At 42.7% G+C, this 124430-nt stretch overlaps 1 protein-coding gene and 7 pseudogenes across 1 annotated transcript; 4 read left to right on the top strand and 4 right to left on the bottom strand.

Moving 5' to 3' along the window:
- Positions 1–6181: 6181 nt before the first annotated feature.
- LOC101142183 (3 beta-hydroxysteroid dehydrogenase/Delta 5-->4-isomerase type 1-like) lies at positions 6182–14508 on the bottom strand (annotated as a pseudogene).
- Positions 14509–25865: 11357 nt separating this feature from the next.
- On the top strand, positions 25866–101692 carry LOC101146918 (glyceraldehyde-3-phosphate dehydrogenase-like; annotated as a pseudogene).
- Positions 40216–48789, bottom strand: LOC101147991 (3 beta-hydroxysteroid dehydrogenase/Delta 5-->4-isomerase type 1-like; annotated as a pseudogene).
- Positions 51542–53914, top strand: LOC101147637 (glyceraldehyde-3-phosphate dehydrogenase-like; annotated as a pseudogene).
- LOC101141801 (3 beta-hydroxysteroid dehydrogenase/Delta 5-->4-isomerase type 1) lies at positions 71135–78777 on the bottom strand. The gene is made up of 3 exons (XM_019021061.4): positions 78531–78777; positions 74528–74692; positions 71135–72359 (listed from the first exon to the last, which is right to left on the bottom strand). The coding sequence occupies exons 1-3, from the start codon at positions 78679–78681 to the stop codon at positions 71548–71550; spliced, it is 1128 nt and encodes a 375-aa protein (XP_018876606.4). The 5' UTR covers positions 78682–78777; the 3' UTR covers positions 71135–71547.
- On the top strand, positions 89273–90278 carry LOC101142559 (glyceraldehyde-3-phosphate dehydrogenase-like; annotated as a pseudogene).
- Positions 101693–112356: 10664 nt separating the features above from the next.
- On the bottom strand, positions 112357–119115 carry LOC101147276 (3 beta-hydroxysteroid dehydrogenase/Delta 5-->4-isomerase type 1-like; annotated as a pseudogene).
- A 4166-nt stretch (positions 119116–123281) lies between these two features.
- Positions 123282–124430, top strand: part of LOC129525420 (glyceraldehyde-3-phosphate dehydrogenase-like) — a 6541-nt pseudogene continuing 5392 nt past the window's right edge.

Raw genomic sequence — 124430 nt, 5'->3', positions numbered from 1 at the left:
ATGGGAGTTCACTCATGATTTGGCTCTCTGTTTGTCTGTTATTGATGTATAGGAATGCTTGTGATTTTTGCACATTGATTTTGTATCCTGAGACTTTGCTGAAGTTGCTTATCAGCTTAAGGAGATTTGGGGCTGAGACGATGGGGTTTTCTAAATATAAAATTACGTCGTCTGCAAACAGAAACAATTTGAGTTCCTCTTTTCTTAACTGAATACCCTTTATTTCTTTCTCTTGCCTGATTGCCCTAGCCAGAACTTCCAAAACTGTGTTGAATAGGAGTGGTGAAGGAGGGCATCTTTGTCTTGTGCCAGTTTTCAAAGGGAATGCTTCCAGTTTTGGCCCATTCAGTATGATATTGGCTGCAGGTTTGTCAAAAATAGCTCTTATTATTTTGAGATATGTTCCATCAATACCTAGTTTATTGAGAGTTTTTAGCATGAAGGGCTGTTGAATTTTGTCACAGGCCTTTTCTGCATCTATTGAGATAATCGTGTGGTTTTTGTTGTTGGTTCTGTTTATGTGATGGATTACGAATATTGATTCGTGTATGTTGAACCAGCCTTGCATCCCAGGGATGAAGCCTACTTGATCGTGGTGGATAAGGTTTTTAATGTGCTGCTGCTTTCGGTTTGCCAGTATTTTATTGAGGATTTTCACATTGATGTTCGTCAGGGATATTGGCCTAAAATTCTATTTTTTTGTTGTGTCTCTACCAGGCTTTGGTATCAGGATGATGCTAGCCTCATAAAATGAGTTAGGGAGGGTTCCCTCTTTTTGTTTTGATTGAAACAGTTTCAGAAGGAATGGTACCAGCTCCTCTTTGTACCTCTGGTAGAATTCGGCTGTGAATCCATCTGGTCCTGGACTTTTTTTGTTGCTAGCCTATTAATTATTGCCTCAATTTCAGAACCTGTTATTGGTCTATTCAGAGACTCAACTTCTTCCTGGTTTAGTCTTGGGAAGATGTATGTGTCTAGGAATTTATCCATTTCTTCTAGATTTTCTAGTTTATTTGCGTAGAAGTGTTTATAATATTCTCTGATGGCAGTTTGTATTTCTGTGGGATCGGTGGTGATATCCCCTTTATCATTTTTTATTGCATCTATTTGATTCTTCTCTCTTTTCTTTTTTATTAGTTTTCCTAGCAGTCTATCTTTTTTGTTGATCTTTTCAAAAGAACAGCTCTTGGATTCATTGATTTTTTGAAAGATTTTTTGTGTCTCTATCTTCTTCAGTTCTGCTCTGATCTTAGTTATTTCTTGTCTTCTGCTAGCTTTTGAATTTGTTTGCTCTTGCTTCTCTAGTTCTTTTAATTGTGATGTTAGGGTGTCGATTTAAGATATTTCCTGCTTTCTCTTGTGGGCATTTAGTGGTATAAATTTCCCTCTACACACTGCTTTAAATGTGTCCCAGAGATTCTGGTACATTGTGTCTTTGTTTTCATTGGTTTCAAAGAACATTTTTATTTCTGCCTTCATTTCGTTATGTACCCAGTAGTCCTTCAGGAGCAGGTTGTTCAATTTCCATGTAGTTGTGCAGTTTTGAGTGAGTTTCTTAATCCTGAGTTCTAACTTGATTGCACTGTGGTCTGAGAGACAGTTTGTTGTGATTTCTGTTCTTTTACATTTGCTGAGGAGTGTTTTACTTCCAATTGTGTGGTCAATTTTAGAATAAGTGTGATGTGGTGCTGAGAAGAATGTATATTCTGCTGGTTTGGAGTGTAGAGTTCTGTAGATGTCTATTAGGTCTGCTTGGTGCAGAGCTGAGTTCAAGTCCTGGATATCCTTGTTAATCTTCTGTCTCACTGATCTGTCTAATATTGACAGTGGGGTATTAAAATCTCCCATTATTATTGTGTGGGAATCTAAGTCTGTTTTGTAGGTCTCTAAGGACTTGCTTTATGAATCTGGGTGCTCCTGTATTGGGTGCATATTTATTTAAGATAGTTAGCTCTTCTTGGCGAACTGATCCCTTACCATTATGTAGTGGCCTTCTTTGTCTTTTTTGATTTTTGTTGGTTTAAAGTCTGTTTTATCAGAGACTAGGATTGCATTCCCTGCTTTTTTTTTGCTTTCCATTTGCTTGGTAGATCTTCCTCCATCCCTTTATTTCGAGCCTATGTGTGTCTTTGCACGTGAGATGTGTCTCCTGAATACAGCACACTGATGGGTCTTGAGTCTTTATCCAATTTGCCAGTCTGTGTCTTTTAATTGGGGCATTTAGGCCATTTACATTTAAGGTTATTATTATGTTTGATCCTTTCATTATTATGTTAGCTGATTATTTTGCCCATTAATTGATGCAGTTTCTTCATAGTGTCACTGGTCTTTACCATTTGGCATGTTTTTGCAGTGGCTGGTTTTGCAGTGGCTGGTTTTGCAGTGGTTGTTCCTTTCCACGTTTAGTGCTTCCTTCAGGAGCCTTGTAAGGCAGGCCTGGTGGTGACAAAATCTCTCAGCATTTGTTTGTCTCTAAAGGATTTTATTTCTCCTTCACTTATGAAGCTTAGTTTGGCTGAATATGAGTTTCTGGGTTGAAAATTCTTTTCTTTAAGAATGTCGAATATTGGCCCCCACTCTCTTCTGGCTTGCAGGTTTTCTGCCGAGAGATCCGCTGTTAGTCTGATGGTCTTCCCTTTGTGGGTAACTCAACCTTTCTCTCTGGCTGCCCTTAACATCTTTTCCTTCATTTCAACCTTGGTGAATCTGACAATTATGTGTCTTGGGGTTGCCCTTCTCGAGGAGTATCTTTGTGGTGTTCTCTGTATTTCCTGAATTTGAATGTTTTCCCGCCTTGCTAGGTTGGGGAAGTTCTCCTGAATAATATCCTCGAGTGTTTTCTAACTTGGTTCCGTTCTCCCTGTCACTTTCAGGTGCACCAATCAAATGTACATTTGGTCTTTGCATAGAGTGCCATATTTCTTGGAGGCTTTGTTCATTTCTTTTCACTCTTTTTTCTCTAATCTTGTCTTCTCACTTTATTTCATTAGTTTGATCTTCAATCACTGATACCCTTTCTTCCAGTTGATTGAATCAGCTGTTGAATCTTGTGCATGTGTCATAAAGTTCTCGTGCTGTGGTTTTGAGCTCCATCAGGTCATTTAATGTCTTCTCTACACTGTTTATTCTAGTTAGCAATTCATCTAACCTTTTTTCAAGGCTTTTAGCTTCCTTGCAATGGGTTAGAACATGCTCCTTTAGTGCGGAGAAGTTTGTTATTACCGAAGGTCTGACGCCTGCTTCTGTCAGCTCCTCAAAGTCATTCTCCGTCCAGTTTTGTTCCCTTGCTGGTGAGGAGCTGCGATCCTTTGGAGGAGAAGAGGCACTCGTTTTTTGGAATTTTCAGCTTTTCTGCTCTGATTTCTCCCCATCTTTGTGATTTTTTCTACCTTTGGTCTTTGATGTTGGTGACTGTGACCTATGGATAGGGTTTTGGTGTGGACGTCCTTTTTGTTGATGTTGATGCTATTCCTTTCTGTTTGTTAGTTTTCCTTCTAACAGTCAGACCTCTCAGCTGCAGGTCTGTTGGAGTTTGCTGGATGTCCACTCCAGACCCTGTTTGGCTGGGTATCAATAGTGGAGGCTGCAGAGCAGCAAGTATTGCCGCCTGATCCTTCTTCTGGAAGCTTTGTCCCAGAGGGGCACCCACCTGTTTAAGGTGTCTGTCAGCCCCTACTGGGAGGTGTTTTCCAGTCAGGCTACATGGGGGTCAGGGACCTGCTAGAAGAGGCAGTCTGTCTGTTCTCGGATCTGGAATGCCGTGCTGAGAGAACCACTGCTCTCTTCAGAGCTGTCAGACAGGGACATTTAAGTCTGCAGAAGCTGTCTGCTGCCTTTTGTTCTACTATGTCCTTCCCTCAGAGGTGGAAGCTATAGAGGCAGTAGGCCTTGCTAAGCTGCAGTGGGTTCCGCCTAGTTCATGCTTCCCAGCCTCTTTCTTTACACTGTGAGCTACTCAAGCCTCAGCAATGGCAGACGCCCCTCCCCCAATCAAGCTACAGCATTGCCAGTCTATCTCAGACTGCTGCAGTAGCAGTGAGCAAGGCTCCCTGGGCGTGGGACCCACTGAGCCAGGCACAGGAGGTTGTCTTCTCATCTGCTGGTTGCTAAGACTGTGGAAAAAGTACAGTATTTGGTCAGGAGTGTACCTTTTCTCCAGGCAAGTCTGTCACAGCTTCCCTTGGCAGGAAAGGGAAATCCCCCAACCCCCTGTGCTTCCTGGCAATGCCCCACTCTGCTTCAGCTCGCCCTCTGTGGGCTGCACCCACTGTCCAACCAGTCCCAATGAGATGAACCAGGTACCTCAGTTGGAAATGCAGAAATCACCCGTCTTCTGCATCAATCTCTCTGAGAGCTGCAGATCGGAGCTGTTGCTATTTGGCCATCTTGGAAGTGACCACTGGGTGTTGCATTTTTCACCTTACCCCACTGCCTGGGGCCACTCCCCCCTGATGCTGGTGATGATCACCTGTTCCTTGGGCTTTTGAAGATGGTGGTAACCTGTTCATCTGGGCCAGAATGTGGTTCCCTTTTCTCTTCAGAATGAACACTGAAACTAACTCCATTGTGGTAATCAAATTCAACTGAGTAATGATCTGTTAATTTCCTGTGTAAGAAAAAAGCCATCTTGATGTTGGGTGTGACTCTCATCAAGGCTGTGATACACAAAGGTCCAGAGGGAGACAGCTTCCATCCCCACACTCTGGACCCATAGCAACCTCCTCAGCTGCTTCAGTTCAACTCTGTCCCTGATGCCCCTGACAGTGTTTCTTTTGACTGTGTTTTCATTGATTGGTTAATGACTATGTCATCACTGAAGTCCCCAGACTTGTCTTGATTGGCCTCCTCTCTTCAGGGAAATTGAGAAGAATGAGAGAACCAGTGATTAAAGAGGAGATGGAGAGAAGAAAGAGGCTAAGGATATGGAAGAATAAAGGAAGAAAGGATATGATTTAGAGAAGAGAAGGAGAAAGAAGAGAGAGACAGTTAAATCTGGGGATGTGGGATAGTAGACTTCTAATTTTGGGCTGAGTAGAAGGTATATTTTGGGAGAAGTTCACACTTGTTTTTTGTACTTGCCCAGGAACCCATGGTGTGGCTTATTGTGTGATTTGAAAGGGTGAAATGCAGGGTTATGTATGATCAGAATGGCCAACACATATATAGCCAGGTGTGTTCTAGAGACCTTCAAAGAAATTGACACTGAAGCGGGTGGAGGCCTGATGCATTTTTGTTTCTCTCTGCCCTGCTCAGGCCCATTAGGAAAGGCATGCAAACTCTTTCAGATGCCCCTCAGGGATTCTCCTTGGTTCTAGAGATTCCCCTGTACCAGACTGGGCAAGAAAGAGGTAAACTCAAAAAGCTGGGGCTCTCCCAAGTACCAGCATCCCATGCTCCAGTGCTCTGCTGTACCACTGATAAGACCAGTTCAGGCTGCATGATTCCATGGAAAGATAAGGACTTTCAAGACCAACTTCCTGGTAGCAGGCCTAGCCACTAATCATTAGTGTGACGGTGAACAAGTTTCCTTAACGGTAAAATGGGAATAGTCACCCCCACGTGATAGGTTTCTGATAAGTATTGAGTGAGGTAATATATGTCACATGTAGGTCATGTTGTAGATGCCTGAAACATAGCAGAGCTTATTCAGTCTTCATCACCCTTCCAGATCCTCCCACTACTCTGCCAACCCGCCATCCCCAGCTCCATGCTACTCTCCTAGGTAAAAGACGGTGATACCTGGAAGTGAAAAGAAAAGGAGGGAACTAGGTATTAACAGAAACTACACCTCCCTCCAGGTTAAGCATTAAAACATTTATTGCTCTTTACATTGAACTGCGTGAAGAAATAGGAGATTTAAAAGAAAAGAAATCCTTTCTCATTTAAGAGTAGAAATGGAGCTCTAGTAGTTAAAAATGACCTCAAGTTAGAAGAGACCACAATTGTTCAGAATCAGCCACTGAGATTTTGAAAAAGCAAATCACATTGTCTTTCCTCTGGTATATGATTAGGACAGAAAGCTTCTGGTTGGGCCAGGGACTGGGCAGGTTTTGACGACATGAGGAAGACAATAAGTTGGCTATTATGTGAAAGGGAGGCAGCAGGACCTGGACTTTTGCCCTTGTCACCTGTATGAAGCCAGGAGGATGGAGCTTGATGACATCTCCTAACAATACCCACATGCACATCTCTGTCACCCTTAAATCACTGAGTCTTGGACTTCAGGGTCTCCTTGTGCCAGTCCACAAGGGAACCAGCCCACTCCATGGTTTTCTGCTTGGCTTCCTCCCAGCTGTAAAGTGGCTTATACGCCAGATCTTCCTGAGTCTTCTTGTAAGAGAAGGTGAACACGCTATTTGACAATGTCACTCTGTGGTGGTTGAAGGGCGGTCGACAGGTGTAAATTGGCCTCGGCAGGAAGCTCACTATTTCCAGCAGGAAGCCAATCCAGTACGTCAGGGATAAAGGAAGGCTCCATCTAGAATCAAGGCAGAGGCCAAACTCTTTGCTCAGGATGTAACTAAGGTTATCATAGCTTTGGTGAGGCGTGTCATCCGAGATATAGTAGAACTGTCCTCAGACACTTGGGGCCTTCTTGGGGTCCCGCAGGGCCCTCAAGGCCAGAATATGGGCCCAGGCCATGTTGCCAACATAGACTGGGTTGACTCTGGAGGACCTGCTGAAACTTGACAGGATTCCATGGTTGTTTAGGGCCTCATTTATACTGGCAGAAAGGATTGGGCTTCCTTCCCCATAAATAAACATTGGTCTTAAGGCACAAGTGTGCGTTGTGCCACCATTTTTCAGAGTCAGCCCATTAGCCGCCAGCACAGCCTTCTCAGCAAGCTTTTTGCTGTATGGGTATGGAGCGTATCATGTTTTTCCCAGAGGCTCTTCTTCATGACCGTTCTGAATTTTCCTTGTAGGAATTGGGCCTGGCTACCTCTAAGGTACTGGTGTAGATGAAGATTGGCACAGTAGTTTGGACACAGGCCTCCAACACAAGCTGGGTACCTACCAACGAAAAGCATTCTGTCAGTGTCAGGAAATATAACTAAGGGGCCCCAACAACGTGCATAGATATTTATTCCCAAGTGCAGTGGTTGTAACAGACTTGGGGTATATTCTTATGTGACTCTGACTGAGACTGGGCCATGCTACAGCCATAGGAAAAACACCAAAATGAAAAGAAACTGATGTGGGTTCTGGAGAGCAAGAATTTCTAGACTTTTGGGTGTATGGATGTGTGTGTGTGTGTGTGTGTGTGTGTGTGTGTATATACTGTAATTTTGGCAAAGGACCTAGAGTTATCACTTTATATTCTGTCAAGTAATGATGTTGAAAAATTACAACGTGACATCAATACCATTAATGGCAGATTACTGAAAAACTGAAAAATCAGGAAGATATACTCTGAGAATATGGACAGTCCCAGTCCTTAGGCAGAAAAGGGCACTGGAAGAATTTATGTCACACACACACCCATACACAGTTGTATATAAGCAATATACACTCTGAAATGTATTCTTAAATATACATATAATTGCTGGTATTTTTCTCATTTTGAGTGCACTAATAAAACTTTGTCACAAGGACCATTCCTGGAGTCATTGAGCGAACAGTGGCTTGTGGGGAGATGCTGGAAACCCACATTCTTTTCCTGATTGTGCATTCCCTGGGAAAGCTGCTTCCAATTCTGGCTGTGACTCTGTTTACCTGGTTATGTAAAGTTGGGGTGATAAACCTTCCTTTAAACCCTGCCCTGGCATTTCCTGTGGAGCCTGGTGGAGGACTGCGGAGAGGAGTGTGCCCTCTGTTGTTAACACCTGTACTGGGAGGACCTTGCAGCCTCCCCTGAGCTGTGTGGAAGTGAAGATCATGGAGGTGTTCGGAGTGCCTTCCCTTGAAGAAGGAAGGAATTTCCTAGGCAAAGCATTATTATTTTTTCTTATTTTTTTATTCTTGGCCCTGTTTAAAGTCTCTGTGGAATTTGAGTTTCTGGAGAGACAGCCTCGTGTTTTCAACAATTAATCTGGTGGCGGAGAAAATGTGGAAGTAGTTTACCCTCAAGGGGGAAATGACCAACATTGTGAAATATTTTCTAAGCCTTGGAGTGATAATGGTTAGGAAACAGATGCCTCTAACACTTCCCCTGTCATTTCACATTTCTTGTTTTTGGGAGCTGCGGAGAGTTAACAATTCAAATGAAAAACTGGTTACTCTTAACACCCTCCTTGCACTGTAGGGGTACTGAAAGAAATGAGTGAGTAGAAACTGGAAATGTTTTTTTCTTTCTGTTTCTTTCCTTTCTTTCTTTCTTTTCTTTTCTTTCTTTCTTTCTTTCTTTCTTTCTTTCTTTCTTTCTTTCTTTCTTTCTTTCTTCCTTCCTTCCTTCCTTCTTTCCTTTCTCTTTCTTTCTTTCTTCTCTTTTTTTTTTTTTGGTACTGGAGATTCAAAAGCAATTAGTTGCGTGAGAAAAGGCATCAGAGTAGACTGAATGTGGAGGGCCAGGCCTGTGCTTGGGTGCTGTGGTGCTGAAGAGACTGGACTCTGGGAATCAGAGGGTGAGACTACATGGCAAGATTCCTTAAGGGAATGTGTCTGAATTTAAAGTAGTTTGGGAAGCTGCAATTCGGAAAGACCACCAAGCTTTTAAGGGATGAGGATTGAATGAAGGTGCACTTTGGGCACCTAGTTTGAAATGGCTCTGTAATAGCAGGCCCTTTGGTGAGCTGAAGAGATCGTATTCTGCATACTGGGAAACTCTTTTTGTTAAGAAAGTATTGTGAGAAAGCATGTGCTGGATAATTCTGTCCTGACAGACCTCTGAGAACCAGCTTTGCTAGTTCTCTCAAGAGAACTTATTTGAGGTGGGCAGGAGGGCTCTGAATGTTCTTAATATGGGAGTGCTGGGAAGGGAAGAGCGTGGTCCCTTTAAATGATATGGGAGCGGGGAAGGGAAGTGCTGGGTGAAGGAGGGTGTGGTTTCTGGCTAGGGCTGCACCCTCAGGGACCTAGATGAGGACAAGCATTTTCTGCCCAAATGTTGCATTTCCCAAGAACACCCTGGCCTGCCATGCCCCCATTTTCTGCCTATAAAGCGCCCCCAATACCCTAGCAGTCACATGCACAAGCTGCTGGACATTGAGAGGAGCAGATTGGCAGAAGAAGACAGAAGGGGCTGGATGTCAGGAAGGGCACATCAGTGGAGGCACACATCAGCGGAGGAACACATCAGCAAAGGAATACACGGGCAGCTGGACTTTGGGAGGAACATACCCATGGGCAAAATGATGTGGAGTTTGTCTGGGGTGGTTGGAGAAGAGTTGGGTCATTGAGCAACCGACTCCAGGGGAAAACCCTCCCCTTCTGGCATTCCCCAGCTGCTGAGAGCTACCTCCACTCAAAATAACCTTGCACTCATTCTCCAAGCCCAGGTGTGATCCAATTCTTCCCGTAACCAAAGCAAGAACCCAGGATACAGAAAGCCCTCTGACCTTCCGACAAGGTAGAGGGTCTAATTTAGCTGGTTAAAACAAGCCGCCTATAGGTGTCAAAACTAAAAGAGTAAGACGAAAAGAGCACCATGTAACACACACCCACTGGGGCTTCAGGAGCTGTACACATTCACCCCAGACACTGCCATGGTGTTGGAGTCCGACAGCCTGCCTGCCTGTATGCTCCCATAGAGGTTTCAGCAGTGAGGCACTGAAGAAGCAAGCCACACCCCCATTGCATGCCTGGTGAGGGGGACGAGGGAATTTTTCCCATTTCATTATCATAAGCCTACACACAAGGTGACTTGTGTGTAGCACAATGATGACTATGGTGGCACCTGGAAGGTTTGATTCTGTCCCATAGAGGCAAAGAGTGGCTGGATATCAAGAGTCTGAAGTTGGAATTTAGTTGACTTTTGATTGAAGCCACAATAGAAAGAGTGTCCACAGCCTTTGGAGTCACACAGGGGTGAGTTTAAAGTCTAACTCTCCTATTTACTTACTTACCTGGGGGGCCTTGGACAAGTTACTTGCCATCTGTAGCACTGGTTTCCTCATGTAAAAAACTGAAGATAGGAGCTTTGAACTCCCCCAGTTGGTAGTGATCAGCAAAGACACTTGGTCCAGAGTATAGCAGGTGTTCAGTGGAGAGACTTCTTTTCCCTTCCTGTCCTTCTTTGTGATCCTTAATTCCCCAACTTGCTTCATCTCCTCCCCAGGCTACTGTACGTTTCACATTGATGTTCATGATGGACTCTCTGTGAGTGACACCGATGACGTCTATGATAGAGGTGGTGTGGATGATGACCGACATGTCCTGGCAGGCTGTCTTCAGGAATGGCTCATTCAGAATGTCTCCTTCCAGCACCGTCAGCTTGGTCTTGTTCTGGAGCTCTGTGTGAACACGGGACAGGTTATCGGAATGGTTTCTGAAACTGGCTTGGAAGTTTCCTGATAAAGATGTTGTTACATAGGTGTTCGAGGATGGCTAGAGTCAGGGTGTTGGAGTAGAGGGTGTACATTCCATGGAAGGAACAAGTAAACAGAGACACAGAAGTCGGAATGTGTAGCAATTTATTGGGAAAGAGCAAACATCTGTTTCTACCCCATCTCATTTAAGAAATGTAATCTGAGCAATGAGCTGTCAGGTGTGCTTGGAATATAAGCATTTCTAGGGTCATGGAAAGCTCACCAAAGTTTTTAAAGAGAGTAGAGTGATTGTGGAGAGTTGGGTATAAGAGGGAAAATTTGAATTTAATTCTGCTGGTGATGCGGGATCATGATTTTGGGTCTCCAGCACCATGTCAGAGAAACCCCTTATTTATATTTGGAATAAGTAGAGAAACAGGCAGAGCATGGTGGCTCACACTTGTAATTCCATCATTTTGGGAGGCTGAGGTGGGCAGATTGCTTGCACCCAGGAGGTCAAGATCAGCCTGGACAACCTCATGAAACCCCATCTCTACTAAAAATACAAAAATTAGCCAGGCGTATTGGTGCATGCCCATAGTCCTAGCTGCTTGGAAGGCTGAAGGAGGAGGATGAATGGGGCCCAGGAGGTGAAGGTGGCAGTGAGCAGAGATCATGCCTTTGCATGCCAGCCTTGGTGGCATAGCCAAACCGTGTTTCCAAAAAAAAAAAAAAAAAAAAAAGAGAGAGAGAAACAGAAGCAGAATTGTGAAGTAGGAAGTCAACATTGGCTTGAGGATATAAAAAGGACTGGTATAGGGGATATGAGAAAGTAAGGTAATTAAGAGATTAATCAGAGTATCTGTGTCAAAGTTTCGATGAGGACTGGAAGCAGGGTCCAGCAGTGGAAGCAGAGCAGGGGAGAGATAAAACAGGTTTGAATTTCAGACCTTACCTTGAAGGTCCTGGTACCTATTGGATCTGGGCTGAGAGAAAAAGAAGACAAAATCACCCCTATGGTTTCCTGCTTGGGAAATTGGGAGGAGAGTAGAGCCATTGCTAGGGAATTGTGGATGGACATAAATGAGGAATGTCCACGAAAAACTCTTATCAGATATCAAAAGCAGATAGCAATGCTGAAAGTTAGCAACCAATGAACTGATATTCCAGCTGTCTAGCCAAGGGCAGTGGTTACAACTTTAATGTCTTCACGTTCCTCTGAAATCCACAAGACATTACGCGGACAGTAAAGTTGTCACCTGGAATTAGCCCACGCAATGAAAACCGTGGTACCTGGAGCTTGGATAAATACTCTACGCTTGTTTGTGCTTTATAATCTGCATATGACTCACAGCTTGCTTATTTCATTTTACAACAATCTCATGAGACAGGTTTTCTGAGTCCCACTTTATTGTGAGGAAACTGAGGATCAGAGAGGTTAAAGGACAGATCTAAGGTCACGTTTCTAGAGGAGACTCAAACTTGCCCACCCCACCTCTATGTCTTGTACTCTGTACACCGGGTACAAGCCTAGCCATTTAGAATAAACTTTTCTGAGAAAGAGTAAGAATAAACCAGGTCAACTGAAATTGGCAACAAAGGCCAAAGAACAGTGAGAGTAAAATTCAGAGTGAAAAATTCAAGACAGTAGCAATTCCTTCCAGGGGTTCAGACAGGACCATTTACTCTCCTAATGCCTTTGCCATGTTTTGTCTACTCCCAGCCCCTTCCTATTGCCAGGCACCTCCAAGGAGGCCCTGCAGTTTGGGGAGGCAGGGAAGAGGCTGCTGGGGAGGATGTGGGTAACAGCCTGAGAGTTGAATTCTCTCTGGTTGTATTTCCACCTCTGCACTTCCTGCTCCCTTCCTCTGCTTCCCCTTTGCTGCCAACTTCAGACAGACTGGCTGAAAGGAATTGCCATCTCAAAGCAGAAGAAGTCTAAAGCCGAGAGAAAAGGCTTTTCCTCAATAAGTTCACAGGGATCTAGAGAGACCAGGAAAAGGGACTGTGTGGTGGAGCCATAGTTCCCTCCTTCCTCAAGCTGCTAGACTAACTACTGCTTAAGAGCACAGATGCTGCACTAGACTGTCTGGGTTCAAATCCAGCTTTGCCATATTCTAACTCTGGGACCTTCGGTGAGTTAATTAACCTCTCTGTGTCTGTCTCCTAATCTGTAAGAAAGGAGGATAATAATATTAACAATCTCGTAGGGTTGCTATGAGTAACAAATGAGTCAGCACATGCAAAACATGTAGCACAGTGCCTGGCACAGAAAGAACACTGAAAGGATTCTTTGTTTTTATCTTCATACAGGCCACTGCCCATCCATTATATTCCCTGCCTTTTCACCATAAGGAACAATTCCTCTAGGCTGAGAATTGCTTTTTTCTGGTATTATATGTTAGATTGTAAATACTGGTGACACATAAGGATTACAAACATTTAATCTTGTTTTGTGTTAATATTTGTTTATGAAAGACACCATTAAAACAGAGGGTGGAGGAAATCGGAAGAGGTCAGAGAAGAGCAAAAGAGGAACAGTGTGTTGGGTGTGGTCCCTGAGTGCTATCAAGTAGAGGCTTCTCTGAGGGCAAGTCATAACTCTCTACACAGCCAGAGCCCACACGTAGCCACACAGTCCCCCAAGTACCCTGGGTTGGGGAGGAGGACAGGGGATTGGGCACGCAGGGAGGCAAAGGGAGAGACTGAAGACCCACTTTGCCAAGCATCAGCTCCAGAGTCAAGTGAGGAAGCCTCTGGAGGAAGCTCTGGTCTGAGCTGTGCTACACATTAATTAGATGGTCTCGGCAAGTTGCTTTATGTTTCTGGACCTTGATGGTTCATTGTTCAGTTGGATGCAACCCCTTTTCTACCTTCCTCATGGGGTTATTTGCACAAGGATCTGCTACACCGAATTCTGCAATTTCTTGGCTATTGAGCAACAGAGACAAATGGTTAAAAAATAAAGCCATATATGAAAAATCGAAATGAGGCGTATCTGGCCTCATACTGCCTCTTGCCATCTCTGCTCTGTGCTGTGTGCCTGTGCACGGGCTCTCTCTATCACTGATGCTCTCTCTCTCTTATCCTCTCTCTCTCTCACTCTTTCTCATGCATTCTCTGTCTTTCTCATTCTCTCTGATTTTCTCTCCCCCCTCATTTTCTCTCTCTGTTTCACTTTCTGGCACACACACACACTTACACACTCTCCTATACATTCACTTCCTTTTATTTTGCCTTCACTAAAGATGCCAAGGATGCTACAAAACAAAAAGCTCAGGGCAGTCTAGAAAGGCAGGGACCCGCTGGTGAGGTCTCCAGGTAAATGGTGTCCTTTATAAATGTTGCAAAGCAATTGTCAAGACAAAAAGCTTCAGAACATAAAAACGTTGTAGACGAGAAAAATAACTGATGTGGGATTTTCTAGATGAGAAGTAAAGGGGTCTGGTGTCCAAAGTGGCTGCCTCTCAAGTTCTGGGTTAGGGCCAGAATCCAGTCTCTGGACACCCCGTCCAGTGTCTTTCACATGATGCCGTTTATACTATTTAATATTCTTTTTATGATGATTGTGAATGTGGGATTGGCTTAGATTTGACTACAACTTTCTGTAACTTGCTAGAAAAGGTTCACCTTCCTGCACCCATGCAGGGTTTAAAATGGAGCCACACATCCATGAATCAAGTTTACTTGCCAGAAAATTCCTCCCTCAGCTTTGGTCTGAAGGCCTTGTCCAAGGCCCTGATCTCCTTCAGCTCCTTCTCCTCCACCAAGAGGCGGATGATCCTCTAACCCAGAAACCCTCCTGCTCCTGTCACAAGGCAGCTCCCGCCTGTCATTACCAATCCAATATTGCAGGAAACACTCGCCAGGAAACAGAAGATGCTGGGGAGCAGATCTGATTCTAGGTTGACCCTGGAGAGGGCTAAAAACGAAATCAAATGGTTATATACTCACACAAATGGTTTATTTTCCTCCACCCCATTTTTTTTTGCAAAAATTCCATGTCTTCACCATTGCCAGGAGTAGCTAAAAGAAAATAAAGAAACTCTAACTGTTAGATTATTAAAAAGCTGGACAGAAGAGTCAGAGTGCTGGTCACTTCATCCCCTAAGGTAGCCCTGGAGTTCTATGTTCTGTGGCTCCTGGCTTTCCCCTTATCACTTTGAACTCCTGCCACATATTCATTGCTCCTGTCTCTTCCAGTATCCCTTTTCTCAGAAGAAAAGTGACCTTTAATGTATATCTCTAATTCTTCCCAGGAACAGGAAGAGAAGTCCAATTGTAAGGCTGTAGTGTGGTAAAGAGTCTTAGGTTTAGCCTTAACAGGACACTAGTTGGTTGATTCCAGTTGTCTGGGATCTGCAATCTGTGATCTTAAACTAGACTGAGAGAAATCTCCAAGTGTAATGTGAACTTTGCCTTTGTGCAGTAAATATGTTTGGAGGGAAATCCACATGAGCCCATTCTCTCCTCTCTCAGAGTGTCATTTGAAATGCTGCTGCAGTCTTGCAAAGTTTAGAAATTTGTAATGGTGACAGCTCCAATTACTAAGTTTTATGGAGTTGACTTTCTTTCCCACTCAATATATCCAAAACCTCAGTTGCCATTTTACCCTGGAGAGCTCTGGGTTCCTAGATGAAGAGCATCATTGAAGGAAGGCTGTCTAGTGATAGCCACTTAATTACATGGCCTGTACTGTTGCTGTCAGTTACTACGGCATGAACGAAGGGGGTCAAATGTAGAAAGGAAGACAAAGACAAAAGGATATGTTTTAAAACAAGGGGTCAGGGGGCTCCTTGCTTCTAGTGAGCAAAGGCAGCTCTGAGCTTCTACAGCCCTTTGTGTTTATGAGGTAGAAAGAGCAGGTAGGGAGAGATAATGGTTGGTCAGCTGCTTGATTTATCACAGGTACACATAATTGCTTTCTTTATACAACAGCTTCAGATGTTCCTATAGATAATCACAAGGAACACTGCACTGGGGGTGTGACTGCCTTCAGCACCCCTTCTGGCAGCAGACGTAGTTAGTCAGTTTTAAAACGTCCTGCTTTCATGAGAACAGTTTTCTGTTTGCTCAAATAGCCTCCAGTGGTATACTGAGTTGGTCATGATCCTCATTCTTTTTGGCCCGTAACATCTCCCCCTTTTTGCTTTTGCATTAATTGAATAAAGGTAATTGCAGGTTGTGCAGCTCTCAGTTGCCATTTGGTGGTCCAGCTGATATTGCAGACTATGAACAAAAAACAGAAACATAATAACATTAATACAATAGTTATAAAAAAGACATTGAGGTGCTGTTTGAAGTAGGTCCAAGGGTAAAGGCTTTCTAAACCTTGTTGGAATTCTGCTCAAGCTTTTAAAGGAGCTGAAATGCTCAAGTCTGCTTATTCAAGTTAAGGATTTTACTTTGTAAATCATTACTATCAAAAGTATCATTGGATGTGAAAGCTCCCTGTAAATGGGCCTTTAAAAGGTCCCATGGATATTCACTTTTGTTATATTCCAAATTGGTCGCACAAATATGAATATGGTTAAAATGACAACACAATTCCTGCTGCAACTGCAAACTTTGTACTTGTTCTCCTAGCCACAGAACAGTAGTCTTTAACATTGCCACTTCTGTTTGTATCTCGGCGTTAATTTTATTTTGAAGCATCCATGCCTGGTCAGCTGTGCATGTCCAGTTTTCTACATATTGAGCTGTTTGAATGGAGCTGTGCATTGACACTGAGGACAGCACAACAGAGGTTATTAACGTAACTAAGGAGACTATGGCAAAAATTATCATGCCTAAGGCTCTATGAGCATGAGTAAGCTGGGTAAAAAAGAATTTTATGAGATGTAAAGTGGGAGTGGCCGCCCAAGGCTCAGACAAATTTGCAGGAACCCATAATCCAGGAATGTGACTTAGAATTATTAGGGTGGATATACTCTGTGTGTTTGTATTGTGCTATGATTAAGGCAGTGATACAGTTGACAGGAATCACAAGTCAATTGGGCATTGTCCATCTGGAGTTGGTCCTCTTGCTGCTAGAGAAACATAAGGATTAAAACACAAATTGTAAATTGAGTGGTAATATTTTCTATAAGGGTAACATTAAAACTGCATTTACCACTGTTACTATTATTGAATAGTGTTCCAACCCAAATGCTGCCATTCGTAAATGGGAGTGCTGCTTTCCATATCGACTCCTGAATTGGACCTCTCTTTCCTTGATAATGCCATTGAGGCAAAAGTGGGCTAAAGCCTGAGTGGTGCCAAGCAATTTGCACAAGAGATTGGGATTGAATCCCAATATGATGTAGTGAAGAGATGTTAAAGTTTCACCACCAGTGCCAGCAAAGTTCATGCCATGAAGTCTGATGCTCATCTCTCCCAACAAAATGACCATAGGGACCCCAGTCGATAATGTCTCCCATTAGCGTGGACTGTTGTCTAGCTAGTGGGGCCAAGACACTGGGTCCAAGGAGAGGGGTTAGAATTATCAAAGGGAGCCCATTCTGTATAATTAATACAATTTGGGCAATTGGGCCAGGAGTGATTAGTAGTTATACCAGTAATATTAATAGAGCTGAGGCCTAATAGGTACATTTATTTTCCATGGTAACTCAACCATGCCTGGGATTGAATTGTAAGGTAACTGTGGTTGAGTGATGTATCCTGGGTGATGCATAAAGGAAGTCCCTGCAATGGAACAGTATAATTGATACCATTGTTCTGAGAGTCTAATTGCTCTATGTCAGGGGGAATTAGGGGTCCTGGTGCCCATGCTCCTTGATCATGATATATCTCTGGAGGAGTGTCACTCCAGAGTACAGGTCATACTACTGGAGGTTTGGAAACCTATGCCCAATATGTCTTTGCCTCTACACAGGGAAAACATACTGCACATGATATTACAGCTAGCATGGCCATAAACATGCAGTCAGGGGTTTTTGCCTGATCCTGATGCTCCAGCAGTTTCTCAGCTTCCTGTGTGGTTTTATTGATCTGTTCTCATGTTATGGGGGTTGATGTCTATGTGACCCTGGTCGGTCCTTGCTCTGTCTTTGCATTCAGATTCAACTGGCTCATGGCTCATACTGGGAGAACCAGACCCATAGTTGGGGTCCATAGGTCCCTCCAGTCTCTCGTTCCATGATTGCACACACCTTGAGGGCACCCACATGGTTTGTCCATCTCCTGTAAAAACACAAGCATACCCTCATCCTCATGTCAGTAAATCCACTGGGCCTTTCCATTGTCCTTTTTCCAGGGATTTCCATAATACCTTTGGGTAAACTTTCCTTTTTCCCTCTAATATTTGCCAGTGTTGTTCTGCTGGAGTCTTATTATCATACCAGGAGTCAAAAAATTTAAAGTAAATAAGACTAAATGTAATTTTGTTTGAGGTGGTAGCTGGTCTCCCACTCCCCCTTTTTGTCTTTTCAACATACATTGTAATGTTTGATGTGCCCACTCTATAATGCCTTGTCCTTGGGGATTGTAAGGAATTCCTGCTTTAAGAGTGATTGCCCATAACTGTAAAATATTTTGAAAAGCATGACTAACATAAGAAGGTCCATTATCAGTTTTTATTTGTTTAGGCACCCCCATATGGGCAAATGATGACAAGCAATGTGGTTGGACATGGCCAGCTGTTTCCCCTGTTTGACATGTGGCATGTAGCATATGAGAGTAAGTATCTATAGTCACATGAACATAGCTAAGTTTGCCAAAGGCTGCTATATGTGTAACATCCATCTGCCTGATTTCATTTGAAGCTAAGTCTCATAGGTTACATCCTTCTACAGGTATATCACCAAGGACATGCTGACAAGTGGGGCAGGCTTGCACAATAGCTTGAGCCTGGCTGTAAGGCAGATGAAACATTTGAGTAAGGGCAAAAGTGTTTTGATGCAGTAATGCATGAGAAGCTTGAGCTTGTTGAAATACAGAACCAGCCAGTTTACCTGCTCTATCATTACCTAGAGATAGTGGTCAAGGAATTTGTGTGTGAGAACGAGTATGAGAAATATGAAAAGGAGCAGCACGAAAGTGAATAGCTTGCTGAAGTCTTAGAAACAAGTTAAACAGCTCTGGGTCTAGGTGCTTTTAATAGTGGCAGTCTCAATGCGACTGGCTACATTTACAACATAGGCTGAATCACAGACAGTAGGAGTTGAAGCAGTGAGCTGTAAAACCTGAATAACTGCTATTAATTCTGATTATTGAGCTGAAACTCCAGGGGTTTTTATTGCTTGAGTATGCTTATGTCCACAAATAGCTGCAGGGCCTTTGGAAGAGCCATCAGTAAAATAAGTCTGGCCTCCTGAAATAGGCTTGTGATGAGTAATCACAGAGAGGATAAAAAGGTGAAGTTTATAAAATTGCAAAATTTTGTCTGATGGATAGGGGTTGTCTATTATTCCTACAAAATCTGTAAGAGCAACTTGCCATGCAGTCAACATTTCCCATGCTGCAACGTGTTGTTGGGAATCTAAGGGAACAATAATTTTGTCTGGATCATATCCCATAAGCATTTTTGATCTATGCCTACCAATGGTTATAAGTTGAGTAATTAAAGAAAGATAAACCTGTAAAGATTTTACTGTCTGATTGGATAAAAAGAGCCACTCTATTACCATTATTGACTTGTCTATGAATTGGCCCAAAAGTCCTGTTGGAGAATGGGGGGTAGGAAGAATAAACAGAAGCAAAGGCTTTTGCGGCTGTAGCCGGGAGGCATGTCTCTGCTGAAGCATTTGTTCTATAAGCTGTAATTCAGCTTCTGCCTCCTTAGTAAGATGCCGAGGAGAATCTAATGAAGAATCTCCTTGGAGGGTCTGATAAAGGTGTTTGAGTTGGTAAGTAGCAATACCTAGCATTGGGCACAGCCAATTAATATCCCCTAACAATTGTTGGAAATTGTTCAAGGTTTCCAACCTGTCCTTATGGAGAACTACTTTCTGAGGTCGAACACTTCTTTTAGTAACAATAGTGCCTAAGTACTGGTATGGGGAAGTTGTTTGCACCTTTTCTGGAGCTATTTTGAGATTCCATTTAATCAAAGCCTGTTTTGTTTCTCTGAACAATTGGTGTAATAACTGTTCCGTAGGAGTGGCCAAAAGAATGTCATCCATATAATAAATGATGTAAGCAGTAGGAAACATATTTCGAGGCTCCTTTAATGCCTGCCCTACAAAATATGGACATAGTGCAGGGCTGTTAAGCATGCCTTGGGGTAAAACTCTCCTTTGATAACAAGAGACAGGCTCCCTTTGATTAATAGAAGGCACAGAGAAGGCAAATCGAGGCTTATCCTTCTCATGTAAGGGTGTAGTAAAGAAACAATCTATAAGATCTATAACTATGAGAGGCCAGTCCCTTGGAATGGCTGCTGAGGGTGGCAGATCTTGCTGTAATGCACCCATTGGTTTCATCTGTGCATTAATGCTCTTAAATCATGTAGCAATTGCCGTTTTCCTGACTTTTTTGGAATTACAAATACTGGTTAATTCCAAGGGCTAACTGACTCTACAATATGTCCTGCATCCAATTGCTCTTTTACTAGCTGATGGAGTTGAGTTAGTTTCTCCTGAGTTAGGGGCCATTGATCCACCCATATAGGTTTGTCAGTCAGCCACTCTAGTGGCAAAGTAGTGGGTAGAGGAGAAATATCAATGACTGCCATCAGAAATCCTGACGACCTAGCCCTTTTCTATCTGGTTGTCCAGTTATAGATATAGGATCAAGGTTTCCCTGTAGGGACTTTCCTAAGCTCTTTAAGCTCTGATATCTCATTTTCCTTAACATTTTAAATCCTGGATTGTCAATAATTTTATTTGTAAATCTCAAATTTACTGTAAGTAAATCTTACAGTAAGTAAATTTACTGTAAGTAATTTACAGTAATTTACTGTAAGTAAATCACAACTCCATAGAGTAACAGCTATATTTGCAACATAAGGTTGAAAAGTACATGACTGTCCATCTGGTTCAAGACAGGGTAAAATCTCAGCACTCTGTTGAGCACTTTGAGCTGTTCCTACTCCCACTAGGGATGTAGAAGTTAATTGTAAGGGCCAGGATGGGGGCCAATTATTTTTAGATATTACTGACACATCTGCTCTCATATCCATAAGCCCATAAAACTTCTTTCTTTTAATTTGCACTGTACAGGTGGGTCTATTAGATGCTATGGGTTGTGATAGATAAATTTCCCTCCTAGCTGTACTCCCAAATCCTTGATTTCCTTGATTTTCCTTTCATGGGGAAGGGTGCAATTTACAGGGAATAAGCAATATCTGAGCAATATATTCTCCCAGTTCAAAAACCCAAAGATCCTGTGACATCACTACTACTTGAATTTCTCCTTCATAATCAGAGTCAACAACTCCTGGGACTACAGTAATTTCCTGTAAGTTAAGACAGCTTTTGCCCAAAATTAATCCCATATGTCCTGTTGGCGAATGTCCCCAGATACCAGTGGGAATCTTGGTGGGTTTGTCTCCTCCAACTAACATAACCCTCTCTCTGACTGGGAGATTGAAGCCTGCATTTCTGAGTGTTTCTGGGAAGAGGGAATCAATGTTCCTCCAGAAAACCATCCCTGAAATGGGGTTGTGGCCTGGACTGGGAATGCCCTCATTGTTTGTGGGGCCTGGGTCCAGGCCCACTTCTTATTTCCTGACAGGGGGTGCCATTCTGATGAAATTTTGAGCAGCATTGACTAGCCCAATGATTTTCTTTATTGCAATGAGGGCAAAGTCCCGGCATTTTTTTCTGTTGGGGGTGGGGGAGCTGCATTATAAGATCCCTTCTGCCCAGAGGTCTGACAGTATTCTTTTTTGAAATGTCTGCTTTTTCCACAATTATAACATTTTCCCATTTTAGGATTTGCCCCGTGGCCTTTTTTAGATTTGTCCATCACTAAATTAGCCATTGCTTGAGCCATCATTATAGAGTGATGAAGCTCAATTCCCACATCTTGACAAGCTTTGAGAAAATTTCCCAAGCTTTTTGTACATCTCACAGATTCCAGTGCATGTTTACAATCTGCGTTTGCATTCTCAAAAGCTAGAGTTAAGGTTAGCACTTCTGCAGCCATGGTATGAGGAACCTGCCACTTCACTGCCTCTTGTAATCTTGCAAGAAAATGTGCATAGGGCTCCTGCGATCCTTGCATGATATGTAAAAAATACTGTACTGGGACCCCTTCCTCTGGAATTGTGGCCCAGGTGTGTTTAGCAGCCAAGGCACACTGCTTATAAGCAGCATCTGGGAGTGCCATTTGATGTTCTAGGTCTGAAAAAGGGCCATTACCCAACACATATCCTCTGTAATGTTTCCATGTCCAGCAGCACAATTTTGTCCAGCCTGGTCTGCACACTGTTCTTGCCAATTTAAATTCCATGCTAGATATGCACTAGCAGACAAACAAGCGTGAGCCAAATGCTTTACATCAAATGGTGGAAGGCTTATGGCACCAAATATAGATTCTAGCAATCCTAAAATAAATGGGCTTTGTACTCCATTGTTAACTACACTAGCTTTCAACTCCTTCAGCAACTTAAACTCTAGTGGAGTATGTTCATGAATAAACTGCTATGGATTATTTGGATCAGGCCTTACAGAAATGGGAAAAGTACAAGGTCCTAAGGGCTCTCCAGCTATAGCAGCAGAGCATAAATTTCTTTGTATTGGGTCTCTATTTCTGCTACTAAAGGAGGCAGTACAGTTTTTCTGCTACTGGAGTGGGTGATATATGCCAATTTTTGTCCTTCTCCTCCTGTTTTTTATTTTCAATTGGCGCTGTGGGTGGGGGACAAAAGATTCTTTCAAACTTTTGGACTCAGAACATGACTCCTGTTGTCTAGCAGAATAAGAAAGAAATAATGGCAGGAGGACAGTATGGACTAAACTCCAAGTGGAGAAAACAGAAGGATCAACTTTAAGACCTTTTTGATGAGCCCGTTTGAATCCTTCTCCTGCTCTGTCCCAATTTTCCACATCAAGAATGCCTGTCTGTGGAAACCATGGGTTATGCATAATAACCTCCTGGAGCATCTTAGTGTTTGAGAACTAACCTGAGCACCAGATTGCTTAAGTAAAACTTTAAGCAACTGCACATAATGTTGCTCCTCAATAGACAAATTCTGCCCCATGTTACCCTGATTCAGAAAACATCCCACTCCCATTACCTCTTTAGGGCACTGACCTTATATCCCAGTACCTTTTTAGGGCACTGACCTTATATCCCAGTACCTCTTTAAGGTACTGACATTATATCTGCCAGCAGACTCTTCCCAGGGTTTCTCATTCGTCTTGTCAGTTTCACTTTCTCTGCTGCAGCAGACCTTCTTTGCTCATGTCCCTGTCCCAGGCACCACTTGTCATTGTCAGTTGCTACGGGGTGAACGAGGGGGGACCAATGCAGAAATGAAGACAAAGACAAAAGGATATGTTTTAAAAAAAGGGGTCGGGGGCTCTTTGCTTCTAGTGAGCAAAGGCAGCCCTGAGCTTCTACAGCCCTTTGTATTTATTAGGTAGAAAAACAGGGAGGGAGAGGTAATGGCTGGTCAGCTCCTTGATTTATCCCAGATACACATAATTGCTTTCTTTGTACAACAGGTTTCAGATGTTCCTACAGATAATCACAAGGAACACTGCACTAGGGGCATGACTGCCTTTGGCACCCCTTCTGGCAGCAGACATAGTTTGTCAGTTTTCCAATATCTTGCTTGCGTGAGAACAGTTTCCTGTTTGCTCACATAGCCTCCAGTGGTATACTGAGTTGGTCACAACACTCATTCTTTTTGGCCTGTAACACTGTACCACAAGAGTGGGGATTTGTGGTTGTATGCCCCAATGACTCTTATCATAGATGTTTGAACTTTTCCCATATTTTTGGGTACAAAACCATTCTCAGCAAATTTCTGAACTGAAGATGCTGTGAATGCTCCTTGAGCCTATGCCAGAGAACTGCCCAAATTTCACCACCATAAGCTCTCCAAGACACTTTCCTCTACCTAAAAAAAGAGGTGTAATTTATATTCATTAACATGCCCAGATCTCAAGTGTTCAGTTCAATGAACATTGACAGTTATATATGTCCATGTAGGTAGCAACCCAAAAATGTATAGGTCATTTTCGTCACTGCAGAAAGTTCTTTTCTGCCTGTTATTAGCTAATTCCCTACCCTACCCCCAATCTACCTGGTAGGCAACTACTTTCTGATTTTTATTCCCACAGAATTCTTATTTTATCCCTATATTTTCTTATTTATTCTTCTAAGATCTCTGTGGTTCTGGATATATATTTAAATATAAAATCATTCTGAAATGAATTTTTGTGCATGGAGTACAGAAGGATTGACCACTGATTGTCTCTATTGTTTGTTCATTTTTCTATTTCATGATTTTCTTTATTTTTATTATCAGCTTATGTTTATTAACTTGGGGGTTGTTTTACTCCTTTTTTTCAGGGTTCTTATTATAATAGCATATATAATTGACTTTAGTCCTTTGCTCATTTCCACTACAGGCATTTAAAGTTGTAAATTTCTCTCTAAGCACTATGTCAGCCGTAGCCAACGTTTTGATGCATTGGGTTATCATCATTCAGTTACTTATGTTTTGAATTTTTTCTTGTAAGTTTGCCTTTGACCCAAGTAAGCCATACCAACAGAATATGTTTCTTGTTTTCTAAAATTGGGAATTTTCTAGATATCTTATTGTTTTGAACTTCTAATGAAATACAATTGTGGCCATAGCATATACTCTGTATGATTTTGATCCTTGCATATATATTGAGACTTGTTTTATGGTGCAGCATATGGTCTGTGTTGGTGAACATCCCATAAACACTTGAAAGGAATGCTTTCTGCAGTTGCTGGAAGTAATATTCTACAAATGATTTGCTTTGAAGCCCCACTCTAGGTCTTGCCCTCCTCCCATGTTGTAGACATTCAACTGCTACTTGGGACCTGACTACCAATGCTTCAAACCCACTTGCCTAGAAAAGGTTGGCCCTGTGCTGCAAGATGTAGTAGCTTGTTCTCTGATAGCTACAGGCCCTGGGTCTTGCTGAGACATGTGGAGTGCTATCTGAAACCACCCAGGTGCATCACACAACTTTGTCTTCTGTAGCACATGCTAGAGTGCACCTTACAGATTCCCCATCACCTTCAGGATGGACCTGCACATTCCCTCAGCTGTTGAGAGTTCTGAAGGCTGATAGATTTCAGCCAGTGTCTCTTGGAGTCTCTGAGTGGAACCAATAAATAAAAGCCCTAAAGAAAGTGAGAAATTAAACAAAGGGCAAGACTGATGGGGGCCATACTACTAAATTTCTTTTATTTTTAAACAGCTTTACTGAGGTATAATTGACATAACATTTGCTTGTTTTAAGTGGACAGTTAAATTATTTTCAGTAAAATTTTAGACTTGTGTGACTGTCACCATGATCCTGTTTTGCAACATTTTTATTTTTCCTAAGAAATCCCTCATGCTCATCAATCACCACTACTTTTTCCCAGTCCCCAGCTCCAGGCAACCCCTAATTGACTTACTGGCTCTACAGATTTGCCTTTTCTGGAGACCATATAAATGGAATCATGTAATATGTGGTCTTTTGTATCTGTCTTATTTCATTAAGCCTAATTTACTTTTATGGTTCATGTATGTGGCAGCACATATGAATATTTAATTCCTTTTATGTGCCAAATCCTATTAAATTGTATGGATAGCTCCCATTAGTTTATTCATTTATCAGTTGATAGATATTTGATGTGTTTCCACTTTATGAACAATTATGGATAAAGTTGCTATGAATATTCACATTCATGTGTTGTGTGGACACAGGTTTTTTTTTCTTCTGGATAGACAGGAGTGAAAGTGCTAGGTCATATGGTAAATTTATCTTCAATATTTTAAGATACTGCCAAACTGGTTTCCAACATGGCTGCATGTCCATCAACGATGCATGAATATTTCAATTTTTCCACATCATTGTTATTTCACTTCCTCCAGGTGTTACTGTCCTTTTTTATTATAGCATTCTAGTGGGTAAGAAGTGGTGTCACACTGTAGTTTTGATTCACATTTCCCTGCTGACTGACGATACTGACCGTCTTTTCATGTACTTTATTGGCCATTCCTACATATTTTTGATGAAATTGTTATATAAATATTTTGCCTATTTTAAAATTGGGTTATTTATCTTTTTGTTGCTTAGTTGTCGGTATATCTTATATTCTGGATATAAGTCCTTTATTAAATATATGATTTGAAATTATTTTTCTCAGTCTATGGTTTACCTTTTCATTTTCTTATTGATGGCTTTTAAATGCCAACATTTTTAGTTTTGATCATGTTTAATTTTTCAACTATTTTTTAGTGAGGAAAAGTTGGGTTTTTGCCAATTCAAGACCATGAATATGTTAATCTATGTTTTCCTCTAAGAAGTGTGTAGTTTAGCCCTTAAATTTAGGCCTATAATTTATTTTGAGGGAATTTTTGCCTATGTGTGAGTTAATGGCCTAAATTCATATGGCCAATTGATTTTGACAATAGTAAATTCAATAGGGAAAAAGATTATCTTTTAAACAAGTGACACTGAGACAACTGAATTGTCCACATGCTCAGGGAACGTCAGCCTGCTCTGTCAAGTGATGCCCACCCAAGTCACCACCTATTGACATCAGAGTGTGTGAAGAATTTCTCAATATGATAACTATGGGTTAAACAATATGCTGTAGCTTTCTGCTTCTCCCATTCGACAGACAGCCGCATCTTCTTGTGCAGCACTAGCCACATCCCTGAGACATCATGGTAAGGGTGAAGGCCAGAGTCAATGGATTTGGCCCTATTGGGTACCTGGTCACCAGGGGTACTTGTAACTCTGGTAAAGTGGATATTGTCACCATCAATGACCCCTTCATTGAGCTCAACTACATGGTCTACATGTTCCAGTATGATTCCACCTATGACAAATTCCATGGCACCATCAAGGCTGAGAACAGGAAGCTTTTCATAAATAGAAATTCCACCACCATCCTCCAAAAGCTAGATCCCACCAAAATCAATTAGGGCAAGGCTGGCACTAAGTACATCATGGAGTACACTGGCATGGAGTACCATGGAGAAGGCTGTGGCTCACCTATAGTGGAGAGCTAAAAGGGTCATTATCTCTGGCTTTTCTGCTCATACCCCCATGTTCGCGATGGGCGTTAACCATGAGAAATATGACAACAGCCTCATGATCATCAGCAATGCTTCTTGATGATGTTAAAACATGCTTCCAGGCCGGGCGCGGTGGCTCACGCCTGTAATCCCAGCACTTTGGGAGGCCGAGGCGGGTGGATCACGAGGTCAGGAGATCGAGACCATCCTGGCTAACACGGTGAAACCCCGTCTCTACTAAAAATACTAAAAATTAGCCGGGCGTGGTGGCGGGCGCCTGTAGTCCCAGCTACTCGGGAGGCTGAGGCAGGAGAATGGCGTGAACCCAGGAGGCGGAGCTTGCAGTGAGCCGAGATCGCGCCACTGCACTCCAGCCTGGGTGACAGAGCGAGACTCCGCCTCAAAAAAAAAAAAAAAAAAAAACATGCTTCCCACCAAATGCTTAGCAACTCTGACCAAGATCATCCATGACAACTCTGATATGGTGGAAGGACTCATGACCACAGTCAGTGCTATCATTGCCACCCAGAAGACTGTGGATGACCCCTCTGTGAAAATGTGGCAAGAAAACTGCAGGGCTCAAAGGAATATCATCTTTGCATCTCCTGGAACTGTCAAGGCTGTAAGCAAGTATATCAATAAGCTGCACAGGAAACTCGGTGGCATGGCATTCCATGTACCTACCACCATCATGTTGGTCATGGACCTGACCTACCATCTGGAAAAACCTGCCAAATATGATAACATCAAGAAGGTGGTGAAGCAGGCATCAGAGGGTCCCCATAAGGGCATCCTTTGCTACACTGAGAACCAGGTTGTCTCCAGCTTAACCACTGACACCCACTCTTCTACCTTGGATCCTGGAACTGGCATTGCCCTCAATGACCATTTGTTAAGCTCATTTTCTGATATGAAAATGAATTTGGCTACAGCAACAGGGTGGTGAACCTCATGGCTCACATGGCCTCCAAGGAGTAAGACCTCTAGACCACCAGCCCCAGCGAGAGCATGAGAGGAAAAGAGAGGCCCTCAGCTGCTGGGGAGTCCCTGCCACACTCAGTCCCCCATCATACTGAGAATCTCCCCTTCTCACAGTTTCCATGCAGACCCCCTGAGGAGGGAGGGGCCTAGGGAACTCCATCTTGTCATGTACCATCAATAAAGTCCCTTGTCTGTGCTCAGAAAAAAAAAATGCTGTATTAGGAAAGCTCACAAAGATTACTGATCAGAAAAAGAATAGACAGCATGATTTCTCCATCCTCCTATTTAATACTGATGCATAAATGGTCAGGAAACGCTGGGCTCACAATGGGAGTCTGCATTCCAGTGTCGGAGCATTAGTCTCCCTTGTTATAATTTTTTATCATTTTAAGCACAAGGACACAGCTTTATCAATGGAGGAGCACACAGGCTTTTGGTGTGAAACAGTCTAGATTTAGGTGCCAGCTGTTCACAAGATCATCTGGAAAAATCAACTACCCAGCACCTGAAGTCCTTGGGGCTCATGCAAAGGGCTTCATTTTTCTTAGAGGAGAAGCCACCCATTCTACAAGGAGCTGTACTAGGCACAGCCCCCCATGCTGGGAAAAGGAAAATTCCTCTCCTTGGCCAGCTTATTAAACTCCTGGGTTACTTTAGGATACTTACATCCCTTGTGCTTGAGTCCTAGAGGTCAATTTGGACATGAGTAGCATAGAATAAGTTTTAAAGGCACAGGAGTAGTGTAAATAAGCTAGGGTAAGAATATTCATGGATAATAGGGAAAGTTTCTGGACTGAATCCTGGAATACACATATCAACATTTGGAAGTTGAACAGAGAAGGAGCGGCCAGCTAAATATGCTGAGTAGGAGTTGGTGGCAGGAAGGAGAAAAATTACGAGGAGATGGCCTTGTAAAAGTCAAGTTGAAGAAAGTGTTTCAAGAAGAGTTTGGTCCACTATGTCGGATGCTGCTGACACATCAAATGCAATAGTAAAATAATTGATTAGTGGTTTTGGCAAAATTGTAAGTAATTTGTAAGAGCAATTTCCACAAATAATTGGGTTGAAAGTTCAACTGGAAAGTCCAACACACAATTCATTTGTGTGTTGAGGAACAGAAGAAAAATGTGAAGAGAGTGACTATTAAAAACAACACCTGTTCAAGAAGTTGAACCATGAAGATCTCAGTAAAAAGGTGTTACAGCCAATGGAGTGAAGAGTTTGTTTTTGTTGTGTTGTCTTAAACTGGACTACTCCTTTATTGATCCTTAGCACCTTGTACAGAGCAAATGTTCAAACATTGTTGAGTGTTTGACTAAATAAAGTGTCTATGTCTCATGCATCTTTTTATTACCGTAAGAATTTGCACATATGACATAATAGGAACTTAATACATGTTTATTGAATAAAGGAATGGAAGGATGAGTGAACAATCAAGGACTCTAGAATGTCTTAGTGCTTTTGAAAGTTAGTGCTTGTGGACTAATACAAAGAAGGAGATAGAAGAGAACAGTGACCACAAAAATGAAAATACTAGAAAGTTTCCCATAGTAATGAGAGGCTGGAATCATTGCCCAGGCCAAAGCTGTTTGCCAAGAAGAAGCAATTTTCTTCTCATCTATAGCACGGATATGAGTAGGATCCCAGGTATTCGAAGTGTACTTGAAGAGCCAGTTTTCAGAAGTAAGGAACAGTGGGCCATCCCCTCCACCATACAGGGAGAACTAGGGCCAGAGCTTTTGGGTTATATGAGCTCAACTTGGCTGTATTTCCAGGCAAGACCTTCAAAGTGAGAAAGGAAAAGGCGTTAGCAAAATCTCTTTTTAATTTCTTACTGAATCCTCTGTTTGTCAATTATTTTTTGAGGGGGGTCAGATAGATGTCACTCAACCATTTCCTCCGGAGTCTGACAATGATGGTATGGTAGCCAGCCTCTAAGTTGAGTCCAGTGATCTCTGCTTCCTGGTATTCATTCCCTTGTGTGTGGGCTGAACCTAGTAACTTGCTTTTAATCAGTATAATCGGACAAAAATGATGGAATGTTACTTCCATGTTTAGGTTAGAAAAGATTGTGACTTCCATCTTGTTTTACGCTTCCTCTTTCTCGTTGGGCTGGATGAAGCAAGCTGCCATGCTGAAGAGGACAATATAGTAATGAACTGAGGGCAGCCAACAGTCAAATGGGAACTGAGGCTCTCAGTCCAATAATCTTCGAGGAAGTAAGTTTTCCAACACCTATGTAAGTGAGCTTGAAAGTAGATATTTCCCCAGTTGAGTTTTCTGATGAAATTGGAATTTTGTGCCAATCAAGAGCTCTTCGTACTCCAACGTTTAAGAAGAAAAAAGGTAAACTGACATACTTTTAACAAGCTGCTTTCTTTTCTTGGGGATTTCTCTTGCATTACAAAGAACATTATCCCTTCATTAAACTCAGTTTGAAAACTACGAGTGGTTTAGCAAATATTAGATTCACTGAAGTTACTAAGTGTTGGTGAAGATGTGGAGAGACAGGCATGTTATTCGTGGAAGTGTAAGTTAACACAAACATCTGGTGAGTATGTGACAAGATATTTTAAACTTTCACACACTTGACCCAGCAAGTTCACCCAGATATTTATTTTAAGGAATAATCAGTTGAGATTAGACCAAGAGGTCATACGGGACATCTCCTTGCACATAGAAAGCTCTACATATGAGCTCTAACATATTAATCGAGCCCTTTACTATGTATCAGGTGCTTTACATATATTATCTCATTTAGTTTTTAAAACGGACTTTATTTTCTATGATAGTTTTAACAGCTAGGAGGAGAGAAACAGTGTGATGTGATGAGTGAAGCAGAGCCTATTCGGGAGAAGATGGTCAGGGACGTCTCACCTCATTGGGGCGGTGACAGTTCAGCTGAGATCTACATGTCAACAGAAAGCCAACCATGAGAAGACGGGGAACATCATTTTATGTAAAGGGAATGATAAATGTGAAGATCCAGAGGCAAGAAAGTATTGCGTGTTTACAGAATTGAAGGAAGGCCAATCTGGCTGGGACACCATGAGTAAAAGAGAGAGTGATGAAGACAGGAGTTGGAAGGATGAGCAGATCATGCGGTGCCCAGGAGAGCTGGAAATCAGTTTAGAGTCTATAGTAAATGGAATGGGAAGCCCCAGAAAGGTTTTATATAGGTGAGACATAGGATTTGAGTTTACTTAAAACATCTCTCAGGCTGTTGTACGGAGAACAGAATGTGGCAAGCAGCAAGAGAGATCATGGGAAAAGCCAGTGCTGAGGGTGTTCATTTACAGAGAGATTTTTTTTCTCTAACCTTCTTTCATTTTTTGTTTTTTAGTGACTGACAGGGTCTTGCTCTGTCACCCAGAGCACTGGTGTGCTGTGGTGCGATCCTCAACTTCCCAGACCAAGAGATTCTCCTACCCCAGTCTCAGGAGTGTCTAGGACAACAGGTATGCACCACCATGGCTGGCTAGGCTTTTAACAAATTTTTAATTCTGTAGAGATGGGGTCTCCCTATGTTGCCCAGGGTGGTCTTCAAATCTTAGACTCAAGTGATCCTCCTGCCTTGGCCTCCCAGAGTGCTGGGATTATAAACATGAGATTTTGTGCCCAGCTATCTCTATCTTTGATGTGTGTGAGCCTCTGCCCACATTCCAATTAAAGAAACTGTACCTGGTCACCATGGAATTCTTGAGGTTTGATTAGTTTAAGCGACAGATTTTCTTAACCTTGGAGAACTTTTCTGTTTGTCTTTTAAATGTAGAGAGCAATTAGTTGAAGTGAAGCCTAAGTACCTGTAATTTTGTAGAAACTCCCTGGGTGATTTTAATGGGCAAAGAGGGTGAGAACTCTTTAGGACCAATTAGGGACCCCCTTTCTTTCTTGGGGATTACAGTGAGTATAATACATAAGGCTCAAATCCTCTCCTCCCCCAAAATTATGGAGGCAAAGGGCAGGGCAAGGTGCATCAGGCTTTGTCTGCTCCTGGCAGGCCACCTTTCACACAACTGCTCCAAATAGTGAAGATAATATCATAAGTAAGAGCCAGGAAAAGTGCCTGTCTTGGCTGTCCATCAGATGACAATGGAATAGGTGTGGAAGACTTTTGCTGGCCTTCACTGTCTTCACCACTCAGAGTCAGCCTTCTTCTGCTTCTCTCAGATCTTTATTCCCCCAACTCAGCTCTCTTAACAAAGCAAAACCCCAGGCATGACTTGTTTTCTCAGCTGCCCTTGGCAATCACATAATTTCCATCCTCTCTGCCCCTGGTGGAAGGGGAGGAGCATACTTGGCCAGTCTCCAGCATGAATTGCCTAGTGCTTGCTCCTCTGTCTCCCTATCACAGCTGCAAGTACCCTGTAGATAGCAGTTTTCTGCTGCCAGACTGTGGTTTTAAGGTCATTTCTGCTAACGCAAAGCACATTCCAATGGGTTTCAATTTCCAGCTGCTCCTGTGAGATCCAGGCCACTTTTCTCAGTGCTCTCTGCATCCAGCCAGTGCCCTGCTTTATTCTAGCAGCCAGTAATGTTCAGCTTTGGAAGCCAGTGAGGTGGGTGGCAAGTTGTTCCATATACCACGTTTCCCTCTGTTTAAGAAGTTTGAAAATGGTATCAGTGTATGTGCGGTGTTCAAGCTGGCATTCTCATGAACATATTTGAAGGATGTTCAACACAAGTAAAGCAATTGACAGACTCCTGTTCATGGAGACTAGGGATTCACTGGAAGCAGTTCCATGCAGTCTTTTTATTCACTGAAGACACTCCACTGAGATGCTTTTCTGAAAGCATCAAGGGCTGAGGTAGGGAGTGGTTCTGCCTGGGTGTTCTGATACCATCTGTGTATGGCTGACCTTCCCCAGGCCCCAAGACTGTGAATCATTAAGAGCAGAGACCCTGAGAAGTTCACCCCTCAGCTGAGTGGACATGTTCCAGGCATAGTGCTCAATGCTGGGGAGACAGATATGAGAGAGGTAGAGATGCTTACACATTCCAACACCATTTAAGGGTGAAGGTGAAGGCTGATTTTGTTTCCTGCCTGCCCAACCTGCTTGGGGTGAATTATTTTGCCAACTGTACGTATGACTTTAAGGATTTGGCCCCTGGGGCTGCAGGTGGTGAGAGGTGGACAGGGTGAACTTCATGTCAAGGCTTCACATGTTATGCTAGGGCAAGACGGTACATTCAACAAAGGCTCAGTGTTAAGAAGATTCTCTGCCAAGGACTTTGCAACTATAAGTCAGTGTTCCCACCACTGCTGCAAATTAGGCAATGTCCACTGTACCTGGCTTTGTTGGGTGAGGGAAGGAACAGTCTGAAACCTTGGAAAAGCTAATTCACTTTGTCAAGGGGCTGGAAAAGGATCTGGCTAGACAGGCCTCTTGTCAAGGGCAGCGTTAGCTAATGTCTGAAATGAGGGTCACCTCAAGGTTTCACCTGAAGTAGCTCTACTGCTTTCTGTGTTGAAGTTAATAGAGTTGGTAGAAATCACAGACACAACTTTACAGCCTGAGATTCACTGGACTGACACAGCCACTGTTCAATGCTGCTGCAGCCTAGACCAAGCCCTATAGGTATTCTTGATCTTGCTCTCATCTGTGCAGTGGAAAGATGCAGGTATGAGGTGTGGGAAAATCAAACGAAATGACAAACACGAAGGCTCTTGTAAGATTCAGGGACTAGTGTGAATGTTAGGAAGCAAGGTGGTTACCACGTAGTTGTGCTCAGTGCTGCAGAGAAGGGGCTGCTGAGGGGCGTCCTAAAGTCTTGTGTCATAGCTCCTGGGAGCCTAGAAGGAGAAGGGGCAGTTGCTGTGCATGTGGCCTGTGTCCTCTGGGAGTTCCAGCTCCTGGGGCAGGGTGATGAGGGAGGGAGAAGGCATGGACTCCCTTTCCTGAGAACAGGAAGAAAGAAGGAACTAGTTCTGCTTCTCCTTTGAGGGTGTGCTGTGTGTGGAGTGAGCAGGGCAGAGCTTTGACATTAACTGGCAGTGGACTTGAGCAAGGCATGACTTTTCTGGGTTTCTGATTCCTCTTCAGTAGGCACTATCTCTATTGGCTCTGCCCACTTTTATGTCTAGTGATTTTCTAAGAATTTTAAAACCACTTGGGAAACATCCACATTTTAATGTAAAGACAAAAGTCCTAATTTAAGTCATCACTAAGTTCTGCAGTTCAGTGGTCAGCAGATATCAGGGAGGGAGGGCATCGGCCACACTTTTTGGCCCCACTTCTTGATCCTTCACAACCCTATGAGAGGTATGATTCCCCTTTCCCAGTGAGGTGCCAGGTGCCAGTAGAGCCAGGGAAGTGCTGGGAAACCACTTTCTGAAGCTGCTTCAGCTTCACAGAAACAAATAAGCACATTGAGGCTTGTGTTATTATGAAGTTTAGCTGCAGAAGTGTGCAGGTGCCAGAGGATGCAAATCATCTTACTCTTTTATAGCCCAATGTCACTGGCAACAGACCTTAGAAATGAGCCATAACCTTCATTTTGCAGGAAGGGAAACAGACCCAGGAAGGTGAAGAGATTTGCTTAACTTCGATGGCAAAATTGAAATGAGAACTCAAGATTTGCACCCCTCACTCTCATTTGTGGAAATATTCTGTTTCTAAAATGAAAGAATACTTGTTTCTTTTTGCCCTCTTCTCCCCCTTTCCTTAGTCCCTCTCACAGCCAGCTACTTTTATTTCTGTATCGTGAAACACCTGCCTGTCTCCATTCATGCAGCACCCACGTTCCTCAAGCTGTTGTTCCCATGGGAGGTTGGGCTGTATGGGCCAGACAAATGGCTTAGATAGCTGACTTCTGGTTAAACCTGCCCTCTGCCCTCTTTCAAATGTCTCCCATCCCAGTTTTTTTAAATCCCTTCATAAATATGTTGGTAGGGCAACCTTCCAGTTCTATGCCTTCACCCCCCTTTTCATCTTAAAGGTAGCAAATCCTAGGTCACTATTACAGATAGTGGTCTAGGTGAACATTGGGAAAGTCATCTTGCTTCCCAGGCCTCAGTTTCCTTATTGGTAAAATGAAATAAGGAAAGGAGCCCACAGTTAAAAGCTGGAGTAAATGTCTCTAGATCCTTCTTTAACTTCAATTTAATAAAAATTTTAGAGATGAGGTCTTGTCTGGCCTTGAACTCCTGGATTCAAGTGATCCTCCTGCCTCAGTCTCCTAGTAGCTGGGGCTATAGGTGTGCCCCTCCATGCCTGAGGAAGCTTTCTTTAGCTCTAAAATCTGAACTCCACAAGGACATTGATCTGCCCTGGAAGAACCAGGGAGCCTTTTCCATTTACCCACCATAGGTCAGGCAACAGGTGTTTTGCCTGCTGCTGAAAGAAGTTCTCATAATCAAGACTGCCTGCGTATTTTACAGGGATCAGTGCAAAATGAAATGTGGGGTCCCATGGCAGCCCCTTAAGCCAAGCACAGGGCCTGGGTGATGGCACAGGCCATGTGCCCATGGAACTGCTCTGCTTAGGGCTACACCAGGGATTTGACAGACTCCAGCTGATGCAGGAAGGAGTTAGGTCTGGGCTCATGAGAAGGGTATTCCTACCTCAGTGGCCAGGGTTCATGCTAGGATGACAATAGTCCCACAGCCCACCTCATGCCCACACCTCTGTCACCAGTATCTGTTTAAGAAGAAGGGCTGACTTTGCTAGTGCTGGTTCTTCCATTTCTTGAGGAAAGAGTCCGCTGTTCAATAGGGAGCTTCAGGTTTCCAGAACAGATTACTGACTGTTTTGGAGTCTGCAACTGACCCCAGTGCCCCCTGCTTTTGGGGACAGAGTGGCCAAGCCACTTTCTTCTGTTCATCTAGCCTTCCCCCTTCACTTCCTCATAATGAACCTCTTTCATGCCTCAGATCACTGACTCCATTCCCTGCTCATTAGACTTGGGTGGCATCTTGGTCCATGATTAAAAAAAAAAAAAAAAAAGGAAAAAAAAAAAAAACTCCCTCCAAATCGCCACCAGAGTCTCTTGATATCTCAAGAAGAACATGTAGCCAGAGATGTTGAGTGATCCTCACCTGAATTGCCTAAGAGTGTGAGATTCTCTTCTGAATTTAATTTTTAAAACAAATTTTCTTTTTCTTATAGTATAAAAATGCTCTGGGCCTTGCACCATTTCAGGTTTTGGATCTAATTCCCAGTCCCTTTATAACCTTGGCAACTGGGCTTCACTTTCATCAGCCTTTCCCTTTCCCTGCTCATGGGCCTCTCACAACCCCACTCACTCTTCATATCACACAAATGAGTTCATTCTCAGCTCCATACCCTCCTTGCGCCTTCTCTTTCTCCTGGATCTCTTTATGAAGATCTAGCTTCTTCAGGTTCATGGACACCTTGAAAAGTCATCTGTGAATTCTTTCTTACTTTGTCATTCAAAGCATTCTGCTCCCTGACTGTCTATCCCTTCGTTTCTCCATTCTAACAGATGAGTTTACTTGTGTTTCATCCTTCCATCCATCCATCCCTCCATCAGCCCATGTGTCTATTTTGTGTCAGTCACTGGGGACAGAGAGATGACATGGTGAGTTACTGTCCTCAGGACATGGCAGTGTAGGGGTGCGGAACAGGATATATAAATGAAAAATTAGTGAGAGTGCAACTCGATATGCACAAGACACAGAGGCTGTAAAATGAGACATATTGGATAGTAAATAAGGAGCTGGGAAGGATGTGCTGGCAGGAGAGCTGGGCACCCTTTAAGTGGAAGGAACGCCATGCACCGGCCTGGGTGGATATAAAAGCATGCTGCATGCAGGAAGCGCTGAGTTTGGAAAATTGTTGAGGCACAAAGTAGGAGAATCTGGGGACAGGGCAGGGATTGGTGAGAATTAGTCTGGAGTGTCAGGCAGGGCCCAGGGCTTCAGAGGCCCTCTATGTTATGCTAAGGCTCTCAGGCTCATCCTGACAGTCCTGGGGCTCCCCCTATTGGTTGGTTTTAAGGAAGGGAGTGACATGGTGAGACTAGTTTGGAGAGAACTCTGGCAACACTGCTGAGGATAGGTTTCATGGGTGATTCTCCAAGACAAGGAGGCCTGTTGGGGGTACGAGTAGGAATGATGTTACCAGGGAGGAAGACGACACATTCAAGAGGTGTTGTGGAGGTAAAGTTGGTAGCGCTGAATGATAGGTGGGCGGAGTGGGGGGCTGCCATCCAGGTTTCTGGCTTGAGAAAGTGTGTGCTTGGGAATTCTGTGCCCACACCCAGTCCTGTCTAAACTAGCGGCCATTCTGTCTCAGGCCTGCCGCAGTTGCCCCTGTAGTCTGTTTTGTTACCAACACATAAATCAGGCCTTCATTTCTTACCTAGATTCTTCAAGTATCCTCTTCATCTCTTTCAGTCCATCCTACAACATGCTGCCAAGGTAATCTTCCAGGGACAGCTGAACAGTTCCCATTGCAGAGTGAATGATGTTCCAGCTTTTAGCATCACCATCAATATTCATTGCTAAAGGAGACATTCTTTTCCTGTAGAGTCCAATTTTTGAGAGAAGATGAGCCATGTTATATGTGAAGTAATTGAATGTCAAGTCGTCTTTAAGGGGGGGTGGGGCACAGAATTCCTACTCTGAGGGCAATGAAGGAAGCAGGCAGGGTGTCTCCAGGGATGACCCCAGGTGATCCTGCCTGTGCCCATCATTTTTTTCAGGTGTATCTTCCACTTCTCCCCTGGCCTTGGGCTTTCTGGTCTGGTCTCATTGCTGCTTAAAATTGACCCCTTTCTCACCTGGGTCTTTGCAGACTGCATTGTCTCTGCCTGGAATAATTTCACTCACATTCCTGTCTGTTGAAATCCTACCCATCTTTTGATATCCAGCCAAAATGCAAGGACCCCATGAGTCCCCTGTGGGAATGGATCCTTCAGAAGCATTTTCCTTTCTATGGCACTCTGCATATTTACTCTGCACAGCACCTAACATGTCTTGTATTTTATCTCCCCCACTGGACCACTGGATTGGGAGCAGAAATGGAAAATCAGAGGTCTTAATCCTGGGTCCAGCCTGTGAATGTGTTTTGTTAGTTTGCATGTTTTTTCCCCACCAAATTTAATTTATTAAAAAATTATAACCTATGTTAAATATACAGAAAAGGTGACAATACGATATAATAATGTATATTTGGGACTTTTCACCAAGAATGAACAGATTTGCTGCTGACATCTCACCACCTCCTTTTTAAGAAATAAAATATTACACATACATTTTGAATACTAGCCCACGCATTCCTCTCTTGGAGCAGGTCTTTGAGCTGTTTTTTAAAATTTAGAGTTAGTTGCTAATATTTAGAAATCAAGAGATTTCGCATAAAAGTTGGCCTCTGGCTACTTTCCTGCCAGTTCTCAGCAGGCCATCATGGGTTCCCAGCCCCATCCTGGCCCTCAGAGCCTGGCTGTCAGGTGGTGGAAACTTTTGTCAAGTACCTGAGCTCCTCATCTGCCCTCCATATACGCTTCCCAGCAGATGGGGGGCCTCCTTATGCCCCTCGTCTTCCTCTGCACCACTGCCCATGCTGTGCCCCCTGCCTGGACCCAGGAATTCAAGGCCTCATTTAAGTCCCACTGGTTCCTGTGGCTTTTCCCAGTGACCAGCTCAGCTCCATTCTCTGTACTCATATACACCTAGCCCTTAAGCCGGTGGCTGAGAACTTGCCTGTGTTTTCATTCATTCCCTTGCCAGGTACCCTGCAGAGCCACCTAGATGGAGGAAAGGGACCCAAAAGTCCCCACTGGGTCAGGCTTCCTTGCTCTTCCCTCCGAGACTTGCTGCCCCCGTGTGGTGCATGGCGTGAGGTTCAGCGAGGCTTGCTTGGTGCAGGAGCTCTGCCTGCCTGGCACCCTCAGTTGTAAGAAGGGATGGCACATTTTGTTGGCCACAACACTCCGAGGCCTTTGTGCTTGTCCAGTTGAGACTGCTGGCCCATCCAATTTCTTCCTCTCTTTCTGTGATCACCCCTCCCTGCCCATTGGAGGTATAATCTTTCCCATCACTTCTCTGTGAACATTGCCCTCATTGGTCAATAGGAGTGGGGTTTCACTAGGCTGAAAAACCAGGGCGAAAGGCTCTTGTCCCAGATTCCACCACCCTCCTATCCTTCCCATGCTATTTGTCATAAGCATATGGATGGTGGGCATGACTTACAAGAGCTGGAGAGGTGTTGGCTCTTGCATTTTGTTCAGTGGATGGGGCAAGAAGGGTGTTCCATTTTTCACTTTACCCACTGCCTAGGGCCATTCCACCCTGATACTGGTGCTGATCACCTGTCCCTTGGTGCTTTGAGGTTAATCATCTGTAAATTTTCTGTGTAAGAAAGAAGCCATCTTGATGTTGAGTGTGACCCTCATCATGGCTGTGATATACCCAGGTCCAGAGGGAGACAGCTTCCCTTCCCACACTCTGGACCCACAGCAACCTCCTCACCCGCTTCAGTTCAACTGTGTCCCTAATCCCCCTGAAAGTGTTTCTTTTGACCGTTGCTTCTTTGGTTGATTAATGACTATGTCATCAGTGAAGTCCCCAGACTTGTCTTTATTGGCCTCCTCTCCTCAGGGAAATTGAGAAGAATGCGAGGGCCAGTGATAAAAGGGGAGATGTAGGGAAGGAGAAGCTAAGGAGTTGGAAGAATAAAGGAAGAAAGGATATGATTTAATGGAAAGATGGATAAAAAAGGAGGGAGAGGCAGTTATATCTGGGGATGTGGGATAGTAGACTTCTACTTTTTGAGCTGAGTAGGAGATAAGTTTTCTGGGAAGCTCACCCTTGTTCTCTTTACTTGCCCAGGAACCTATGGTATGGCTTCACTGTGTGATTTGAAAGGTTGAAATGCAGGGTTATGAATAGCCAGAATGACCAGCACACATATAGCCAGGTGTGTTCTACAGACCTTCAAGGAAATTGGCACTGAAGCCGGTGGAGGCTAAATGCATTTTTCCTTCTCTCTCCCCTGCTCAGGGCCATTTGGTAAGGCATGCAAACCTTTTCAGGTGCCCCTCAGGGATTCTCTTGGGTTCTAGAGAGTTTCCTGCATGGAATTGGGCAAGAAAGAGGTAACCCATGGGAGTTGGGGCTCTCTCAAGGAATGGCACCCCATGCTCCAGTGCTCTGCTGTACCACTGACAAGACAAATTCAGGCTGAGTGTTTCAGTGGAAAGATAAGGACTTTCAAGGCTGACTCCCTGGTAGCAGGTCTAGTCACTAATCAGTTGGTATGACCGTGAACAAGTTTCCCCCCTGATAAAATGGAAATAGTCATCTCACATCAGAGGTTTCTGATGAGTATTAAATAAGGTAATATATGTCATATGTAGGTCATGTTGTAGTTGCCTGAAACATACTAGAGCTTATTCAGTCTTCATCCACCCTTCCTGACCCTCCCACTACTCTGCCCACCCCTCAAACCCTGGTTTCATGGTACTCTTCTAAATTGGAGATGGTGATATCTGGAAATGAAGGGAAAGGAGGAAAGTATGTTTTAATAGAAACCACACCTCCCTCCAGTTAAGCATTAAAGCATTTATTGCTCTTTTCATTGAACTGTGTGAAAAAATAGGAGATTAAAAAAAAAAGAAATGCTTTCTCATTTAAGAGGGGAAATGGAGCTCTAGTAGTCAAAAGAGACCCTCAAATTAAAAGAGATCCCAAATTGTTCAGAATTAGCCACTGATATTTGGTAACGGCAAATCACATTGTCTGTCCTTTGGTATATGGTTAGCACAGAAAGCTTCTGGTTGGGCCAGTGACTGCGCAGGTTTTGATGACACGAGGAAGACAATAAGTTGGCCATTGTGTGAAAGGGAGGCAGCAGGACCTGGGCTTGTGCCCTTGTCACCTTCTGTATGAAGCCAGGAGGATGAAGCTTGATGATATCTCCTGCAGCGATTGAAGGGGAGTCGACAGGTATAAATTGGCCTGAGCAGGAATCTCACTATTTCCAGCAGGAAGCCAATCCAGCATATCAGGGCTAAAGGAAGGCTCCATCTGGAATCAAGGCAGAGGCCAAATTCTTTGCTCAGGGTGTAACTAAGGTTGTCATAGCTTTGGTAAGACGTGTCATCTGAGATATAGTAGAACTGTCCTCGGATGCTTAGGGCCTTCTTGGGGTCCTGCAGGGACCACAGGACCAGAACGTGGGCCCAGGCCACATAGCCAACATAGACTGTGTTGATGTGGATAACTTGCTGACACTTGACAGGATCCCATTGTAATGGTGCCTCATTTGTAGTGGCAGAAAGTATAGGGCTTCCTTCCTCATAGATATACATGAGTCTTAAGGCACACATGTACAAGATACCGCTATTTTTCAGTGTTCACTCATTAGCTGCTAGCACGGCCTCCTCAGCAAGCTTTTTGCTCTATGGGTATGGAGCAGACCATATGTTTTCCAAAGGCTCTTATTCGTAGCCATTCTGGATGATCTCATTGCAGGAGTTGGGCCTGGCTACTTCTATGATGCTGGTGTGGATGAAGCTTGGCATACTAGCTTGGACACAGGTTCCCAACAGAAGTTGGGTACCTGCCCACGAAGAGTATGCTGTCAGTGTCAGGAAATATCCCTATGGGGCCGCAATCACGTGCACAGATCCATGTGCCCCACTCCGCACTCCCAAGTGCAGTGGTTGTAACACACTTGGGTTACAACTGAGTGTTGTATTCTTCTGTGGCTCTGACAGAGATTGGGCCATGCTGCAGCCATAGGAAAAACATAAAAATAAAAATAAATGAACATTTGGGCTCTAGAGAGGAAGAATTTCTAGACTTTTGGGTTTTGTGAACGTGTGTGTGTGTGTGTGTGTGTGTGTGTGTATGTGTATACTTTAATTTTGGAAAAGAACCTAGGGTTATCACTTTATATTTTGGCAAGTAAGAATATTGGAAAATTATGATTTTTTCATTGATACCATTAAAGACAGATTATTTAAAATCTAAAAAATCAGGAAGCTATACTCTGAGAATATGGACAGTCCCAGTCCTTAGGCACAAAAGGGCAGTGGAAGAATTCACATCACGCACACACATTCACAGTTGTATATAGGCAATATACGCTCTTAAATATATACATGCAATTGCTGGTATTTTTCTCATTTTGTTGAGGACAAATAAAACTTTTTCTCATTTTATTGAATAAAACTTTGACTAGCAAAACCAAATCCCTGGAGTCACTGAGCAAATAGTGTGTTTGGGGAGATTCTGGATACCCACACACTTTTCCTGATTGTGTGTTCTCCAGGCAAGCTCCTTCCAATTCTGGTTGTGACTCTGTTTACCCAGTTATGTAAAGGGGGGTGGTGGTGATAAATAAACCTTCCTTCTACTTAGTATTCCAAACCCTGCACTGGTGTTTCCTGTGGAGCCTGGTGGAGGACTGGGGAGGGAGTGTGCCCTCTGCTGGTAACACCTGCATGGGGAGGACCTTGCAGCCTCCCCTGAGCTGTGTGAAAGCAAAGCTCATGGAGGTATCCAGAGCGTCTTCCCTTGAAGAAGGAAGAAAAATCATGGGCAAAGGATCATTTTTATTTGCTTGTTTTTGTACTCTTGGCTCCTTTTAAAGTCTCTGTGCAATTTGAGTTTCTGGAGAGACAGTCTCATCTTCAAAAATTAATCTAGTGGCAGAGAAAATATGGAGTTAGTTTACCTTCAAGGGGTAAATGACCAACGTTGTGAAGTATTCTCTAAGCCTGCCAGTGATAATGGTTTTAGGAAACAGATGCCTCTAACACTTCCCCTGTCATTTCACATCCCCTGTTGCTGGGAGCTGTAGAGAGTAAGAATTAAAATGAAAAACTAGTTTTCTTAGCACACTCCTTGCACTGTAGGGGTACTTACAGGTTATGGGTAAGTAGAAACTGAAAAAGTTTTTTTTTTTTTTCTTTTAGATGGTGCTGGAGACCCAAAAGCAATTAATTGCATTAGAAAAGGCATCAGAGTAGACTGAATGTGGAGGGCCAGGCCAGCAGTGGGGTGCTATGGTCCTGAAGAGACTGGGCTCTGGGAATCAGAGGGTGAGACTACATGACAAGATTCCTTAAGCCAATGTGTCTGAATTTAAAGTAGGTTGGAAAGCCACAATTTGCAAAAACCACCCAATATTTAAGGGATGAGGATCGAATGAGGCTGCACTTTGGGCACCTGGCAAGAAATGGCTCTGTAATAGTAGGCCCTGTGGTAAGCTGAAGAGATTGTATTCTGGATACAGGGAAAATCTTATGGTTAAGAAAATATTGTGGGAAGGCATGTGCTGGATAATTCTGTCCTGACAGACCTCTGTGAACCAGCTTTGCTAGTTCTCTCAAGAGGACTTCTTCTTTGAGGTGGGCAGGAGGGCTCTGAATGTTCTCATCAGCCTGCACACAAGGTTCAAAATGATGACTATGGTGACATCTGGAAGGTACGATTTTTGCGCTGGGAGGCAAGCGGTGGCTTGACATCAAGAGTCTGAAGTTGGAGTTTAGTTTATCTTTTATTGGAGCCACAGTAGAAAGAGCATCCACAGCCTTTGGAGTCACACAGGAGTGAATTTAAAGCCTAACTCACCTACTTACTTACTTACCTGGGGAACCTAGGACAAGTTACTTGTCATCTCTTAGCCCTAGTTTTATCATCTAAAAAACTAAAGTTAGCAGTCTTGAACTCCCTAGTTGGTAGTGATCAGCAAAGACACTTGGCCCAGAGTACAGCAGGTGTTCAGTGGAGAAACTTCTCTTTCCATCCTGTCCTTCTTTCTGATTCTCATTTTCCCACATTGCTCCATCTCCTCCCCAGGATACTGTACCTTTCACATTGGCTTTCATGATAGACTGTCTGTGAGTGACACCGAAGATGTCAATGATAGAGGCAGTGTGGATGACGACCAAGACGTCCTGGCAGGCTCTTTTAAGGCATGACTCATTCAGAATGTCTCCTTCCAGCACTGTTAGCTTGGTCTTGTTTTGGAGCTTTGCATGAACATGGGTCAGGTCATTGCAATGATTTCTGGATCTGGCTAGGAAGTTTTCTGATAAAGGTGATGTTTCATAAGTGCTCAAGGATGTTAGAGTGGGGTGTTAGAGTGGAGGGTGTACATTCCATAAAAGGAACAAGTAAACAAAGATAGAGAAATCAGCATGTGTTGTGGTTGACTGGGAAAGAACAAATATTTGTTTGTACCTCACCTCATTCCAGGAAAGTAATCTGAACAGTGAGTTGTCAGGTGTGCTTAGAATGTAAGCATTGCTAGAGCCGTGGGAATCTCACCAAATTTCTTAAGGGGAGTAGGGTGATTGTGGAGAGTTGGGTATAAGAGGAAAATATTTTAATTTAATTCTATATGTAACCAGGAATAATGATTTTGGGTCTCTAGCATCATGCCAAATAAAACCTATTATTTATATTTAAAAGAAGTAGAAAAACAGACTGGCCATGGTGGCTCACCCCTATAATTCCAGCCAGCACTTCAGGAGGTTGAGGTGGGTGGATCACTTGAGCCCAGGAAGTTGAAACCAGTCTGGACACTGTGATGAAACCCTGTCTCTACTAAAAATACAAAAATTACCCAGGCTATAGTGCCTATAGTCTCAGCTACTTGCGAGGCTGAGGCAGGAGGATGGATGGAGCCCAGGAGGTGAAGGTAGCAGTGAGCCAAGATTATGTCTCTGCACTCCAGCCTGGGTAGCAGAGCAAAACGCTGTTTCAAGAAAAAAAGAAAGAAAGAAAAAAAACCGTAAAAGGGAAACAGAAGCAGAGTTGTGATGCAGGAAGTTAACCTTGGTTTGAGGATATAAAACGGACTGGTATAGGGGAAATGAGAAAGCCAGGTGATCAAGAGATTGATCGGAATCTCTGTGCCAACGTTTAGATGAGGACTGGAACCAGGGTCGAACAGTGGAAGCAGAGGAGGGGAGAGATACACCAGGTTTGAATTTCAGACCTTACCTTGAAGGTCCTGGTACCTATTGGAGCTGGGCTGAGAGGAAAAGGAGAAGATAAAATCATCCCTACAGTTTCCTGCTTGGGCAACTGGGAGGAGAGTGGAGCCATGACTCAGGAATTGTAGATAAAATGATGAAATGATGAATTATGAATGAATGAATTTCATTGAAATGATGAATTTCGTTGAAAACTCTTATCAAAATAGCATCAAAAGCAGACAGCGATGCTGTCGGTGAGTTAGCCACCGATGAACTAACATCCCAGCTGTCTAGCCAGGGGCAGTGGTTACAACATCAATGTCTTCAGGCTTCTCTGAAATCCACAGGTAGTTATGCTGCCAGTAAAGTTATCACCTGGAATTAACCCACAAAATGAGCACCATGCTACATGGAGCTCGGATAAATACTCTACTCTCATTTGTGCTTTATAATTTGCATACGGCTCACAGCTTGCTTATTTCCTTGTATCTCTATCTCAAGTGGTAGGTATTCTGAGTCCCACTTTATTGGTGAGGAAACTGAGGCTAAGAGGTTAAGGAGAGATCTAAGGCCAGGCTTCTAGTGAAGGCTCACACCTGCCCATCCCACCTGCCATTTTTGTACCCTGTACCCCAGGTGCAGGACTGGCTGTTTAGAATCAGCTTTTCTGAGAAAGGGTAAGAATAAGCCAGTTTAACTGAAACTGGCAACAAAGGCTAAAGAACAGTGAGAGTAAAATTCAGAGTGAAAAATTCAAGGCTGGAGAAATTCCTTCTCGGGGTACAAGCAGGACCGTTTGCTCTCCTGATGCCTCTGCCATGTTTTGTCTACTTCCAGACCCTTCCCTTTGTCAGGCAACTCTAAGAAGGTCCTGCAGTGGGGGGAGGTAGGAAAGAGGCTGTTGGGGAGGAGGTGGCTAACAGCCTGAGAGTGGAATTTTCTCTGGTCGTTTTTCCACCTCTGCCCTTCCTACTCCCTTCCTCTGCTTCTTCTTTGCTGCCAACTTCAGACAGACTGGCTCAAAGGAATTGCTATGTCAAAGCAGAAGAACTCCAAAGCAGAGAGAAAAGGACTCTTCCCCCAGTGAGTTTTCAGGGATCTAGAGGGACCAAGAAAGGGGACTTTTGTTGATGAAGCCATAGCTCCCTCCTTCTCCAAGGCACTGTGGACTTGGCAAGTGTTTTATGTAGACTAAATGCAGTTGCTTTTATGGCATGACTTGAGCTAGAGGGAGGTCTAGAGAAGCTGCTAGACAACTACAGCTTAAGAGCACAGAAGCTGCACTACACTGTCTGGGTTCAAATCCAGCTTTGCCATAATCTAACCGTGGTACCTTGGACAAGTTGATTAACCTCTCTGTCTCGTCATCTGTAAGAAATAAGACTAATAATATTACCAATCTCATAGGGTTGTTATGGGAAGTAAATGAGTCAGCACATGCAAAACCTTTAGCACAGTGCCTGGCACAGAAAGAACACTGAAATGATTCTCTGTTTTTATCTTCATACACACCCTGCCCATCCATTATGCCCCCTGCATTTTCACCATAGCGGAACTGTTCCTCTAGGCTGAGCATTGCTTTTTTCCTGATATCAGATGTTAGATTGCAAATATTGCTGAGACACAAGGATTACAAACATTTAATATTGGTCGTGCGTTAATATTTGTTTATCAAAGACACCATTAAAACAGAGAGTGGAGGAAATCGGACATTTGAAGAGGTCAGAGAAGAGTGAAAGGAAGAGTAGATTGTTGGGTGTGGTCCTGGAGTGCTGTCAATGGGGGGCTTCTCTGTGCACAGGGCAGGACCCTCTGGGCAGCCGGAGTCCACATGTAGACACACAGTCCCCCCAATCATTTGGGTTGGGGAAGATGACAGGGAATTGGTTTGGTACACACATGGAGGCAAAGGAAGAGACTGAAGACCCACCTTGCCAAGCATCAGCTCCACGGCCAAGTGATGAAGCCTCTGGATGAAACTCTGGTCTGAGCTCTGCTACACATTAATCAGATGTTCTTGGCAAGTCACTCTGTTTCTGCACCTTGACGGGTTCATAGTTCAGTTGGATGTTACCCCTCTTCTTTTTTTTGAGATAGAGTCTCGCTCTGTCATACAGGCTGGAGTGCAGTGGCATGATCTCAGCTCACTGCAACCTCCACTTCCTGGGTTCAAGTGATTCTCCTGCCTCAGCCTCCTGAGTAGCTGGGATTATAGGGGCGCGCCACCATGCCTAGCTAATTTTTGTATTTTTAGTAGAGACGGGGTTTCACTATGTTGGCCAGGCTGGTCTCAAACGTCTGACCTCGTGATCTGCCCGCCTTGGCTTCCCAAAATACTGGGATTAGAGGCATGAGCCACCGCACCTGGCCTGTGACCCCTCTTCTAACTCCCTCATGGGTCTATTTGTACAAGGAGCTGCTACTTCAAATTCTGCAGTCAACTTATTGTGGTGATAACAGAGACAAATGGTTAAAAAAAAAGTCATATATGTGAAATCTAAATGAGGCATGTCTGGCCTCATACTGTCTCTTACTCTGTCTCTGCTCTGTGCCGTGCACTAGGGCACACTCTCTCCCTTTCACTGATGCTCTCTCTCTCTCACTCTGTCTTTCTCATTCTCTCTTTGTGATTCTCTCTCCCCTCATTTCTCTCTGTCACACACAAATGCACACACACACTTGCACACTCATCTTTTTTTTTCCATTTCCTTTTATTTTACCTTCATTAAAGATGCTAAGGATGCTACAAAATGAAACAAAGCCCGGGGCAGTCTACAGAGACAGGGACTCACTGGTGAGGTCTCCAGATAAATGGTGTTTTCTGTGAATGTTGCACAGCAATTGGCAAGACAAAAAGCTTCAGAACATAAATGAGTTGTAGACAAGAAAGAGAATTGATGTGGGATTTTTTAGATGAGAAGAAAAAATGCATGGAGGCTGAGGTGGCTGCCTTTCAAGTTCTGTGTCAAGGCCAGAATCCAGTCTCCGGACATCCCATCCAGTATCTTTCTCACTATGCCATTTTATACTATTTAATATTTCTTTTTTGATTACTGTGGGTGTGGTATTGGCTTTGATTTGACTACAACTTTCTATAACTTGCTAGACAAGTTCCACCTCCCAACATGCATGGAGGGTTTAAGATGGAGCCAAACACCTGTAACTCAAGTTTACTTACTGGAAAATTCCTTCCTCAATTCTGGTCTGAAGGCCTTTTGCAAGGCCCTGATCTCCTTCAGTTCCTTCTCCTTCACCAAGAGATGGATGATTCTCTGACCCAGAAACATTCCTGCTCCTGTCACAAGGAAGCTTCAGCCCATCATGGTTAATCCAAAGTAGCAGGAAACCCTCGCCAGGGAGCAGAAGATGCTGGGGAACAGATCTGATTCTAAGGTGACCCAGGAGAGGGCTAAGAAGAGTGGTCAAATGATTATATACTCACACAGATCCCTTATTTTCCTCCACCCTCTTTTTTTGCAAAAATTCTGTGTCCCCACCACTGCCAGTGGTAGTTGAAAAAAAAATGAAAAAGCTCTAGCCGTTTGTTAGATTGTTAAAAGGTGGACCGAGTAATCAGGGTGCTGGTCACCTCATCCCCTGTGGCAGGTCTGAAGCTTTATGCACTGTGGCTTCTGGCCCAGCTCGTATCAATTTGTACTCTGGCCACATACTCATTGCTGTCTCCTCCTGCAGGATCCCTTATCTCAGGAGAATAGTGACCTTTAGGTTATATCTAGTTCTTCCCAGGAACAGTAGGAGAAATCCAATCTTAAGGCTGCAGTGTGATAAAGAGTCTTGGGTTTAGTCTTAACATGATACTGGCCAGTTGATACCAGCTGTCTGGGATCTGCAACCTGTGATCTTAAACTAGACTGGGAGAAATCTCCCAGTGAAATGTGAATTTTGTCCTTGTGCAATAAATACATCTGGAGGGAAATCTACGTTAGCCCATTATCTCCTCTGTCAGAGTATCATTTGAAATGTTGCTGCTATCTTGCAGAGTTTAGAAATTTGCAAGGGTGACAGCTCCAATCACTAAGTTTTATGGAGGTGACTTTCTTTTGAACTCAATATATCCAAAACTTCAATCGCCATTTTCCCCTGGAGACCTCTGGGTTCCTAGATGAAGAACATCATTGAAGGAAAGCTATCTAGTGATAACCACTTAATGATATGGCCTGTACCACAAGAATAGGGATTTTTAGTTGTATGCCACAATGACTTTTATCATAGATGTTTGAACTTATCTTATATTTTTGCCTGCAAAACAATTCTCACCAAATTCCTGGAGATGCTGTAAGTGCTTTTGAAGCCTGTGTCCCAGAACTGCCCGCATATCTCCATCATAAGCTCCCCAAGACACTTTCCTCTATTTTAAAAAATCGAGATGTAATTTATAAATATTACAATTCCCAGATCTCCTGTGTTCAGTGTCAGTGAACCTTGACAGTCATATATGCCCATTTAAGTACCACCCAAAAGAAGATATAGATCATTTCCTTCACTCCAGAAAGATTTTTCTGCCTGTTCTGTTATCTCTCTGCCCTTCCCCCAATCCACCTCATAGGTATTGTGCATGGAGTATAGAAAAATTGACCATTGGTTGTCTCTATTGTTTGTTCATTTTTCTATTTCATGATTTTCATTATTTTTTAATTGACTTACATTTATTGACTTTGGGTTTATTTCACTCTTCTTTTTCAGGATTCTTATGATAAAATCATAGATAATTAACTTTACTCCTTTGCTCATTTCCAGTATAGACAATTAAAGTTGTAAATTTCTCTCTAAACACTACGTTAGCTGTATCCAACATTTTAATGCTGGGTTATCATCATTCAGTTAATGATGTTTAAAATATTTTCTTGTGATTTCTTCTTTGACCCAAGTGTTAATCAGAAGCATGCTGCTTGTTTTCTAAAAGTTGGGGATTTTCTAGATATCTTATTGTTATGCCTTTATAATCAAATACTATTGTGGCCAGAGCATATACTCTGTATGATTTTGATCTTTGGATATATATTGAGACTTGTTTTATGGTGCAGCATATGGTCTATGTTGGTGAACATGCCATAAGCACTTAACAAGAATGCTTTCTGCAATTGTTGGAAGTAATACTCCAGAAATGATTTGGTTTGAAACTCCACTCTAGGTCTTGCCGTCCTCCCATGTTGTAGACATTCACCTTCTACTTGGGATCTGACTATCAATGCTTCAAACGCACTTGCCTAGGAAAGGTTAGCCCTGTGACCCAGGATGCAGCAGCTTGTTCTCTGAAGCTAAGAGAAGTAGCTGCAGGCCCTGGATCTTGCTGAGACATGTGGAGCACTACCTGAAACCACTCAGGTGCATCACGTGCCTTTACGTGCTATAACAGATGCTGGAGTGCACCTTAACAATCCCCATCGCCTTCAGGAGAGGGTCACTCATTCCCTTAGCTGTTGAGAGTTCTGGAGGCTGGTAGATTTCAGCCAGTGTCTCTTGGAGTCTCTGAGTGAAACTAATAAATGTAAGCACTAAAGAAAGCAAGAAATAAAACAAAGAGCAAGACTGATTAGGGGTCAATAAGGCCACACTGCTAACATTCTTTTGTTTTTAAACAGCTTTACTGAGGTATAATTGACATATCATAACATTCATCTGTTTTAAGTGTACAGTTCAATTATTTTTAGTAAAATTTTAGACTTGTTTGACCATCATCACAATCTTGTTTTGGAACATTTCTACGATTCCTAAGAAATCCCTCATGCTCATCAATACCACCGCTTCTTCCCACTCCCCAGCTCCAGACAACCCCTAATTGACTGACTGACTCTACAGATTTGTCTTTCCTGGATATCATAAAAATGGAATCATACAACATGTGGTTTTTTGTATCTGTCTTCTTTCACTTAGATTAATGTGCTTTTGTGGTTCACCTGTGTTGTGGCACGTATCAATATTTTATTTTTTAGGTGCTAAATTCTATTAAATTGTATGAATCATTCCCATTTGTTTATTCTTTCATCAGTTGATAGATATTTGATGTGTTTCTACTTTATGGACTATTATGGATAAAGCTGCTACGAATATTCACATTCATGTGTTGTGTGGACATAGGTTTTTTTCCTTTGGAGTAGACAACAAGGAATGAAAGTGCTAGGTAATACCGTAAATGTCTTCAACATTTTAAGAAACTGCCAAACTGCTTTCCAGCATGGCTGCATGTTCCATCAACAGTGCATGAGTATTTCAATTTTTCCACATCATTGTTATTTCACTTCCTCAATTGTTGTCCTTCATTTTTATCATAGCATTCTAGTGGGTAAGAAGTGGTATCTCATTGTAGTTTTGATGTGCATTTCCCTGCTGACTGATGATATTGACCATCTTTTCATGTGCTTTATTAGCTATTCCTACACCTTTTGGTGCAATGGCTGTTCAAATATTTTGTCCAACTTAAAACTGGTTTATTTATCTTTTTGCTATTTAGTTGTCAGTGTATTTTATATTTTGGATACAAATCTTTTATCAAATGTATGACTTGAAATTTTTTTCTCAGTCTCTGGATTATATTTCCATTATCTTATTGATGTCTTTTAAAATGCAAACAGTTTTAGTTTTGATCATGACTCAATATTTCAACTTTTTTATTCTACCAGGAAACATCGGGATTTTGTCGAACTCAAGTTCATGAGTATGTTAATCTATGTTTTCTCCTAAGAGGTGTATAATTTGGCCTTTAAATTTAGGCCTATAATCCATTTTGAGGAAATTATTGCTTATGTGTTAGTTAATGGCCAAAATCATAGGGTTAATTGATTTTCACAAAAGTAATTCAATGGAGCAAAAGGATAGTCTTTTAAACAAGTAATACTGAGACAACTGAATTGTCCACATGATGCTCGGGGAAGGTCAGCATGCTATGTCAAGTGATGCCCATCTGAGTCACCACCTACTGGCATCAGATTTCGCAAAGAATTTCTCAATATGATAATTATGGGTTAAATAATATGCTGTAGCTTTCTGCTTCTCCCATTCGACAGACAGCCACATTTTCTTGTGCAGTGCCAGCGGCATCCCCAAGGCACCACAGTGAAGGTGAAGCCTGGAGTCAATGGGTTTGGCTATATTGGGTGCCTGGTCTCCAGGGCTGCTTTTAACTCTGTTAAAGTGGATACTGTTGCCATCAATGACCCCTTCATTGACCTCGACTACATGGTCTACATGTTCCAGTATGATTCCACCCATGGCAAATTCCATGACACCGTCAAAGCTGAAAACGGGAAGCTTGTCATGAATACAAATTTAACCACCATTTTCCAAAAGCTAGATCCCACCAAAATCAAATAGGGTGATGCTGGCCTTGAGTACATCATAGAGTCCACCAACATCTTCACCACCATAGAGAAGGCTGGGGCTCACTTGCAGGAGGGATCCAAAAGGGTCATTATCTCTGCCCCTCTGCTGACGCCCCCATATCTGAGATGCGCATGAACCATGAGAAGTATGACAACAACCTCAAGATCATCAGCAATGCCACCTGTACCACTAACTGCTTAGCACCCCTGGCCAAGTTCATCCATGACTACTTTGGTGTCATGGAAGGACTTATGGTGACAGTCCACACATCACTGCCACCCAGAAGACTGTGAATAGCCCCTCCAGGAAACTATGCCATGACAGTCACGGGGCTCTCCATAATGCCATTCCTGCATCTCCTGGCACTGTCAAGGCTATGGGAAATGTCATCCCTGAGTTGAACAGGAGGCTTACTGGCATGATGTTTCGTGTCCCTACTGCCAACATGTTATTTGTGGACCTGACTTGCCTATGTAAATCCTGCCAAAAATGATGACATCAAGAAAGTGTTGAAGCAGCATCGGAATTCCCCTTCGAGGGCATCTTGGGCTGCACTGAGAACCAGCTTGTCTCCTCTGACTTTAACTGCAACACCCACTCTTCCACCTTCGATCCTGGGACTGGCATTGCCCTCAATGACCACTTTCTCAAGCTCATTTTCTGGTATGACAATGAATTTGGCTATAGCAAAAGGGTGGTCAACCTCATTGCCCACAGGGCCTTCAAAGAGTAAGATCCCTGGACCACCAGCCCCAGCGAGAGCATGAGAGGAAAACAGAGGCCCTCAGCTTCTGGGGAGTCCCTGCCACACTCAGTGCCCCACCACAATGAGAATCTCCCCTCCTCACAGTTTCCATGCAGACCTTCTGAAGAGGGAGAGGCCTAGGGAGCCCGATCTTGTTGTGTACCATCAATAAATTCTTCTGCGTTCAGCCAAAAAAAAAAAAATGCTGTATTAGGAAAACTCACAAAGATTACTAATCAGCAAAAGAATAGATGGCATGATTTCCCCATCGTCCTACCTTACGCTGATGCATAAATGGTCAGGAAATTACTGGGCTTACAATATGAGTCTGTGTTTCAGTGTAGGAAGACTAGTTTCCCTTACTACAATTTTTTATCATGTTAGCACGAGGACACAGCTTTATCAATGGAGGAACACACAGGCTTTTGGTGTGAAACAGTCTAGATTTAGGTGCCAGCTGTTCACAACATTATCTGGGAAAATCAACTGCCCAGAACCTAGAGTTTTTGGGGCTCGTGCAAAGGGTTTTCCTTTTCTTAGGGGAGAAAGCCATCCATTCTATAGGGACATATACTAGGTAGAGTCCCTCATGCTGGGAAAAAGAAAATCCCTCTTCTTTGCCAACTTATTAAACTTCTGGGTTACTTTAGAATAATTATACCCCTTATGCTATAGTCCTAGAGAGGTCAACTTGGACATGAGTAGCGTAAAGTGATTTTTAAAAGCCCAGGACTAGATGAAATAAGCTAGGGTAAGAATATTCAAGGATAAAAGGAAAAGTTTCTAGACTGAATCCTGGAATAGACATATCGACATTTAGAGGTTGAACAGAGGAGGAGGGGCCAGCTAAAGATACTGAGTAGGAGTCGGTGGCAGGCAGGAGGAAAATTAGGAGCGGATGGCATTGTAAAAGTCAAGTGAAGAAAGTATTTCAAAAAGAATGTGGTCCACTATGTTGGATGCTTCTGATGCATGAAATGTAATAGGAAGAGAATTGATCATTGGTTTTGGCAACATCATAAGTAATTTGGTAACAGCAATTTCCACAAATAGTTGGGTTGAAAGTTCAACTGGAAAGTCCAACCCACGTTTCTTCTGCATGTTGAGGGATAGAAGAAAAATGTGAAGAGAGTGACTATTGAAAACAACACTTGTTCAAGAAGTTGTGCCATGAAGATCTCAGAGTAGAAAGGTGTTACAGCCAGTGGAGTGAAGAGTTTGTTTTTGTTGTGTTGTCTTAAACTGCACTACTCCTTTATTGATTCTTAGCACCTTGTACACAGTAGATGTTCAAATATTGTTGAGTGTTTGACTAAATAAAGTGTCTGTGTCTCATACATCTTTTTATTACCATAAGAATTTGCACATCTGACATAATAGGAACTTACTACATGTTTATTGAATAAAGAAATGGAAGGACGGGTGAACAATCAAGGACTCTAGAATGTCTTAGTGCTTTCAAAACTTAGTGCTTATGGACTAATACATAAAAGGAAATAGAAGAGAACAGTGACCACAAAAATGAAAAAAGTGGAAAGTTTCCCATACTAATGAGAGCCTGGGACTTCTGCCCAGGCCAAAGATGTTTGCCAAGGAGGAGCAATTTTCTTCCCATTCAGAGAATGGATATGAGTAGGTTCTCAGGTATTTGAAGTGTACTTGAAGAGCCAGTTGTCAGAAGTAAGAAAGAATGGGCAATTCTCCCCACCACACAGGGAGAACTGGGACCAGAGCTTTTGGTTTATATGAGCTCAACTTTGCTGTCTTTCCCAGAAGGCCTTCGAAGTGAGGAAGGAATAGGCTTTAGAAAAATCTGGTTTCCTTCTTCTACTTATTACTCTGTCTGCCAGTTATCTTGGGTGGGGTGAGGTCACATAGATGGCATTCAACCAGGTGCTCTAGATGCTGACAGTGATGGTATAGTAACCAGCCTCTAAGATGACTCCAGTGATCTCTACCTCCTGGTATTCATTCCCTTGTACGTGGGCTGAAACTAGTGAATTGTTTTAGCTGGTATAATAGGACAAAAGTGATGAAATATTACTTCCATGATTAGATTAGAAAGTATTGTGACTTCCATCTTGCTTTTACACTTCCGCTTTGTCATTGGCTTTGATGAAGCAACCTGCCATGCTGGAGAGGACAATATAGCAAGGGACTGAAGGCATCCAACAGTCAAGGGGGAACTGAGGTTTTCAGTTTAGTAACCTGCAAGGAACTGAATCTCCCAAGAACTCTGCAAGGGAGCTTGAAATTAGATCTTTCCCCAGTTGAGTTTTCAGAGGAAATCAAACTTTATGCTGATGCAAGAGCTCTTGAAATTCCAATGTTTAAGAAAAAAAAAGGGAGATTGTCATACTTCCAGTGAGGTGCCTTTTTCTGTGGGGATTTCTTTTGCATTACAAAGAACATGAACCCTTCATTGAACCCAGTATGAAAGCCACAAGTAGTTTAGCAAATATTAAAATAACTCAAGTTACTAAGTGTTGGTGAAGATGTGGGGAAACAGGCGTGTTATTTTTGGAAATGTAAGTTGATGCAAATTTCTAGTGAGTATCTGACAAAATATTTTAAACTTTCACACACTTGACCCAGCAAGTCCACTCTAGAACTTTATTTTAAAGATGAGTCAGTTAAGATCAGACCAATAGGTCATATGGGACATCTCCTTGCACATAGAAAGCTCTACATATGAGCTCTAATAATATATTAATTGAGCCCTTTACTATATATCAGGTGCTTTGCATGTATTATCTCATTTAAGTTTTAAAGTGGGCTTTATTTTCTATAATAGTTTTAACTTCACAACAAGATTAAGGGAAACAGCAGATAGTTCTCGTATACTCCCACATCCAAACATACATAACCTCCACCACTATCAACACCCTCCACCAGGATGGTACATTTATTAAAATGAATTGACCTGCATTGACACATCTTTATCACTCAAAGTCCAAAGTTTACTCTTGGTCTTCTACATTCTCTGAGTTTTGACAAATGTATAATGACGTATCACCACCATTTTAGTATCATCTGCCCTAAAATCCTCTGTCCTCTACCTATTCATTCCTTTGTGCACCCTTACCCTGACAGCCATTGACGTTTTTACTGTCTCCAAGGTTTTGCCTTTTCTAGAATGTCATATAGTTGGAATCACAGTGCATGCACCCCGTTCATTTTGGCTTCTTCCATTTATATACATTTAAGTTTCCTCCATGTCTTTTTATGGCTTGATTGCTTTTTTCTTCTTTAGCACTGAATAATATATCATTGTCTGGATGTACCACAGTTTGTTTATGCATTCAATTTTTGAAAGACAATTTGACTTCTTCCAAGTTTTGATAATCATGAATAAAACCCCTATAAAGATCTAACCAGCCAGGCATGACGACTCATGCCTGTAACCCCAGCACTTTGGGAGGCCGAGGTGGGCATATCACCTGAGGTTGGGAGTTCAAAACCAGCCTGACCAACATGAAGAAACCCCGTCTCTAATAAAAACACAACATTAGCCAGGCATGGTGGTGAATGCTTGTAATCCCAGCTACTCGGGAGGCTGAGGCAGGAGAATCACTTGAACCCTGGAGGAAAAGGTTTCAGTGAGCCAAGATCATGCCATTGCATTCCAGCCTGTGCAACAAGAGTGAAACTCTGTCCAAAAAAAAAGAAAGAAAAAAAAGAAAATCTAACTTAAAAGTAAGTTTTAAGAAATAAGTTTCCAATTTTCCAATTTATTTGTGTAAATTAAATAAAGCATGATTGCTGGATCATATGGTAAGAATATGTTTAGTTTTTAAAAAAACTGCCAAACTGCCTTACAAAGTGTCTGTACCATTTTGCATCCCCACCAGCAATGGATGAGCATTCTTGATGCTCCACATTCTTGCTAGCATTTGGTGTTGTCAGTGTTGTGGATTTTCGCCATTCTAATGGATGTGCAGTGGTATCTCATTTTCATTTTAGTTTGCAATTCTCTAATGACATATGATATTGAATATCTTTTTACATGGTTTTTTGCATTCTTTACATCTTCTTTGGCAAGGTGTCTGTTCAGGTCTTTTGCCTAGGTTTGTATCAGATTGCATTACAAATGTAAGAATTTCTAGGAGTTAAGAGATTCCTTCTGAGATTTTATATGCACCTCTTCAGTTTACTGTGGACATTCATTTTTCCCGGTTTCTGAGCAGTGGAGAAAAGTATTTTGGCATTATCTTAATATTCTTGCCATTTCCCTTGGAATTTTGGATCTTGTCCTCTGAGTACAGACACAACTTAAAAAATTACACACATGTGTGTCCAGGAGCACAGTTATCACCAGGTGGATGTATTCAAAGAGAGCTTCTACTACATTCTCTTATAAAGTAAGCTAACATCATTGTCTGCATTGTCTGTATACCAGATTGCTTTAATACTATATGCTCATGTGGTTTGTTTCACTCTTACCACAAACCAATCTCTGTTGAATCCCACAAGTCCTCAGCTGGTGATTTCAGGGTTGAAGAGATGACCTTAAGCAGTCCATTATGCCTGCTTTGAAGTCCCTGTAATAAAAAGAAACTTTGGTAAATTTTGCAACATGATTACTAGCAAGCATGAAAGCATGAAAAAAATGATTTATGAGACTGTGATTGGGTGTTTGGAGAGGTGGATGTTATCCTGCTTATGTTTTCTCTGATTTCAAGTCTTATCTTCAAGTCTTTACTTATTTATTTATTTAACCACAAAGAACAATTTAGTACTGAGATGTTCTTATCTTTTTCTGATGTGAGGAGAATCATGAGACCATGGTTATGAATTGAACACAAATAAAAAGAGAGTGAGAAAAGTTGTATGTGAGAATTCTATGATCTAGATGTGAACTTCCAAAGAGTAAATATCTAGAAAGGGCACCAAGTCCCACTGTCTGCGAGGCAGATTTCTGATGGAGGACAAGGGTATGAGGGTTGTGGAACAGGCCAGAGGAGAGCAAAGTCTGCCTAGGTTTGATCATATGCTGTAGGACATGGCTGGTGGGAGAGCTCTCTAATGAGTCTGCCCAATGTCTGAGGTCATGTTCTTGGGGACTCCTGAGTACGAGGAGATTTCTTAGACTTAAGTCTCTGCCATTTATTTAGTTCTGTAGTACTTTATTGAGAAAGCCTCCATCTATCTACTAAAGCTATCCAATATGACCAAAATAAAGATATATCCTTTCTTCTTTACTCTTGAAGAACTGAACTAGTCAATTTTAATTTGTTTCTATGGTTCCTGAATCCCTGATCTGAAAACTCTCTGCTACTTTTCTTGAAGGTCATTGCATTGCACAGAATAAATATTAGTCAATGGGCCATAAAATCCCATAACATTCTAGGTCTTGACAATGAATATTTTACTCTTTCCTTCACTCCTGTGTTTTTTCTTGTCTCTGGCCTTGGCTCTGTGACTTGAAGTAAAAAATATTCCCAAAGTCCCTTGCAGCAGTGCATGAGTTAGGCTATACCAAGATTACCCTTGTCCCGTATTCCTTCTTGATCTTGTGAACTTGTATGGTCTTAATATATCTCTTCCAGATCCATAGGTTGAATTTTAATTGCCAGTGTGATAGGATTTAAACTGGTTCCTTTAGGAAATGATTAATATATGATGACAGGGTCCTCATGAATGGGATTGTGACCTTATAAGAGGGCTTGAAAGAACTAGGTGGCTCCTTCCATTCTCCCACCGTGTGAAGACACAGTGTCCATCTCTTGCAGAGAATGCAGCAACAAGATGCTCTCTTGGAAGGAGATGCTGGGCTCTCACCAGACATGGAACATAATAAGACCTTCAATACTGACTTCCCAGCCTCTAGAACATGAGAAATAAGTTCCAATTGTTTGTAAGTTATCCGACCTCATATATTTTGTTATACTAGCACAAACAGACTAAATCATGAAGCTTCCATTTTTTTCCAAGTCACATGTTGCCACACAAATCAGGGTAATGGAGGTCATCTTCAAGGGTCATGGTCATCTAGGCATCCTGTCCCACAATGGCACTGTTACTGCTGCAACAGCCAGACAGTCACCCATAGACATGTTCTTTCTTAGTATGTCCCTGAACTTTCAGCACAAGCACTCCATCTTTGCTGCCAGATTAAAGACCCTCCACTCTGTGTCCTGAAATTATCAGTCCACCAAAGCAGCAGCCAATTTGAGACCTGAATAAAAAGTGAAGGCCTAACAGTGGAATCATGGTCAATTTCCCTTTTCTTTTTATCAACCCATTTACAATGACATCTAATTTAGACTTCTGAGCTTCTTTTAAATGACCACAATTCTCCAAAGTACCTACTATTTTTCCAAGTATTCTAATGACACCTGCTTTTTTTCCCTTTCCTCTGATTTTCCTCTGCTGCACTGTTTAATAGATAGAGAGTATGGGAATCTGGCAACATGGCTGAATAAGAACAGCTCCAATCTGCAGCTCCCAGTGAGACCAACGCAGAAGGTGGGTGATTTCTGCATTTCCAACTGAGGTACCCAGTTCATCTCATTGGGACTGGTTAGACAGTGGACGCAGCCCATGGAGGGTGAGCAGAAGCAGGGTGGGGTGTCGCCTCACCCAGGAAGCACAAGGGGTCTGGAAACTACCTTCCCTAGCCAAGGGAAGCCATGAGGGACTGTGATATCTGGCCAAGATACCATGCTTTTCCCCCAGATTTTGCAACCTGCAGACCAGGATATTCCGTTTGGTGCCTACACCACCAGGGCCCTGGGTTTCATGCACAAAACCGGGTGGCCATTTGGGCAGACATTGAGCTAGCTGCAGGAGTTATTTTTTGTACCCCAGTGGTGCCTGGAACACCAGCAAGACAGAACCATTTCACTCCCTTGAAAGGGGCTGAAGTCAGGGAGCCAAGTGGTCTTGCTCAGTGTGCCCCACCAGCATGGAGTCCAGCAAGCTAAGATCTACTAGCTTGAAATTTCCACTGCCAGCACAGCATTCTGAAGTCAACCAGGGGAGCTTGAGCTTGGTGGGGAGAGGGGCATCTGCCATTACTGAATCTTGTGTAGGCGGTTTTCCTCTGACAGTGTAAACAAAGCCACTGGGAAGTTTGGACTGGGTGGAACTCACCACAGCACAGCAAAGCTACTACAGCCAGAATGCTTCTCTAGATTCCTCCACTCTTGGCAAGGCATCTCTGAAAGAAAGGCAGCAACCCCAGTCAGAAGGTCATAAATAAAAGTCCCATCTCCCGGAGACAGAGCACTGGGGGATGGGGTGGTTGCGGGCACAGCTTCAGCAGAATTAAACGTTACTGCCTGCCAGCTCTGAAGAGAGCAGTGGATCTCCCAGAACAGTGCTTGAGCTTTGCTAAGGGACAGACTGCCTCCTCAAGTGGGTCCCTGACCCCCATGCCTCCTGACTGGGAGACATGTCCCAGCATGGGTCAACAGGCAGCTCATACAGGAGAGCTCTGACTGGCATCTGGCAGGTGCCCCTCTGGGATGAAGCTTCCAGAGGAAGGAAAAGGCAGCAATCTTTGCTGTTCTGCAGCCTCCACTGCTGATACCCAGGCAAACAGGGTTTGGAGTAGACCTCCAGCAAACTCCAGCAGACCTGCAGAAGAGAGGCCTGTTAGAAGAAAAACTAACAAACAGAAAGCAATAACATCAACATCATCAAAAAGGACACCCACACAAAAACCCCATCTGAAGGTCATCAGCATCAAAGATCAAAGGTAGATAAATCCACGAAGATGAGGAAAAACCAGTGCAAAAATGCTGAAAATTCCCAAAACCAGAATGCCTCTTCTCCTCCAAAGGATCACAACTCCTCACCAGCAAGGGAACAAAACTCAACAGAAAAATGAGTTTGACGAGTTGACAGAAGTAGGATTCAGAAGGTGGGTAATAACAAACTCCTCTGAACTAAAGGAGCATGTTCTTTTTTTTATTATTATTATACTTTAAGTTCTAGGGTACATGTGCACAAACTGCAGGTTTGTTACATATGTACACATGTGCCATGTTCGTGTGCTGCACCCATTAACTTGTCATTTACATTAGGTATATCTCCTAATGCTATCCCTCCCCCCTCCCCCCACCAAATGACAGGCCCCAGTATGTGGTGTTCCCCACCCTGTGTCCAAGTGTTCTCATTGTTCAATTCCCACCTATGAGTGAGAACATGCGGTGTTTGGCTTTCTGTCCTTGTGATAGTTTGCTCAGAATGATGGTTTCCAGCTTCATCCATGTCCCTACAAACGACAAGAACTCATCCATTTTTATGGCTACATAGTATTCCATGGTGTATATGTGCCACATTTTCTTAATCCAGTCTATCATTGATGGACATTTGGGTTGGTTCCAAGTTTGCTATTGTGAATAGTGTCTCAATAAACATACGTGTGCATGTGTCTTTATAGCAGCATGATTTACAATCCTTTGGGTATATACCCAGTAATGGGATGGCTGGGTCAAATGGTATTTCTAGTTCTAGATCTTTGAGGAATAGCCACACTGTCTTCCACAATGGTTGAACTAGTTTACAGTCCCACCAACAGTGTAAAACTGTTCCTATTTCTCCACATCCTCTCCAGCACCTGTTGTTTCCTGACTTTTTAATGATGGCCATTCTGACTGGTGAGAGATGGTATCTCATTGTGGTTTTGATTTGCATTTCTCTGATGGCCAGTGATGATGAACATTTTTTCATGTGTCTGTTGGCTGCATAAATGTCTTCTTTTGAGAAGTGTCTGTTCACATCCTTTGCCCACTTTTTGATGGGATTGTTTGATTTTTTCTTGTAAATTTGTTTAGGTTCTTTGTGGATTCTGGATATTAGCCCTTTGTCAGATGGGTAGATTGCAAAAATTTTCTCCCATTCTGTAGGTTGCCTGTTCACTCTGATGGTAGTTTCTTTTGCTGTGCAAAAGCTCTTTAGTTTCATTAGATCCCATTTGTCAATTTTGGCTTTTGTAGCCATTGCTTTTGGTGTTTTAGACATGAAGTCCTTGCCCATGCCTATGTCCTGAATGGTACTGCCTAAGTTTTCTCCTAGGGTTTTTATGGTTTTAGGTCTGACATTTAAGTCTTTAATCCATCTTGAATTAATTTTTGTATGAGGTGTAAGGAGGGGATCCAGTTTCAGCTTTCTACATATAGGTAGCCAGTTTTCCCAGCATCATTTATTAAATAGGGAATCCTTTCCCCATTTCTTGTTTTTGTCAGGTTTGTCAAAGATCAGATGGCTGTAGATGTGTGGTATTATTTCTGAGGTCTCTGTTCTGTTCCATTGTTCTATATCTCTGTTTTGGTACCAGTATCATGCTGTCTTGTTTACTGTAGACTTGTAGTGTAGTTTGAAGTCAGGTAGTGTGATGCCTCCAGCTTTGTTCTTTTGGCTTAGGATTGACTTGGCATGCAGGCTCTTTTTTGGTTCCATATGAACTTTAAAGTAATTTTTTCCAATTCTGTGAAGAAAGTCATTTGTAGCTTGATGGGGATGGCATTGAATCTATAAATTACCTTGGGCAGTATGGCCATTTTCACGACATTGATTCTTCCTACCCATGAGCATGGAATGTTATTCCACTTGTTTGTATCCTCTTTTATTTCATTGAGCAGTGGTTTGTAGTTCTCCTTGAGGAGGTCCTTCACATCCCTTGTAAGTTGGATTCCTAGGTATTTTATTCTCTTTGAAGCAATTGTGAATGGGAGTTCACTCATGATTTGGCTCTCTGTTTGTCTGTTATTGGTGTATAGGAATGCTTGTGATTTTTGCACATTGATTTTGTATCCTGACACTTTGCTGAAGTTGCTTATCAGCTTAAGGAGATTTGGGGCTGAGACGATGGGGTTTTCTAAATATACAATCATGTCGTCCGCAAACAGGGACAATTTGGCTTCCTTTTTTTCTATTTGAATACCCTTTATTTCCTTCTCCTGTTTAATTGCCCTGGCCAGCACTTCCAACACTATGTTGAATAGGAGTGGTGAGAGAGGGCATCCCTGTCTTGTGCCAGGTTTCAAAGGGAATGCTTCCAGTTTTTGCCCATTCAGTATGATATTGGCTGTGGGTTTGTCATAGATATCTCCTATTATTTTGAGATACATCCCATCAATACCTAGTTTATTGAGAGTTTTTAGCATGAAGGGCTGTTGAATTTTGTCAAAGGCCTTTTATGATTATAATGAGATAATCATGTGGTTTTTGTCTTTGGTTCTGTTTATATGCTGGATTATATTTATTGATTTGCATATGTTGAACCTGCCTTGCATCCCATGGACGAAGCCCACTTGATCATGGTGGATAAGTTTTTGATGTGCTGCTGGATTCGGTTTGCCAGTATTTTATTGAGGTTTTTTGCATCAATGTTTATCAGGGTTATTGGTGTGAAATTCTCTTTTTTGGTTGTGTCTCTGCCAGGCTTTGGTGTCAGGATGATGCTGGCCTTATGAAATGAGTTAGGGAGGATTCCCTCTTTTTCTATTGATTGGAATAGTTTCAGAAGGAATGGTACCAGCTCCTCTTTGCACCTCTGGTAGAATTCAGCTGTGAATGCATCTGGTCCTGGACTTTTTTTGGTTGGTAGGCTCTTAATTATTGCCTCAATTTCAGAGCCTGTTATAGGTCTATTCAGAGATTCAACTTCTTCCTGGTTTAGTTTTGGGAGGGTGTATGTGTCGAGGAATTTATCCATTTCTTCTAGATTTTCTAGTTTATTTGTGTAGAGGTGTTTATAGTATTCTCTGATGGTAGTTTGTATTTCTGTGGGATTGGTGGTGGTATCCCCTTTATCATTTTTTATTGCGTCTATTTGATTCTTCTCTCTTTTCTTCTTTATTAGTCTTGCTAGCAGTCTATCAATTTTGTTGATCTTTTCAAAAAACCAGCTCCTGGATTCATTGATTTTTTGAAGGGATTTTTGTGTCTCTATCTCTTTCAGTTCTGCTCTGATCTTAGTTATTTCTTGCCTTCTGCTAGCTTTTGAATGTGTTTGCTCTTGCTTCTCTAGTTCTTTTAATTGTGATGTTAGGGTGTCAATTTCGGATCTTTCCTGCTTTCTCTTGTGAGCATTTAGTGCTATAAATTTCCCTCTACACGCTGCTTTGAATGTGTCCCAGAGATTCTGGTATGTTGTGTCTTTGTTCTCGTTGGTTTCAAAAAACATCTTTATTTCTGCCTTCATTTCGTTATGTACCCAGTAGTCCTTCAGGAGCAGGTTGTTCAGTTTCCATGTAGTTGAGCGGTTTTGAGTGAGTTTCTTAATCCGGAGTTCTAGTTTGATTGCACTGTGGTCTGAGAGACAGTTTGTTATAATTTCTGTTGTTTCACATTTGCTGAGAGGTGCTTTACTTCCAAGCATGTGGTCAATTTTGGAATAGGTGTGGTGCGGTGCTGAAAAAAATGTATATTCTGTTGATTTGGGGTGGAGAGTTCTGTAGATGTCTATTAGGTCCACTTGATGCAGAGCTGAGTTCAATTCCTGGGTATCCTTGTTAACTTTCTGTCTCATGGACATGTCTAATGTTGACAGTGTGGTGTTAAAGTCTCCCATTATCATCGTATGGGAGTCTAAGTTTCTTTGTAGGTCTCTAAGGACTTGTTTTATGAATCTGGGTGCTCCTGTGTTGCGTGCATATTTATTTAGGATAGTTAGCTCTTCTTGTCTAATTGATCCCTTTACCATTATGTAATGGCTTTCTTCGTCTCTTCTGATCTTTGTTGGTTTAAAGTCTGTTTTATCAGAGACTAGGATTGCAACCCCTGCTTTTTTTTGTTTTCCATTTGCTTGGTAGATCTTCCTCCATCCCTTTATTTTGAGCCTATGTGTGTCTCTGCACATGAGATGGGTTTCTTGAATACAGCACATGGATGGGTCATGACTCTTTATCCAATAAACTAGAAAATCTAGAAGAAATGGATAAATTCCTCAACACATACACCCTCCCAAGACTAAACCAGGAAAAAGTCCAATTCCTGAATAGGCCAATAACAAGTTCTGAAACTGAGGCAGTAATTAATAGCCTACCAACAAAAAAGCCCAGGACCAGACGGATTCACAGCTGAATTCTACTGGAGGTACAAAGAGGAGCTGGTACCATTCCTTCTAAAACTATTCCAAACAACAGAAAAAGAGGAACTTCTCCGTAACTAGTTTTCTGAGGCCAGCATCATCATGATATGAAAACCTGGCAGAGATACAACAACAAAAAAGAAAATTTCAGGCCAAAATCCCTGATGAACATTGATGCGAAAATCATCAGTAAAATACTGGCAAACCGAATCCAGCAGCAAATTCAAAAGGTTATGCACCATGATCAAGTTGGCTTTATCCCTGGGATGCAAGGGTGATTCATCATACACAAATCAGTAAATGTAATCCATCACATAAACAGAACCAATGACAAAAAACACATGATTATCTCAATAGATGCAGAAAAGGCCTTAGACAAAATTCAACACCCCTTCACGCTAAAAACACTTAATAAACTAGGTATTGATGGAACATATCTGAAAATAATAGGAGATATTTATGAAAAACCCACAGCCAATATCATACTGAATGGACAAAAGCTGGAAGTATTCCCTTTGAAAACTGGCACAAAACTAGTATGCCCTCTCTTAACACTCTTATTCAACACAGTATTGGAAGTTCTGGCCAAGGTAAGCAGGCAAGAGAAAGGAATAAAGGGCATTCAAATAGGAAGAGAGGAAGTCAAATTGTCTCTGTTTGTAGATGACATAATTGTATATTTAGAAAACCCCATCATCTCAGTACAAAAACTCCTTAAGCTGATAAGCAACTTCAGCAAAGTGTCAGGATACAAAATCAATGTGCAAAAATCACAAGCATTCCTATACACCAATAACAGACAAACAGAGAGCCAAATCATGAGTGAACTCCCATTCACAATTGCTACAAAGAGAATAAAATACCTAGGAATCCAACTTACAACAGATGTGAAGGACCTGTTCAATGAGAGCTACAAACCACTGCTCACAGAAATAAGAGAGGGCACAAACAAAAGGAAAAACAGTCCATGCTCATGGATAGAAAGAATCAATATTGTGAAAATAGTGATACTACCCAAAGTAATTTATAGATTCAATGCTATTCCCATCAGGCTACCATTGATTTTCTTCACAGAATTATAGAAAACTGCTTTAAATTTTATATGGAACCAAAAGAGAGCCTGTATAGCCAAGACAATCCTAAGCAAAAAGAACAAAGCTGGAGGCATCACACTCTCAAAAGAAGACATTTGTGCAGCCAACTAACATATGAAAAAAAGCTCATCATCACTGACCATTAGAGAAATGCAAATCAAAACCACAATGAGAGACTATCTCACTCCAGTTAGAATGGTGATCATTAAAAAGTCAGGAAACAACAGATGCTGGAGAGGTTGTGGAGAAACAGGAACACTTTTACACTGTTGGTGTGAGTGTACATGAGTTCAATCATTGTGGAAGACAATGTGATGATTTCCCAAGGATCTAGAACCAGAAATACCATTTGATGCAGCAATCCCATTACTGGGTATATACCTGAAAGATTATAAAGACCCATGCATATGTATGTTTATTGCGGCACTATTTATAATAGCAAAGACTTGGAACCAACCCAAATGCCCATCAATGATAGACTGGATAAAGAAAATGTGGCATATATATACCATGGAATACTATGCAGCCATAAAAAACAATGAATTCATGTCCTTTGAAGGGACACGGATGAAGCTGAAAACCATCATTCTCAGCAAACTAACACAGGAACAGAAAACCAAACACAGCATGTTGTCACTCATAAGTGGGAAGTACACAATGAGAACACATGGACACAGGGAGGGGAACATCACACACCAGGGCCTATTGGGGGTGGGGGGCAAGGGGAGGGATAGCATTAGGAGAAATACCTAATGTAGATGACGGGTTGATGGGTGCAGTAAACCACCATGGCACGTGTATACCTATGTAATAAACCTGCACATTCTGCACATGTATCCCATAACTTAAAGTATAATAAAAAATAAAATAACATAAAAAATAGATAGAGAGTATGATTTTTGTTGGGGAATATTTTATAAGAATTGCTCTTCTGTCCAGAGTGCAACATTCCATAGTTATCTCCCAGCGATATAAAGGATGTGAAAAAAACTATAATCCACTGGCTGTTTCAGTCATTACTGAGCTGCTCTTTTAAGATCTTTTGTTCTGAGAAGAATCAAAGGAGCTGCTTTGAGTCAGACACTATGGAAAACAATTTTTTTAAGTGACTGCTGATTTGAAAGTTTGTTGTTCACTTTCCTGAATTCTGTGTTCTGAATTGCAGTTATATGAAAGCAGAGCTGTACAATGGTAGTTTATTTTTCCTTTATAATATGTGGATGGTATATGTCCTATACATATATTTGGGTTAAACAAATAGCCTTAAAAGTTATTACCAGAGCGACTGCCTGTGGGACTGCTTTCTCTTTTGGTGTTTTCCATGCAAATGTTTCCTTGACCCAGCTCTTGGCTCTGTGGGTTAATCTGGGCAAAAGTGGACCTGCACAATGGCATGGGTTCATGCAGGAAAGTGTCCAGTCAAGGAATGATAGAAGACTTTTCAGGTCTGTTGGCTTAGGTAGTGACCCATTCTGCTGGGTTCCATCCTAACTCACTGTTTTCCTCCTCTGACTGCTATAATTCTCCAGATGTGCTGATGTAGTTTGGTACAGCTTTGCCTCCATGGATTAATTTATTTAATAAATATTTATGGGGCTCTCTATGACATTGGGCATGATTCTAGATTCTTGGGAATGTAGCAGGGAGCAAGACTGTCTAAGGTCCCTATTCAGGTACAGATAAACAATAAAATACACAACTGATAAGTTAGTTACAGGTTGCGGTAACAGCTAGGAGGGGAGAAACAGGGTGATGTGATGAGTGAAGCAGAGCGTATTCAGGAGAGGATGGTCAGGGATGTCTCACCTCATCCTTAACAGTTCAGCTGAGATCTACATGTCAACAGAGAGCCAACCATGAGAATATGAGGAATACCATTTTATGTTAAGGGAATGATAAATGTGAAGATCCAAAGGCAAGAAAGATTTGCTTGTTTATGGAATATAAGGGAGGTCAATCTGGCTCAGGCATCATGAGTGAAAGGGAGAGTGATGAGGAAATGCGTTGGAAGGATGAGCAGATCATGCAGTGCCCAGGAGAGCTGGAGATCAGTTTAGAGTGTATAGTAAATGGAATGGGAAGCCACAGAAAAGTTTTAAATAGGTGGGACATAGGATTTGAATTTACTTAAAAACATGTCTCAGGCTGTTGTATGGAGAACAGAGTGTGGCAAGTAGCAAAAGATCATGGGGAATCCAGTGCTGACATTATTCATTTAGACATTCTTTTTTTTCTCTAACCTTTTTTCCTTTTTTATTGTTTTCTTATTTTCTGACAGCATCTTGCTCTGTCACTCAGAGTACTGGAGTGCAGTGGCATGATCCTCAACTTCCCAGGCCAAGTGATTCTACTACCTTAGCCTTGGGAGTGGCTGGGACCACAGGTGCACACCACCAAGCCCTGATTGGCTTTTGATACATTTTTAATTTTGTAAAGATGGAGTCTCCCTATGTTGCCCAGGGTGATCTTGAAATCCTAGGCTCAAGTGATCCTTCTGCCTTGGCCTCCCAGAATTCTGGGATTATAGACATGAGCCTTAGTGCCCAGCTATCTCTAACTTTGCTGTTAATGCTTATTCCCCTGTCTCCCTGTCACAACCTCAAGTGCCATGCAGATTGCAGTTTTCTGCTGCCAGACTGCAGTGTCAAGGTCATCTCTGCTAACCCAAAGCACATTCCAATGGATTTCAATTGCCAGCTGTTCCCCTGAGATCCAGGCCATCTCTGCTAACCCAAAGCACATTCCAATGGATTTCAATTGCCAGCTGTTCCCCTGAGATCCAGGCCACTGTTCTCAGTGCTCTCTATATCCAGCTGGTGCCCTGCCTCATTCCAGCAGCCAGGAATGCTCAGCTTTGGAAGCCAATGAGGTGGGCAGCAAGTTGTTCCGTATCCCATGTTTCCCTCTGTTTAAGAAATTTGAAAAAGGTATAAGTGTACATGCTGTGCTCAAACTGGCATTCCCATACATATATTTGAAGAATGTTCAACACTAGTAAAAGGACTGACAGAGTTCAGTTCCTGGAGACCAGGGATTCATTGAAAGTAGTTCCATGCATTCTTTTTATTCACTGAAGACACTCCACTGAGATGCTTTTCTGGACCTACTATAGCTGAAGTAGGGAGTGGTTCTGCCTGGGTGTTCTGATACCATCTGTGTATGGCTGGCCTTCCCCGGGCCCCAAGGCTGTGTCTCATTGAGAGCAGAGCCCCTGGGAAGTTCACCCCTCAGCTGAGTGGGCAAGTGCCAGGTATAGTGCTCAATGCTAGGGAGACATATATGAGAGAGGTACAGATGCTTACACATTCCAACACCATTTAAGGGTGAAGGTGAAGGCTGATTTTGTTCCCTGTCTGCCCAATCTGCTTGTGGTGAATTATTTTGCCAACTATAAGTATGACTTTAGGAATTTTGGGCCAGGGGCTGCAGGGGGTGGGAGGTAGACAGAGGGAATGTCTTCATATGAAGTCTTCGCATGTTACGCTAGGGCAAGATGGTACATTCAGCAAAAGCTCAGGCTGTGCTGGCTAGTGCTTTCATTCATTCCTGTGCCAGGTACCTTGCAGAGCCACCCAGCTGGAGAAAAGGGACCCAAAATTCCCTACCAGGTCAGGCTTCCTTGTTCTTCCCTCGGAGCCTTTTCAGCCCCCAATGTGGTGCATCAGGTGAGGTGCAGCAGGGCTTGGTTCAGGAGCTCTGCCCACCTGGCACCTGCAGGTGTAATAAGGGATGGCACATTTTGTTAGCCACAAGACTCTGAGGCCTTCGTGCTTGTTCAGTTGAGACCATTGACCAATCCAGTCTTCTATTCTCTTACTTCAAACACCCCTCACTGCCTGTTGGAGGTAAATCCTTTTTCTTCCCTTGCCTGTGAAAATTGCCCTGGTGGATTAATAGGTGTGGGGTTTCACTAGGCAGAAAAACAAGGAGGAAGGGCCCTTTTCCAAGATTCCACCACCCTCCTTTCCTTTCACTGCTATTTTGCATTAACATATAGATGGTGTGCATGCCTTTCAAGAGCTGAACAGATGCTGGTTCTTGCATTTTGTGCAGTGCCAGGGAAGGATGGGTGTTCCATTTTCCATGTTACCCTATTGCCTGGGGCCACTCCATGCTGATGCTGGTGCCGATCATCTATCTCTTGGGGTGTTGATGGTGGTGGAAACCTGTTCTTCTGGACCAGAATGTGCTTACCTTTTCCCTTCAGAATGAATACTGAAACTATCTCTTTGCAGTAATCAAATTCAACTGATTAATAATCTGTAAATTTCCCATGTAAGAAGCAAGCCATCTTGAAGTTGGGTGTGACTCCTATCATGGCTGTGATACACCCAGGTCCAGAGGGAGATAATTTTCCCCTTCCCACACCCTGGACCCACAGCAACTTCCTCACCCACTTCAATTCAACTCTGTCACTGATGCCCCTGACAGTGTTTTTTATTTGACTGTTGCTCCTTTGGTTGGTTAATGACTATGTCATCATCGAAGTCCCCAAGCTTGTCTTGATTAGCCTCCTCTCCTCAGGGAAATTGAGAAGAATGAGACAGCCAGTGATTTAAGGGGATTTGGAGGGAAGGAAAGAGGCTAAGGAGATGAAAGAATAAAGGAGGAAAAGATATGATCTCAAGAAGAGAAGGAGAAAGAAGAGAGAGGCAGTTAAATCTGGGGATGTGGGAGAGTAGACTTTTACTTCTTGGGCTGAATAGAAGGCACATTTTGGGGGAAGTTTAAACTTGTTCCCTTTACTTGCCCAGGAACCCATGGTGTGGCTTCACTGTGTGATTTGAAAGGGTGAAATGCAGGGTTATGTATGATCAGAATGACTAACACACATATAGCCAGGTGTGTTCTAGAGACCTTCAAGGAAATTGGCATTGAAGGTGGAGGCTGGAGGCATTTTTGCTTCACTCACCCCTACTCAGGGCCATTTGGTAAGGCATTCAAACCCTTCCAGATGCTCCCCAGGGATTCTCCTGGGTTCTAGAGAGTCCCCTGCATGGGATTGGGCAAGAAGGAGGTAACCCAACGGAGATGGGTCTCTTCCACGTATCGGCACCGCATGCTCCAGTGCTCTGCTGTACTACTGACAAGACCAGTTCAGGCTGCGTGATTCCGTGGAAAGATAAGGACTTTCAAGGCCAACTCCCTGGTAACAGGCATAGCCACTAATCAGTTAGTGTGACTGTGAGCAAGTTTCCTCAGTGGTAAAATGGGATTAGTCACCCCCACCAGATAGGTTTCTGATGAGTATTAAATAAGATAATATATGTCATATGTAGGTCATGTTGTACATGCCTGAAAGGTAGTAGAGCTTATTCAGTCTTTATCTGCCCTTCCTGGCCCTCCCACTACTCTGCCCTCTCCCCAACCCAGGTTTTATGCTACTCTTCTAAATTGGAGATGGCAATACCTGGAAAAGAAGGAGAAAGGAGGAAAGTATGTATTAACATAACTCACACCTACCTCCACATTAAACATTCAAACATTTATTGATCTTTTTATCAAACTATGTGAAGGAATGGGAGATTAAAAAGAAAGGAAATCCTTTCTCATTTAAGAGTAGAAATGGAGCTCTAGTAGTCAAAACGACCCTCAAGTTAAAAGAGTCCCTAAATTGTTCAGAATCAGCTACTGAGATGTGGTAACAGCAAATCACATGGTCTTTCCTCTGGTATATGATTAGGACAGAAACCTTCTTGTTGGGCCAATGACTGCACAGGTTTTGATGACATGAGGAATACAATAAGTTGGCCATTGTATGAAAGAGAGGCAGCAGGACCTGAGCTTGTGCCCTTGTCACTTTCTGTATGAGGCCAGGAGGGTGGAGCTTGATGACATCTCCTAACAATACCCACATGCACATCTCTGTCATCCTTAAATCACTGAGTCTTGGACTTCAGGTTCTCCTTGTGCCGGTCCACAAGGGAACCAACCCACTCCACTGTTTTCTGCTTGGCTTCCTCCCAGCTGTAGAGCGGCTTATACGCCAGATCTCGCTGAGCCTTCTTATAAGAGAAGGTGAATACGCTATTTGACAATGTGACTATGTGGCGGTTGAAGGGCGGTCGATAGGTGTAAATTGGCCTGAGTAGGAAGCTCACTATTTCCAGCAGGAAGCCAATCCAGTACATCAGGGATAAAGGAAGGCTCCATCTGGAATCAAGGCGGAGGCCGAACTCTTTGCTCAGGGTGTAATTAAGGTTATCATAGCTTTGGTGAGGCGTGTCATCTGAGATATAGTAGAACTGTCCTCGGATGCTTGGGGCCTTCTTGGGGTCCTGCAGGGCCCTCAAGGCCAGAATGTGGGCCCAGGCCACATTGCCAACATAGACTGGGTTAACAGTGGAGAACTTTCCAACACTTGACAGGATCCCATTGTTGTTCAGGGCCTCATTTATACTAGCAGAAAGGAATCGGCTTCCTTCCCCATAGATATACATGGGTCGTAAGGCACAAGTGTACAGGGTGCCGCCGTTTTTCAGATTCCACCCGTTAGCCGCCAGCACAGCCTTCTCAGCAAGCTTTTTGCTGTGTGGGTATGGAGCGGGCCATGTGTTTTCCAGAGGCTCTTCTTCGTGGCCGTTCTGGATGATTTCCTTGTAGGAGTTGGGCCCGGCTACCTCTATGCTACTGGTGTAGATGAAGACTGGCACACTAGCTTGGACACAGGCCTCTAACAGGAGCTGGGTACCTGCCCACGAAGAGCATATTGTCACTGTCAGGATATATCCCTAAGAGGTGCCAATCACGAGCACAGATCTATGTGCCCCACCCCCCACTCCCAAATATGGTGGTTGTAACAGACTCAGGGTACATTCTTCTGTGGTTCTGTCTGAGATTTGGTCGTACTACAGCCATAAGAAAAATACCAAAACGAAGAGAAACTGACATGTGGGTTCTGGAGAGTAAGAATTTCTAGACTTTTGGGTTTCATGGATGTGTGTGTGTGTGTACTTTAATTTTGGAAAGGGACCTAGGGTTATCACTTTTTATTTTGCCAAGTAAGGGTATTGACCAATTATGATTTGTAATCAGTACCATTAAAGTCAGATCATTTAAAATCTAAAAAATCAGGAGGCTATACTCTGTGAATATGGACAGTTCCAGTCCTTAGGCAAAATGGGCAGTTGAAGAATTCACATCACACACACACATACACCATTGTATACAGGCAATATAAACTCTTCAATATATATGAAATTGTTGGTACTTTTCTCATTCTGCTGGCCTCTAATAAAACTTTGTCACAAGGACCATTCTGGAGTCACTGAGCAAGCAGTGGGTTGTGGGGAGATGCTGGAAACTCACACTCTTCCTGATTGTGTGTTCCCTGGGAAAGCTGCTTCCAATTCTGGCTGTGACTCTGTTTACCCAGTTATGTAAAGTGGAGGTGATAAACCTTATTTTAAACCCTGCCCTGGCATTTCCTGTGGAGCCTGGTGGAGGACTGGGGAGAGAAGTGTGTCCTCTGCTGGTAACACCTGCAGTGGGAGGACCTTGCAGCCTCCCCTGAGCTGTGTAGAAGTAAAGCTCATGGAGGTACCCATAGTGCCTTCCCTTGAAGAAGGAAGGAATTTCCTAGGGAAAGGATCATTTTTATTTACAAATTTTTGTATTCTTAGCCCTTTTAATGTCTCTGTGGAATTTGAGTTTCTGGAGAGACAGCCTCATGTGTTCAAAAATTAATCTTGTGGCAGAGAAAATTTGGAGTTAGTTTACCTTCAAGGGGGAAATGACCAACTTTGTGAAGTATTTTCTAAGCTTGGGAGTTATAATGGTTTTAGCAAACAGATGCCTCTAACACTTCCCCTGTCATTTCATATCCCCTCCTTTTGGGAGCTGTTGAAGTAGTAATTAAAATTAAAAACTGGTTACTCTTAGCACACTCCTTGCACAGCAGGGGTACTTAGAAGTATGGGTAAGTAGAAACTGGAAGTTTTTTTTTTTTTCTTTTATGGTGCTGCAGACTCAAAAGCAATTGGTTGCTTTGGAAAAAGAGTCAGAGTAGACTAAATGCAGAGGGCCAGGCCAGGGTTTGGGGTGCTGTGGTGCTGAAGAGACTGGACTCTGGAGATCAGATGGTGAGATTTCTGAGAAGATTCCTTAAGGAAATGTGTCTGAATTTAAGGTAGTTGGAAAGCCATACTTTGAAAGGAAACCCCAAGCATTTAAGGGATGAAGATTAAGTGAGGGTGCACTTTGGGCACCTGGCTGAAAATGGCTCTGGAATAGTAGGCCCTGTGGTGAGCTGAAGAGATTGTATTCTTGATACTGGAAAAATCTTACTGTTAAAAAAATATTGTGGGAAGGCATGTGCTGGATAAATCTGTCCTGACAGACCTTGTGAGGTTTGCTAGTTCTCTCGAGAGGACTTCTTGTTTGAGGTGGGCGGGAGGGCTCTGAATGTTCTCATCAGCCTACACACAAGGTTCAAAATAGTGACTACAGTGGCACCTGCAAGGTCTGCTTCTGGCCTGGGAGGCAAGGGGTGGCTGGATATCAAGAGTCTGAAGTCAGAAATTAGTTGACTTTTGATTGGAACCACAGTAGAAAGAGCTTTTGGAGTCATAGTAGAAAGAGCCTTTGGAGTCACACAGGGGTGAGTTTAAAGTCTAACTCTCCTACTTGCTTACTTACCTGGGGGACCTTGGACAAGTTACTTGCCCTCTCTCAGTCCTAGTTTTATCATCTAAAAAACTAAAGTTAGCAGTCTTGAACTCCCCTATTGGTGGTGATCAGCAAAGGCACTTGGCCCAGAGCACAGCAGGTGTTCAGTGGAGGGACTTCTCTTCCCTTCCTGCCCTTCTTTGTGATCCTTAATTCCCCACCTTGCTGCATCTCCTCCCCAGCCTACCATACCTTTCACATTGACATTCATGATAGACTCTCTGTGAGTGACACCGAAGACATCAATGATACAGGCGGTGTGGATGATGACTGAGACGTCCTGGCAGGCTCTCTTCAGGAATGGCTCATCCAGAATGTCTCCTTCCAGCACTGTCAGCTTGGTTTTGTTCTGGAGTTCTGTGTGAACACAGGTCAGGTCATTGGAATGATTTCTGTATCTGGCTGAGAAGTTTTCTGATAAAGGTGATGTTACATAGGTGCTCAAGGATGGTTAGAGTAGGGTGTTAGAGTGGAGGGTGTACATTCTACGGAAAGAACAAGTAAAAAAGGCACAGAAATCAGCATGTGTATCAATTTCTTGGGAAAGAGCAAACATCTGTTTCTCTCCCATCTCATTTTAGAAAAGTAATCTGAGCAGTGAGCTGTCAGGTATGCCTGGAATATAAGCATTGCTAGAGTCATGAGAAGCCCATCAAATTTTCTAAGGAGAGTAGTGTGATTGTAGAGAGTATGAGGGAAAAGTTTGAAGTTAATTCTGTAAGTAATGAGAAATCATGTATAGAATCATAATTTTGGGACTCCAGCATCATGTTAAAGAAAACCCCTTATTTATATTTGGAATAAAATGACAAAAAGGCCAAGCCCCGTGGCTCATGCCTGTTATTCCAGCACTTTGGGAGGCTGTGATGGATGGATCACTGGAGCGCAGGAGGTTGAGACCAGCTTGGACAACATGGGGAAATCCCATCTCTATTAAAATACATGAAATAGCTGGGCATGGTGGCATGTGCCTGCCTGCAGTCCCAGCTACTCTGCAGACTGAGGTGGGAGGATAAATGGAGGCTGGGGTCTCTGGTTCCTGGCAGTGAGCCAAGAGCACACCTCTGCACTCTAGCCTGGGTGGTAGAGCAAGAACTTGTCTCAAAAAAACACACACACACACACACACAAGCAACAACAAAAAAAGGAACAAAAGCAGGGTTGTGGTGTAGGAAGTTAATCTTGGCTTGAGGATATAAAATGAACTGGTATAGGGGATTTGAGAAAGACTGATGATCAAGTGATTAATCAGAATGTCTGTGCCAAAGTTTCGATGAGGACTGGAAGCAGGGTCCAGCAGTGGAAGCAGAGGAGGGGAGAGATATACCAGGTTTGAATTTCAGACCTTACCTTGAAGGTCCTGGTACCTATTGGATCTGAGCTGATAGGAAAAGGAGAAGATAAAATCACCCCTACAGTTTCCTGCTTGGGCAACTGGGAGGAGAGTGGAGTCATTACTCAGGAATTGTGGGTGGGCTTTAATGGTGAATTTCCCTGAAAAACTATTATCAGATATCATCAAAAGCAGGTAGCAATGCTGAAAATGAGTTAACCACCAATGAACTAACATCGCAGCTGTCTAGCCAGAGGCAGTGGTTACAACATCAATGTCTTCAGGTTCCTCTGAAATCCACAGGAAGTGACGCTGCCAGTAAGGTTGTCACCTGGAATTAGCCCACAAAACGAACACCATGCTACATGGAGCTTGGATAAATACTCTACACTTGTTTGTGCTTTATCATCTGTATGCAACTTACAGGATATTTATTTCTTTTTACAGCTACTTCATGAGGTAGGTATTCTGAGTCCCACTTTATCAGTGAGGAAACTGAGTCTCAGAGAGGTTAAGGGACAGATCTAAGGTCATGTTTCTAGTGAAGGCTTAAACACGCCCACCCTGCCTCCAAGCTTGTACCCTGTACACCAGGTGCAGGACTGGCTGTTTAATATCAACTTTTCTGTTGTTTAATATCATTCTTTTCCAAAGAATAAGCCAGTTTAACTAAAATTGGCAACAAAGACCAAAGACCAGTGAGAGCCAAATTCAGAGTGAAAAATTCGAAGCTGGAGAAATTCCTTCCTGGGGTACAAGCAGGACCACTTGCTATCCTGATGCCTCTGCCATGTTTTGTCTACTCCCAACCTCTTCCCATTGTCAGGCAACTCCAAGAAGGTCCTGGAGTGGGGGAGTCAGGGAAGAGTCTGCTGGTGGTGATGTGGGTAACAGCCTGAGAGTGGGATGTTCTCTGGTTCTATTTCCACCTCTGCCCTTCCTGCTGCCTTCCTCTGCTGCTTCTTTGCTGCCACTTCAGATAGACTGGCTCAAAGGAGTGTCAAAGTGGAAGAAGTCCAAAGCTGAGAGAAAAGAACTCTTCCCCAGTGAGTTCCCAGGGATCTAGAGGGACTAGGAAAAGGGACTTTGTTGATGAAGACATGGCTCCCTTCTTCTCCAAGGCACTGTAGACTTGGCAAGTGTTTTATGTAGACTAAATGGAGTTGCTTTTATGGTGTAAGTTGGGCTAAAGGAAGGCCTAAAGGAGCTGTAAGACAAACTACTGCTTAAGAGCACAGATGCTGCACTAGTCTGTCTGGGTTCAAATCTAGCTTTGCCATGTGCTAACTGTGGGACCTTCAAAAAGTTAACTAACCTCTCTGTTTCTATCTCTTCATCTTTAAAAAAGGAGGATAATATTACCGATCTCATAGGGTTGTTATGAGGAGCAAATGAGTTGGCAAACCTTTGGCCAAGTGCCTGGCACAAAAAGAACACTGAATGCTTTCTCTGTTTTTATCTTCATACAGACCCCTGCCTATCTATTATATGATCTGCATTTTTACCATAGGGGAACAATACCTCTAGGCTGAGCATTGCTTTTTTCTGGCTTCAGATGTTAAATTGCAAATATTGCTGAGACACAGGCAAGGATTATAAGCATTTAATATTTGTTTATCAAAGACAACATTAAAACAGAGGGTGGAAGAAATCGAACATTTCAAGAGGTCAGAGAAGAGCAAAAGTAGAGTGTTGGGTGTGGTCCCTGAGTGCTGTCAAGTGGGGGATTCTCTGTGGGCAGGGCAGGACCTTCTGGGCAGCCAGAGCCCACATGTAGACACACAGTCCCCCAAATCCCCTGGGTTGGGGAGGAGGACAGGGAATTGTTCTGGGGCACACCAAGGAGCAAAGGGAGAGACTGAAGATCCACTTTGCCAAGCATCAGCTCTGGGGCCAAGTGAAATAGCCTATGGATAAAGCTCTGGTCTGAGCTCTGCTACGCATCAATCAGATGGCCTTAGCAAGTTGCTTTGTGATTCTGGACCTTGATGCTTTCATTGTCCAGTTGGATGTGATCCCTTTTCTACCTGCCTCATGGGGCCATTTGTACAAGGAGTTGCCACAGAAAATTCTGCAGTCAATTTCTTTTTCATGATGAGCAACAGAGGTAAATGGTTTTTTTTTTTTTTAAAAAAAGCCATATATGCAAAATCTAAATGAGGGATGTCTGGCCTTATACTGCCTCTTACTCTGTCTCTGCTCTGTGCTGTGCACTGTGCACACACACTCTCTCACTGATGCTTTCTCTCTCACTATATATTTTTCATTATTTCTCTGTCTTTCTCATTGTCTCTCTCTCTGACTCTGTCTCCCCGACTCTCTCTCCCCCTTATTGTTTTCCTCTCTCTCTGTCACACACACCCCCTTATACATTCATCTTTACCTTAACTTCCTTTTATTTTGCCCTCACTAAGGATACTAAGGAAGCTGCAAAACAAAACACAGCCTGGCATGTTCTAGAGAGACAATGACCCATTGATGAGGTCTCCAGGGTAATGGTGTCCTTTACGAATGTTGTACAGCAATTGCCAAGACAAAAGCTTCAGAACATGAAAGAGTTGCAGACAAGAAAAAGAACTGATGTGGGATTTTCTAGACGAGAAGAAAAGAGGCCTGGAGGCTGAGGTGGCTGCTTCTCCAGTTCCGGGTCAGGGCCAGAATCTAGTCTCTGGAAATCCCACCCAATATCTTTCATACTATGCCATTTTATACTATTTAATATTTATTTCTTGATGACTTTGGATGTGAGATTGGCTTAGATTTGGCTACAAATTTCAATAACTTGCTAGACAAGGTCCATCTCCCCCCACATACATGCAGTGTTTAAGATGGAACCACACACCCATGACCCAGTTTACTTACTAGAAAATTCCTCTCTCAATTCTGGTCTGAAGGCCTTGTCCAAGACCCTGATCTCCTTCAGCTCCTTCTCCTTCACCAAGAGGCGGATGATCCTCTGTCCCAGAAACCCTCCTGCTCCTGTCACAAGGCAGCTCCAGCCCGTCATGGCCATCCAAAGTAGCAGGAATCACTCACCAGGAAACAGAAGATGCTGGAGAGCAGATCTGATTCTAGGGTGACCCTGGAGAGGGCTAAAAAGAGACGTCAAATGGTTATATACTCACACAGATGCCTTATTTTCCTCTACCCCATTTTTTTGCAAACATTCTGTGTCCCCACCACTGCGGGAGTAGCTGAAAGAAAATGAAAAATCTCTAACCATTAGTTAGATTGTTAAAAGCTGAACAGAAGAGTGGATGTACTTGTCACCTCATTCCCTGTGGCAGGTCTGAAGCTTTATGCACTGTGGCTTCTGGCCCAACCCTTATCACTTTGATCTCTGGCCATGTACTCATTGCTCTCTCCTCCTGTGGGATCCTTATCTCAGAAAAATAGTGACCTTTGGGTTACATCTCTAATTCTTCCCAGGAACAGGAAGAGAAGTCCCATCCTAATGCTGCAGTGTGGCAAAGAGTCTTGGGTTTAGCCTTAACAGGACACTAGTCAGTTGATACCAGCTGTCTGGGATCCACAATCTGTGAACTTAAACTAGACCAGGAGAAATCTGCAAGTGCAATTTGAATTGTGTCCTTGTTCAGTAAATCCATCTGGAGGGAAATCCATGTAAGCCCATTATCTCCTCTCTCAGACTATCATTTGAAATGTTGCTGCTGTCTTACAAAATTTAGAAATTTGCAATGGTGACAGCTCCAATCACTTAGTTTTATGTGAGGTGACTTTCTTTCCTACCCAATATATCTGAAACCTCAATGGTCATTTGCCCCTGGAGAGCCCTGGGTTCCTAGATGAATAACATCATTGAAGGAAAGCTATCTGGTGATAACCACTTAATGATATGGCCTGTATCACAAGAGTGGGGATTTGTGGTTGTATGCCCCAACGACTCTTATCATAGATGTTTGAACTTATCCATATTTTTGGCTACAAAACGATTCTCAGCAAATTCTTGAACTGGACATACTGTGAATGCTTCTGAAGCCTATGCCCCAGAACTGCCCAAATATCACTGCCATAAGTTTCCCAAGACACTTTACTCAAAAAAATTGAAATATAATTTACATGCATTAAAATGCCCAGGTCTTAAGTGTTCAGTTCAGTGGAACTTGACAGTTATATATGCCCATGTAAGTAGCACCCCAAAAAAGATATAGACCATTTCCTTCACTCCAGAAAGTTGTTTTCTGCCTGTTCCCTGTTAATTCCCTGCCCTTCCCCCAATCTACCTCATAGGCAACTACTTCCTGATTTTTATTCCCACAGTTCTCATTTTATTTCTACATTTCTCTAATTTTTTCTTCTAAGATCTCTGTGGTTCTGGATATATATTTAAATATAAAATTATTTTGAAATGAAGTTTTGTGCAGGGAGTACAGAAAAATTGACTGTTGATTGTCTCCGTTGTTTATTTTTCTATTTCATGATTTTCATTATTTTTATTATTGGCTTACATTTATTCATTTTGTTTTTTTTCACTCGTTTTTCACATTTTTTTTTTTTTTTTGAGATGGAGTCTTGCTCTGTCACCCAGGCTGAAGTGCAGGGGCACCATCTCAGCTCACTGCAACCTCTGCCTCCCGGGTTCAAGCAATTCTCCCACCTCAGCCTCCCAAGTAGCTGGGATTACAGGTGCCCACCACTGCACCGGGCTAATTTTTGTATGTTCAGTAGAGGTGGGGTTTCATCATGTTGACCAGCTGGTATCAAACTCCTGACTTTGTGATCTGCATGCCTCAGCCTCCCAAAGTGCTGGGATTACAGGCGTGAGCCACTGCACCCACCCCCGTTTTTCAGGATCCTGATAATAAAAGCATAGAAAGTTGTTTTTCTTTACTCCTTTCCTATTTCCACTATGGGCATTAAAAGTTGTAAATTTCTCTTTAAGCACTGTGTGAGCTGTATCCAACATTTTGATGTATTGGGTTATCATCATTCAGTTAATAATATTTAAAATTTTGTCTTGTGGTTTCTTCTCTGACCCAAGTGTTATTCAGAAGTGTGTTGCTTGTTTTCTAAAACTGAGGATTTTCTAGATATCTCATTGTTATGGATTTCTAATTAAATACCACTGTGGCCAGAGCATATGCACTGTATGATTTTGATTCTTGAATATTTAGTGAGATTTGTTTTATGGTCCAGCATATGGTCTACATTGGTGAACATGCCATAAGCACTTGAAAAGAATGCTTTCTGCAGTTGTTGAAAGTAATACTCTACAAATGATTTAGTTTGACACTCCACTCTGGGTCTTGCCCTCCTCCATGTTGTAGACATTCATCTTCTACTTTGGACCTCACTACCAATGCTTCAAAACCACTTGCCTAGGAAAGGTTGGCCTTGTGCTACAAGATGTAGCAGCTTGTTCTCTGAAACTATCAGAACTATCTACAGGCCCTGGGTCTTGCTGAGACTTGTGGAGTACTGTCTGAAACTACCCAGGTGCATCACATGCCTTTGCCTGCTGTAGCAGTGCTGGAGAGCACCTTAAAGATCCCCCATCGCCTTCAGTGTGGGGCTGGACTTCCCTTCAGCTGTTGAATGTTCTGGAGGCTCGTAGATTTCAGCTCATGTGTCTTGGAGTCTCTGAGTGGAAGCAATAAATATAAGCCCTAAAGAAAGGGAGAAATAAAACAAAGGTCCAGAGTGATTGGGAACCATACTACCAACTTTCTTTTATTTTTAAATAGGTTTACTGAGGTATAATTGACATCACATTTGCTTCTTTTAAGTGTACAGTTCAATTATTTTTAGTAAAATTTTGTACTTGTGTGGACCATCACTGTAATCCTGTTTTCCAACATTTCTATCATTCCTAAGAAATCCCTCGTGCTCATCAGTCACCATTCCTTACTCTTACTCACAGCTCAAGGCAACCTTTAATTGACTCACTGACTTTACAGATTTGCCTTTTCTAGACATTATATAAATGGAATCACAGAATATTTGGTCTTTGTATTTCTATTCTTTCACTTAGCTTAATATACTTTTTTTTTTTTTTGAGACAGAGTCTTGCTCTGTTGCCCAGGCTGGAGTGCAGTGGTGTGATATTGGCTCACTTCAACCTCCACTTCCGGGTTCAAGTGATTCTCCTCCCTCAGCCTCCAGGCACCTGCCACCATGCCTGGGTAATTTTTGTATTTTTAGTAGAGGCAGGATTTCATCATGTTGGCCAGGCTGATCTAAACTTTTGACCCCAAATGATCCACCCACCTTGGCCTCCCAAAGTGCTGGGATTACAGGTGTGAGTCACCACACCTGGCCAGCTTAATGTTCTTTTGTGGTTCATCTATGTTGTAGCACGTATCAATATTTTACTCCTTTTAGGTGCCAAACCCTATTAAATTGTATGGATGGCTCCCATTTGTTTATTCATTCATCAATTGATCGATATTTGATGTGTTTCCACTTTATGGACTATTATGGATAAAGCTGCTATGAATATTCACATTCATGTGTTGTGTGGACATAGGTTTCTGTTTCTTTGGGGTAGACAGCTAGGAGTGAAAGTGCTAGATCATAAGGTAAATGTATATTTAACATTTTAAGAAACTGGCAATCTGTTTTCCAATGTGGCTGCATGTTCCATCAACACTGCATGAGTAGTTCAATTTTTCACATCATTGTTTTTCACTTCTTTCAATTGTTTATTTATTTATTTTATTTTATTTTATTATTATTATACTTTAAGTTTTAGGGTACATGTGCCCAAAGTGCAGGTTTGTTACATATGTATACATGTGCCATGTTGGTGTGCTACACCCATTAATTCGGCATTTAGCATTAGGTATATCTCCAAATGCTATCCCTCCCCCCTCCCCCCACCCCACAACTGTCCCCGGAGTGTGATGTTCCCCTTCCTCTGTCCATGTGTTCTCATTGTTCAATTCCCACCTATGAGTGAGAACATGCGGTGTTTGGTTTTTTGTCCTTGCAATAGTTTGCTGAGAATGATGGTTTCCACCTTCATCCATGTCCCTACAAAGGACATGAACTCATCATTTTTTATGGCTGCATAGTATTCCATGGTGTATATGTGCCACATTTTCTTAATCCAGTCTATCATTGTTGGACATTTGGGTTGGTTCCAAGTCTTTGCTATTGTGAATAGTGCCACAATAAACATACGTGTGCATGTGTCTTTATAGCAGCATGATTTATAATCCTTTGGGTATATACCCAGTAATGGGATGGCTGGGTCAAATGGTATTTCTAGTTCTAGATCCCTGAGGAATCACCACACTGACTTCCACAATGGTTGAACTAGTTTACAGTCCCACCAACATTGTAAAACTGTTCCTATTTCTCCACATCCTCTCCATCACTTGTTGTTTCCTGACTTTTTAATGATTGTCACTCTAACTGGTGTCAGATGGTGTCTCATTGTGCTTTTGATTTGCATTTCTCTGATGGCCAGTGATGATGAGCATTTTTTCATGTGTTTTTTGGCTGCATAAATGTCTTCTTTTGAGAAATGTCTGTTCATATCCTTTGCCCACTTTTTGATGGGATTGTTTGATTTTTTCTTGTAAATTTGTTTGAGTTCATTGTAGATTCTGGATATTAGCCCTTTGTCAGATGAGTAGGTTGTGAAAATTTTCTCCCATTTTGTAGGTTGCCTGTTCACTCTGATGGTAGTTTCTCCTGCTGTGCAGAAGCTCTTTAGTTTCATTAGATCCCATTTGTCAATTTTGGCTTTTGTAGCCATTGCTTTTGGTATTTTAGACATGAAGTCCTTGCCCATGCCTATGTCCTGAATGGTATTGCCTAAGTTTTCTTCTAGGGTTTTTATGGTTTTAGGTCTAACATGTAAGTCTTTAACCCATCTTGAATTAATTTTCATATAAGGTGTAAGGAAGGAATCCAGTTTCAGCTTTCTACACATGGCTAGCCAGTTTTTGTCAGGTTTGTCAAAGATCAGATAGTTGTAGATATGCGGCATTATTTCTGAGGGCTCTGTTCTGTTCCATTGATCTATATCTCTGTTTTGGTATCAGTACCATGCTGTTTTGGTTACTGTAGCCTTGTAGTATAGTTTGAAGTCAGGTAGCGTGATGCCTCTTGCTGTGTTCTTTTGGCTTAGGATTGACTTGGCAATGCAGGCTCTTTTTTGTTTCCATATGAACTTTAAAGTAGTTTTTTCCAATTCTGTGAAAAAATTCATTGGTAGCTTGATGGGGATGGCATTGAATCTATAAATTACCTTGGGCAGTATGGCCATTTTCATGATATTGATTCTTCCTATCCATGAGCATGGAATGTTATTCCATTTGTTTGTATCCTCTTTTATTTCATTGAGCAGTGGTTTGTAGTTCTCCTTGAGGAGGTCCTTCACATCCCTTGTAAGTTGGATTCCTAGGTATTTTATTCTCTTTGAAGCAATTGTGAATGGGAGTTCACTCATGATTTGGCTCTCTGTTTGTCTGTTATTGGTGTATAAGAATGCTTGTGATTTTTGCACATTGATTTTGTATCCTGAGACTTTGCTGAAGTTGCTTATCAGCTTAAGGAGATTTTGGGCTGAGACAATGGGGTTTTCTAGATATACAATCATGTCATCTGCAAAAAGGGACAATTAGACCTTCTCTTTTTCTATTTGAATACCCTTTATTTCCTTCTCCTGCTTAATTGCCCTGGCCAGCACTTCCAACACTATGTTGAATAGGAGTGGTGAGAGAGGGCATCCCTGTCCTGTGCCAGTTTTCAAAGGGAATGCTTCCAGTTTTTGCCCATTCGGTATGATATTGGCTGTGGGTTTGTCATAGATAGCTCTTATTATTTTGAGATATGTCCCATCAATACCTAATTTATTGAGAGTTTTTAGCATGAAGAGTTGTTGAATTTTGTCAAAGGCCTTTTCTGCATCTTTTGAGATAATCATGTGGTTTTTGTCTTTGGTTCTTTTTATACATTGGATTACATTTATTGATTTAGCGTATGTTGAACCAGTCTTGCATCCCAGGGATGAAGCCCACTTGATCATGGTGGATAAGCTTTTTTATGTGCTGCTGGATTCGGTTTGCCAGTATTTTATTGAGGATTTTTGCATTAATGTTCATCAAGGATATTGGTCTAAAATTCTCTTTTTTGGTTGTGTCTCTGCCCAGCTTTGGTATCAGGATGATGCTGGCCTCATAAAATGAGTTAGGGAGGATTCCCTCTTTTTCTATTGATTGGAATAGTTTCAGAAGGAATGGTACCAGCTCCTCCTTGTACCTCTGGTAGAATTTGGCTGTGAATCCATCTGGTCCTGGACTCTTTTTTGTTGGTAAGCTATTGATTATTGCCACAATTTCAGAGCCTGTTATTGGTCTATTCAGAGATTCAACTTCTTCTTGGTTTAGTCTTGGGAGGGTGTATGTGTCGAGGAATGTATCCATTTCTTCTAGATTTTCTAGTTTATTTGTGTAGAGGTGTTTATAGTATTCTCTGATGGTAGTTTGTATTTCTGTGGGATTGGTGGTGGTATCCCCTTTATCATTTTTTATTGCGTCTATTTGATTCTTCTCTCTTTTCTTCTTTATTAGTCTTGTTAGTGGTCTATCAATTTTGTTGATCTTTTCAAAAAACCAGCTCCTGGATTCATCAATTTTTTGAAGGGTTTTTTGTGTCTCTATGTCCTTCAGTTCTGCTCTGATTTTAGTTATTTCTTGCCTTCTGCTAGCTTTTGAATGTGTTTGCTCTTGCTTTTCTGGTTCTTTTAATTGTGATGTTAGGGTGTCAATTTTGGATCTTTCCTGCTTTCTCTTGTGGGCATTTAGTGCTATAAATTTCCCTCTACACGCTGCTTTGAATGTGTCCCAGAGATTCTGATATGTTGTGTCTTTGTTCTCGTTGGTTTCAAAAAACATCTTTATTTCTGCCTTCATTTTGTTATGTACCCAGTAGTCCTTCAGGAGCAGGTTGTTCAGTTTCCATGTAGTTGAGCGGTTTTGAGTGAGTTTCTTAATCCGGAGTTCTAGTTTGATTGCACTGTGGTCTGAGAGACATTTTGCTATAATTTCTGTTGTTTCACATTTGCTGAGGAGAGCTTTACTTCCAAGTATGTGGTCAATTTTGGAATAGGTGTGGTGCGGTGCTGAAAAAAATGTATATTCTGTTGATTTGGGGTGGAGAGTTCTGTAGATGTCTATTAGGTCTGCTTGGTGCAGAGCTGAGTTCAATTCCTGGGTATCCTTGTTAACTTTCTGTCTCATTGATCTGTCTAATGTTGACAGTGGGGTGTTAAAGTCTCCCATTATTATTGTGTGGGAGTCTAAGTCTCTTTGTAGGTCTCTAAGGACTTGCTTTATGAATCTGGGTGTTCCTGTATTGGGTCCATATTTATTTAGGATAGTTAGTTCTTCTTGTCTAATTGATCCAGTTACCATTATGTAATGTCCTTCTTTGTCTCTTTTGATCTTTGTTGGTTTAAAGTCTGTTTTATCCGAGACTAGGATTGCAACCCCTGCCTTTTTTTGTTTTCCATTTGCTTGGTAGATCTTCCTCCATCCCTTTATTTTGAGTCTATGTGTGTCTCTGCACATGAGATGGGTTTCCTGAATACAGCACACTGATGGGTCTTGACTCTTTATCCTATTTGCCAGTCTGTGTCTTTTAATTGGAGCATTTAACCCATTTACATTTAAAGTTAATATTGTTATGTGTGAATTTGGTCCTGAGATTATGATGTTAGCTGGTTATTTTGCTTATTAGTTGATGCAGTTTCTTCGTAGCCTTGACAGTCTTTACATTTTGGCATGTTTTTGCAGTGGCTGGTACCAGTTGTTCCTTTCCATGTTTAGTGTTTCCTTCAGGAGCTCTTTTAGGGCAGACCTGGTGGTGACAAAATCTCTCAGCATTTGCTTGTCTGTAAAGTATTTTATTTCTCCTTCACTTATGAAGCTTAGTTTGGTGGATATGAAATTCTGGGTTGAAAATTCTTTTCTTTAAGAATGTTGAATATTGGCTCCCACTCTCTTCTGGCTTTTAGAGTTTCTGCTGAGAGATGCGCTGTAAGTCTGATGGGATTCTCTTTGTGGGTAACCCGACCTTTCCCTCTGGCTGCCCTTAACATTTTTTCCTTCACTTCAACTTTGGTGAATCTGACAATTATGTGTCTTGGAGTTGCTCTTCTCAAGGAGTATCTTTGTGCCATTCTCTGTATTTCCTGAATCTGAATGTTGGCCTGCCTTGCTAGATTGGGGAAGTTCTCCTGGATAATATACTGCAGAGTGTTTTCCAACTTGGTTCCATTCTCCCCATCGCTTTCAGGTACACCAATCAGACATAGATTTGGTCTTTTCACATAGTCCCATATTTCTTGGAGGCTTTGTTCGTTTCTTTTTATTGTTTTTTCTCTAAACTTCCCTTTTCACTTCATTTCATTCATTTCGCCTTCCATCACTGATACCCTTTCTTCCAGTTGATCGCATCAGCTCCTGAGGCTTCTGCATTCTTCATGTAGTTCCCGAACCTTGGCTTTCAGCTCCGTCAGCCCCTTTAAGGACTTCTCTGCATTGGTTATTCTAGGTATGCATTCGTCTAATTTTTTTTCAAAGTTTTTTACTTCTTTGCCATTGGTTTGAGTTTCCTCCTGTAGCTCGGAGTAATTTGATCATCTGAAGCCTTCTTCTCTCAACTCGTCGAAGTCATTCTCCGTCCAGCTTTGTTCCATTGCTGGTGAGGAGCTGTGTTCCTTTGGAGGAGGAGAGGTGCTCTGCTTTTTAGAGTTTCCAGTTTTTCTGCTCTGTTTTTTCCCCATCTTTGTGGTTTTATCTACTTTTGGTCTTTGATGATGGTGATGTACAGATGGGTTTTTGGTGTGGATGTCCTTTCTGTTTGTTAGTTTTCCTTCTAACAGACAGGACTCTCAGCTGCAGGTCTGTTGAAATTTGCAAGAGGTCCACTCCAGACCCTGTTTGCCTGGGTATCAGCAGCAGTGGCTGCAGAACAGCGGTGGCTGTAGAACAGCGGATATTGGTGAACGGAAAATGCTGCTGCCTGATCGTTCTGGAGTTTTGTCTCAGAGTAGTACCTGGCCGTGTGAGGTGTCAGTCTGCCCCTAATGGGAGGTGCCTCCCAGTTAGGCTGCTCGGGGGTCGGGGACCCACTAGAGGAGGCAGTCTGCCCGTTCTCAGATCTCCAGCTGTGTGCTGGGAGAACCACTACTCTCTTCAAAGCTGTCAGACAGGGACATTTAAGTCTGCAGAGGTTACTGCTATCTTTTTGTTTGTCTGTGCCCTGCCCCCAGAGGTGAAGCCTACAGAGGCAGGAAGGCCTCCTTGAGCTGTGGTGGGCTCCACACAGTTCGAGCTTCCCAGCTTCTTTGTTTACCTAATCAAGCCTGGGCAATGGCAGGCACCCCTCCCCCAGCCTCGCTGCTGCCTTGCAGTTTGATCTCAGACTGCTGTGCTAGCAATCAGCGAGACTCTGTGGGTGTGGGACCCTCTAAGCCATGTGCGGGATATAATCTCCTGGTGTGCCATTTTTTAAGCCCATTGGAAAAGCACAGTATTAGGGTGGGAGTGACCCGATTTTCCAGGTGCTGTCTGTCACCCCTTTCTTTGACTAGGAAAGGGAACTCCCTGACCCCTTGTGCTTCCCGAGTGAGGCAATGCCTCTCCCTGCTTTGGCTCACGCAAGGTGTGCTGCACCCACTGTCCTGCTGCCACTGTCTGGCACTCCCTAGTGAGATGAACCCCGTACCTCAGATGGAAATGCAGAAATCACCCATCTTCTGCGTCGCACACGGTGGGAGCTGTAGACTGGAGCTGTTCCTATTCAGTCATCTTGGCTCCACCCCTCTTCCAATTGTTTTTGTCCTTCTGTTTTGTTATAGCATCCTAGTGGGTAAGAAGTGATGTCACATTGTAGTTTTGATTTTCATTTCCCTGCTGACTGGTGATGCTGACTGTCTTTTCATGTACTTTATTGGCCATTCTTACACCTTTTTGGTTAAGTGACTATTCAAATATTGTGCTGATTTTAAAATTGAGTCATTTATCCTTGTGTTCTTTATTTCTAATTGTATTTTATATTCTGGATAGAAGTCCTTTACCAAATATATGTTTTGATATTTTTTCTCATTCTGTGGCTTGTCTTTTCATTTTCTTATTGATGTCTTTTAAAGAGCAAAGGCTTTTAGTTTTGATCATGTCTCATTTTTTAACTTTTTTTGTTTAGCAGAAAAATATTTTTTTCTTTATTTAAGGTCATGAACATGTTAATTTATGTTTTCTTTGAAGAAGTGTATGGTTTACCCCTGAAATTTAGGCCTATAACCCATTTTGAGAGAACATTTGCTTATGTGTGAGTTAATGGCCAAAATCATATGGACAATTGATTTTGACAAAAGTAAATTCAATGAGGGAAAAGGATAGTCTTTTAAACAAGTGATACTGAGACAACTGAATTGTCCACATGCTCAGGGGATGTTAGCCTGCTATGTCAAGTGATGCCCGTCTGAGTCACCAACTATTGGCATCAGAGTTAACAAAGAATATCTCAATATGATAATTATGGGTTAAATAATATGCTGTAGCTTTCTGCTTTTCCCGTTCAACAGACAGTCACATGTCATGCAGTGCCAGCTGCATCCCTGAGACACCATGGTGAAGGTGAAGCCTGGAGTCAATGGATTTGGCCATATTTGGGCTCCTGGTCACAAGGGCTGCTCTGAACTCTGGTAAAGTGGATATTGTGGCCATCAATGACCCCTTCATTGACCTTAACTTCATGCCCTACATGTTCCAGTATAATTCCACCCATGGCAAATTCCATGGCACTCCCAAGGCTGAGAATGGGAAGCTTGTCATCAATGGAAATTCCATCACCATCTTCTAGGAGCTAGATCTCACCAAAATCAAATATGGTAATGCTGGCACTGAGTACACCATGGAGTCCACTGGTGTCTTCACCACCATGGAGAAGGCTGGGGCTCACTTTCAGGGGTGAGCCACAAGGGTCATCATCTCTGCCCCCTCTGCTGACATCCCCATGTTTGTGATGGGTGTGAACCATCAGAACTATGACAACAGCCTCAAGATCATCAGCAATACATCCTGTACCACCAACTGCTTAGCACTCCTGGCCAAGGTCATCCATGACAACTTTGGTGTTATGGGAAGACTCATGACCATAGTCCATGCCATCACTGCCACCCAGAAAACTGTGGATGGCTCCTTCAGGAAACTGGCATAATGGACATGGGGTTCTCCAGAACATCATCACTACATCTGCTGTCACTGCCAAGCCTAAGGGCAAAGTCATCCCTCAGCTGAACAGGAAGCTCAATGGCATGGCTTTCCGTGTCCCCACCACTAATGTGTTGGTCATGAATCTGACCTGCCATCAGAAAATACCTGCCAAATATGATGACATCAAGAAGGTGGTGAAGCAGAATTGGCAGGCTCCCTCAAGGGCATCCTGGGCTACATTGAGCACCAGGTTGTCTCCTCCAACTTTATCAGCATCATGCACTTTTCCACCTTTGATGCTGGGACTGGCATTGCCCTCAATGACCACTTTATCAAGCTCATTTCCTGGTATGACAATGAATTTGACTACAACAACAGGGTGGTGAACCTCATTGCCCACATGGCCTTCAAGGAATAAGACCTCTGGACCACCAGCCCCAGCGATAGTATGAGAGGAAAAGAGAGGCTTTAGCAAAATCTCTTTTCCATCGCCTACTTATTACTCTGTCTACCAATTATCTTGGAGGAGAGGTCAAATAGATGCCATTCAACCAAGAGTTCCAGAGGCTAACAGTAATGATATGGTAGCCAGCCTCTAAGGTGACTCCAGTGATCTCTACCTCCTGATATTTGTACCCTTGTGTGTGGGTTGAACCTAGTAACTTGCTTTTAACTAGTATAATATAACAAAAATGATGGAATGCCACTATCATGATTAGGGTAGTAGGGATTGTGACTTTCAACTTGCTTTTACAGTTGCTCTTTCTCTTTGGCTTTGATGAAGCAAGTTGCCCTGGTAGAGAGGACAATATAGTAAGGAACTGAGAGCAGCCAACAGTCAAGGGGAAACTGAGGCTCTCAGTCTAATAACCTTAGAAGAACTGAATCTTCCAACAACTGTATAAGTGAACTTGAAAGTAGACCTTTCTCCAGTGGAATCTTCAGATGAAAACAGAGCTTTATGCCAATTCAAGAGCTCTTGGAACCCCAATGTTTAAGGAAAAAAAAGAGGTAGACTGTCATATTTCCAACAAGCTGCCTTCTTTCCTTGGGGATTTCTTTTGCATTACAAAGAACATTATCCCTTCATTGAACCCAGTTTGAAAGCCACAAGTAGTTTAGCAAATATTAGAATACCTGAAGTTACTAAGTGTTGGTGAATATGTGGGGAGACAAGCATGTTATCTGTGGAAGTGTAAGTTGATACAAATTTCTAATGAGTATCTGACAAAATATTGTAAACTTTCACGCACTTGACCCAGCAAGTCCACTCCAGAAATTTATTTTAAAGAATAATCAGTTAAGATCGGACCAAGAGGTCATATGGGACATCTCCTTGCACATAGAAAGCTCTACATATGAGCTTTAATATATTAATTGAGTCCTTTACAATGTATCAGATGCTTTACATATATTATCTCATTTAACTTTTAAAATGGACTTTATTTTCTGTGATAGTTTTAGCTTCACAACAAAACTGAGGGAAAATGCAGAGAGTTCTCGTATACTCCCACCCCAACACATACATAGCCTCCCCCACTATCAACACGCTCTACCAGAATGGTACATTTGTTACAATGAGTTGACCTGCATTGATACATCTTTATCACTCAAAGTCCAAAGTTTACTCTTGTTCTTGCACATTCTCTGAGTTTTGACAAATGTGTAATGACATGTCACCACCATTTTAGTATCCTCTGCCCTAAAAATCATCTGTGCTTTGCCTATTCATTCCTCTGTGTACCCCGACTCTGACAGCCATTGGTCTTTTTACTGTCTCCATGGTTTTGCCTTTTCCAGAATGTCATATAGTTGGAAACACACTGCATGTAGCCTGTTCATATTAGCTTCTTGCATTTAATAATATACATTTAAGTTTCCTCCATGTTATTTATGGCTTGATAGCTATTTTTTGGCACTGAATAACATACCATTGTCTGGATGTACCACCGTTTATTTGTATATTCTCCTACTGAAGGACAATTTGGCTGCTTCCAAGTTCTGATAATCATGGATAAAACTACTTTAAAGATCAAACCTAAAAGTAGGTATTTGTGTAGACATAAGTTTACTATTTATTTGTGTAAATGCAGTGGAGCATGATTGCTGGATCATATGGTAAGGATACGTTCAGTTTTATAAGAAACTGCCAAACTGCCTTACAAAGTATCTGTACCATTTTGCATCCCCACCAGCAATGGGTGAGCATTCCTGATGCTCCACATTCTTGCTAGCACTTGGTGTTGTCAGTGTTGTGGATTTTCACCATTCTAATAGGTGTGCAGTGGTATCTCATTTTCATTTTAGTTTGCAATTCTCTAATGACATATGATGTTTAGTATCTTTTCATATGCTTTTTTTTAAGCTGTATATCTTCTTTGGCGAGGTGTCTGCTCAGGTCTTGTGAATATCTATATCAGATTGCATTTCAAATGTAACACATTTTTAGAAGTTAAGAGATTCGTTCTGAGATTTCATATGTACCTCTTCAGTTTACTGTGGGCATTCCTTTTTTCGTGTTTCTGAGCAATGGAGAACAGCCTTTTGATATTATCTTGATAATATTCTTGCTCATTTCCCTTGTAATTTTGGATCTAGACCTCTAAGCCCAGAGACAAGTTAAAAAATTACATACATGTGTATCTGGGAGCAATGTTATCACCAGATAGCTGTATTCAAAGACAGCTTCTACTATATTCTTTTATAAAGTAAGTTAACATCATTGTGTGTATACCACATTGCTTTAATACCATATGCTCATGTGATTTGTTTCACTCTTAGCCCAAACCAATCTGTAATGTCTCCCACAAGTACTCAGCTGGTGATTTCAGGGTCAAAGAGATGACCTTATGCAGGCCATTATGCCTGCATTGAAGTGCCTGAAAAAAAAAAAAAAAAAAAAAAAGCACTTTGGGAATTTTTGCAAAGTGATTAGCAGCCAGCAGGAAAGCATGAAATAAAATTGATTTACAGGACTGTGATTGGCTATTTGGAGGTGTGGACGTTATGCTACTTACCTTTTCTCTGATTTCAAGTCTTATCTTCAAGGCTTTATTTATTTATATTCTTAACCACAAAGAACAATTTAGTTGAGATGTTCTTATCTTTTTCTGATGTGAGGAGAATCATGAAACCACAGTTATGAATTTATGAACTTAATACAAATGAAAGGAGGCTGAGAAAAGTGGTATCTGACAAAGAGTTCAATGATCTAGAAGTGAACTTCCAAAAAGATCTAGAAAGGGCACAAAGTCCAACTGTTCATAAGGCTGATTCCTGATAGATGGCTGGGGTGTGAAGGCTGGGGAACAGGCCAGAGGAGAGCAAAATCTGCTACGTTTTGTCATATGCCATGAGACGTGGCTGGTGAGACAGCTCTCTTATGAGTCTGCCCACTGTCTGAGGTCATGTTCGTGGGGACCCCGGGGTAAGAGAAGATTTCTTAGGCTTAAATCTGTGCCATTAGTTTAGCTCTTTTGTACTTTATTGAGAAAGCCTTCATCTGTCTACTAAAGCTATCCAATATGACCAGAATAAAGATATCTCCTTTCTCATTTACTGTGGAAGAACAGGACTAGTCAATTTTAATTTGTTTTGACAGTTCCTGAATCTCTTATCTGAAAACTCTCTTTCTACTACTTTTCTTGGAGGTCAGTGCATTGCACAGAATAGCAATTAGCCAATGGGCCATAAAATCCTGTAACATCCTAGGTCATGAGAATGAATATTTTAGGGTATTTTTTTCTCCCCATTCCTTCTTGTCTCTGGCCTTGGCTCTGTGATATAAAGTAAAAATAATGGCCAAAGTTCATTGCAGCAGTGCGTGAGTTAGGCTATACCAAGATCACCCTTGTCCCATATTTCTTCTTGATCTTGTGAAATTATATGGTCTGAATGTGTTCCCTCCAAATTCATGTGTTGAAACTTAATTGCCAACGCATTAGTATTTAGAGCTGAGGACTTTAGAAAGAGATTAATGTATGAGGACAGGGCCCTCATGAATGGGATTAGTGACCTTATAAAAGAACTTGAGGGAAGTAGGTGGCCCCTTCCATTCTTCTGCCTCATGAAAACACACTGTCCATCTCCTGCTGAGGATGCAGCAACAAGAACCTGTCTTGGAAAGAGACACTGGGCTCTCACCAGACATGGAACATACTGATACCTTGATCATGGACTTTCCAGCCTCTGGAACATGAGAAATAACATTCTTTTATGTGTAAATTATCTGATCAAATATATTTTATTATACTAGCACAAATAGACTAAACCATGATGCTTCCATTTTTTACAAGTCACATGTAACAGAAATCAGGGTCTTGAAGGTCATCTTCAAGGCCCATGGTCATCTAGGTATCCTGTCCCACAACGCAACTATGACTGCTGTGTCAGCCAGACAGTTGCCTCTAGACATGTGCTTTCTTAATATGTCCCTAAACTTTCAGCATGGGCACTCCATCCTTGCTGCCATATCAAAGACCTTTCCTTGGCCTCAAATTATCAGCCCACCAATGCAGCAGCCGATTTGAGACCTGAATATAAAGTTAAGGCCTAACACTGGGATCATGGTCAATTTTCCTTTTGTTTTTACCAACCCATTAACAATGACATCTAATGTGGCCTTCTGAGAACCCTTTTCAATGACCACAATTCTCCAAGTATCCACTATTCTTCCAAGTATTCTAATGACACCTGCTTTTTTTCCCCTTTAATCTGGGTTTTCTGTGCTGTACTGTTTAATAGATAGAGTATGATTTCTGTTGGGAAATATTTTATAGGTATAGCTCTTCTGTCCAGAGTGCAATGTCCCATAATAATCTCCTAGAGGTATAAGGGATGTGCAAAAAATTAGAATCCACTGGCTGTTTCAGTCATTTCTGATCTGCTCTGTTAAGATCTTTTGTTCTGAGAAGAATCAAAGAAACTGCTTTGAGTCACACACTTTATGAATTTGTTTTTTAAACAGACTACTCATTTGAAGGTTTGGGTGTTCAGTTCTTTTTAATTATGGGTTCTGAATTTCAGTTATAGGCAAGCAGGCTGTATGACTTTACTTCATTTTCCCTTTCTAAATATGTGGGTGGTGGACACCCTATACATATATTTGGGTTAAGCAAATAGGCCTTCCAAGTTATTACCAGGGATACTGCTGTGGGACTGCTTTCTCTTTTGACATTTTCCATGCTAATGTTCCCTTGACCCAGCCCTTGACTCTGTGGGTTAATCTGGGCAAAAGTGGACCTTTACTGTGGCATGGGTTCATGCAGGAAAGTGTCCAGTTGAGGAATGATAGAAGACTTTTCAGGTCTGTTGGCTTAGGTAGTGACCCATTCTGCTGAGTTCCATCCTAACTCACAGTTTTCCTCCTCTGACTGTTATAATTCTCCAGATGTGATGATGTATTTTGATCTGGCTTTGCCTTCCTGGATTAATTTACTTAATAAATGTTTATAAGGCCCTCTATGACATTGGACATGATTCTAGGCTCTTGGGAATGTAGCAGGGAGCAAGACTGTCTAAGGTCCCTATGCAGGTACAGATAAACAATAAAATCTACAACAGAGAAGTTAGTTGCATATTGTTTTAACAGCTAAGAGGGGAGAAACAGTGTGATGTGATGAGTGAAGCAGAGCGTATTCAGGAGAGGATGATCAGGGACGTCTCACTTCATCAGGGCAGTGACAGTTCAGCTGAGATCTACATGTCAACAGAGAGCCAACCATGAGAAGATGAGGAACACCATTTTATATAAAGGGAATGATAAATGTGAAGATCTAGAGGCAAGAAAGTATTGCATATTTATGGAAGAGAAGAGAGGCCAGTCTGGCTGAGGCATCGTGAGTGAAAGGGAGAGTGATGAGGAAGTGAGTTGGAAGGATGAGCAGATCATGCAGTGCCCAAGAGAGCTGGAGATCAGTTTAGAGTGTATAGTTAATGGAATGGGAAGCCACAGAAGGTTTTAAATAGGTGGGACATAGGATTTGAATTTACTTAAAAACATGTCTCAGGCTGTTGTATGGAGAACAGAATGTGGTAAACAGCCACAGAATGGGAAAAGCCAGTGCTGAGGCTATTCATTTAGATATTCTTTCTTTTTTTTTTAACTTACTTTTTTACTTGTTTTTTGTTATTTTGAGACAGGGACTTGCTATGTCACTCAGAGTACTGGAGTGCAGTGGCATGATCCTCAACTTCCCAGGCCAAGTGATTCTACTACTTCAGCCTCGGGAGTGGCTGGAACCACAGGCGTGCACCACCATGCCCAGGTAGGCTTTTAACACATTTTTAATTTTGTAGAGACAGGGTCTCCCTGTGTTGCCTAGAGTGATCTCAAATTCCTAGACTCAAGTGATCCTCCTGCCTCAGCCTCCCAGAGTGCTGGGGCTATGAACATGAGTCTTCATGCCCAGCTATCTCTAACTTTGCTTTTGAGTTGGCCTCTGCCCACATTCCAGTAAGAGAAACTGTACTGGGTCAACTTGGAACTTTTGAGGTTTGATTATTTTAAGCTATAGATTTTCTTAACCTTGAAGAGCTTTTTTGTTTGTTTGTCTTTTCAATGTAAAGAGCGATTAATTGGAGTGAGGCCTAAGTACCTGTAATTTTGTAGAAACTCCCCAGGCGATTTTAATAGGCAAACAGGGTTGAGAACTCCGTAGGAACAATTAGGGACTGACAGAGCAGGAGCTCGCCATCTTGGCCAAGCACTGTCATTTTAAAATTCACCTTGATCAGAAACTGACTAAATCCAAAGCAGATCAGCCTAATGGCTAAGGTCAGCAACATCCTGTCAACATCTCTTACCAGAAACATTCCAAACCCCTTCCCAACGAGAGACATGCCAGCCCTGAAATAACCTCCTCTCTGGCCAGAAAGACGTCAGCCCCAAGATAACCTTCCCTCCAGCCCAAAGACATTCCAACCCTGCCATAAACTTCTCCCCTACACAGAAACATTCCTAGCTTGTGATAAGCCCCCTCACCCTAATACCAATATATACTCTTAGTCTGTAAGAGAGAATGCTCCTGACTGAAATTGGCCAAAAGCCCCTCTCAGGTTTATTTTTCTAAAATAAATCTGTCTTTGACTGTTGAGCCACATTTCGTGTTTCTCTACTCTTTAACTCTTATATTTGGTGCCAAAAGCCAGGATGAGTGCGGAGGGTAGAGCTCTCTTGCAACCCAGGAAACAGTGGGCAATGGCAGCTCATCCTGAGCTAACTCCTGGATTCTGAGGGTCTCTGGCCACCTACCCCGTCTTTTCTCCTATTTCACTTTTTAAGCAATTTGCATGAGGAGGACAAGTAACCTGAAGGGAACTGTGAGGCTCTGGCCAGGGCTACTCCCTAGAGTATTCAAAACCCTCAGTCTTGGGAATCTACCTCCAATCACTGGCAATGTGTATTTCACTCTCTCTCCTCCTCCTCCCTCAACCTCTCTCTCTCTCCTCTCTCTCTCTTTCTTTCTTCCTTGTGCAGCTCCAGTCTAAGAGGACCTTTGCCAATTCCAACTGGAACATCCAGCATCAGACACTAATCCAGCTGACTGGTAAAATTTGCCCTCCCCTGGTTTTCTCATGGTACCCAGGAAAGTCAGGTCAGCCATCCCGGTCCTTGGAGGACCAGTGGGACTAAGCTAGAGGAAATCTTGGGGACACCAAGTTTTTTCTCAGCTTGACTGTCCTCTTTAGAAAGAGTATTCCAGGTCTCTGTCGTTTGGCTGGGGACACCTAGAAAAAAACAGACACCCTCGGCTTTTTCTCACCAGTCCACATGGGTGCCAAACAATCCCACATTCATATGCCCTGTCCACTGTGCTGTCTCCTTCATAACCTCGCCAAACTTGGCTTACGTATTTAGTTTTTTATTGCAACATGGCCTGGCCCCAATAGAAATTACATAATGACAGCAGATGGCCTGAAAATGACACCTTTAACTTCCAAATTCTCAGGAACCTTGACAACTTTATAACCAGGAATGTCAAACGGCAAGAGGTTCTCTATATTCAGGCTTTCTTCTGCTTCTACTTAGATCCCAACCCTCCCTGTGTCAAGCTCGCACCCCTCATGAAATCTTTCTTCTTAATAAAAACCCTCCCTGGTCTCCTCTTCCTCTGAAACCCCTTTTTACCCTGCAGATGAACCTGTCTGTATTCTCATCCACCTACATCTGCTACTTGCCTGTTCAAACCCTCTGCCTTGGTGGCCCCTCCTGTCCCCAAGCCTTCAGCCCCAAACCCTGCTCTTCCTCCTTCTCCACCTGTTACATGTTCAAAAACCACCTCTGCTATTCTCCCTCTCTGGGAAGTGGCTGGGGCTGAAGGCATTGCTCGCGTTCATGTCCCTTTTTCCATGTGTGATTTGTCACACATCAAGCAGTGTCTGAGATCTTTCTCTAAAAATGCCTCTCATTAGCTCAGGGAGTTCCTGCACATAACCCAGTAAAAAAGAGTGCTGAGCTTAATTAAAATGGATATTCAAGCTATGAGTATATTCAAAAGGCCTTTATGTTTTTTTCTTCTTATATCTTATTTTCCTGGAAAAGGTTTTTTCTCAGTTAACTGAATTACTTTTCTCCATTCCCTCTTGCCACTCCTGGTGCATGTATGAAAAACCCTAAAATGACTTCTGATGGCCTGGGACTCCTTGGGAAAACATAAAAGTTTCCACAAATCCCATTTTGGGAAAAATTTCTGTTTTCCTTATGGAACCCCTGGAATTAAAGGTGAATAAGTACCTCTCAAAATCTGTCTTTGTCTTCCAGCTATGCTTGTTTATTAGGCCCTGGAAACTGTTTTCCTAGCCCTGTTCTTAAAGAGCCTCACCCAAAGGCCAATAATCCAATTAGGAAATTAGCAAAAAAAAATCTTATAACTACTGAATCTTCTTCTGGTTGTCTGTGTGGCTATATATGTGTTAGGCGTGCAGTGTCTATTAAAAGAGCTCTAATTAATTGACCTAAGAAAAATAAGCACTTAAATATTTTTAAGGGAAAAGTAAAAGCTGTGGGACCTTTCAGTTCACGTGACTTTAATCTTTAAAACTTGCTGGTACAGTAAGATTCGAAATGTCTTAAGAGTTGCCAGCATACATTTTTGTTTGCATTTATTGATCAAGCAATTTCATACTTATTTCTGCCAAGTATTACAAGGTGTCAAAATTTGACATAGAGGTTACAAAACTATAACTCAGCCCAAACAGAATAATCTTTGCTTGTGTAATTTTTTAATAAGTGAAACATTAATATTGGTTTAATGAAGACAGCCACATCTTGAACTATTTAGTAAAATGCCCTAACTTCTAATTTTATGGCCTTAGGCAGTCTTGTCCACAGCCATGAAGGAAGTTTGTTTGGGGAAAGGACTGTTAGCATCTTTAATATTAAAGAAAAGAGAATTTATATAAAAATGAATCTTATATGGTAAATTCTTGTCCTAAAGTAAATTAACTGGTTGCTTAAAGAAAGAAATGTTTACAACAATTCAGAAAGTCGAGGCATGTCTGAGATTGTCTGTGAAGGTCGTGAAAAGTTTTATAAAGGGAATTTGTGTAAGAAATGTTGAACAATTTAAAAGTGAGTAGACCTCCTGAATACTTTATGAAATGTCACTATAACTCTTAGCCATACAAACTGCCTGATTTGTAGCTAGGTAAACCTAGGACACATGGAGTTAAATGCTGGAATAAGCTAGACCTTAACTGCATTTCTGTCTAGGTCCTAGACTCTACATCTAGTACATAATTAAAATCCCCAACTTACCAACAAAAGTAAAGATTGCTAAAAGTTAACAGTGTAACATGCATGTAATACTATTGAAAAAACAGTTTGCAAATACTTTTGACAAAAAGATTATAAGGAGGCATGAGAGTGTGGATTTTTACCTAGATTAAAAGGTTAAAAAATTTTTTGAAGGTTTAAGAAAATTTTGGAAGGTTAATTGTACAGGAAATTCTGTGTGTAAACATATTGGCTAAAGTTGAAGAGGTATCATCTAGTTTTCCTGTAAATTGAGCATTAAAATAAAAGCACAATGGATTTCTCTTAAAGCACTAACCTGCTCTTTAACAAAAATTATAAAGTGTTAAAAAGAGTCTATAAAAATCTTATGTTAAAATTGGGTAAATGCGTCTACAAGGTTTTATTAACAATTGAGTTTAACATTAATAGCACACTAATATAAAGGTAAAATTTAGCTTATTTGGTATAAAATCATACAGGAAGCATTGTAAAATATAAAATGGTGTTTGGCTTTCTTTGGGCTATATTTGTATAAATACGTTATTGGTATGTGCTCCAAAGTTATGGGAGACTCCTATAATTCTGATATATATATCTGAGTGTATGTTATCAGTAATAATTATAATTGTTATGTTAAAATTATTGTGTGCCACAGAGGTAACAGGTATCCTTATCAATTATGCCTTTAACTATGGCTACCCTAACACTTTGTGTCATCCATAAACAATTGTTGTCTTCTTTAGGTCCTCTTTAGAAGGTGGTTTTATAGTCAGCTATAAAGCACTAACAAAATTTGGAGTACACTTGTTTCTCTCTACCTGATTTTCTCCAGAATTTGGAAACTGTGAGTATTCTTAAGTTATGGCAATATAGTTGTTTGCATAAGTGCAGTAAGAATCTGTTTTCTTTTGTAACAGGACACAATTGGAGAAATTGGTTATTTCACCAAGGCTTTGACTGGAATGGTGTGCCTTCCTTCAAGGAATCAAACTTGATGTATGGAGCCAATAAAGCCCTTGGGAAACTGGCCTCATATTTTGTGTACACAGTCCCTGTACAGGGTTTCTGATCTGTGGTAAGTAATGAAGGTCACTTTCTGACAGGCCGGGAGGCCCAACTTATTTGGAACCTCAAGAGGAGAGGAATTCACCAAACTCATAGTTATTTGATGGTACAAATCCATGGCTGTGCTTGGCTTTAAAAAGATCTTATCTCATATTCCTTCTATGGAACAAAGTTCCGTCAAATCCAGTTTAAGAGGCCTATGTAACAAATCATTATTCTTGCTGCACTGTATGCAAATAATTAAGCCAAGTACAATAAAGCAAACCAGTCCTACCATGATTTGTCTTTTAATAAAAATGGGAAACTGAAGAGAGAGAATTATGTTTCAAAAACTGTAGCATACCTGTTGTTAAATTCTAGTGTTGCCTAACGTTTTTCAATTCTTATTATTTTCTACTGTTTAAATTAAATTCTAATTTTTCTGGCTACGAATTTCCAAAATAATCTGTGCTTTCTTAAACCCTATAAACTGAAAACCAGATGTTTCAGCAGGCACTGCCTCTAGGACCCCGACCCTCACATGAGGAAATAAAGAAATAGGAAATCTTAAGCCAAAAATCATAAAAAAAATAAGTAACCAAGTAAGAATTACTCATCTTACTCAGTCTCACCCCTACCTCACCAAATACTTTTTGTCATTCTTACCTCTCCTTTTAAGCCAAATATTAAAACTTTTAAATGGTAATTATTACTACGCCACCCTTGTGGGAATTGCTTTACTCACTCTACTATTTGCAGTAGGACTATATACTGTAGCACCCTTCAGGTAAATATCAGAGAAACTCAATTACTGTAACATTTTGCTTAATTATTATCTTCATAGCAGGAATAATGGTTACTAACAGAAAATAACACATGGGCCTTTCCAAACATGTGCCTCTGCCCCTCATTAGGTGAGGAATGTTTCTATCTCAACCAATTGGGCCTCGTAAACAGGTAAAACAGAAAAGAAGAGAAAAAGCTGGAATACCAAAACAACCAAATAGATCCTTGGTTTGGGAACAAAATCATAGCATGGACCATCCCATTCCTGGGCCCTCTCCTAATAATATGCCTAGGACTAATGTTTTTACCCTGCCTAATTAACCTTTTTCTGACAGGATCATGGCCATTTCACAAACAACTACCGAAAAACATCCACACAAGGCATTGCTCCTACAGTCAATCTGAGACCAGAAAACTCTCTGTGTCCTCATCAGCAGGAGGTAGCCAGAAAGAACACGTCGCCCCTCATCCTTTTTATAACTGTAGGGTCAGGATTGACAGAGCAGGAGCATTGCCATCTTGGACAAGCACTGTCATTTTAAAATTCACCTTGATCAGAAACTGCCTAAATCCAAAGGGCATCAACCTAATGGCTAAAGTCAGCAACATCCCGTCAACATCTCTTACCAGAAACGTTCCAAACCCCTCCCCAATGAGAGACATGCCAGCTCCAAGATAACCTCCTCTCCAGCCAGAAAGACATCAGCCCCAAGATAGCCTCCCCTCCACCCAAAGACATTCCAACCCTGCCATAAACTTCTCCCCCACACAGAAACATTCCAACCTTGTGATAAGCTCCTTCACCCTAAAACTAATATATGTATGCTTAGTCTGTAAGAGAGAATGCTTCTGACTGAAATTGGCCAGAAGACTCTCTCTGGTTTATTTCTCTAAAATACATCTATCTTTGACTGTTGAGCCACATTTCATGTTACTACCCTCTTTCTTGAACTCTTACAGGGATCCCATTTCTTTTTGGGGGATTACAGTAAGTATAACACAGAAGGATCAAATGCTTCCCTCTGCCACGGGGTATGGAGGCAAAGGGCAGTGCAAGATGCAACAGGCTTTGTCTGCTCCTGGTAGGCCTGCCTTTCACACAACTGCTCCAAATAGTGAAGACAATATAATAAGTAAGAGCCAGGAAAAGTCCTGTCTTGGCTGTCCATCAGACAACAATGGAATAGGTGTGGAAGGCTGCTGCTGGCCTTCACCGTCATCTTCGCCACTCATAGTCTGCCTTCTTCCCATTCTCTCAGATCTTCATTCCCCCAACTCAGCTCACTTAACACTTAACAAAGCAAACCCCAGGCATGACTCCTTTTCTCAGCTGCCCTTGGCATTCACATAATTTCCATCCTCTCTGCCCCTGGTGGGAGGGGAGGAGCACACCTGGCCAGCCTCCAGCATGAATTGCTTAGTGCTTGCTCCTCTGTCTCCCTATCACAGCCACAAGTGCCATGCAGATTGCAGTTTTCTGGTTTTCAAGGTCATCTCCACTAACCCAAAGCACATTCCAATGGGTTTCAATTTCCAGCTGCTCCCCTGAGATGCAGGCCACTGTTCACAATGCTCTCTGAATCCAGCCAGTGCCCTGCCTCATTCCAGCAGTCGGGAATGCTCAGCTTTGGAAGCCAGTGAGGTGGGCGGTAAAGTGTTTTATATACCAAGTTGCCCTGTGTTTAAGACGATTGAAAAAGGTGTCAGTGTATGTGTGGTGTTCATGTTGGCATTCTCACACATATATTTGAAGAATGTTTGATCTAAGTAAAAGGAATGACAGACTCCAGTTCCTGGAAACCAGCGATTCTTTGGAAGCAGTTCCATGCATTCTTTTTACTCACTGAAGACACTCCATTGAGATGCCTTTCTGGACCTACTAGGGCTGAAGTAGGGAGTGGTTCTGCCTGGGTGTTCTGATACCATCTGTGTATGACTGGCCTACTCCACGCCCCAAGGCTGTGTCTCATTAAGAGCAGAGGCCCTAAGAAGTTCACCTGTCAGTTGAGTGGTCATGTGCTGGACGTAGTGCTCAATGCTAGGGAGACAGACATGAGAGAGGTACAGATGCTTACACATTTCAACATCATTTAAGGGTGAAGGTGAAGGCTGATATTGTTCCCTACCTGCCCAATATGCTTGTAGTGAATTATTCTGCCAACTTTTAAGTATTACTTTAGGGATTGGCACTAGGAGCTTCAGGGGGTGGGAGGTGGTCAGGGGGAACTTCATGTCAAAGCTTCACATGTTATGTTAGGGCAAGATGGTACATTCAGCAAAGGCAGAGCATTAAGTAGATTCTCTGCCAAGGACTTTACAACTATAAGTCAGGGTCCCCACCACTGCTGCAAATCAGGTAATGTTCACTTTAGCTGGCTTTGTTGGGCAAGGGAAGGGACAGTGTGTGACCTTGTAAAAGCTAGTTCGCTTTGGCAAGAGGCTGAAAAAGGGTCTGGCAAGACATTTCTCTTGTCAAGGGTAGCATTAGCAAATGTCTGAAATGAGTATCATCTCAAGAATTCAGCTGAAGTAGCTATATTGCTTTCTGTGTTGAAGTTAATAGATTTGGTAGAAATCAGAGACATGACTTCACAGCCTGAGATTCACTGGACTGACACAGCCACTGTTCAATGCTGCTGCAGCCCAGACCAAGCCCTGTAGGTATTCCTGATCTTGGCCTCATCTGTGCAGTGGAAAGATGCAGGTATAAGATGTGGGGAAATCAAACAAAATGAAAAACATGAAGGCTCTTGTAAGATTCAGGGGCTTGTGTGAATGTTAGGAAGCAAGGTGGTTACCAGGTGGTTGTGCCCAAGTGCTGCAGAGAAGGGGCTGCTGAGGGGCGTCCTAAAGTCTTGTGTCATAGCTCCTGGGAGCCTAGAAGGAGGAGAGAGGCAGTTGCTGTGCATGTGGCCTGTGTCCTCTGGGATTTCCAGCTCCTGGGGCAGGGTGATGAGGGAGTGAGAAGGCATGGCCTCCCTTTCCTGAGAACAGGAAGAAAGAAGGAACTAGTTCTGCTTCTATTTGAGGGTGTGCTGTGCGTGGAGTGAGCAGGGCAGAGCTTTGGCATTAACTGGCAGTGGGCTTGAGCAAGGCGTGACTTTTCTGGATTTCTGATTCCTTTTCAGTAGGCACTGTCTCTATTGGCTCTGCCCACTTTTATGTCTAGTGATTGTCTAAGAATTTTAAAACCTACTTGGGAAACGTCCATAGCTAAATGCAAAAACAAGAGACCATATTTAAGTCAGCATTAAGTTCTGCAGTTCAGTGGTCATCAGATATCAGGGAGGGAGGGAATCGGTTCCTACTTGGCTCCACTTCTTGATCTTTTACAACCCTATGAGAAGTATGATGCCCCATGCCCAGTGAGGTGCCAGGTGCCACTAGACCCAGGGAAGGGCTGGAAAACCACTTTCTCAAATAGCTTTGGCTTCACACAAACAAACAAGCATGTAGAGGCATGTGTTATTATGAAGTTTAGCTGCAGAAGTGTGCAGGTGCCACAGGATGCAAATCATCTTACACTTTTACAGCCCAATGTCACTGGCAACAGACCTTAGAAATGAGCCATAGCCTTCATTTTGCAGGAAAGTAAACAGACGCAAGAAGGTGAAGAGATTTGCTTAACTTTGATAGCAAAATTGAAATGAGAACCCAGGATTTGCACCCTTCACTCATTTGCAGAAATATTCTGTTTCTAAAATGAAAGAATACTGGCTTCTTTTTGCCATCTTCTCCCCCTTTCCTTAGTCTCAGTCACCCTAGCTACTTTTATTTCTATACCATGAAGTACCTGACTATCTCCATTCATGCAGAACTCTCATCCTACAGGCTGATGTTGAGGTGGGAGATGGGCTCTTTGAGCCAGGCAGATGACTTAGGCAGCTGGCTGGTTGTTAGGCCTGCCTTCTGCCCTCTTTTCAAATGTCTCATTCCAGTTTTTTTTTTTTCTTAATACATATGTTGGTAGGACAACCTCCTGGCTCTGTGGCTTCACCTGCCTTCTCAGCTTAGGGTTAGCAAATACTGGGTCACCACTGCAGGTGAGAATAGAGTCCAACTTTGTCTTCCTTGGGAACACTCATACTTCAACAGCCTTTAGATCATTTCCTAAGATCTCATTTATTCTGGTCCAGGGTCCCTTTCTTTTGAGAACTAACTTCCCTCCTTCCTTCCTTCCTTCCTTCCTTCCTTCCTTCTTTCCTTCCTTCCTTCCTCCTTCCTTTCCTTCCTTCTTTCCTTTCTGCTTTCTTCCCTCCTTCCCTCCCTTCCTAGAAAGAGCCTCCTTCTTTCCTTCTTTCTTGCTTGCTTCCTTTTTTCCTTCCCTCCGTTCCTCCCTCCCTCCCTCAAGTCAAGTTAGTGGACACCCACACTGTACTGGAAGTGGTCTCTAGCAGACAGACCCTTTACTGGTCCTTGGAAGGCTGGAAACCTCCTGGGAAAGGTGCAGCCTGACCATGAGGAGGAGTCAGCTGAGGAAAGGGTGCCAAGGGGATGGGACATGCTGCAGACAGAAGCAGCCATGGCGGAATCTTGGTGTGGCTGGTTGTGTGCAGATGGTGTTGGGAGCTGTGGCAGAAGCTATAATTCCCCCGGCTGTGCTGTGCTTCTGCTCTGAAATCTGTGTGTCTTCTGGACCCGGGACGCTTGCCACAAACTCTTCTCCTTTCTTTACCACGTAGATTCCAACATGTTTTAAAGTAGCAGAGTGGAGAGACCGGGGTTCTAGTTCAGCTCCGGTACTGACGGTCTCAGTGACTATTGGAAAGTCACTTCACTTCACAGGTCTCAGTTTTCTCACTGGTAAATGGAAGAAGGAAAGGAGTCCACAGCTAAAAGCTGAAGTAAATGTCTCTAGAGCCTTCTTTAAGTTTTAATTTTATAAAAAAATTTAGAGACGAGGTCGTGGCTGGCCTTGAAATCCTGGGCTCAAGTGATCCTCACTCCTCAGCTTCCTGAGTAGCTGGGACTACAGGCATGCCCCACCATCCCTAATGAAGCCTTTTTAGTTAAAAGATCTGAATTTCACAAAAACATTGATCTGCCCTTGAGGAGCCAGGGAGCCTTTTTCATGTACCCACGATTGATCTCAGGCCATAGCTGTTTAGCCTGCTGCTGAAAGAAGTTCTCATAATGAGGGCTGGCTGCATACTTTACAGAAATAGAATCGGTGCAGAATAAAATGTGGGGTCCCATGGCAGCCCTTTAGGCCAAGCACAGGCCCTGGGTGGCCGCACCAGCTGTGTGCCCACAGAACTGCCCTGCTCAGAGCTACACCAGGGATTTCACAGACTCCAGAAGGTGTGAGAGAGAGTTAGGGCCGTGCTCATGAGAAGAGTATTTCTACCTCAGTGGTCAGAGTTCATGCTAGGATGACAATAGGCCCACAGCCCATCTCATGCCCACCTCTCTATCACCAGTACCTGTTTTAGAAGAAGGGCTGACTTCACTAGTGCTGGTTCTTCCATTTCTCGAGGAAAGATTGCGCTGTTCAATACGGAGCTTCAGGTTTCCAGAACAGATTACTGACTGTTTTGGAGTCTGCAACTGACCCTAGTGCCCCCTACCTTTGGGGAGAGAGCGGCCAAGCCATTTTGTTCTGTTCATCTGGCCTTCCCCCTCCACTTCCTCATAACAATCTTCTTTCATGCTTCAAAACACAGACTCCATTCTCTGCTCATTACCCTTGGGTGGCATCTTGGGCCATGATAAAGAAAAAGAACTCCCTCCAAATATCCACCAGAGTCCCCTGATGTCTTAAGAAGTACATGCAACCAGAGATGTTGAGTGATCCTCACCTGTATCACCTAAGAGTGGTAGATTCTCTTCTGAATTCAATTTTCAAAAGCAGATTTTCCTTTTTTTTGTTGTATAAAAATGCTCTGGGCATTGCATGATTTCAGGTTTTGGATCTAATTCCCAGTCCCTTTATAACCTTGGCAGCTGGGCTTCACCTTCATTAGCCTTTCCCTTTCCCTGCTCATGGGCCTCTCACAACCCCACTCCCTCTTCATATCACACAAGTCAGCTCATTCTCAGCCCCATACCCCCATGTGTCTTCTCTTTTTTTCCAGTTTTCAACACGATAATCCAGCTTCTTCAGCTTCATTGACACATTAAAAAGTCATCTTTGAATTCGTTCTTACTTTGCCATTCAAAGCATTCTGTTCCCTGACTCCCCAGCCCTTCTTCGCTCCATTCTAACAGTTGAGTTTGCTTGTGTTTTATCCATCCATCCATCCATCCATCCATCCATCCATCCATCCATCCATCCACCCACCTACCCATGTGCCTATTTTGCATCAGGCACTGGGGACAGAGAGATGACATGATGAATTACTGTCCTCATGACATGGCAGCGTAGGGGTGGGGAACAGGATATATAAATGAAAAATTAGTAGCAGTGCAATTAGGTATGCACAAGGCACAGAGGCTGTAAAAAGAGATGTTTGGATGGTGAATAAGGAGCTGGGAAGGATGTGCTGGCAAGAGATCTGGGGACCCTTTAAGCAGAAGGAATGCTGTGCACTGGCCTGGGTGGATGTAAAAGCATGCTGCATGCAGGAAGCGCTGTTTGGAAAATTGTTGAGGCACAAAGTAGGAGAATCTGGGGATAGGGCAGGGATTTGTGAGAATTAGTCTGGACTATTGGGCAGGGCTCAGGGCTTCAGAGGCCCTCTATGTTATGCTAAGGCTCTCAGGCTCATCCTGACAGTCCTGGGCCTCCACCCAGTGGTTGGTTTTAAGGAAGGTCATGACATGGTGAGACTGGTTTGGAGAGACAACTGTGGCAACACTGCTGAGGATACGTTTCACGGGTGACTCTCCAAGACAGGGAGGCCTATGGGGTGTAAAAGTAGGAATGACGTTACCAGGGAGGAAGACGACACATTCAAGAGGTGTTGTGGAGGTAAAGTTGGTAGCGCTGAATGATAGGTGGTAGGAGTGGGGACTACCATCTAGGTTTCCGGCTTGAGAAAGTGGGTGCATGAGAGTTTTGTGCCCACACCCAGTGCTGTCTAAACTAGTGGCCATTCTGCCTCAGGCCTACCTCGGTTGCCCCTGTCTTCCATTTTGTTACCGACATACAAATCAGGCCTTCATTTCTTACCTAGACTCTTGAAGTATCCTCAGCATCTCTTTCAGTCCATCCTACAAAATACTGCCATCATAATCTTCCAGGGACAGCTGAACAATTCCCATTGCATAGTGAATGATGTCCCATCTTTTAGTATCACCATCAATATTCACAGCTAGAGGAGACATTCTTTTTCCTTAGAGTCCAATTTTTGAGAGAAGATGAGGCATGTTATATGTGAAGTAATTGAATGTCAAGTGGTCTTTAAGAGGGGTCACAGAATTCCTACTTTGAAGGCAACTGAAGGAAGGAGGCAGGGTGTCTCCAGGGGTGATCATGAGTGATCATGGTCTGTGCCCATCATTTTTTTCCAGGTGCATCTTCCACTTCTCCCCTGGCCTTGTGCTCTCTGGTCTGGTCTCATTGTTGCCTAAAAGTGACCCCTTTTCCCACCTGGGTCTTTGCAGACTGCATTGCCTCTGCCTGGAATACTTTCACTCACATTCCTGTCTGTTGAAATAATCCTACCCATCTTTTGATATCCAGTCCAAATGCAAGAACCCCATGAATGCCCAGGGGAATGGATCCTCCAGAAGCACTATCCTCTCTTATGACACTGCGAATTTACTGTGCACAGCATCTAACATGTCTCGTATTTTATCTCCCCCACTGGACCGCTAGACCAGGAGCAGAAGTGGAAAATCGGAGGCCTTAAGCCTGGGGTCAACCTTTGTATGTGTTTTGTTAATTTGCATATTTTTCCCTCACAGAATTTAATTTTTTTTTTTTTTTTTTTTGAGACGGAGTCTCGCTTTGTCACCCAGGCTGGAGTGCAGTGGCGCAATCTCGGCTCACTGCAAGCTCCGCCTCCCAGGTTCACGCCATTCTCCTGCCTCAGCCTCCCGAGTAGCTGGGACTATAGGCGCCCGCCACCACGCCCGGCTAATTTTTTGTATTTTTAGTAGAGACGGGGTTTCACCGTGTTAGCCAGGATGGTCTCGATCTCTTGACCTCGTGATCCGCCCGCCTCGGCCTCCCAAAGTGCTGGGATTACAGGCGTGAGCCACCGCGCCCGGCCAGAATTTAATTTTTTTAAAAATCATGACCTGTGTTAAACATACAGAAAAACTGAGAATATTATATAATAATGTATATTTGGGACTTATCACCAAGAATGAACAGATTTGCTGCTGACACCTCGCCACACACTTTTTAAGATACAAAATATTACACATACAGTTTGAACACTAGCCCACATATCCCTCTCCTGGAGCTGGTCTTCACACTGCTTTTTCAAATTTAGGGTTAGTCACTAATATTTAGAAATGAAAAGATTTCACATAAGAATTGGACTTTGGCCACTTTTCTGCAAGATCTCTCTAGGCCATTGTGGGCTCCCCACTCCATCCCTGGCCTGGGAGCCTGCCTGTCAGGTCCGTGGCTGAGTCTTGCACCTGAGCTCCTCATCTGCCCTCTGTACACGTTTCCCAGAAGGCGGGTGGGCATCCTCATGTCCCTCATCCTCCTCTTCACCACTGCCCAAACTGTGCCCCCTGCCTTGGAACCAGGAATCCAAGGCCTCCTTCAAGCCACACTGGCTCCTGTGGCTTTTCCCAGTGACTTCAGCTCAGCTCTATTCTCTGAACTCACATATACCTAAACCCTTAAGCTAGTGGCTGAGCACTTGCCTGTGTTTTCATTCACTCCTTTGCCAGGTACCCAGCAGAGCCACGCCGGTGGAGAAAAGACACCTAAAAGTCCGTGCTGGGTCAGGCTTCCTTCCTTGTTCTTCCCTCTGAGACTTTGCTGCCGCTGTGTGGTGAGTCTCGTGAGGTGCAGCAGAGCTTGGTGCAGGAGCTCTGCCGGCCTCACACCCTCAGGTATAAGAAGTGATGGCACATTTTGTTGGCCACAACACAACAAGGCCTTTTTGCTTGTTCAGTTGAGAATCCTGGCCCATCCGATTCCCTCGTCTCTTTCTTTAAGCAACCCTTGCTCCCCGTTGAAAATATGTCCTTTTCTTTACCTTCCCTGTGAAAATTGCCCTGGTGATTTTATAGGCGTGGGGTTTCGCAAGGCTGAAAAACCAGGGGGAAGGGCTCTTTCCTTAGATTCCACCACTCTCCTTTTCTTCCCATTCTATTTGACATTAACATACAGATGGTGTGCATGCCTTTCAAGAGCTGGACAGATGCTTGCTCTTGCATTTTGTGCAGCGGCCGGGGAAGGATGGGTGTTCCATTTTCCATGTTACCCCACTGCCTGGGGCCACTCCCCCCTGATGCTAGTGCTGATCATCTGTCCCTTGGTGGTTTTGACGGTGGTGGAAACCTGTTCATCTGGGCCAGAATATGGTTTCCTTTACTCTACAGGATGAACACTGAAACTAATTCCTTTGTGGTAATCAAATTCAACTGATTAATGATCTGTAAATTTCCTGTGTAAGAAAGAAGTCATCTTGATGTTGCGTATTACTCTAATCATGCTGTGATACACCCAGGTCCAGAGGAGATAGCTTGCCCTCCCCACACTCTTGACCCACAGCAACCTCCTCACCTGCTTCCGTTCAATTCTGTCCCTGATGCCCCTAACAGTGTTTCTTTTGATTGTGTTTTTGTTGGTTGCTTAATAACTATGTCATCATTGAAGTCCCCAAACTTATCTTGATTGGCCTCATCTCTTCAGTGAAACTGAGACAAATGAGAGGACCAGTGATTAAAGGGGAGATAGAGAGAAGAAAGTGGCTAAGGAGATGAAAGAATGAAGGAAGAACAGATGTAATTTAAAATGAAAAAGAGAAAGGAGAGAGAGACCATTAAATCTGGGGATATGGGATAGTAGACTTCTACTTTGAGGCTGAATAGAAGGTATATTTTGGGGAAAGTTCACACTTGTTTTCTTTACTTGCCCAGGAACCCATGGTGTGGCTTCGTTGTGTCATTGGAAGGGTGAACTGCAGGGTTATGAATAACCAGAATGATCAACACACATATAGCCAGGTGTGTTCTACAGACCTTCAAGGAAATTGGCACTGAAGGTGGAGGCTGGATGCATTTTTGCTTCTCTCTCCCCTGCTCAGGGCCATTTGCTAAGGCATGCAAACCCTTCCAGATACTCCTTAAGGATTCTCCTGGGTTCTAGAGAGTCCCCTGCAAGGGACTGGGCAAGAAGGAGGTAATCCAAGGTAGCCGGGGCTCTCCCATAAATCAGCACCCCATGCTTCAGTGCTCTGCTGTACAATGGACAAGACCAGTTCAGGCTGTGTAATTGGGTGGAAAGATAAGGACTTTCAAGGCCAACTCCCTCACAGCAGGCCTAGTCACTAATCAGTGTGACTGTGCACAAGTTTCCTTGCTAATAAAATGGAAATAGTCACTCTACCTCATAGGTTTCTGATGAGTATTAAATGACATAATATATGTCATATGTAGGTTATGTTGTACATGTGTGAAACATAGTAGAGCTTATTCATTCAGTCTTCATCCGCCCTCCCTGACCCTCCCACTACTCTGCCCACCTCCTAACCCCTGTTTCATCCTACTCTTCTAAATGAGAGATGGTGATACCTGGAAATGTAAAAGAAAGGAGAAAAGTATGTATTAACAGCAACCACACTTTTCTCCACTTTAAGCATTAAATCATTTATTACTCTTTTCATTGAACTCTGTGAAGAAATAGGAGATTTAAAAGAAAAAAAATCCCTTCTCATTTAAGAGGGGAAATGGAGCTATAGTAGTCGAAAGAGACCCTCAAGTTAAAAGAGATCCCAAATTGTTCAGAATCAGCCCACGAGATTTGGTAACAGCAAATCACCTTGTGTGTCCTCTGGCATATGATTAGGACAGAAAGCTTTTGGTTAGGCCACTGACTGCACAGGTTTTGATGGCACAGGAAGACAATAAGTTGGCTATTGTGTGAAAGGGAGGCAACAGGATCTGGGCTTGTGCCCTTGTCACCTTCTGTATGAAGCCAGGAGGATGGAGCTTGATGACATCGCCTAATAATACCCACATGCACATCTCTGTCATCCTTAAATCACTGAGTCTTGGACTTTAGGGTCTCCTTGTTCCAGTCCACAAGGGAACCAACCCACTCCCTGGTTTTCTGCTCGGCTTCCTCCCAGCTGTAAATTGGCTTATATGCCAGGTCTCGCTGAGCCTTCTTGTAAGAGAAGGTGAACATGCTGTTGGACAATGTCACTGTGTGGCAGTTGAAGGGAGGTCAATAGGTATAAATTGACCTGAGCAGGAAGCTCACTATTTCCAGCAGGAAGCCAATTCAGTACCTCAGGGCTAAAGGAAGCCTCCACCTGGAATCAAGGCAGAGGCCGAACTCTTTGCTCAGGGCGTAATTAAGGTTATCATAGCTTTGGTGAGGCGTGTCATCTGAGATGTAGTAGAACTGTCCTCAGACACTTGGGACCTTCTTGGGGCCCCACAGGGCCTCAAGGCCAGAATGTGGGCCCAGCCCACATAGACTGGATTGGTTGTGGAGAACTTTCCAACAGTTGACAGGATCGCATTGTTTTTCAAGGCCTTATTTATATTCGCAGTAAGAAATGGGCTTCCTTCCCCATAGATATGCATTGAGCTTAAGGCACAAGTGTACAACACGCCAGCATTTTTCAGAGTCCACACATTAGCCACCAGCACAGCCTTCTCAGCAAGCTTTTTGCTGTACGGATATGCAGCAGACCATGTGTTTTCCAGATGCTCTTGTTTGTGTCGATTCTGGAAAATCTCTTTGTAGGAGTTGGGCCAGGCTACCAGTATGCTGCTGGTATGGATGAAGACTAGCACACTAGCTTGGACACAGGCCTCCAACAGCTGTTGGGTACCTGCCCATGAAGAGCATGCTGTCAATGTCAGGAAATATCCCTAAGGGGGACCAACCACGTGAACAGATCCATGTGTCTCACTCCCCACTCCCAAGTTCAGTGGTTGTAATAGACTCGAGGTACATTCTTCAGTGGATCTGACTGAGATTGGGTCATGCTACAGCCATAGGAAAAACATAAAAATGAAAATCCTACTGGAAAGGCTAAGTGAGGTCTTAGTAAAGCACACCTCTCTATCTCCTGCCTCAGTCGAGAGACATCTAAACGATAAATTTATTACTCAGGCAGCTCCTGTCATCATGAGGAAGTTGCAGAAACAGGCTCTGGGATCAGATAGCACATTAGAGGAGCTCCTGAAAGTGGCCATCTCGTCTTTCCTCATAGAGACAGAAAAGCCCAGGAAAGAGAGAGGAGATACAGAAAAAAACCAAAAGCTTTACTGGCCTTTGTGCAAGCCCACAAACCCCAGAATTCCTGGGGTGCATCTGTTAACTGCTAAAGATATGCCAAGAACAGTTATGTCTCTTCTAAAGTTTAACCAGTCCAGGGTGACACAGCTCAGGGTACAATGTTGTTAGTATATTTTACTTCTTGTCTCTGTAATCTTTGGCACTAAATTCTTTCCTTGTATAATACACATGTTTAACTCTGTGCCTGTTAAAAAGCCCCAAGATTCTAGCAGACACACACAAGCTGCTGGATGTCAAGAGAAGCAGATCAGGGGAAGAAGACAGAAGCAGCTAGATGTTGAGGGAAGCACATCAGTGAAGAAACACAGGGCAGCTGGATGTCGAGAGGGATGCACTGACCAGCAGAAGGATGCAGAATTTGGCCAAGCAGTTAGGGAAGTGTCAGGCCACTAAGCAGCACACTCCAGGGGAAAACCATTCTTTTCTGGCTTCCTTCATCTGCTGAGAGCTACCTCCACTCAATAAAAGCTTGCACTCATTCTCCAAGCTCAGGTGTGATTCAATTTTTCTGGTACACTAAGAGAAGAACCCAGGATATAGAAAGCCCTCCGTCCTTGTGGCAAGCTGGACGGTCTAAGGTCTGATTGAGCTGGTTAACACAAGCTGCCTATAGACGGCAAAACTAAAAGAGCAAAACTAAAAGAGCACCATGTAACACATGCCCACTGGGGCTTCAGGAGCTGTGAACATTTGCCCCTAGATGCTGCTTTGGAGTTGGAGCCCTCCAGCCTGCTCATCAGTATGCTCCCCTAGTAGTCTGAGCAGGGGCACTGAAGGAGGGAGCCACACCCCCATCACACGCACTGTGAGGGGGACAAGGGATTTTTCCCATTTCATTCTCATCAGTGTACAACAAGATTTAAAATGATGACTATAGTGGCACTTGGAAGGTTTGATTCTGGCCCACAGAGGCAAGGGGTGGCTGGATATCAAGAGTCTGAAGTCAGAGTTTAGCTGAATTTGATTGGAGCCACAGTAGAAAGAGCATCCACAGCCTTTGGAGTCACACAGGGGTGAGTTTAAAGTCTCATTCTCCTACTTACTTACCTGGGGGGCCTTGGACAAGTTACTTGCCATCTCTCAGCACTAGTCTTCTCATGTAAAAAACTGAAGGTAGCAGCTTTGAACTCCCCCAGTTGGTAGTGATTAGCAAAGACGCTTGGCCCAGAGCATAGCAGGTGTTCAGTGGAGGGACTTCTCTTCTTTCATCGTTTATCTTTCTGATCCTTGTTTGCTCCACCTTGCTCCATCTCCTCCTCAGGCTACTGTACCTTTCACGTTGAAGTTCATGATAGACTCTCTGTGAGTGACACCGAAGATGTCAATGATAGAGGCGGTGTGGATGACTACCGAGATGTCCTGGCAGGCTCTCTTCAGGCATGACTGATCCAGAATGTCTCCTTCTAGCACTGTCATCTTGGTCTTGTTCTGGAGCTCTGCAAGAACACAGGTCAGGTCATTGGAAGGGTTTCCGAATCTGGCTTGGAAGTTTCCTGATAAAGATGATGTTACATAGGTGTTCGAGGATGGTTAGAGTTGGGTTGTTAGAGTGGAGGGTGTACATTCCATGGAAGGAACAATTAAACAAAGGCACAGAAGTCAGCACGTTTAGCAATTTTTTGGGAAAGAGCAAACATCTGTTTCTACCCCATCTCATTTCAGAAAAGTAATCTGAGCAATGAGCTGTCAGGTGTGCCTGGAATATAAGCACTGCTAGGGTCATGGGAGACTCACCAAAATTTTTAAGGAGAGTAGGGTGATTGTGGAGAGTTGGGTATAAGAGGGAAAAGTTTGAATTTAATTCTGTAGGTAATGCAGAATTGTGATTTTGGGTCTCCAGCACCATGTCACAGAAGACTCCTTATTTATATTTGGAACAAGTAGAGAAACAGGCCAGGGGTGGTGGCTCACACCTGTGATTCTAGCAATTTGGGAGACTGAGGCAGGTGGATCGCTTGCATCCAGGAGGTTGAGACCAGCCTGGACAACCTGGTGAAACCCTGTCTCTACCAAAAATACAAAAATTAGCCAGACATAGTGGTGAATGCCTATACTCCCAGCTAATAAGAAGCCTGAGGTAGGAGGATGGATGGGTCCCCGGAGGTGAAGGTGGCAGTGAGCAGAGATCATGCCTCTGGACTCCAGCCTGGGTGGCACAGCAAAATCCTGTTTCAAAAAGAAAAAGAAAAACAGAAGCAGAATTGTAGTGTAGGAAGTTAACCTTGCCTCAAGGATATAAAATGGACTGGTATAGAGGATATGAGAAAGCCAGGGGATCAAGAGATTAATCAGAATGTCTGTGCCAAAGTTTCGATGAGGACTGGAAGCAGGGTCCAGCAGTGGAAGCAGAGGAGGAGAGAGATACACCACGTTGGAATTTCAGACCTCACCTTGAAGGTCCTGGTACCTGTTGGATCTTGGCTGAGAGGAAAAGGAGAAGATAAAATCACCCCTATGGTTTCCTGCTTGAGCAACTGGGAGGAGAGTGGCGCCATTACTAGGGAATTGCAGAAGAGTTTAAATAATGATTTTTTTTGAAAATTCTTATTGGACATTATCAAAAGCAGGTACAAATGCTGAAAATGAGTCAGTCACCAATGAACTAACATCCAGCTGTGTAGCCCAGGGCAGCAGTTACAACATCAATGTCTTCAGGCTCCTCTGAAATCCACAGGTAGTGCTGCTGCCAGTAAAGTTGTCACCTGGAATTAGCCCACAAAATGAACACCATGCTACATGGAGCTCAGATAAATACTTTACACTCATTTGTGCTTTATAATCTGCATACGGCTCACAGCTTGCTTATTTCCTTTTACAGCTGTCTCATGAGGTAGGTATTCTGAGTCCCATTTTATTGGTGAAGAAACTGGGGCTCAGAGAGGTTAAGGGACAGATTAAAGGTCACGTTTCTAGTGAAGGCTCAAAGTTGCCCGCCCCACCTCCAAGTCTTGTACCCTGTACACCAGGTGCAGGAATAGCTGTTTACAATCAACTTTTCTGAGAAAGAGTAAGAATAAGTCAGTTTAACTGAAATTGGCAACAAAGGCCAAAGAACCGTGAGAGTAAAATTCAGAGTGAAAAATTCAAGGCTGGAAAAATTCCTTCCTGGGATACAGGTGGGACCATTTGCTCTTCTGATGCCTCTGCCTTGTTTTGTCTACTCCCAGCCCCTTCCCCCTGTCAGGCAACTCCAAGGAGGCCCTGCAATGGGGGAGGCAGGGAAGAGGCTGCTGGGGAGGAGGTGGGTGACAGCCTGAGAGTGGAATTTTCTCTGGTTGTATTTCCACCTCTGTACTTCCTGCTCCCTTTGTCTGCTTCCCATTTGCTGCCAACTTCAGACTGGCTCAAAGGAATTGCCATTTCAAAGCTGAAGAAGTCTAAAGCCAAGAGAAAATGACTCTTCCGCAGTGAGTTCACAGGGAACTACGGAGACCAGGAAAGGGGACTTTGTGGATGGAACCATTGCTCCCTCCTTCCTCAAGCTGCTAGACGAACTACTGCTTAAAAGCACAGATGCTGCACTAGACCTCATGGGTTCAAATCCAGCTTTGCCATATTCTAACTGTGGAACATTGGACAAGTTCATTAATCTCTCTCTGATTGTTTCCTCATCTGTAAGAAAGGAGGCTAATCACATTAACAATCTCATAGGGCTGTTATGAGCAGCAAATGAGTGGGCACATGCAAACCATGTAGCACAGTGCCTGGCACAGAAAAAACACTGAAAGGATTCTCTGTTTTCATCTTCATACAGTCTTTTGCCCATCCATTATACCCCTGCATTTTCACCGCAGGGGAATTATTCCTCTAGGCTAAGCATTGCTTTTTCTTTGTATTACGTGTTAGAGTACAAATATTGGTAGACATAATGATTACAATCATTTAAAATTCATGAAGTGTTAATATTTGTTTATCAAAGACACCATTAGAACAGAGGGTGGAGGAAATCAGAAGAGGTCAGAGAAGAGTGAAAGAAGAGTAGAGTGCTGGGTGTGGTCCCTGAGTGCTGTCAAGTGGGGACTCTTCCGTGGGCAGCACATGACCCTCTGCACAGTCAGAGCCCACATGTAGACACACAGTCCTCCCAATCCCGTAGGATGGGGAGGAGGACGGGGAATTGGACACACAGGGAGGCAAAAGGACAGACTGAAGACCCATTTTGCCAAGTGTCAGCCCCAGGGCCAAGTGAAGCCTCTGGATGAAGCTTTGGTCTGAGCTCTGCTACACATTAATTAGATGGCCTTGGCAAGTCGCTTTGTTTCTGGACCTTGATGCATTCATTGTCCACTTGGATGTCACCACTTTTCTACCTTCCTCATAGTGTTATTTGCACAAGGAGATGCTACACCAAATTCTGCAATTGCAGGGTGGGGGTGGGGGGAAGTGGGTATTGAGCAACAGAGACAAATGGTTTTAAAAAAAAAGCCATATATGAGAAATGAAAATGAGGCATGCCTGGCCTTATACTGCCTCTTACTCTGTCTCTGCTCTGTGCTGTGTGCTTGTGCACACTGTCTCCCTCTCACTGATGCTCTCTCTCTCACTCTTTCTCATTCATTCTCCATCTTTCTCATTTTCTCTCTGTGATTTTTGTCTCCCCTTCATTTTCTCTCTCTTTCTCACTCTCTGACATGCACACACAGGCACACATGCACACACGCTCACACTTAAACACTCATCTTTACCTCCGCTTCCTTTTATTTTACCTCCACTAAAGATGCTGAGGATGCTATGAAACAAAACAAAGCTTGGGGCAGTCTAGAGAGGCAGGGACCCACTGATGAGGTCTCCAGGTAAATGCGGTCCTTTGTGAATGTTGTGAAGCAATTGCCAAGACAAAAAGCTTCACAGCATAAAAGAGTTGTAGACAAGAATGAGAACTGATGTGGGATTTTCCAGATGAAAAGGGGCCTGGAGGCTGAGGTGGCTGCCTCTCAAGTTCTGGGTCAGGGCCGGAATCCAGTGTCTGGACAGCCTGTCCAGTATCTTTCACACTATGCCATTTTATACTATTTAATTTTCTTTTTTTGATGACTTTGGATGTGAGATTGGCGTAGATTTGGCTACAACTTGCCATAACTTGCCAGAAAAGCTCCACCTTCCCACACCCATGCAAGGTTTAAAATGTAGCCACACACCCATGACTCAAGTTTACTTACTAGAAAATGTCTCCCTCAATCCTGATCTGAAGGCCTTGTCCAAGGCCCTGATCTCCTTTAGCTCCTTCTCCTTCACCAAGAGGTTGACGATCCTCTGACCCAGAAACCCTCCTGCTCCTGTCACAAGGCAGCTCCAGCCCATCATGGCCAATCCAAGATTGCAGGAAACACTCGCCAGGAAATAGAAGATCCTGGGGAGCAGATCTTATTCTAGGGTGACCATGGAGAGGACTAAAAACAGAGGTAAAATGGTTATAGACTTGCACAGATGCCTTATTTTCCTCCACCACATTGTTTGCAAAAATTCCATGTCCCCACCACTGCCAAGAGTAGCTGAAAGAAAATGAAAAAGCTTTCACCATTAATTAAATGGTTAAAAGGCTGGACAGAAGAGTCGAGGTGCTGGCCACTTCGTCCACTAAGGCAGCCCTGGAGCTTTATGCTCTGTGGCTCCTAGCTTGCCCCTTATCACTCTGAACTCATGCCACATACTCATTGCTCCCACCTCCTCCAGCATCCCTTTTCTCAGAAGAGTAGTGACCTTTAGGTTATATCTCTAATTCTTCCCAGGAACAGGAAGAGAAATCCAATCCTAAGGCCACTCTTCGAAAAAGATTAAGTGGTAAAATGTGTGGTAAAGAGTCTATGGAAAAGAGTGTGGTAAAGAGTCTTAGGTTTAGCCTTAACAGGACGCTGGTCAGTTCATACCAGCTGTCTGGGATCTGCAATCTGTGAAGTTAAACTAGACTGGGAGAAATCTCCAAGTGCAATGTGAACTTTGCCTTTGTGCAGTAAATATGTTTGGAGGGGAATCCACATTAGCCCATTATTTCCTGTCTGAGTGTCATTTGAAATGTTGCTGCTATCTTGCAAATTTTAGAAATTTGCAATGGTGACAGCTCCAATCACTTAGTTTTATGTGAGGTGACTTTCTTTCCTACTGAATATATCCAAGACCTCAATTGCAACTTTCCCCTGAAGAGCTCTGGGTTACTAGATGAAGAACATCATTGAAGGAAAGGTATCTATTGATAACTGCTTAATAATATGGCCCGTACCACAAGAGTGGAGATTGTAGTTGTTTGCCCCAATGACTCTTGTCATAGATGTTTGAACTTATGCCATATTTTTGGCTGCAAAACCATTTTCAGCAAATTCCTGAACTGAACATGCTGTGAGTGCTTCTGAAGCCTATGCATTAGAACTGCCCAAATTTACCCACTGTAAGCTCCTGAGACACTTTCTTTACTTAAAAAAATGTAATTTATATTCATTAAACTGCCCAGATCTCAAGTGTTCAGTCCAGTGAAACTTGACAGTTATATATGCCCATGTAACTACCATCCAAAAAAACAGAGGCCATTTTCTTCTTGAAAAGAAGTTCTTAGTTAATTCCTTGCACTGTACCCAACCTACTTGGTAGGCAACTACTTTCTGATTTTTATTCTCATAGAATTCTTATTTTATTCCCATATTTTCCTAACTTTTTATTTTAAGATTTCTGTGGTTCTGGATACATATTTAAATATAAAATCATTCTGAAATGAAGTTTTGTTCATGGAGTATAGAAAAATTAACCATTGATTGTCTCTATTGTTTGTTCATTTTTTATTTCATGATTTTCTTTATTATTGGCTTACATTTATTAATTTTGGGTTTATTTTACGCTTATTTTTCAGTATTCTTATGATGAAAATATAGATAATTGACTTTACTCCTTTGTTCATTTCCACTATAGGCATTTAAAGTTGTAAATTTCTCTCTAAGCACTATGTCAGCTGTAGCCAACATTTTGATGCATTGGGTTATCATCACTCAGTTACTGATGTTTTACATTTTTTCTTGTGAGTTCATCTACGACCAAAGTGTAATTCAGATTATGTTGCTTGTTTTCTAAGATTGGGGGCTTTCTAGATATCTTTTTTTTTTTTTTTTGAGACAGAGCCTCTCTCTGTCGCCCAGGCTGGAGTGCCGTGGCAAGACCTCAGCTCACTGCAAGCTCCGCCTCCCGGGTTCATGCCATTCTCCTGCCTCAGCCTCCAGAGTAGCTGGGACTACAGGCGCCCGCCATCACGCCCGGCTAATTTTTCTATTTTTAGTAGAGATGGGGTTTCACCGTGTTAGCCAGGATGGTCTTGATCTCCTGACCTTGTGATCCGCCCGCCTCGGCCTCCCAAAGTGCTGGGATTACAGGTGTGAGCCATTGTGCCCCGCCCTCTATATATCTTATTGTTACAGATTTCTAATTAAATACTATTGTGGCCATAGCATATTCTCCACCTGATTCTGATCCTTGGATATATATTGAGACTTATTTTATGGTGCAGCAAATAGTCTATGTTGGTGAAAATGCCATAAGCACGTGAAAAAATGCTTTTTGCAGTTGCTGGAAATAATACTCTACAAATGATTTGGTTTGAAACCCCACTCTGGGTCTTGCCCTCCTCCCATGTTGTACACATTCATCTGCTACTTGGGGTCTGACTACCAATGTTTCAAACCCACTTGCCTAGGAAAGGTTGGCCCTGTGCTGGAAGATGTAGCAGCTGGTTCTCTGAAACTATCGGAACTAGCTACAGGCCCTGGGTCTTGCTGAGACTTGTGGAGCACTATCTGAAACCACTCAGGTGCATCGCATGCCTTTGTCTGCTGTATCAGATGCTGGAGTGTACCTTATAGATACCCCATCACCTTCAGGGTGGGGCCGGACATTCCCTCAGCTGTTGAGAGTTCTGGAGGCTGATAGATTTCAGCCAGTGTCTCTTGGAATCTCTGAGTGGAAGCAATAAATATAAACCCTAAAGAAAGTGAGAAATTAAACAAAGGGCAAGACAGATGGGGCCCACACTACTAAACTTTTTTGTTTTTAAACAGCTTTACTGAGGTATAATTGACATATCATAACATTCACCTTTTTTAGTGTACAGTTCAATTATTTTTAGTAAAATTTTAGACATGTGTGACCATTACCACGATCCTGTTTTGCAACATTTCTATCATTCCTGAAAAATCCCTCGTGCTTATCAGTTGCCACCTTTTATTCCCACTCCCCAACTCAAGGCAACCCTTAATTGACTTTCTGACTCTACAGATTTGCTTTTTCTGGACACCATATAAATAGAATCATGCAATATGTGGTCTTTTGTATCTGTCTTCTTTCACCTAACTTAATATACTTTTGTGTTTTATCTATGTTGTAGCACATATCAATATTTCATTCCTTTTAGGTGTCAAATCCTATTAAATTGTATTGATAGTTCCCATTTGTTTGTTCATTCATCTGTTGATAGATATTTGATGTGTTTCCACTTTATGGACTGTTATGGATAAAGCTGCTATGAATATTCATTCACATTCATGTGTTGTGTGGACATAGGTTTTTGTTTCTTTTGGGTAAACAGCTAGGAGTGAAAGTGCTAGGTCATATGGTAAATGTATCTTCAAAGTTTTTAAGAAACTGCCAAACTGGTTTTCAGCATGGCTGCATGTCCCATCGGCAATGCATGAGTAGTTTGATTTTTCCACATCATTGTTTTTTCACTTCCTCCAGTTGCTTCTGTCCTTTTTTATTATAGCATTCTAGTGGGTAAGAAGTAGTGTCTCATTGTAGTTTCAATTTGCATTTCCCTGCTCACTAATGATGCTGACTATGTTTTCATGTACTTTATTGGCTATTCCTACACCTTTTTAGTGAAATGGCTATTTAAATATTTTGCCCATTTATAAAATTAAGTTATTTATCTTTTCGTTGTTCAGTTGTAAGTGTGTTTTATATCCTGGATATAAGTCCTTTATCAAACATAGAATTTGATTTTTTTTCTCAGTCTGTGGCTTATCTTTTCATTTTCTTATTGTTGTCTTTAAGTGCAAACATTTTTAGTTTTGATCATGTTTCATTTTTCAACTCTTTTTTTAACCAGGAAAAGTTGAGTTTTTGTCTAATTCAGGATCATGAATACGCTAACCTATGTTTTCTTCTAAGAGGTGTATAATTTAGCCTTTAAATTTAAGCCTATAATTTATTATGAGGGAATTTTTGCCTATGTCTGTGTTAACGGCCTGGATTCATATGGCCAATTGATTTTGACAATAGGAAATCCAATGGGGGAAAGCATAGTCTTTTAACCAAGTGATAATTAGACAACTGAATTGTCCACATGCTCAGGGAATGTCAGCCTGCTGTATCAAGTGATGCTCATCTGAGTCACCACCTATTGGCATCTGAGCATGTGAAGAATTTCTCAGTATGATAATTATGGGTTAAATAATATGCTGTAGCTTTCTGCTTCTCCCATTTGACAGACAGCATCATCTTCTCGTGCAGAGCCAGCCACATCCCTGAGGCACCATGGTGAAAACGAAGGCCTAAGTCAATGGATTTGGCTTTATTGGGTGCTGGGTCACCAGGGCTACTTATAACTCTGAAAAAGTGAATATTCTCACCATCAATCACCCCTTCATAGAGCTCAACTACATGGTCTACATGTTCCAGTATGAGTCCACCTATGACAAATTCCATGGCACCATCAAGGCTGAGAACAAGAAGCTTGTCATCAGTGGAAATCCCACCACCATCGTCCAAAAGCTAGATCCCACCAAAATCAAATAGGGTGATTCTGGAACTGAGTACATCATAGAGTCCACTGGTGTCTTCACTACCATGGAAAAGGCTGGAGGTCACTTGCAAGGTTGAGCTAAAAGGGTCATCATCTCTGCCCTCTCTGCTGATACCCCCATGTTTATAATGGGTATGAACCATGAGAAGTATGAAAACAGCCTCAAGAACATCAGCAATGCCTCCTGTACCACCAACTGTATGGCACCTCTAGCCAAGATGATTCATGACAACTTTGGAATAGTGGAATGACCCATGACCACAGTCAGTGCTATCACTGCTACCCAGAAGACTGTGAATGCCCCTTCGTGAAACTGTGGCATCATGGCCGCAGAGCTCTCATCTTTGCATCTACTGGCACCGTCAAGGCTGTGGGCAATGAGATCCATGGGCTGAACGGGAAGCTCGCTGGCATGGCCTTCCATGTACCCACCACCAATATGTTGGTCATGGACCTAACCTGCCATCTGGAAAAACCTGCCAAATATAACATCAAGAAGGTGGTGAAGCAGACATCAGAGGGTCCCCTCAAGGGCATCCTGTGCTACACTAAGCACTAGATTGTCTACTTCAGCTTAACCATTGACACCCAGTCTTCCACCTTTGATCCTGGGGCTGTCATTGCCCTCAGTGACCACTTTCTCAAACTTATTTTCTGGTATGACAATGAATTTGGTTATAGCAACAGAGTGGTGAACCTCATGGCCCACACGGCCTCCAAGGAGTAAGACCTCTGGACCGTCAGCCCAAGTGAGAGCATGAGAGGAAAAGAGAGGCCCTCAGGTGCTGGGGAGTCTCTGCCACACTCAGTCCCCCACCACACTGAGAATCTCCCCTCCTCACAG

The sequence above is a fragment of the Gorilla gorilla genome, chromosome 1 (assembly GCF_029281585.2).
Source record: "Gorilla gorilla gorilla isolate KB3781 chromosome 1, NHGRI_mGorGor1-v2.1_pri, whole genome shotgun sequence".
NCBI classification, from domain to species: domain Eukaryota; kingdom Metazoa; phylum Chordata; class Mammalia; order Primates; family Hominidae; genus Gorilla; species Gorilla gorilla.
This window is presented reverse-complemented; position numbering and strand designations above follow the sequence as displayed.

Coding starts and splice junctions, on each gene's coding strand:
- LOC101141801 (XM_019021061.4), bottom strand. CDS start 78,681: ATGGCCATGACGGGCTGGAGCTGCCTTGTGACAGGAGCAGGAGGGTTT. Junction 74,693..78,530: donor ATTGAGAGAGGAATTTTCTA/GTAAGTAAACTG, acceptor GTGTTCACACAG/AACTCCAGAACAAAACCAAG. Junction 72,360..74,527: donor CATGAATGTCAATGTGAAAG/GTATGGTAGGCT, acceptor CTTCGTGGGCAG/GTACCCAGCTCCTGTTAGAG.